The sequence below is a fragment of the Phascolarctos cinereus genome, unplaced genomic scaffold (genome assembly GCF_003287225.1).
Source record: "Phascolarctos cinereus isolate Bilbo 61053 unplaced genomic scaffold, phaCin_HiC Scaffold_4;HRSCAF=312, whole genome shotgun sequence".
Taxonomy (NCBI): Eukaryota; Metazoa; Chordata; class Mammalia; order Diprotodontia; family Phascolarctidae; genus Phascolarctos; species Phascolarctos cinereus.
This window is the reverse complement of record NW_027555847.1, coordinates 188,033,939-188,178,117: the sequence shown is the minus strand read 5'-3', so window position 1 is coordinate 188,178,117 and position 144,179 is coordinate 188,033,939. Positions and strand designations below refer to the sequence as shown.

General features: G+C 37.4%; 1 protein-coding gene and 2 pseudogenes across 1 annotated transcript; 1 reads left to right on the top strand and 2 right to left on the bottom strand.

The window, feature by feature from the left end:
• Nucleotides 1-31,300: 31,300 nt before the first annotated feature.
• LOC110201181 (small nuclear ribonucleoprotein E pseudogene) lies at nucleotides 31,301-32,713 on the bottom strand (annotated as a pseudogene).
• A 3,453-nt stretch (nucleotides 32,714-36,166) lies between these two features.
• Nucleotides 36,167-38,022, top strand: LOC110201182 (cytotoxic granule associated RNA binding protein TIA1 pseudogene; annotated as a pseudogene).
• Nucleotides 38,023-56,148: 18,126 nt separating this feature from the next.
• MTAP (methylthioadenosine phosphorylase) lies at nucleotides 56,149-114,021 on the bottom strand. Its single transcript, XM_020976699.2, has 8 exons — nucleotides 113,868-114,021; nucleotides 95,984-96,070; nucleotides 94,253-94,311; nucleotides 91,113-91,280; nucleotides 71,181-71,283; nucleotides 64,660-64,899; nucleotides 62,270-62,392; nucleotides 56,149-58,531 (listed from the first exon to the last, which is right to left on the bottom strand). Exons 1-8 carry the CDS (start codon nucleotides 113,898-113,900, stop codon nucleotides 58,493-58,495), a joined length of 852 nt encoding a protein of 283 aa, XP_020832358.1. The 5' UTR covers nucleotides 113,901-114,021; the 3' UTR covers nucleotides 56,149-58,492.
• Nucleotides 114,022-144,179: the final 30,158 nt, after the last annotated feature.

The following is a 144,179-nucleotide window of genomic DNA, read 5'->3' as shown; positions in this document are numbered from 1 at the left end:
CATCTCCAAATAAATCTCCCCTACCCTACTCAGCCAAGTAGGGTGGGGAATGAAGGGGGGAATTACAGAGACAAAGAGACAGAGATAAAGATGCAGACGGAAACAGAGACAGAGACATTGACAGACATTGATGTTGGGGAAGCAATACAGCGAAATTAACCCACACAACAGTCCTACAGTATATGCAAGTGTTCCACACCCATAAATACCCCACCTCAACAAAAAAAGGGGGAAAAGGGAAGTACATTTTTTTTCATTTATTCTATACTTGTTGCTGGGGATTGATGACCATGAAGCTTTAGATGACCTAGGAAAGCATTGAGACAATAATGATCAGGTCCATGAATGGTACCAGGGACCAGGCAAACTGATGTCTCCATGCAGATGAAGAGCAAGGGAACTGGTGGCAAAGGCAAGAGCAATTTGTGAGCAGCAATGAAAAAACTGTCTATACTAAAAAGCTTAATCCCCTGTTTATTGGAGCCATGAGTCCTGTAAATACTGAAACTTTCTCAAACCACCCTGGAGAGGAAGGAGAAGATGGGCTTTTATCTACTCTAGAATGTGAGTGGATTGATTCCCTGAGATCTTACTATTTGTTTCAGTTCTGATTAAATATCTTCTTAATTCAATGTTTACCTAGATCAGGTTGATTCCATAGGCAACTGAAAGTTTACATCTAAATGCCTTTCAAAGTACCCATTATCAATCTGGGTGAGGGCAAATGAACTCGAGAGGCCAAGTTATCATCCAAAATACCCCCCCAAGATTTAGACCCTAGTTCACATGAATTTAGCCATGGGTAGAATCGAGGTTGATACTATAATTCTTATGTTATGTGGCCCAAATAAATTTTGTCAATGTGGTCTTCCAGTCTTTGGCCTAAAAAGGTAGTTTAGCATGCTCCAAATCAAACAGGAACAGAATTCCTGCCCTAAGTATTAGAAGGCTACTTGTGGACCCCAAATTCTGTTAACCTAAAACAATATAATAATTTCAATGTTTTTCCTTAAAGGACCTTTGATGGCATTAGCTTTGTATTTCATACCTCCCTAGTGGCCTTGTTTACCCTCTGGCTTATTTGTTGGCACTTCCTTGTAAAATAACTAGAAATTGTGTTGCTTGAGGTTTGTTGAGATTGAATTTCTGAGGTTCCTTTCAGTTCTAAATTTGTGATTCTACGACAGTGCTTTGCATATAATAGGCATTCAAAAATATTTGTTGAATTGGATGGCAGCTGTAATACCTGGCATTTTAAAAGAAATTATAATTTTCACATACACAATCTCATTTATTAACCATTTGAGTATGAATAATGTATGTCTAAATCATTCAATATAACTCCTGAACTAAGGCCCTCACAATCACTATGCTGGGCTACTTAAAAAAAATGCCTTAAGAATAACCTAAGTTTACTTTTTCTACCATGTTATTTGTGAAGTCATACTCCCAGATACTCCCAGGTCACCTTCAGGGACTTCTTATTATAGATTCTATAGGATAGAATACAGAATACTTAACCTAACCCTTCACAGTCTGGCTCCAACCTATCTTTCAAGCTATATTCAGGCCCTCTATGTTACTGCCAAGCTGTTTCCCATCATAAGATGATCTGAGCCCTAGAGTTTAGAAATGACACACATGACAGAGTAAGCTCATGGTTAGAGACTTTACAAATGATTCAGAGAAGATAAATTATAATGTGATGTGACTGGAGAGTATGCAGTATGGGAATCAGGTTGGAGGGACTGGAGATGTTTAGCATGGATGAGAAACTCAGGAGCATATGGTATCTGGCACCATTCATGGACCTGATCACTGTATCAACATTGTTGAAGAATTATCATAGCGAAGATGCATTAGATTTTTTTATGTTTTTGTTCAAGAAAAAAATGGGAGCAATGATAAAAAGTTTCAGGAAAGAAAATTTTGAGTTGATAAAAATAAAATTTTCCCTAAAAATCAGATTTATCTAAAAGTGGAATGTACTGCTTCGAGAACCAATCAACTGATAATTATTTATTCAGTGTCTGCTATATATCAGACATTGTGCTAGGTGCTGGGAAAACAAAGACAAAAATGAAAGTCTCTGTCCTTAAGGAGCTTTCATTCTATCAGTAGAAATAATAAGGAACACTGTGTACATAAATAATCAAAAACAAAATAAATGCAAGGGAATTTTTGAGGGGGTAGGTAGGATTTGGAGTGATAAGGAAAAACTATGTATAATGTATAACACAGGATAGTTTTGAAGGAAATATGGGGTTCTAGAGGTGAAAATAAAGTGGAAATAAATTCCAGGCATGGGAAACAGCCAGTATGAAAGTGAGATGGGAGATAGAGCATCATATTTTGGAGCAGCAAAATGTCCAATTTGGTTGGATTTTAGAGTACAGAAAGGGGAATAATATGTAATAAAGTTGGAAAAGTAGATTGGAGACAGGTTGTGAAGGCCTATAAAGCTAAACAGAGGACCTTATATTGATCATAAAGGCAATAGGGAGCCGTTGCAGTTTACTGAGTAGGACACCGACATGGTCATACATAAGCTTTAGGAAAATAATTTTGTCAGCTATACGGAGGATAGGTAAGAGGGAAGAGATATGACTCAGGGAGATGAATTGGGAGGCCAGTATTTCAGTTGGGTAGTTATAAACAAGACTAGCAATTGATTGTATATATGAGATGAAAGTGAGGAATCAAGGATAATACCAAGCATAATGATTCTGGATAACTAGGAAAATGGTTGTGCTCTGGTCAGAAGTAGGAAAGTTTGGAAGGGGTGAGTTTGGGGGGGAAAACATGATGAGCTTAATTTTGTACATGTTGAGTAGTGAGTTTTCTATCACTGAAGAGATCCAAGCAGAGACAGGATGACCATTTGTTGGGCATGTAGTGAGTATGGTTAGTGTTCTGAGTTGGAATGCCTTTCAATTGCTTTCTGATTCTGAGATTCTGTGATATAATTTTTTATTGAGATTATGACTTAATCCCTTTTGATTTTAGAAAAGAAGTATAGTATGGAACATTAAAAAGAAGGCTGAATTAGAAGTCATTTCCCCTGAGTTAAATCCTGGCTCTGACCCTTGCAAACTGTGACAGACCATGAGCAAGACATTTAACGCTGTGAAATTCAGTTTCCTTATCCTTAAAATGGGGTTGTGGCTAACAATAACACTTGCACTTTCTACCTCCCAGGGTTGTTGGGAAGGTAAGTGCAATATGAATGTAATTTATTCTTAGCTAACACATATGAAAATCTAAGCAATTCAGAAAACAATGTTTATGTCATTGAAAAAGCTTTTTTGATAGACAATATAAATAGTTCATATGTTCCTCTAAGTTCGTGATTTTAAAGCTTGGTCCTGGTAAGTATGAATAACAAATCCCCTGGAGTGGTAACATGTATTCAAATTTGCATTATTTGAAATTTTAATTATGTATATATAATCACTGGCTCTAGCCCAACGGAAATATGAAATGTGAATTCAAACAATGCAACCGTACTCCTTGAGACCTATTGTTAGCATTTTAAAAAATTTTCCCATCACCATTTGGTGATAAATTTAGTTAAATATAAGATGACTTTACAGATTTTAGAGATGAGAAAATTAAGGCTCAGAGATATTAAATGACTTGTCCAGGGTCATACAGTGTGTGAAGTGGAATTTGAATCTGGGTATTCCAGACTCCAAATTCAGCATTCCAGTCACTATGCCACACTTCCTCTTTTATAGTGGACACTACCTATATTATAGTCTATTTTATTTCCCTCCTACCCCATTCCCCTAGGTACAATTCTTTCTCCCTAGCTATCTCTATTCTTCCATGCCTGGATGTCACTCTTCCTATTTCTGCCTGTTAGAAAGCCTAGTTTCCTTCATGTCTCAGATTAGGTACCACTTCCTTGAGCATGTCACTTAACCCCGATCTACCTCAGTTTCCTCAACTGCAAAATGGGGGTAATAATAGCACCTACCTTCCAAGGTTGTTGTGAGGATCAAATGAGGTATTTGTAGAGAGCTTAGCAGTGTTTGACACATAGTAAACACTTTATAAATACTAGTTATTGTTACTATTATTCTTACTATTCCCTCCTACCAGAAGCCTCTCTTTCTCCCTGAGCAATAAATGCTCCCTCTCTCCTCAGATTATTTTGTATTTATTTCTGTATATGTTCTATTCTTTGCCTCCCCTCAGGAAAGCGTAAGCTGTCCAAGCTTTCTATTATAACTCACTGCCTCTATTTATAAAAAAAGGGCATTTTAAAAATTGTAAATAAAATTTTTATAGTTCATATGTAGATGATGGTAGGATGATGGAAGATTTCAAGGGGGGGATGATATATGGGCTGGACCTAAAAGAATGACTAGGATTCTAATCCTAAAGAATGGAAGAGAAGACATTAGAAATATGGAAAAAATGTGGAAAAAGACATTGAGGCAGCAAAGTGTTGGATATTGTGGAAGCAATATCTTAATATTTCCCTCCCTCATGCAAGTTAGGCTAACTTTTTTTTTTCCTTAAAAGATATTAAAGCTATCTTTTAGTCTTGATTGGCTCTGGGGACAAAAAGTCAGACTACTAACATCACTTCTTGGATGTCTGAGGACAAAATAGCCACCAGGAGCTGATGCTTGTCTGGCAGATCATAACAGACCATTCAGGCTAGGAAGTTCCACCCAACTGAATCATTTCGGAGTGTCTTCAATGTATATCCTTGTTGAAAATCCTTCTTCTACTATGGCTAAATAAAATCTCCCTTTGTTAACTGTTGAGTGACCCACCAATATCTCATTTCATTCCAATATTAAACATAAAGCTCTCTCTTTAATTGTTTTATTTTTGTCTCTGTGTTGCCAGCATTTATGACAATGTTTAGAACAGGGTAGGTGCCCAATAAATGTTTGTTGAATGGAACTGATGTAATCTGGTTTCACTAAGACTTAAAAAAATGGTTTGAGATAAGTCTAAAAAGGCATATTGGAGCCCCCATTGGAACTGTTTTTGAATGTCAAAATAAGGAGTTTGGAAAGTGCAATATAAATGAATTATTTGTTAGATAGTGGGAAGCCACTGAAAGCTCTTGAGAAATGTGATGATGTGATCAGATCTGCCCATTAGTTAAATTATTCCGGAGTATATAGGATGACCTGAAGTTAGGGAGAGACTAAAACTGTGGGGAACATATTAGAAGGGTCTTTCTTTAGTCTAAGCAAGAGATAATGAGGACCTGAATCAATGAGACAGCCAGCAATAGGCACCAAAACAAAGTCTCTGTGTACTATGAACTGTTTGTTCCCTTACTTTCTCCATCCTCAATCTGCCATCCCAGAGTCTTCTATCACTCCTACCTGACTCACTGCATCAATGCTACATGTAGCCCTTCATTACCATCAAGCAAAGCCTCCATTATGGGGAATGGACCTAGCTCCCACACAGAGCCTCACATGTCACACCACCTCTCACTTCCAATAGGTACCTGTGTAAGATACATGGAGTAGATGGATAGTAACCTTGGAGGAGAAGGCATTAGTAGCCAAAGGAACCAGGAAAGGCCTCCTGAAGAAGTTGGGCCATGATCTAAGTCCTGAATGATTCTAAGAAGTAGAAGTGAGTCAGTACAGAGAAACACTGTGTATGTAGAACAACAAATAGGCTTAGTATGGCTTGATTGTAGTGTGTGCGTGGGAACTGTATGTAAGATTGGATAAGTAAGAAGGTAAAAAAGTGTTAGGGTAGCTAGTGGACCAGCATATAGAGTCTGGAATCAGAAAGACTTATCTTGTTGGGTTCAAATCTGATCTCAGACACTTACCAGCTGTGTGAACTTGGGGAAGTCACTTAACTTGCCTCAGTTCCTCATTTGTAAAATGAGCTGGAGAAGGAAATGGCAAGTGACTCCAATATCTTTGCCAAGAAAACCCCAAATGGGGTCACGAAGAAACAACTGAACACCAACAAAGAAAGGTACCAGGCTGTGGGGTTAGGGATAAAGACTGGGCCTGTGATTTCATCGGTATAAGAAACTCCCATGTGAGGAAGCTCCCACACTTAGGCATGCTGGTACCTTTTCATCAACTTATAGCCCCAAAGAGTTGCCTAGAACACTGAGACACTACATGAGTTACACATAGCCAGTTTCTACAGTGGGACTTTTACACAAGTGCTCATGGCTTTGAGACCAGCTCTCTATCCACTACACCAGATAGAACTACACTACACCAAATACAAACAGGGCTTCTAAGCCATTAATGAGGATCCTCAGACTACAAATTGACATAGAAAACCATATATTAACATTATCTATGTTCTATTGTATTTTATTTATTTATAAAATACCTGTCAATTATATTTTCATCTGGCTTAGCAGCACTCTGACCTATTGCTGGCATTCTAAGCACATATTTGACACCTCTGCACTATAGCACACTGCCTTGTTCAGAAAAGGTTTAAATTCCAAACAAGGGAGTTTTTATTTTAGCCTAGAGGTAATAAGGAGCCACTGGAGTTTATTGAGTTGGGAGTTGGCGTGGTCAGACTTGAGTTTTTAGGAAGGTCGCTTTGGATGGATTGCTATGAAGAAAGATAAAGTAAGGAGACTAATAAGAAAGCCATCAAAATAGTCTTAGGCAAGAGATGATGAGGGTCTGAACTAGAAGGTCTGTGTGAGTGGAGAGGAAGGGACATATGTGGAAGGTTGTTGTGGAGGGAGAAATGACAAGATTTGGCAATTGATTGGATTTATGGGATGAGAAAGAAAGAGTAAAAAGTCAAAGATGACACAAAGATTTTGAACCTGGGTGATTGGAAGGATGGTGGTGACCTCAACAGTAATAAGGAATGGGAAAAGGATGGATTTGGAGGGAAAGATAAGAAGCTAATAATCAAATACCATTGTGTTTGACTTTTACATTTGCTCCATTGTCATACAACTTTCCTCTACATTTTTCTCTAAAATAACTATTAGTAAGTTTAACAAAAGCTCTTCAGTAGTGTCCTTTATATTAATAGAGCAAAGAGATGTATTTGACAATATATATTTACTTTTCACAATCATGAATAATATTTTAATATTGATAAAACTTTTGGCATTAAATACACTTGGTATACAATTCATTTGTATTCTGTAGTTCTTACCGGTTTTAACTTTTTCAACAATTCATTTGTCATTTTGTTAAGAAAATCATTATGAATATCTTCTAGTTAGAAAGACAGTGTAGTATATTGGGAAGAGTAGTATGAATATGGAGTTCAGGAAGAACTGCATTCAGATCCCACCTCTGACACTTACTAGTTCTGTGACCATGGACAAGTCAACCTCTGTGAACTTCAGTTTCCTCATCTGTAAAATGAAGATAATACCTCTAGAATCTTCCCTCAGGGTTGCTATGATACTCTAATGAGATAATATATATAAACTGCTTTGCAAAACTGAAAGTTATTATTATTTGATAATAAATTATTCTTTGGGCAGAAAACTAATTGATATCTCATGAGGAGGGTAAGAGTAAAGATTGACTGATATTGGAGAGTAAAATTTCTGACTTCCTTTTAAGTTTGGGACTAAATCCTAATATCAGCTTTCCTTGGGGGAAAGGAAAATAGTAAAGACACAGAGCATTGCCATCACACTCCACCCATGTCACAAAGCTTCCAAAGAAGAGTCTAAATATTTGGATAGCTCTACTCATGACTTTGATGTCTCCCTAGCACAAGATTGGAATCCGGGAGTCTAAGCTTCTGATCCCCTCCACTTATACACTGAGCTGTTATGGGAGAGGAGATAAGGAGAGAAGAGCAAAGACTTCTTCATTGGCAGTTAGTAAGAAACTATCATTGCCCTTCCTTACACTGCAGGTGCAGAATGTTAAATATGATTTTCAATATAGTCTCTTTGATTTTGTTCAACTTTTTCCTTGTTATAAGAAAGGCCCTTTGGTGCAGGAGTTGGGGAGCATATCTGAAAATGACCATGATGTAAAAAACAAAAGTCATCACAGGCCTTATTTTTAAAAAGAAAAAGAAACAATGATGGGCATTTTTATTGGCCTGACCTTTTTGGACCATTTCTGGTCAGGGCTCCTCCTGTTTCTCCTGCTCTTCCCTTAGCAAGATATCAATCTCTCTTTCTGCTGAAACATTCCTCTAACTTCTGTCAACACTATGTGTAAGACCCTGTCTTAGGCCCTACAATGCAAATATAAAAATGGCATAAACTCTACTCTCAAGGAATTTACAATTTAATCGTAATTAATTGTGAGGACAAGTACACATATAATGAGTATATGAGGGGAAATGTGATTATCCAGTTGTTTCAGTCATATCCAATTCTTCATGACCCCATTTTGGGTTTTCTTAGCAAAGACTCCCCCCAAAAAAAGAGTAGTTTGCCATTTTCTTCTCCAACTCATTTTGAAGATGAGGAACTGAGGGAAACAGGGTTAAATGACTGGCCCAGGGTCACACAGCTTGCAAGTGTCTCAGACCACATTTGAACTCAGGAAGATGGGTCTTCTTGATTCAAAAAATGAGATAAGTACAAAAGAAAGGTCCAGGCAATGTGCTATGAGAAATTTATAGAGGGATATTTCATGATTGTGATAGCAGTAATACTTCACTTTGCCAGGGTATATCAACCTGTGATGTCATCAGTGTGGGAAACTCCTTCCACAAAATAAGATCTATATCTTTTCTGCAGCTTATAATCTTAGACAGTTGCTTGAGGGCACTAAGAGTTTAAGTGACTTGCTTATGGTCATAATAGCTAGCATATGTCAGTGACAGAATTCAAACTCAGATCTTCTTGACTGCAAGGACAACTCTCTATCTTCTATGACATATTGTCATAGCCAGAGACCACTTGTCTAGGATGTTAGAAAGGGGATTCCAGTGAGATTTCTTGGGCCAAATGTTCACTGTGGCCCTTTTAAATCCTGAGATTCAGTGATTTTGTGAAGTACATTCCTATCTTTTTTTTTCTCCAAGCTGGATTATTCAGGTCCTTTTTTCTACCTGTTCTCTCTTCTTCTGCCTAGATTCATGAATTCACAAAATGTTCATCTGGGAAGGCCTCTTAAACTTAATCTGTTCCAGTGTCTACATTTGACAGACAAGAAAACTAGTGGAATAAAACTTCAAGTGGAATGAACTCCCGAGTTCAATCTATGCTACTTTAACTTGTATTGCCTTCCTTAGAGATATATTGGGCAGCTAGGTGGTGCCAGTGATTTAGGAAGACTCATATTCCTGAATTCGAATCTGGCCTCAAACACTTAGCAACTGTGTGACCCTGGACAAGTCGCTTTACCCTGTTTGCCTCAGTTTCTTCATCTATAAAATGATCTGGAGAAGGAAATGGCAAACCACTCCATTATCTTTGCCAAGAAAATTCCAAATGGGGTCACAAAGATTTGGATGTGACTGAAAAACAATACAACACAGATATATATTGCTGCTAAAGCAAAATCTACACAAAAAAGTGAGTAGAAGAAGTAATATATATATATATATATAAGATTTAAAGCTGAAAGGGGCTTAAGAAATTGCCTCTGATACACTGCTCCCATTCCCAGAACACCAAGCTGCTTAGTTTACTGCTACTGTGAATAGGCACAGCCCCTCCAGGAGACAGGAGAGACAGGCAATAAGATCTTATATGTTGTAGTTATCTGCCTTCATCAGCAGAGCTCCTCCCATTCACTGATATTCTTCCTGGGCTCATTGCCATATGGTTAGCAAACTGCCATCCCCTTTCACCTCTTAACTCCTATATTATGAATCCATAACTGCCAAAGATCAAACTCTCCACCTCCAACTGTTGCTGCCCCATATCTCATCCCCCATCTCCCTAGATCCATAATGTCTCATTTTATTTCTTTCCATCCTTCCCACTAACTCCAGAATACTTACCCTATAATTAATTTATGAACATGTCTTCATTTTAGACCTTTTCCTTTTACACTCCTTTCACCTTTTTGCTCTCATTGAGACTTGGCAACCCCAGATAACAATGCATCTCTGCCCATCCTTTCCAGTACTGATTACATTTTCTCTTATAATCCCTAACTCACAGAGAGACAGAATCAGAATATTCCTTTGCTCCTTGAGGCGCCATCCAAACTCTCCCTCTGCTGACAGCATTCAGTAACTTTTGAGGTTTGCTCTATAAAAATTTATCAATTTAGATCTTTGTGGCTGTTATCCTTTTCCCTGAAGACATTCTCTGTACTTCTACTCCTGAGCCACTCTGCCCCCTTGACCCCAACTTCTGCCATCAAATTAGAAGACTTCAACATACATGTTGATGTTCCTTAAAATAACCTTGCTTTTGTGTTCCTCAATGTACTCAACTACCATGAACTACTCCACCTTAGTACACAGGATTGGCCACCCATCTTGCCTTTAGCCATGTGTCTTTATAATCCATTTTTTTCCATCATAACCTCTAATCCCTCTACCCTTCAATACTTTGCCAGTCCACCACCTCTGCTCTAGCTACAGTCTCCTACTTTCCTAATTTTAACCCTCAACTCTACAGTAGACTCTTCTTTTAAACTCTTTACTCCCATAAGTTACTGCTGCTCACATTTTGTAAAACCTAATTATGGATTTCTCCCGTTGTCTGCTTCCTTTGCTTCTATTCACATGCTACTGAACAAAATCTAGAGTCACTCAACTCTACTGAGTTGTTCCACTATTAATTTGTTTTCTAAACTCAATTGGGCCCTCACTAAAGAAAGACAATTCTTTTATTCTTCCTTAATTGACTCTTCACAACAACAATTTCAAGCCTCTATTCTCTTCTCAAACTGCCAGAGCATCACCTCTGCTTACCCTCTTAGTTTAGGTCCTCACTTCATGTTTTACTGAGAAAATACAATCCATTTGCCTAAAGCTTTTTCTTCTCTCCTCTTCCTCATTTTACAACACATCTCTTTATTTCACAACCCTTTCTTCTCATCTCAAAATCCCTTGACATCATCTTCCAATATTTCCTCCTTTCCTCCATTTTCTAGTTAAGAAGTGGTTCTTCTCATCACCAAGGCCAAATTCTCTACATGTATACATTATCCAACCCCTTCCCATTTTTCCCAGCAGACTGTCACCTCTATCATGCCCCCTTCTCTTTAATTTTCCATCTTTCCTTATCTATTGATTCTTTCTCTACTTTTACAAATACATCTAAGTCACTTCAGTCTCCAAGAAACCTCCACTACATCGCACCATCCACCTATCATTCTATTTCTATCCTTCCTTTTTCAGACAAAAAAACCTGAAAAAAAACTTTCTACACTTGGTGTTTCCACTTCCTCTCCTCCAACTCTCTTCTAAATCCATCACTGTCTGCCTTACTACCTCTTCACTCAGCTTCTAAAGTTATCAGTGATCTCTTAAGTCCTAAATCTAATGTCCTTTTCAAAATTCTCATCATTCTTGACCTCTCTTCAACATTTTTGACCCTGTTGACCATGGTACTCTTCCTGAATATTCTCTCCTTTCTGTGTTTTCCTGGTTTTCCTGACTTTTACTCCACTCCTAACTTTCTATTAATGAATCATCATCATGTATGTCATACTCACTAATTGAGTATGTGTCCCACAAGCCTCTCTCCTAGGCCTACTTCTGTTTTATCTTTATATTCTTTCAGTTGGTTATATCATCAGTTCCCGTAAGTTCAATTAACAGCTCTCTGCAGATGATTCCCATTGATATAGATCTATATTTAGATACATATAGATAAAGCTTCAGCATCTCTTATGAAGTTCAATCTCACATCACCAACTTTCTAGTGAACATTTTGAATTGGATATTCCCATTGGCAGTAAGTGGCACAATGGATAGAACATTGGACCTAGTGTCAGGACCTAAGTTCAAATCTGGCCTCAGATGCTTAATTAGCTTTTTGACCCTGGACAAAGCACTTAACTCTTTTCATCCTCATTTTCTTTTTTTTTTTTTCAGTCAGAGACAAGGTTTATCGTACTGCTAATAGAAGTGAGTGGGATTTTAAGAATCTGTGCTATTTGTGACACTAATACAAGTGGGCCAGATTTTAAGAATTTGAGCCCAGCCTAATCTTCTTAACTGTAAAATTGGGATACTAGGGGCAGCCAGGTGGCACAGTGACACTTAAGGATTGATTTGCCTATCCTAAACATTTATTAAGCGCCTACAATGAACCAGCTACTGTGCTAAACAGACTCTGTAAATATTATCTCATTCAATCCTCCCAACAATCCTAGGAGGTAGGCATTATAAGTATCCACATTTTATTTATTTTTTTCTTTTCATTTTTGGAGGCAATCAGGGTTAAGTGACTTGCTCAGGGCTACATAGCTAGTAAGTGTCTGAGGCTTGAGTTGAACTTAGGTCTTTCTGACCCCAGGCCTAAGTGCTCTATCCACTGTGCTGTTTAGCTGTGTATGTGTGCATGTACATGTATATGTATATACGTATGTATGTATGCATGTGTATATGTATATGTCTATACAGACACATACCTAAAAGAAAAACCTGGAGAAGAGAGAATATTCGGGAGGAGTCTCATGGTCAGCGGGGTCAAATGTTGAAGAGAAGTCAAGAATGATGAGAACTGTGAAAAGTATATTAGATTTAGGACTTCAGAGATCATTGCTTATTTTGGCATTTGAGTGAAGAGGTAGTAAGCTAGACAGTGATGGATTTAGAAGAGATTTGGAGGAGAAGAAGTGGAAATACCAAGTGTAGACAGCTTTTTTTCAAGTTGTTTGACTGAGAAAGGGAGAAGAATCTATATCTATAGATTTATCTGTGGATATAGATATGAATGCTCAATAAACTATAGCTCCCTATCATCTTCAGAAGCAAATATAAGCTCCTGTTTGACATTTAAAACTTTTCAGAGCCTGGATCCTTCCCATCTTCCTAGTCTTCTTACACATTACTCTCCTCCACTGACACTAGCCTACTTGCAGTTCCACACACATGATGCTCCATCTCCTGCCTTCGAATTAGCTCTCCCTCATGTTTCTTCCAAGATTCAGTTTAGGAGCCCCTTTCTACAGAAGATATTTTTACTAGTTTCCTCTACTCCTAGACTCTCCCCTCCCCACTTCCTAGGTCTGTTTTATATATGTGCATGTTGTCTTTCCTATTAGAACCCAAATTCCTTGAGGATAGAGTCTCTGACTTTTAGCTTTATATCCCTAAGACCTACCACCATATTTGCCATATGACAGAAACTCCATAAATGCTTGTGGATTGGTTGATCTAGTCATAGGATCATAGATTTAGAATTGGAAGAGCACGTTAGAGATTATCTTGTCCAAACTCTTTATTTTGTACATGAGGGATCTAGAAGTCCAAGGAAGAAAAGTCATTTCCCCCGTCACAAAGCTAATAAGCCAAATACAAAATTAAAAGAAAAAACTTAGAATAACACTGAGGGATGCCTAAATTCTACTAAAAAAATTGGGATTTGAAACTAGGTCTCCCATCTTCAAACTCACTGCTCTTTCCATTACACTCTACTATCTGGGAGTATGTGTGAGGGAGGCAAGGAGATGGAAATTAAGGTCTCAAATGAGAGTTTTAAATGGTCCACAGATTTCTAATATATATCCTGGCTGTATACCAATCTGATTGCTCAGTCATAAGTTACTTTATGTCATTAAGGGGGGAGGAGGGTCCTTATTAATGAGATTGTATGTGGTAGAGGTTTTTTTTAAACACAATTGGGGTTAAGTGACTTGCCCAAGGTCACATAGCTAGTGTAAGTTCAAGTGTTTGGTCTGAGGCTGGATTTGAACTCAGGCCCTCCTGACTTCAGGGCCGGTGCTCTATCCACTGCACCACCTACCTGCCCCAAGTTTTTTTTCATATGTACAAAAATTTGGGCTAACAATGGGTTGGTCAGATGAACTGGTTGGCAATTCAATTAAACAACAAAAAATGTTGTGTCTACTGTGTGCAAAGCACTGGAGAGAGAAAGGAAAAACAGTCCCTGCTGTCAGAAAACTTATATTATAGACATCGACACAGGTACACAAAGTAATACATAGCAATTTCAGGAGATTGAGAGAGATCTAACAACTGTGGAGACCTGGGAAATCCTTATGTAAGGAGGAAATGGCATGAAAGCCATGCTTTGATAGAAATGAGAGATTCTGTGAAACAAAGGACACTACAGAGGTGGGGGACCCCCAGTGCAAAGCTCCGCTTACCCTGTGCAGGCCTTCCTCTTCCACGAAGGGAGCACATTTCAACTTTCCTGTAGTGAGCAGCAGTGGTTTCTAGATCCTAAAGATGCTCTGTTCCTGTGGTGAGCAGGAAGCTGTGTTCATTATTTACGTCCTTGATGTGTCATCATGATTTTTATTTCTTTTGATCCTACTGCCACTACTAGATGCTTTCAACTATTTCTCAGTTCCTGGGTTTATTTTGGCAAAGAAAAAAATGATAAACATCCACTTGCCCAAGCCCAGTGCACCACCTCCTGCCTTTGGCATCAGACCTCGACTCATGACTAATTCCTATTTAGCTGTGCTGGGAGGAGCCCATTTTTACTGCTTGTGGAGTGATCATATTCCTAACTCTTCTCATTGGATAGCTTGTCATGCCATTTGACGTGGAAAAAAGGAACGAGTTCATACCAGTGGTGCAGATGATATCAATAGCCAGGCTGGGTTCTAATCCACACAACAGGTTACACCACGCATTGAAAAGAAACAAGACACAAATGCTAGCAGGTTTTGTGAAAAAGCACACTTGTTCAGATTCCTGGCTGTCCAAAACCAAACTAATACCATAAGTTATACAACACTAGCTACGGTGAATCACTTTGATCTGAGTGCATTGCTAGTTTTCCTTAATTTTCTTATATTCTATCTATCAGTGTTATTTGGGATTGTATCTGGCCTGCAACTATGGAATTCTTACTGAGGTTTGAGGTATCATTAAGGTTTGCTCTCATTTTTTTTCTTTTTCTTTGACGTTTGGCTTTTTAATATTGAGATCCAAGAGCATCCCATGGCCTGATTCTACTTATTGGTTTGATTTTGTATGATGAGAAAGTTTCAACAATTAAAAGATAGCATATATTCTAGAGAACCTATGGAAGAACATGAACAAAGAATTTTACAGAATGAGAAGGCATGAGTGGGGTTTCATCTGCACATATGGAAGGCATATACAGTTCAATTAGATCGGGGATCCACTGATGCAAATACTAAAATGAATGTCTGTTGGACATGCCTGCACTAACTATCCGACCTTCCTCAGTTCCTGTTAAGATTAACACTCTGCTTTAGAGAAAGAAACTGGCACAATACCATCACTGAAGTCAGGAAGATGTGGGTTTAAATCTTGCCTCTAATACGTATTAATTCTGTGACCTAATTCTGATATATATTAGTTACTGAGCAAGTCATTTAGCCATTATAATAGAACCAATATTTATCAGGGTCCCCAACTCCCCTGTTTCCAGCAGGGATTAGGAAATCAATCTGACCTTGAGAAATGATTAGCTCCTGTCTGGCTTCACACAGTTTCCTGGTCACCTGAGGGCATTAAAAAGCCCCACCAACATGGAGTCAGGGACCGTCTTCCAAAGACTCCTTGAGTCACCTTACTCTGATGCCTTGATGCCCAAACACATTTCTGTATGAAGACGGGATAGAAGCACACATTTAGAAGCTAAGAATTATTGTACCCTTTTTGTGCATTCTTACTATTTGGGCTAAGTAAATCTCATGCTAACTTTTCTTATGCTAACTTTATGCTAGACTTAAAAGGGTCTCCTTTTGTTTTAAAATCAAACTTGTACTATCATGATGCTTATGCGACGAAGGGGCTAAACACATTTTTCTTCCTCATTTTCCTTGTTGAATATCCTTGCTATGTTAAATAGGGCTTAATAAAACTCATTTTGTTAACTGTCCAATGACTTACATGTGTCTTATTTCATCACAAAATCAAACTTGAATTACTAGGGTATTGGCATTAGGCCTGTTCTTAACAACTCTGAGGACTCCAAGCAACTATCTATGACCATACATTATAGAAGAATTCTGCATTTGTGGAAGGAGTTACCACACCAAGATAATCATAAGTCCAGACCAAAACAAAAATAATTAGAAGAAACCAAGGTGTTGATATAATATGAATAGCATATTCTTATCTCCTTGTCTTCTATATCTCTTTCATAGATGGCTGATGAAAGTTTTTGGAAGTAATCCCAGGGAAAGTATTTTGGCACTGGGTTAGAAGAGGGTTGCTAGGTGTTCTGTGTACAGGGTGCAGTAATGCAGAATGAAGTAAACAGAGCCAAGAAAACGATATACAGTAAAACATAAGCCAGCTAGAGAGTAGGAATGGGTAGGCACTTCATTCTTAATGACAAGAAAGCCTTAGGGAGTGGGGATTTCAGGGACTGAACATCAGATGGGAGTGGGATCAGCTTCTTTCTTCATCAGCATTTCAAGAAACATTAACAATGTACCTAATTTATGAAGCAGGGAATTAATCCAAATCAATCCAATAAACATCTATTAAAGGTCTACTCTGTGTCAGGCACTGGGCTAAATCCTGGAGGTACAATTAATAAAAAGAAAGATAGTCCATTCCCTCAAGGAGCTTACAATGTAGTGAAGAGAGACAACACACAAAAGGAAGGAAGAAAGCAAGGAGAATTCCGAGAGGGAGGTATCCATGGGGCATTTTGTTCCATGGAGTTCAAACCAGGTAGAGCAACAAATTCAGGGTAGAGTGAGTTAATTAATCTAAAGTCATTCATGCATGCCCAAAAATTATATTTTCTTTAATCATTGCCCATGTTTCCCTCTGTAACACTCCTTTTCTTCCTCCCAGAGAGCTATCTCATATAACAAAACTAATTTTAAAGGAAGAAAAAAGATGAAGAAGAGGAAAAAAATCAGCAAAAATGACCAATACATTGACAAAAATCTGAAAATATATGAAACACTCTACATGCATGGACCTCTCACCTCTGCAAAGTTGTTGGGAGTAGCATCTTCTAATTTCTCTTTTTTGGAATTTTTTGTGTTTTGTAATTTTGCAACATTCATTTTTTATTGTTTTGTGGTAGTTGTTCTTTCCTTTTACATTGTTGTAATCATGTACATTGCCTTTTTGCCATGACTTATTTCACTTTGCATCAGTTCATAGTCTTTCGATATGACTCAGTTTTCATAGTATTCATTGTTTCTTACAGCACATACTATTCCTTTCCATTCATGATATTCATGTATTCATTTGTTTAGCCATCCCCTGATTGATAATTAATTTTATTTCCAATTCTTTATTACCATAAAGTCCTACTATGGCTATATTAGTGTATATGGGGACTTTTTTAAAAATCAAAAGTCATTTACACTTTAGTATGAAATAGTTTGTCTAATTTTTTTTCGTCAAGAGCAGGCCAGGGATAGAAGGAGAAATAAGACTTATCACTGCCCTTTAGCAGAAGTAAGTCACATAAAGAAGAAGATAATAATCTGATATACTTTATTTAAGTGGCATCAAACATGTCTTCAAAGAAGGTGAGTCATGGAGGGGATCTTAACTAAAATGCTGAACTTAGACAAAGAAAGGGGTATAGAATGTTACAGAGTGGGGCAACATGATATCCAAAGAAGCAAACATATTTAGTTTAGGCAGAGTTCAGGAAGAAGCATAATTGTGACTGGCTAGAATTTATACTCAAGATATTTGTCTAATTGGAATATTCACACTGAGGATTCTGAAAACGTTCAGTTCAATTCAATTAAAAAAACATTTATTAAGTGTGCTAGGGAATACAAAGACAAAAAAAAAGTCTCTGCCCTCAAGGAGCTTATGTTCTACATCCAACATGTAGACAAATAAAAGATAATTCGAAGAGGTAGATAATGCTAACAACTAGGGAAATGAGGAAAGGCTTCACAAAGGTAATGGTATCTGATTTGAAGAAAGATGAGGTTTTTGAGAAGAGGAGGTAAGATGGTAGTGCATGACAGGTTTAACCACCAGGAGATTTTGCTAGCCACCCACCTGAACGTGTTCAGCATAAAAGTATCTGGTCATAAAGAGTCCCATGTAATCTGTTTGATAGGATTTTGTTTTAAATTTTTGAGTCAATATTATTAGTGACATAGGTCTATGGTTTTAATTCCATGTTTTATCTTTCCCTGGCTTAGATATTAGGACTATATTTATCTCATTAAAGCATTCTAGTAGGGTTTTTTTCTCAGTTTTCGAGAATAATTTGTAAAGCATGGGTACTAGTCATTCTTTTAAAAAGATGAGAAAATAGGAATACAGATTAGTCTAATTCCTGATACCTTTACAGCCTAGATTACTTTTCTTCTCTAGTATCACACATCATATATCCTTACCTACATACTTAGATGTTGTACATACCCACACCCACACCCACACCCACATTGGTACATTCTGGGAAGTTTTTGCATATATACATATGTACACAAAGCAGACATCACATGTGCAGGTGCCTATGCACATTTATATGCAAATTTATATGAAAACATAATACACACACACAAACGCACCCTTTTGGTCACATCTATACTAAGCTTAGGCATTGTAAAACTTTAGTGTAGAATATATGTGTGTTTCTGTGTGTATGTTTCTGTAACATGCACATACACCTGTCTCTATGCCTCTAAGAGAGATGTCATTGTATCATTTTGTATAGAGGAGATGTCCTTGGGTTTAAGAACATTTGGGCTTTAATACTGATTCTGAGCAAGTCAGAATCTGTCAGTGACTCCTGGAAAGATCTTTATCAATATATCAGACTGGCAGGTGTGGGAGTAAGGATGATCCAGATCGGACCTATGATTTCAAGTGTGGGGAACTCCCAGTATGGAAACAGAATATCTAAATTTTATACACACATACATACATACATACATACATACATACATACATATATCACATGCACACATATGTGTTTTCTACTAAAATCCAGGAAGGTGGTGAAGTAGCAATCAGTTCCCTGGAGTCCCTATATAATAATTTTATATTCATTTTTCACCCAGCTGCTCTCCTGGACTTCATGATCTCCAGAAACTCATCATTCTGCAAGATGACATCAACTCTGAAATTAACATCTCCTCAGTACCCCCCTGCCCCTGGGGCCCCTTCCTCCTGATTGGAGAGAATGGAAGGTGGACATTGGAGAGTTCCTCCCAGGTCCTCCACCATTTAAGGATGGTCAATCACTTCATCATTTTCCACCTGGCTGATCTCCTGGACTTCATGATCTCCAGAAGCTCATCATTCTGCAAGATGAATTCAACTCTGTAACTCATATCTCCTCAGATGATTTCCTCTCCCAGCATGACTTCCTCATCACCTCATACTAACCCCCTTTTCAGTTTCTTTTTATGTATTGTCTTATGAGATTGTAGTCTCCTCAAGGGTAGAGATTGTCTTTTGGCTTTGTTTGTATCCCCAAAGCTTAGTACAGTGCCTAGCATATAGTAGGTACACAATAGATGTTTATGGATCTTAATTTTTTGATTGCTAGATAAGGAGGAGGAGGAGAAGAAAGAGAGGAAGAAGAGAGTAATAAGAAGAAAGAGAGGAAGAGGAAGAAGAAGAAGAAGAAGAAGAAGAAGAAGAAGAAGAAGGAGGAGGAGGAGGAGGAGGAGGAGAAGGAAGAGGAGGGGGGTGGGGAGTAGAAGAAGAAATTATGTAACTAAGAACTGTAGATGCAAAGTGGTTGCTAGCATCAGGGTTAGCAGTAAGGAGAAGAGTTGCTTTGTGGAGGGGACAGTTAGGGAGAAGGTATCTAAATGGGTCTGCTCTTGCTCTGATATACTTACCTCAGTAATGTAATCACTAAGATTGCTGTAGGAGGGGCAATAATATACACACAAAGTACAGGATCTGCCACAACTTCTGAAGCCAGTTGGTACTACCTAGAGAATTAAGATGAAAAGGGGATTTATCCACTGCTACCACAGTTTCTCCAAGGCCTGGGGTGGATAAAGAACTTGGGGCAGGTGAGACAGAGTCATTTCAGCTCTTCTAGACACCAATGGCATTGCCATCATCTGGTCTCTTCATTCTGTCCTCCCTCAACCTGCCTTTGAGGTGGGAAAAATCAGAGTTGGTCAGTCAATAGTCAGGCAATAAATGTTAATTAAGTACCTACAATGTGCCAGGAACTGTGCTAAACATTAAAGATACAAAAAAGAGGAAACAGATTTAGGAACTTCTTAGGCCAGGACAAGTTAAAGAGAGGGGTAGAGAGGCAAAAGGGAATGAAGGGTGTTTACCACAGTGGATAAAGCATTGGGTCTAGAGTGAAGAAGACCTGATTTCAAATTCTTACTAGTTATGTGACTCTGGACAAGTCCCTTAACCTCTCTGGGTCTTAGTTTTTTCATTTGTAAAATGGGGATAATAATAGCCAATACCTCACATTGTTTTCAAAGACCAACTGAGACAATATTTATAAAGCACAATTCCTGGCATATAATAGACAGTTATTAAATGGTTATTTCCTTCCTTCCTTCCTTCTTACAATACACTGACACAGCCTTCATTTATACAGTACTTCATGTTTTACAGAGATCTTTACATACTATAGAATGTAGTTTGGGATAGTGGAAAGAATGATGGGTTTAGGATCAAAAGGATGATAGATTTAGGGTCAGAGGAGTGCTGAGCTTGAGTCCTGACACTGCTTCTTACTAGATGTGGGGCCTTGGGCAAGTCACTTGACCATCGTCTGAGTCACATAGTAAAATGAGGGGTTGATCTAGATAACCTCTGAAGTCACTTCTCTTCTTATTATCTTCCACCAATGCTTAATCATGTTTTGTAGGTGACCTGGATTTTCTAAGGTTATGACATGAGAGTGAAATTTCTGGTAGGTTCCACCACATAAGAAATGTTTCGAGAACAAATCCAGTGATATATTTTTCTGAGGATTAATACAAGTTTAAAGAAGACTATTACCAAAGGATTAGTAACAAAGTGATGTATTAGAGGGGCATAGCAAAACCACCAAGCTAATGTATTAATATATGCAGCAGTTCTATTTATCGGTGGAAGGTATGCTCACAATGATGAAATCACAGGTCTTTTGTTACATTGAAGTAATCTATTGACATCTCCAATTGTGTGGCATAAGTGTACAAAAAAAGAGGAAAGAACAAAACTCAACTAGTGGGAATAGTTCATAATAAGTATACTTGGACAAGCAAAAGTCTTCAGTTCTATTCAGGCAGCATATTATAGTGGGATCAGTGTTTAATTTGGACTCAAAACTATTTACCACCCATGTGCCTTATTACCCATTTGGCCCTTGGATAAGTCATCCTTTATGAGCCTCAGTTTGATCAACTGTAAAATAAGGACACTAGACCAGATTATCTTTATTTAAAAAAAATTATTTTTTGATGGGGCTAGTTGATGGGGTTAAGCGACTTGGCCAGGGTCACACAGCCAGTAGGTGTTATGTGTCTGAGGCTGGATTTGAACTCAGGTCTTCCTGAATTCAGGGCCAGTGCTCTATCCACTGTGCCACCTAGCTACCCCCAGATTATCTTTAAAGATTCTTCTATTGGTAAATATGATTCTATAATTTATTCCCACCTGCCTGCCATGGGAATCTCATATTTTCTTCTTCTTCCTGAAGGTCTTTAGTTCCCATAGTTTTCCAATTAATTTTTAGTTGACTCTCAAGCGTTTCATAAATACTTAAATATAATCTGCAAAAAAGTGATGACAATTTATTTTTTTTCCTTGTCTTACTGATATAGGTGTTATTTAATATGTCAAATAGAAGTGGTGAAAATTAATGTCCTTGCTAAAATAAATAAAAAGTTCCCATAGTTTGTTACTAAACAATAAAGACACTGAAATAATTTCTGGAAAGGCCTGATTAAAATATCCTGCTTGTATGGATGACCTTGGGGTCTTCAATGTCTGACCAAGGTCTTGGTGCCTCATAGTGCCTGTTTTCACCCACCTCCATGGCCATTGGAACAAATTATTCTCCTCTGCCCATTGTCCTTGGGATATATATCTCCCTAATTCACTAACAGGTTGGAGACTCTTCAGTTATCCTCAGCCTTATTTAACCTGCCTGTAAAAACGAGTTACTGGGGTATGGCTACTGCACATGCTATAGCATCTTGGAGCCACAGGTAAAAGTTAGATAGATCAGGTGGACAGCAAAGGTGAAATGAAGCCCTGAAAAGGGTTCAGCAGCCCTTATACCAGAGAAACTAGTCTTCCCTGAATGCTCTTATATCCCATTTTAAATTGTATATATCTAATGTATATCTTTTTTTCCTTTAATGTCTAAACTTCTTAAGAAGGTTGTTTATAATAGATACCTCTCTAAAGTCAGATTTCCTATTCATTTTTCAATACGAACCCAGATCTTCTTGACTTCAGTTTCAGTGCATGTTCGCTCTGCCACCTGGTTGCCTCAAGATAACCCACTGACATCTTAAACTCAACATGTCCAAAACTGAACAAGAATAATTATCTTTTGCCCCAAACAGTCTTCTATTTTTCTGAACTTCCCTGCTACTTTCTTTTTCTTTCTTTCTTTCTTTCTTTCTTTCTTTCTTTCTTTCTTTCTTTCTTTCTTTCTTTCTTTCTTTCTTTCTTTCTTTCTTTCTTTTTGGTGAGGCTACTGGGGTTAAGTAGCTTAGGGTCACACAGCTAGTAAGTGTCAAGTGTCTGAGGTCAGATTTCAACTCAGGTCCTCCTGACTCGAAGGCCACAACTCTATCCACTGTGCCACCTAGCTGCCCCTTCTACTTCTTTCAAAGGTACCACTATGCCCACAGTCATTATGGCTTACAACACAGGTATTATCTTAGATTCCTCAATATCTCTCACCTTTCCATATCCAATCTGTTGCCAATGTCTGTCCTTTCTAACTTTGGAACAATCTTTATATAAATATCCCCATTTTTGCCTCTAATAATGCCACTACCTTGGAGCAAACCTTTACTATCTCATAACTGAACCATTGAAATAGTATTCTAGTTCGTTTCCTAGCTTCAATTCTTTCCCCCATTGCAATCCATCTTCCATTTAGCTGTCAAATTGATCAACCTAAACCATAAATCTTCTCAAAAAAACAACCATGGCTCCTTCTTCCCTTTAAGATCAAATGTAAAATCCTCTATTTCTTTTATGGTTATATTTACTCAGGTTTCAGTCATGCCTGACACTTTATGACTTCTTTGGGGGTTTTCTTGGCAAACATACTGGAGTGGTTTTCTATTTCTTTCTCCAGGTCATTTTGCAAATGAGGAAACCGAGGCAAGCAGGGTTAAGTGACTTGCCCAGGGTCATAAAGCTAGAAATTTCTGAGGCTAGAATTGAACTCAGAAAGGGAAGTCATCCTAATTCCAAACCTGATGTTGTAGCCACTGTGCCACCTAGTTGTCCAGGCCTGGTACATAGTGTTTAATAAATGTTTATTGATTAAAAAAATAAAATATCCTGCTTGCATGAGGAAATAGTTGTGCCTTTCTCAATAAATGCAAGAGCAAAGAAGTGTTCTTCTCCCCCAAGGTCATTTGTGATAATTCCAGAAATGCTAGTGAAAATAGTAAGACAAGAGAAAGGAATTAAAGTCATAAGCATAAGCAAAGAGGAAACAAAATTATCTCTGTTGGTAGCAGATGGCCTACTCAGAAAAGCCTGAACAATCAGCAAAGAAACTAATTGAAACAATAGGGTTTTTTCATTATATTATTTTATTTTATTTTTCCCCAGCTAAATATAAAACCAATTTTAACATTCATTTTTAAAACTTTGAGTTACAGTTCTCTCCCTTCCTACCAGCCCCCCTCATTGAGAAGGCAAGCAATTCGATATAGGTTATGCATGTGTAATCATGCAAAACATATCCATGATAATCATGTTGTGAAAGAAAACATGGATAAGAACAACAACAAAAAAAGAAAAAACTCAAGAAAAATTTAAAAAGTTTTTAAAAAGTATACTTCAATCTGCATTTCAGACACCATCAGTTTTTTTCTCTGGAGATGGATAACATTTTTCATCGTAAATCCTTCACAGTTGTCTTGGATTGCAGTATTGTTGAGAATAGCTGTCATTCACAATTGATGATGTTATAATGTTGCTGTTACTTTGTGTACAATACATTTCACTTTGCTTCAGCACACGTAAGTCTTTCCAGGTTTTTCTGTAAGCATCCTGCTCATCATTTCTTATAGCGCAAATAATATTCCTTCATAGTCACATACCACAACTTGTTCAGCCATTTCCCAATTGATGGACATCCCCTCAATTTCCAATTCTTTGTCCCCAGAAAAGAGCTGCTACCAGTATGTTTTTACATGTAGGTTCTTTTCCTTTTTGTTTTTTATCTCTTTTGGGATACAGACCTAGTAGTGGTATTGTTAGGTCAAAGGGCATGCATAGTTTTATAGCCCTTTGGGCATAGTTCCAAATTGCTCTACCGAATGTTTGAATCAGTTCACAACTTCACTAACAGTGCATTAACGTCTCATTTTTTCCACATTCCCTCAAACATTTGTCGTTTTCCTTTTCTGTCCTATTGGCCAATCTAATAGACATGAGGTAGTACCTCAGAAGTATTTTAATTTGCATTTCTCCAATCAATAGTGAATTAGAGCATTTTTTCATATGGCTACAGATAGCTTTGATTACTTCATCTGGCAACTGATCATATCTTTTGATGGTTTATCAACTAGGGAATGGCTCTTGATTTTATAAATTTGACTCAGTTCTCTATAGGTTTGAGAAATAAGGCCTTTATCAGAGAAACTTGCTTCAATTTTTTTTCATAATTACTATTGCTAGCTGTATTTCCCTTCGTTCTACCCCCTCCTTCGTTTATTCTATTCTCTCTCCTTTCACCCTGTCCCTTCTCAAGTGTTTTGCTTTTGACTACCTCTCCCTCAATCTGCCCTCCCTTTTCTCACCCCCACAAATAAATTTCTGTACCCAAATGTGTGTTATTCCCTCTTTGAGCCAAATCTGATGAGAGTAAAGTTCACTCACTTCCCCTCACTTTCCCCCCCTTCCCCTCCATTGTAAAAGCTTTTTCTTTCCTATTTTGTATGAGATAATTTGCTCCATTCTGCTTCTGCCTTTCTCTTTCTCCCAATACATTCCTCTATCACTCCTTAATTTACTTTTTAGATATCATTCTTTCATATTCAACTCACAATCTGTACCCTCTATCTATATATACTCCTTCTAACCACTCTAGTAAAGAGAAAGTGCTTATGAGTTACAAATATCGTCTTCCCATGTAGGAATGTAAACAGTTTAAACTTATTAAGTCTCTTATGATTTCCCTTTCCTGTTTACCTTTTTATGCTTCTCTTGAGTCTTGTATTTGAAAGTCAAATTTTCTACTCAGCTCTGGTGTTTTCATCAGAATGCTTGAAAATCCTCTGTTTCATTGAATATCCATTTTTCCCCTGAAGATTTATACTAAGTTTTGCTAGGATAGGTGATTCTTGATTGTAATTCTAGTTCCTTTGCCCTCCAGAATATCATATTCCAAGCCTCCCAATCCTTTAATGTAGAAGCTGATAATCTTGTGTTATCCTGACTGTGGCTCCACGACACTTGAATTATTTGCTTCTGGCTACTTGCAATATTTTCTCCTTGACTTGGGAACTCTGGAATTTGGCTATAATATTCTTGGCAGTTTTCATTTGGGAATCTCTTTCAGGAGGTGATTGGTGGATTCTTTCAATTTCTATTTTACTCTCTGGTTCTTGAATTTTAGGGCAATTTTCCTTGATAATTTCTTGAAAGATAATGTCTAGACTCTTTTTTTTGATCATGGCTTTCAGGTAGTCCAATAATTTTAAATTATCTCCTCTGGATCTATTTTCCAGGTCAGTTGTTTTTTCCAGTGAGACATTTCACATTGTCTTCTATTTTTTTTCATTCTTTTTTGATCTATTTTATTCTTTCTTGATTTCTCATAAAGTTGTTAGCTAAGCTTCCATTTGCTCCATTCTAATTTTTAAAGAATTATTTTCTTCAGTGAACTTTTGGACCTTCTTTTCCATTTGGCCAATTTTGCTTTTTAAGGTATTCTTCTCCTCAATGGCTTTTTGGACCTCTTTTACCATTTGGCCTAGTCTGGTTTTTTTTAAGGTGTTATTTTTTTCAGGTTTTTTTTTTAATATATCTCCTTTCCCAAGGTGTTGACTCATTTTTCATGATTTTGTTTCATCTCTCTCATTTCTCTTCCCAATTCTTCCTCTACCTCTCTTACTTGATTTTCAAAATCCATTTTGAGTACTTCCATGGCCTGAGACCAATTCTTGGAGGCTTTGGATATATTAGTTTGACTTTGTTGTCTTCTTCTAAGTGTACGTTTTGATCTTCCTTGTCACCACGATAACTTTCTATAGTCAGAGTTTTTTCCACTGTTTGTTCATTTCCCCAGCCTCTTACTTGACTTTTAACTCTTTGTTGAAATAGGGCTCTGCTTCCAGTGTGGAGGATGCAACGTTCCAAGCTTCAGGGGTTTTGTGCAGCTGTTGTCAGAGGTACTTATAAGTACTTCTGTAAGTTTCCAGTTCCTCCAAGGTGGTATAATCTAAGGAAAAGTGTGTTTGCTACTCTCCTGGCCTGTGTTCTGGTCTGTGAGTGACCGTACTCTTTTCTGCCGTGGAACTATGAAGAGGTTCCTCCCTCCACTGTGACCACAAAATCTCTGCTTTGCTAATGCTTCTCCTCACTCTGAGACTGTCACCCAAGACTGCAACCCAGATCAAAGTATAGGCAAAGCAATAGAGTCCTGCCTCAGTGCTAGCAAAAAGACCCCTGTAATCTCCTTTTGACCAGTTGTTCCACCCCCTTATTGTCTGTGGGTTGAGAATTCCAGAAGTAGTCACTGCTGCTGCCACTCCTGATTCAGTGGCTCCCAAGCACTGCTCCTGGTTTCCTGTGGCTGGAGCTGTGTTGGTGCAGCCTACACTGGACTACACTCCATTCTCACCCAGGTGAGACAGACCTTTCCTGCTGACCTTCTAGGCCTTTGGCATCTGTGGGCTGAGAGGTCTAGCAAATACCACTGCTGCCAGTGATTCAGTAACCCTAAGGCCTGCTCCAGGTTTGCTGGGGCCTGGTCTGTGTTAGCACGTCCTACACTGGACTGAGCTCCTATCTCACCCAGGTGCAACATATTTTTCCTGCCAACCTTCCATGTTGTCTTGGGCTGGAAATTTGTTCCACTCTGTTTATTTTGTTTAGAGACATTTTTAAAAAAAGTATTTGGAGGGTTTTGTGGGAGAGCTCAGGCAAGTCCCTGCCTTTACTCCACCATTTCGCTTCCACCTGAATAGCTTTTTTTAAAAAATAACAAGATAGAAAATAATTCCCAGAGATCAATAATATTTCTATACAGTAATAATAAATTCAAGGAATAAATAATATAATTTCAAGATACATAAAATATCTTAAAATCATGCTACCAATGCACACAAAAGATATGAAGATACAATTACATAAAGAATGACAAATAATTGAAGGGATATTCATTAGATGTGGTTAGAAGATAGTATACTTAGAATTTTGGCTACTGTAAATTAATTCATAGATTTAGGATTATAGCCACCAAACTTTCAAATAGATTTCTGATAGACTTAGATACAATAATAATAAGATTAATTTGGAGGAACAACAGTCTAGATATAAAAGGAAATAGTGGAAATGATAGGAATGAATTGAGAATAGGAATAGCACATTGCCTGAAGAATGGGCAAACCAATTGTGTTACATGAATGTAAGAGAATACTGCTACACTGTAAGAAATTATGAGCAGGAAGAATTCAGTAAAGCAAGCAGATCCAGGAAAACGTTTAAGTTGGGCACTTGTCCTTTGCCATCCCCAGATATGGATACTGTGAATATAATAACTAATACCATAGTGATAACAACAAAATGTGAAGAATTTGTATTCCCTTTAGAATTAATAGTAAAAAGATTTGATCTATAATGAAGTAAGATTACCATCATTTCTGAATATAAAGAATAACCTTCAAGTTTCTAAGGAAGTCAATAAATGGCTGTGCCAACAACACCTACAACATGTATGAAACAAGGCCATGGAACATGCTCAGAAAGTTTACTTCTTAATAGGTGGTATAGAATAAGTGCAGATATTCTCTGCCTGGTTCCATTAAACATTGTGGGAAATTTGAGGCTGCTTTCATTAATGTAGTGACCCACAAGCGAAAGTACTTGGCATTTTAATGTGATATGACAGAATGTGGGTTGTTACCTGGTCTTCCCTATTGCCCTGTGAAAGAAGCAAGGAGGCACAGTGCCACTTCTGATAAAAGAAGAAACAATTTCTCTCTGGACTATGACTGTTCTTTTGGCAAAGTGTGGTTTCTTTGAAGGATGAGAAGAATGATTCTTTTCTACTCTGATATAATGGTCACCTTGCCACTGCCCCCCACAAGAGATATAGATTCAACCAGGAAGTTTCAAGCTAACGCGGCTCCTCGTTGTGTTTCCTTTTTTATGTTTTTTTCTTCCAAGATCTTAGACAAATAAGAACCCCGAGAGCGTTCTTTTCTTTTTTTCAAACGATTGTTTCAACTAGTTTCTTTCCTAATTCTCTGGGATTTTCTAAGTTAACCATAATGTTTCAATGGCGTCCTGAGAGGGAAGTGTGCTGAGGACCTTGTGAATTCACAATGTCCACAGGTCCCATCAGTAGGAGCTAAGTGACAGCAGTGGTTGAAAGCAGGGGAAGTTTGTGCAGGGGAAGTTTGGAGAGGCTGACAGACAGAGAACTGAATTAGCTTGGCTGTTTCAACAGCAGGTAGAAAGCAAGAGTTGGTCAAACTGGGATGAAATGTAAAATGGCTTTGAAAGATTTCCTTAGCAGCATTTCAACTGGTTGTATGATCTGATAAGTCTTAACTTCCACCTGACTATAACTATAGTCATCTTATTACTTAATCCTGTTTAAATCATTCTGAGTGTACATTATGATTCTTAGGTTCAGAGTTTTTATTTGTGTTAGAATAAGTTACCTGCCCCATGCCCTATGTATATTTGTACATTGGGTACCTTTTTGCTTCTCCTCATTTGGTGAACATCTTCAACTTTCAAACTGTAATTACTAGTATAATATTATTTCCAGGATGCTAGGGTTGTGGTTTGTTAGTGAGTCAATGAGTGTGAGGACAGAGAGCCTAATCTGCCTATTTAGAGGAGCTCAGCATTAAACCCAGTCCATTAAAAACTATGGCTGAATACAGAACAGAAAGTGGAGCAGAGCAGTACTCCAGCTCTTATACTTCCAGCAATAGTTCCTCTGTTAGATTTCCTTTGTGTATTCAATTTTTTTTTTGTAGCAGCTTCAGGAAATTTATGTCATAAACTTTTCTTTTAAAAATAAAAGGCAGACATGTATAATTGATATCAAATTGCTCACCTTCTCAATAGGTGGCAGAGGAGATGAAGAAAGAATTTGGAACTCAAAAAATTTTTAATGTTAAAAATAAATAAATAAGTATTTTTTTAAAAGGGCAACTCCATTTTCCTCCTAATTGGACTGAACTGCAAACCACATTCACCCTTCAACAGGGAACTTGGCCACTCTCATTTTGAGTTAGTTTTCTCAAATGATTCATTACAGTGCCCTGAAGGTAGTAGTGGTTAGAAAAAAATGATATAGCTAGATTTTAGTGGTTTTTAATTATTTAAAATCTAAATTTCTCAGTAAATTTCTCTTGTATGTCATGTTATTCACGTGTTGATAAAGAGAGAAATCTGAATTCCTCCTGGCTGGAAAGTCATTGCTTACACTTAAATACATTTTGCCTTCCCTTCTACTTCATAGTCTCCATTTTCATTCTAGCTTCTGCTCATCAAGAAAGCAACCATTCCATAGCCTTTTCCAGAAGTGAAGCCCTCCTCAGATAATTATTAATATTATCAGCTTCCTCCTGTTGATTTTGACACAGTATGTAACATTAATCAGTTAAAGAGGCAGAGTCTTCTGTTATTACTATGCCACATCACAGGTGAAGGAACTAATAAGATGACTCCTTGCCAAGGATTCTGTAGAGCACATTCATGCTTTGGGTAAGTTTTGAACAAGAGGATCCTCAAGAAGCCTTCTTACTCAAAGACTGCAAGGTTTTATTTAAAATGTGTAGATATTTTCCAGGCAAAGCTCACTTCTGATCAAAGAACATCTTCTGCTTGGGTTATGAGATACTTCAATAAGTCCTTGATTTTATTACTGTGGGCATATTCTGCAAGGATGCAGATGATAATCCAGATGAACCTATCTATCCTAGTTTATTCTTGTTTATATTTTTCAGTAGAATTTTCTTTCTTCCTCATAAGAATTATCATTGAAAACTTCTACATACACCAAAACACTTATTGAAGCCCTTTTTGTAGCAGCAAAGAACTGGAAACCAAGGCTGGTGTCCAATGATGGGACAATGGCTAAACAAATTATGGTACCCGGAGTTTAACAGACAATTATATGTCTCATACTTATGTCTATACAGATAAATTCTGTAATTGATTCCTTTGGAACATTGGAGCAAGCATTTCATAAACATCTACTTTATATGCATTGATGTATTGGATGCTATTATGGGACTAAAGACATTGCCCGCCTTGAGGTGGTTTCAATTAAATTGAGGAAACAACACAAATATAGGGAGAACCAGTTAAAAAGGAAGGCCTGGCTTTAACTTGAGAACATTGGACTCCGGGTGAGAGCTGAGTAGGGAAGTTTAAAAAAAAGGAGAGGAGCGGGGTCAGACCTCCTACAATTCACTTCCCCATTTTTAACTCACTGCTGACTTGTTAAAGGTATGTTCCTTGGGATAAACTGGCTCTAGAGAAGCAGTTTCAAACCAGCATTTTAAGGACTAGGAGAGTAGTGTTTACAGTAATTTGAGGTAACTTCTCTATAGGCAAGGGCCAATATCGTTCTTTTTTTTTAGGTAACTGGGATTAGGTGACTTGCCCAGGGTCACACAGCTAGTAAGTGTCAAGTATTTGCTCTGAGGTCAGATTTGAACTCAGGTACTCCTGACTTCAGGGCTGGTGCGCTATGCACTGCGCCACCTAGCTGCCCCCCACCCCACAACATAGTTCTTGCTTAATGTAAGTGGACTGCTCTGTAGATCTCTCCCTCCCCTCATGGTTCTATGTGGCCCTGCCCCCTCCATGGTTCTGAGGCCTTTGAGCATCTTCAGTGCTTGGGCTCCCAAAGCCAAGGGCTTCAGTGCCTGGAGCAGAATACCCCTGGTTGGGGGTTTCACCGAAGCTGCCACCGCCTGGCAGGAGCTTGAATGGGAGCACAAGCCTGCTTGAGATTGTGTTCCACCTTCCCACCTTCCCTGGAGAATCAAATTTGTGGAAAGCAGATTTACATAAAGTGAGAACAATCTACACCTAATTTTTAGACTGAGTGAATGTTAGTCCCTTTGGAACTCATGGTAATATACTATGTTCTTTCAAGAACATAAACATTTTGCAGGAAGGGATCTGAGATTTTTAAAACTCCTTTTTTCTTTTTTTTTAAATAGAAACAAACCCCAGAGCAACCCATTTATTGTTATAATACCATGAAAGAAAGATCAAAATAACATGGAAAAATGTGTAGCTGGCTTTTGAAGCCCAGAGAATGTAACTAAAGAAAAAAGTATTGCTTGTGAGCGTCTTCTAACTTCACTGACCATATACTTCTAGTTAGATGCACTTTGTATGGGTTCAAATCCGGCCTCAGACACATAACACTAGCCGTGTGACCCTGGGCAAGTCACTTAACCCCATTGCCTAGCCAAAAAAAAAAAAAAGAAGAAGAAGAGGGAGACACTTTGTAGTAGAGTAATGCTGTCTCCTTTTAACATGATCCGACCAAGTTGTTTCCTTGACTTTGTTTTAGAGTGAATCTCCTCTGCATTACCCAATACAAGATTCATATACTCATCGAAATCAATTATGCAGCCCTCTATTCGCATATTTACTGCTCGTATAGCCACACCTAAATTCGGGACCGATTTTGGAGATACCTGAAGATGAGGTTGATGAGCTGCACCACCATCTTCTGCACCTTCTGGCCCTGGCCGCGGTACGCTATGGCGGGAGCGCACAATGAGAGCACTGGGCACGGCGAGCCTCAGGAAAACCACGAGCAGAACCGTAAAACTCCTTTTTCTAGTAGGGTTATTACTGAATCAAATCCCTACCTTCCCTTCTTCACTCAATGCATATGCTATTGAGGGGAGTTTTGTTTGCTATGGAGTACCATGACTACACTGTACATTTGAACATTTAAAAACAAATTTCCACTGAGTGAACTCTTTTCCTGGTCTATTCAGTAGTGCCTTTATTTAAAGATCTTTAGTGACTGGGAATTCACTACCTTCCAAGGCAGCTCATTCCACTGGACAATTGTTAGAATGTTTTTTTCTTATGTTGGGACAAAAATCTGGCTCCCTGCAACTCTTCACTATTGGCTTTGGTCCTGCTCTTGGGGCCAAGTAGAAACAATGTAAAACTTTTTCTTCCACATAGATGAAGATCTTGTTCTCCCTAACTATGTATGTATGTGTATGTGTGTGTGTATGTATGTATGTATATATGTATATATAGGAGTTTTACGGTTCTGCTCGTGGTTTTCCTGAGGCTCGCCGTGCCCAGTGCTCTCATTGTGCGCTCCCGCCATAGCGTATATATATGTATATATATACATATATATAAAATACATATATATGTGTGTGTGTGTATGTTTATTTGTTCATTTATTTTTATTTTGAATTTAAACACAAACACACAAAAAGCATTTATAAACACATAGCAAAACACAAAAAGAGGTTTTGTATGAAACATCAACCTTCATTTGAAACAACTTGCTTTTATAATATTATGTATACATATATACATGTATACATTTGATAAATTCTTCATGATATTTTCAAAACTGCCTGGCTTGTCTACGCCTCTTTGAATTGCTTTCTGTTCTCTTCTATGCATTTAAAAGAGATGTTTTAATGGCCTCTCTTTGGAAAGGTATCACTATTACTAACCCCTCTTTCCCCAAACCATTTCCCAATTAGCTGGAGAAAGAAGGGGGAGGGGAGAACCTATATAACAAACAGGTGTAGTCAAACAAAATGAAATCATAAAATGACCATGTCTAAAAATGTATGTCTTTGCAGTTTGTATCTATCAATCACCTTTCATCTGGAAGGGTGTAGAAGTCTTCTGAACATGTAGAGAGGTGAGAAAACTGGGGGACAGGGTGGGGGAGGGACTTTTGAAGAGGCATGTGAATTGAGATGGGGAAATGGGGACAGGGGGTGGGTGAAGTGGGGAGCTTGAGGGTGGGGGAGAAGATAAGGTAAAAGGGACAGGCTAAAAAGAGAGACTGAGAAAGAAAATAGTGAGTAAAAATAAGATGGAGGGATATTCACAAATAGTAATTACAACTTTGAATGTGAATGGAATGTTTACAGCAGCTCTCTTTGTGGTGGCAAAGAATTGGAAATTGGAAGGATTGCCATCAACTGGGCAATGGTTGAACAAGTTGTGGTGTATGATTGCGATGGAATACTGCTGTGCTATAAGAAATGGTGAGCTCAATGATCTTAGAAAAACATAGAAAGACTGGCACAAAATGATGAAGAGCAAAATGAGCAGAACCAAGAGAATGATGTATATAGTAACAGCAATATTATTTTAAGAAAGATTTCAAGCAACTAAGAAATTTTGACTATTATAAATACACAAATTAAAAATTAAGGACACATGAAGAAAGATGCTATCTGCATCCAGAGAGATCTGATAAATAGAAGTATGTATAGAATAATTTTACATATATATACCTATTTGTGTCTAGTGGTAGCCATCTCCTGGGGTGGGGACAAGGAAGGTTAAAAAAAGAAATTTACATGATAACTTTGTTGTATATTTGGAGGTAATAACAAATCGTACATGGTAGGTTTGCAGTTTCATGTGCAATCATCCTGCTTATTTTACTGTGTTATGGAAATGCTTGTTTTTGTTCTGTTAATTGAAAATAAAATAATTTTTTTAAAAAGTTGAGTAATATGTTTCAGCATAGATCCTTTGGAGACATAGTTGGTCATTGCTTTGAGTTGTTTTTGTTTACTATGTTGTTGCTTTTATCAATATTATTCTCCTGGTTGCGGTCACTTCATTCTTCATCAGTTCATACTACCTAGAATTTTCTGAGATCACCTCTTTTGTCATTTCTTATAACATTACATTGCACTCATACACCACAACTTGTTCCGCTATTTCCCCAGTTGTCTAAAGAGTAATCTATAACCTCTTTTTAGAATCCCTCTCCAGTATTATCCTAGCTTATAACTCTCTAGTTCCATTTACACTTATTTCTCTATTGAGTTCGAAGTATTTCTTCACCAATCTATTTGCATATGTGTATTTTCAGCCTTCTTTTGTTCATTTTGGATAAGAGTGAGGAGGTTCATCTGATGCCCACTACCCCACTCCTTCCTTCATGTTTGCATAATCTTCTTCTCATGCATCCTAATTATGAGAAATAGCAATGTCTGCCTCCTCCTGTTTAAGCTAGTGTATTCCTCCTTTAACCCTACTCAAATTATGAGAATTGAGCCATCTAACCCCTAGGAACTTGTTTTTCTTGTTTTCTTTGGTATTTTCTTATTTAACTTCCTCAATACTCTTTTAAGACATTAACGTTCTGAAGGGACATTTGTTTCCCATCCTGATCACCTTCTTAGTACATTCCAGCCTGGCAGTGTCTCTCCTAAAATGTTCCAAACTGGACCCAATATTCTACATAGTTCTGATGAGGGTAGAGGACAGAAAGATTCTTGCTTCTTATGCTCTGTACACTAGGATTCAGGAATAATGCCTTGTTGCATCTCTCTATGCTCTGTTTCTTGTATACAGTAGACATTTCATAAGTGTTGAATTGGGGAAAAACTGAATTGAATACTAAGCAAACATTAAGAGGCAGGAGAGAGTTTAACTGAAGTGGATCCTATCTCTGTTTATGAGGACATATAAAAAAATCAGAACAGAACATCAGAAAATTATCTGCGCAATACTTGAGTGCCCAGTTAAAAGGATTGAGCTTCTTATGATTGTACCCATTTTAAATATGAAAGGGGGCTATGGTAAACAAGAAACAAAGTCACATATAGACCTGCATTTTTTTAAATGATGATCCAACTGGAAAAACAGCTAAAATCAGTTTCCTTGTTAGACTATTAAGATCATTTAACTTAACAAAGTGACTCATACATGATAAATATTTAGTAAATATTTATTGAATGAATTAATGAATGTCATAAACCTAATGGGTCAAGTTAGACTAGGGGTCAGTAATCCTCGAAAAGTGGTGTGCCAAGAATCACACTCCATTCTTTTGGTTGGGGCAGAGTTAGGGAAAAGAAAAATGAGGAAGTCACTGTTGAGTATTATGAGCTGGTGTAAGTTGTGTGTGGGCAAAGCTGGTCTTCCTGCCAGCAGAATAGCAATTCACCTGTATGGTGATTTTATTTTATCATGGAGAATGCTCTTCCTCAAACTGCCATAAGTCCTTAATTTTTCTTTGTCACATTGTGTACATTCCACTAATTAGAGAATCATTTCCATTAATAAGGGACTTCTTTAATATGTAAGTATATCTGGGAAAGCTATCACAGTGACTTTACTTTTTCAGCTAGATATTAGAATAAAGCAAACTAATGTATGTAGTTTACACAGAAGGATTGAGAGTTTTGATGGAGCAGAGGGATAAGCAATTTTGGAGATGCTTCAAAGCATTAGATGTGTTTTAATTATCATTGTTACCATGATCATTATCTTCATCTTCATTATCATAAAGTGACTGGAAGGATGGTGGTGTCCTTGACAAATACTAAAAAGTTCAAAAGATGAAGGAGTTTGGGAAGAAAAATAACGAGCTCACTTTGAGACTTGTTGAGTTAGAGATGCCTGCAGACAATCCAAGTTGAAATAGGCGATTATAGAGATTGAACCGAAATAGAATGTGTAGATTTGTGAATCATAAGTATAGAAATAATAAATTAAACTTATGATGAAGTCATTGAGAAGTAAAGAAAGCCCAGGACAGAGCTTTGGAAAATATCCACACTTAGGGGGCATGACATGGATGATGATTGATCTAGTGAAGGAGCAGTCAGTGTACCTTCTCACAGCTTCAACAACACTATTTATTAGTGTGCCTATCCTTCCATAACCCTTCCAACATTGACCATTGCCATTTTTTGTCATTTTTGCCAATTTTCAGGGTATGAGGTTGAAACTCCAGGGCTGATTTGATTTGTATTTCTCTTAGTACTGGTGAAATGGAATATTCTTTCATATGATTGTGAATTCCCAACAGTTCTTTTGACCTTTTATCTATTAGGGAATGGATATTAGCCTTAAATATTTTCATTAATTGTTTATATATCTTAGATACTAAGTTCTTATCAGGGAAATTTGATACAAAGATTTTTTCCCCCTATTCAATCTCCTCCCTTCTTATCCTACATGCATTAATGTTATCTGCATAGAAACCTTTCAGTTTCAATTAATCAAAGTATCTATTTTTTCTCTGTAATTGCCTTCTTTTTTTGTTTTGGGTAAAAATACATCTTCTACCCTTAGCTGTGAAAGGTACATGATTTGTTTTTCTTCTAATTATTTATAATATGATCTTTAATATTAAGGTCATGTATCCATTTAAAATGTATTGTGGAATGTGGTATAAGGTAATGATTTGTCCTATGTCATCGTCTATCCTCTCTACATTATTTCACTTGGTGACCTCATCAAATCCTATGAGTTTAATTTCCATTCTCTATGAAGACTCCTTAAATCTATATGCTTCATTCACACATCTCTATTTTATATTTCATACTAGATGTCCTGTAGGCTTCTCAAACTCAATAACTTCAAAACTGAACTTTCTCTTTCTTCCCAAATCCACTCCTCTTCCAAATTACCCCATTTCTGGTAAGGGCACTGACGTTCTTTCAGTTATCCAGGTTCACAATCTCAGTGTCATTCTAAATTCTTCACCCCACCCTACCCCATATAACCTGTCAGTTGCCAGATCTTGTTTCTACCTCTCTATTCTGTCACATCTGTTTCTCTTTTCACATGGCCACCATTTAATTCATCATTCCCTCAGCACCTTCATCCTAGATTGTTGCAATGACCTACTAAGAAAATGCCATATAGCAGATGGACAGTGGCTTAGAGGAAGACAAATAAGAACTAACTGGGCAACATGAAAACTCTAGTTCTGAGTCACATATGAGTCATTTGACCAAACAACTGTCTTATGATGCTGCAGTAAATCAGTCCAGTTCAAGTGACTGCAATGTGTACTATGGGGACTTCAGGACTAATAGAGCAACTAAAATGCCAGTCACTATTTGGACAGATAATGGAAATTTGAGTCTTCCCAAAGGATATTCATTTGTATGGTTCCATTCCCATGAGAGTGGTGCATGTGCAATTGTTTCAGTTAATGGAACAACAACTGAAGGACATATAGTGAAATGCTATTGGGGCAAAGAAACTCTTGATATGCTAACTCCAGTTCCACACTTTCAGAGTGGGTTAATGGATTGCAGTGGTGACATGGTGAATGTGACCTTTTCAACTGACTCATGCTCACACAGTAGATTTTAAAACATTCTGACAAACATAGCAGGCAGATACAAATTGGATCTCCACAGGCTTGTGGTCGGTGGGGCCAGAGGCATGGAAATGCCCAACAAACTAGCTAGTACATGCCTAAAGGTTTGGCAAGTACCTGCATGTAAAATGTATGGATGGGCATGGAATCAATAGGATTTAATCAGACACCACCTTGTCCACCACCACCACTAGGTATAGGTACCAGGGATGGGTGCAAATTATGGAGTCTATGAAGGCCAGAATGGAAGTCCATTGCCCAATCAAAATGGATTCCAGTTGTGATATCCAGGTTATAAGACTCCGTAAGAATAGACTATGGAATCTGACCCCTGTGCTTGATGCTTAACGGTGAGTATAGTAAAGCCTTTGTTTATTTAAAGATTTATCAAATCAGTCAGTGCAAATGTCAGATAAAAGGTATTTAAAAGAAATTCCTTTTTTAATCATGAAATTACTTGTCACCCACATTGTTTTAATAAGAAACAAGATGCTGAATGTTTGCCAAATTTTACCTTCATTACTGTTTTTGACAATGTTTCTCAGATCTTTAAAATATAATATATGCTAACACGATTGAAAATGTGTAATAGGAAAAAAAGTACAAAAAGCCAAAAACTGCAGTCTGAAAGTTCTTTGAAATCTTCAATTTGTACACAATTCTGTGTTTTAGAAGAAAAGGCATTTTATCAGCTGACTATCTCCTCTTTTGTCCTGTCAATAAAATAATAATATAAATTATTAGTTTACATCATTTTATTTCAACATTTTTTCACAAAAAGTTTGTCTTGCCTTATTGAAGTTCTGTAAATTACAGTTAAAAGGGGGAAAGGATGTTCAACCTTTTAAAAATTGTAAAACTTTTTTAGATAGATCTATAACTGTATTCATTTTGTGTTTTTTATGAGAAAGTACTTAGAAAATTCCCTGTTAGATTTGTTTTAAAGGATTTTTGTCTTCTGTGATAAACTTTGCTGTGTACCAGGAAACTTGTATGCATGTATGTGTATATGTACATACATATATATGTATATATATATATACATATATATATGTATGTATACACACTAAAGACAGAAAAAAAGAAAGGATATTCAGCAAGTAGTACACCTTATGGGTTTAGAGAAACCTCTCAGTTTAGAAGAGTGTGTTGGGCTATGGTGACCTCAATGGAAGTGCACCATATCTGAAAGGCACAGACTTCATGGGCTGGTCCTTTTTGTGTCCTGACTGTCTACAAAGCCATGTCAATATCTTGAAACTTCTGGGCCTGCCAGTTGTTTTGGGATAACTTTTCTGCCTTTTGGAAGGGACGTGAAAGGAAGGAACAACTAGCCCAACCTATGTACCAAGGCATTAGGAGAAACTATCTCAGTATATAATGCAGAGTTTTAACAAGCATTGCTCCTACCTTATCTTCTCAATCCATCCTTCACAAAGTTGCCAGAGATTTTCCTAAAGTATTAGTTGTACCATATCATTCTGCTATCCAACAAACTCCAATGACTCCCTTTCCTTCAAAACTCTGCTCAAGTGATATCTTCTTTATTAAGTCTTTTCTGATCTCCCTCCACATACCAAAAAAAAAATCATCTTGTATTTATTTTATATGTATTTATTTATAAATATGTTGTCTACTGATAGAATGTGAGCTCCTTGAGGGTAGGGTCTGTTTTACTTTTGTCTTTTATTCCTAGTATCTAGCACTGCCAACTATTTAGCAGGTATTTATAAATGCCAACCTAATGTTGTCAACCACTAATATCAACCACTGCTAGAAAGATAGGCTGAAGGCAGCCTAGAGAAGGCCTGAAATGCCAGGCTTGACAGTTTGCATTCAGAGGCAAAAGTAAGTGACTGAAGTTTTCAGGAAAGCCTGTGGCAGCTAGAAGAACACCTATACTAGCTAAAGGAACAGCTGTGCCAACTAGAGGCAGCTAAGTGGTACAGTGGATAGAGCACTGTAGTGATAGAGTACTAGACCTGGAATCAAGAAGGCCTGAGCTCAAATCCAACTGTAGACACTTAACCAATTCTGGGCAAGTCACTTAACTTCTATCTGTCTCTGTTTCCTCAATGATAAAATGCTTGTTTCCTTCCTTTCTGCAACATGGCCTGACCCATTAGGGTTAGAGAGGTCTAGACTAAAAGCAAGGAGAACAACCAGAAAGCTACAACAATTCATCCTAGTGGGAAAATATTAGTGAAAATGAGAAGAGAGCTGAAGGAAGCAACATAGAGAAAAATAAATACGGGCTTTGAGGAGTAAAAAAAGAAAGTTGGAAAAATATATCTGGAGGGTATGATGTGCTTGGAGGCCTGTGTGAATAATTAGAAGCTTGGTTGTTAACCTATAAAAAAGGAGGCTGGCAGTATAAGATAATACTGTCAGGTCAAGAAATAATTTTTAGATAAGTAAAATTTAATGTACTAGTGATATAGCTTCAGTTATTTTTTAAATAATTTTTTCAATTAACAAATTGTCTCTCCTACCCCACTCTCACCAATAACTAAAAAAACCCTTGTAAAAATGTAACTTTTCAATTATTATATATATTTTCTTTTTTAAAATTATTTTTATTTTTTTGTTGCATTTTAAGTTCTAAACTGTCTCTCTCTCCCTCCCTCCCCACCCCATACTACAGAAGGCCACCATTTGTAAATATATGTAATTTATATATATATATATATATATATATGTATAAATATAAAACCATAAATATATGTAAATTTATAAATATGTGTAAAACCATATTATGTGTACTTCTTTTATTGATTCTTTTTCTGGAGGTGGATAGCATCTTCTTTCATAGGTCCTTTATAGTTGATTTGAGTATTTATAGTACTCAGAATAGCTTGGTTGTTCACAATTATTCCTTGAACAATATTGCTGTTACTGTTACAGTATTCTCTTGGTTCTGCTCACTTCACTTTTCATTATTTCATGCAAGTCCTTCCATGTTTTTCTAAAAATCAACCAGCTCATCATTTCTTATAGCACAGTAGTATTCCATCATAATCACATACCACAACTTTTTTATCCATTCCCCAATTAATGGGCATTCCTGCAATTTCTAGGTCTTTGCCACCGCAAAGAGATCTGCTATAAATATTTTAAATCATAAGTTCTTTTCCTTTTTCCCTGATCACTTTGGGAAACAGACCTAATAGTGGTATTGCTGGGTCAAAGGGCATAGGCAATTTGATAGCTCTTTGGGCATAATTCTAGCTTGCTCTCCAAATCGTTGGATCAGTTCACAGTTCCACCAACAGTGTATCAATGTTCCAATTTTTCCACATCCCTCCAATATTTGTCATTTTTCCCTTTATCATTTTAGCCAATCTAATAGGTGTGAGATCTCAAGTTATTTTAATTTGCATTTCTCTAATCAATAATAATTTAGAGCATTTTATATGACTATATATATGACCATATTTATAATATTTATATGACTATATATATATATATATATATATACATGCAGTTTTGATTTTACTAAAAAACTGCCTGTTCATATCCTTTAACCTTTTATCAATTGGGGAATGGGTCATATTCTTGTAAATTTGACAAAGTTTTCTACATATTTATATATTTGAGATACGAGACCTTTATCCAAGAAACTGTCTATAAATTTTTCACCAGTTTTTTGCTTTTCTTCTAATCTTGGCTACATTGGTTTTATTCGTACAAAGCCTTTTAAACCTAATGTAATAAAAATTATTTTACATCTGACAATGCTCTCTATCACTTGTTTATTCAAAAATTCTTCTTCTATCTGTAAGTCGGATAGGTAATGTGCTCCATGTTCTTCTAGCTTTCTTATATCTCCCTTTATAAATAGGTAATGTATCCATTTTGACCTTATCTTGGTAAATGGCATAAAATATTAATCTTTACCTTTAGTAAAGCCAGACTGATTTCCAGTTTTCCCAATAATTTTTAGCAAATAGTGTATTCTTATTCCCAAAGCTTAGATCTTTATATTTATCAAACACAAGATTACTATAATCATTTACTACTGCATGTTGTACATCTACTTTGTTCCAGTGACTCACCTTTCTATTTCTTAGCCAGTGCCAAATAGTTTAGTACTGCCTTATAATATAGTTTAAGATCTAGTACTGCTAAACCTCTCTCCTTTACATTTTTCATTAGTCCCTTTGATGTTCTTGACTTTTTGTTCTTCCAAATAAATTTGGTTATTATTTTTTTCTAATTCAGTAAAATAATTTTTGGTAATTTAATTGGGATGGCATTGAATAAGTAACTAGGCAGAATTGTCATTTTTATCATATTGACCTTGCCCCCACCCATGAACAAGTAATACTTCTCCAATTATTTAAATTTTACTTTATTTGTATAAAAGGTATTTTATAAGTATGTTCATGTAGTTCCTAAGTTTGTCTTAGCAGGTATTCTCCCAGATATTTTACTCAGCCAACAGTTATTTTAAATGGGATATCTCTTACTATCTGTTCTGACAGGGTGTTGTTGGTGATATATAGAAATGCTGATGATTTATGCAGGTTTATTTTATATCCTTCTACTTTGCTAAAATTACTGTCTTAACTAACTTTTTAACTGATTCACTAGAATTTTCCAAGTATGTCATCATGCTGTCTGCTAAGAGAGATCATTTTATTTCCTCAGTGCCCATTCTGATTCCTTCAATTTTTTTCTCTTATTGCTATTGTTAGGATTTCTAACAAAATATTGAATAATATTAGTGATAATGGGCATCCTTGTTTCACTTCTGATCTTATTGTAAAGCTTTTAGCTTATCTCCATTACATATCATGCTTGCTGATGGTTTTAGGTAGATGCTTCTTATCATTTTAAGATAAAATCCATTGGTAGCTATGCTTTTGAGTATTTTTTATTTGGAATGAGTATTGTATGTCATCAAAAACGTTTTCTACATCTGTTGATATAATCATAGGGCTTTTAACTTTTATTATTGATACAATCAATATGTTAATAGTTATTCTTCTGTTAAACCATCACTTCATTCTTGATGTAAATCCTACTTGGTCACAATGTATAATCTTTGTGCTATATTGTTATAGTCTCCTGGCTGGTATTTTATTTAGAATTTTTGCATCCACATCCATTAGTGAAATTGCTACATAATTTTCTTTGACTGTTTTTGCTCTTCCTGGTTTAGGTATCGGTACCATATCTATTTCATAAAAAGAGTTTGGTAGGATTACTTTTTTGTTTATTATTCCAAATGATTTATTTAATATTTAATTAGTTGATCTTTAAATGTTTGGTAGAACTCATTTATAAATCCATCTGGCCTTGATGCTTTTTTTCTTAGGAAGCTCATTTATGGCTTGTTCAGTGCATTGGTCTGCTCTCTATTTTACTGATGTATGTAAACATTTAGAGATATAAAATTTCCTCAGATTACTGTTTTTGCTTCATCCTCTAGGTTTTGACATATTATTTCGTTATTATCATTCTCTTTAATAAAATTATTTATTGTTTCTATGTCTTGTTCTTTAACCCACTCATTCTTTAAGTTATTTAGTCTTCTATTAATTTTTAATTTGTGTTTCCAAGGTCCCTTATTAAGTATAATTTTTATTACATTATGATCTAAAAAGGATGCATTTAATACTTCTGCTTTTTGCACTTCGATATAATTTTTATGCCCTAATATGTGGGCAATGTTTTGTAAAGGTATAATAAGCCACTGAGAAAAAGGTATATTCCTTTCCATTCCAATTTCAATCCTCTCCAGATATTTATTATATCTACTAGCTTATCTAAGATTCTATTTCTAAAGATTCTAAAGAGGAAGATTGAAGTCCCCTACCATTATAGTTTTGCTATCTATTCCCATCTGTAATTCATTTAGCTTTTCCTTTAAATATTTGGGTGCTATAGCATTTGGTGCATATAGGTCTAGTATTGATATCACTTCATTTCCTATGTTACCTTTTATCATCATGTAGTTTCCTTGTTTATTTCTTTCAACTAAATCTATTTTAACTTTAACTTTGCCTGAGATCATGATTGCTAACCCTGCTTTTTTTTTTTGCATCAGCTGAAGCAAAATAAATTCTACTCTAACTCTTTATTTATTTATTTATTTATTTTAGGCAATTGGGGTTAAGTGACTTGCCCCAGGTCACACAGCTAATAAGTGTCCAGTGTTTGGTCTGAGGCCAGATTTGAACTCAGGTCCTCCTGACTTCAGGGCCCGTGCTCTATCCACAGCACCTCCTAACTGCCCCTCTAACTTTTTATTTTTACTCTATTTGTATGTCTCATTTTAAAATGTGTTTCTTGTTAGCAACATATTGTCAGACTCTGGTTTTTAATATTACATATATTTTCAAAAGGCAGACTAACTTGGTGTGAGACTGTGAGAATTTTATGGTAACATAATCACTGATACTTGGAGTTGAAGGGACATTAGGAGTCGTCTAGTCCAATCAGTATCTGATCAGGAATCCTTTCTAGGTTTCCAGGCTAGTGCACAAAAAGCCTTTTCTGAACCCATAATTTAGTTTTGTCCCTCATTTCCTTTTAGTTTCCTTGTTTCCTTAAAGACTCAGATTAAATTCCACCTTCTGCAGGTGGCCTTTTTTACTTAGATGCTAATGCCTTCGCCTTCAAATAACTTTTCATTTATTGGATAGATATCTATATCTATATCTATATCTATATCTATATCTATATCTATATCTATATCTATATCTATATCTATATCTATATCTATATCTATATCTATATCTATATCTATATCTGTATCTGTATCTGTATCTATATCTATATCTATATCTATATCTATATCTATATCTATATCTATATCTATATCTATATCTATATCTATACCTCTATCTTGTGTTTATCTTGTTATTTACATATTGACACCCTCATTAAAATATAAGCTTTCTTGAAGGCAGGGACTGTTTTCACCTTTCTTTGTTTCCTCAGTGTTTAGTACAGTATATGGCACATGACAAATGCTTAATAGATACTTGTTTACTGCCTGACTAAACTGGATACTGATACTGATAGAGAACTTAACCATTAAAAAAACCTTTTTAATGGTGTTACATGTTTTTCCACCAGTCATTTCTGTATATATAATCACACCCTTTCCACACTGACACTGAGGTTTCCCTTATCACAAAGAGAAACGACTAAGCAAAATTAACCAACAGAGTAACTACTTCTGATAGCAAATGAAACATTTGGAAACCAGACTTCTAATTCTCTAATGTAAGACAAGTGATTTTCCTCATCCCTTATGATAAGTCATTATAATTGCCAACATTTAGTTTCTTTTAGTTTTTCTTTTATTTACATTATTTGGTCATTGTATATATTTCTAATTATCATTTTTAAAATTGCTTTTCTGAGGAACTTCTATTAACAAATACTATGGATAAAGCTTGAGTTGCATTAGGAGAAATCAAGAATATATCTTTTCTTGATTCCTTGACATCCCGAAGGTATTAGCTTTTTGCCAAGGATGGACCTTGGTAGGGAAGGGTACCAGGGGTCTTTCACATGCATAGGTCAAGTCTTCATAAGTAGGAGAAGGTATTTGAGAATAGAAGGCACATGCAATAAAAACATATGGCTATCCGTAAAATACATCACAGTATAATAGACACATACATAAGTTTATTTTTAGAAAAAGCTGTTAATGGAAGGAAGCACTTCAAATTTTTGACAACTGTTCTTTAATCTTAATCTATCCCCACCCCCCATTGCTACCCACTTTCATCTTGAAATAAATTAGGCAAGATCTTAGGATTCTTTCTTGGTAACTTGTTAAATGAATTCACACATTCTTTGGCAAATGATATTCACAAAACCTACCAATGCATTGGGATTGCACCTTTACTCAAATGTTTTTAGGGCCCAAAATAGTATTTTTTCACCAGCAACTTAGAATATAAAATAAAGTACCTTTAGAAAGATACATATTTAGGTTTAAGAGAAACTTGTTGATTGCTAGAGTTAAATTTTCAAAAAGTCCATGATTTGTAGCTCCCAATTTTCAAAAAAGGGAAGAGAATACAGTCTTAAAACTACAACCTCAGTCCTGGCCAGTCATTGCACTTCCTGCCATGGAATCCAGAAGCTTTAAAGGATTTGTGATTTTTAGAAGCAGAAAAAGGACCAGGAACATTAGAAGAGCTGATTCAGGGGCAGACACAGAAGAACTGGTTTACTTAACTCAACCCTTTCACCCCAAAATAATTTCCCTTAATCTTATAAGGAAATTTTTTATCCCATTTTTACACTGCCTGAAATGCCAGAAATTAGAGATTCATTTGGGTTAGCAAGTATTGTTGTTGTTGTTGTTGTTGTTTTAAATCTACCTCTGGGAGGATTAAGAGGCTATTAAGCATTCACATATTCATCAGATAATTTTCCTTCTGTCATTGAGCTGAGACTGACAGTGGGAATGGGAATTTTTATTGAAAGGATGAGAAAAGAGATAGGTAATTAGGGAACACAGAGCATTTTAGATGATAAATCAGCCTGTTTCCACTAACTAGTTGTGGGACTTGGGTAATTTGTTTCAGGGGAGGTAAGATGAACTAGAGTTCCTAACACAAGTAGACAAATTTGATCTCACAGGTATTACAGAAACCTGGTGGGATGAAACCATAATTGGAATATGACTCTGGTTAACCCTGGTTCAAAATAACTAAAAAGTAGGATATACTCATGGGAGGAAATACAGGAACCATAAGGAAGACTAGACAGAATTTGTGGAAGAACAATGGTGGAGAGTAATATGGTGGACATAATTTGGATGAAGGGCAATGGAAAGAGTGACAAAATTGATTTAACATCAGATTAAGCTTCAAATCACCCCAAGAGGAGGACAAAGAGTCTGGAAAATAAATAATAACCCTCACACACCTCATCTAGATATTTGCTGTTAAAAGAGCAACTAATAATTTCTCTAGAGGATAAGTTCATTTTTCTTAGGTGGTGGGTTTTTAAAATTAAATTTATTTATTTTTAGTTTTCAACATTCATGTCCATAAGATTTTGAGTTTTAAATTTTCTCCCCATCTCTCCACCTCCCCACACCCAACACAATGTGCAATCTGATATAGGCTTTACATATACATTCATATTGAATGTATTTTAACATTAGTCATATTGTAAAGAAGAATTAGAACCAATGGGAAAAACCACTAGAAAGAAGAAACAAACAAGAAAAAAAAGAGAGATCAAATAATGTACTTTGATTTGCATTCAGATTCCATAGTTATTTTTCTGGATGTAGACAGCATTTTCCATCATGAGTCCTTTGGAGTCATCTTGGATCCTTGCATTGCTGAGAGGAGATGAGTTTGTCAAAGTTAGTCTTCGTACATTGTGGCTATTACTATGTACAATGTTCTCCTGGTTCTGCTCACTTCACTCAGCATTAGTTCATTTTAGTCTTTCCTGGTTTTTCTGAAGTCTGCCTACTCATCATTTCTTATAGCACAATAGTATTCCATTACATTCACATACCACAACTTGTTCAGCCATTCCCCAACTGATGGGCATCCTCTCAATTTCCAATTCTTTGCCACCACAGAAAGAGCTGCTATAAATATTTTTGTACATGTGGGTCCTTTTCCCATTTGTATGATCTTTTTTGGATACAGACCTATGAGTGGTATTGCTAAGTCAAAGGGTATGCACATTTTTATAGCCCTTTGGGCTTTGTTCCAAATTGCTCTCTAGAATGGTTGGATCAGTTCACAACTCCACCAACAATGCATTAGTGTTCCAATTTTCCCACATCTTCTCCAGCATTTATAATTTTCCTGTTTTGTCATGTTAGCCAATCTGATATGTGTGATGTGGTACCTCAGAATTGTTTTGATTTGCATTTCTCTAATCAATAGTGATTTAGAGCATTTTTTTTCATATGACTATAGATGACTTTAATTTCTTTATCTGAAAACTGCCTGTTCATATCCTTTGATCATTTACCAATTGGGGAGATAATTCCATTTTTAAAAATTTCTTTAGAAGAAAATGTCATTTTTTAAGAAGATAACTTCAACCTCTAAAAGATGGAGGAACCAATAAATAGGAATTCTAGACTGGATCTGATTCTCACTAGCAGAGAAAAATGGGTTGCTAGGCTGGAAGTGACGGAAACATTGCAGGAAAGCATCCATTTCCTCCTAAGAGTTTGTGATTAAAAAGAGAGGAAAGCTGGGTGTAGTCTGACTTGCACCCTAGATTTTAGGAAAGATTTCAAAGGATTCTAAAGACGGAGAGCTTGGACAGATCCCAGACCAGAGGTATCAGACTCAATGCTTACAGGAAGCATGCTGCAGTCAAAACTCCTGAAGGAGCACTTCCTAAACTAGATTAAAATGTAATTGGGAAATGTTTAAGAAAATAAATAAAAATACAATACAACATACATAATGCTAATTTGTGTTTTACTAAGTCAACATGTACCCAGGATCTATTTCTAATTTGAGTTTGACACCACTACCCTGGACTAAAAGCCTTTGTGCCCAGTTAGCCCAAGAAGTGTAGAAAACTTTGAGAATGAAATTTTGAAGACACAAAGGAAAACAATTCCCATGAAGTGGAGAAATGGGAGTTATCTGGAGAGATCTATGTGGATGCAGAGTTAATTCATCAGTATATGGAGGGGTGGGTGAAGGAGCGCAGAAATGGGGGTCTATAGCTATGATTACATTGATAAATGAAAAGTAGGGAACTCCTGGTGAGAAGACTTCTACCAACAAACAAGTGCAACTGTTCTGCAACTCTAGAGTCTTACAGTGTGCCTGAGGCACTGAGTAAAGTGACTGATTCAGTATCACAGTCAATATGACCTGCTGGTTAGAAGTAGGACGTGACCCCTAGGTCTTCTAGTCTGGTTCTCTCTATCCACCATGCCAATCTCCTTCCCAGTAGTTGGAGTTTAGATTAGGTCCTTGGCTATTGCAGCTATTGTGATTACAAACTTAGGGCTTAGCCCCCTCACGATTCTTGGCAGGGCTGGTGGTTTTTACTGATAAAAGGGTTGGTCTAGGGGGCAGATTCTATATGGCCTACACCATGGTTTCCACTAGATCCTGAATTTTGAAAGGGAGTTGTGTTTTATATCCTTTTAATCTAGCATTGTGGGTTTTTAAACTGTAAACATTAAAGCAATTTAAATTAGACAGTCTTCTGTATGTAAAGTTTCTTTTTTTTTTTTAAGTGAGGTAATTGGGGTTAAGTGACTTGCCCAGAGTCACACAGCTAGGGAGTATTATGTGTCTGAGGCTGGATTTGAACCCAGGTCCTCCTGCCTCCAGGGCCGGAGCTCTATCCACTGAGCCACCTAACTGCCCCTTAGACAGTCTTCTGGAGGACAGATGTTTCCTTTTTGACGCTTGCTTTCTAGGACTGGGCTCACAGAACCTAAGCCTTCCCAGAGGTGCCACTGTCAAAAGGGAAAGTCTCTGTCCGGGGACCCAATTTATATCCCAGGAAAGACCCATGGGCTAGCCAGAAATGTTGGGGTGGGGGAAGCCCACTATCTTATAACAATCTACTCTTGGTTTTGGAGACTTCCCATGCATGACCTACGTATTGACAAAATGCATAGGGAGTAGTCTTTTTCAACAAGCAGACCTTACGAGACAACCAAGCAGAGGGCACCCACTGCTGCTGCTGCTCCTGCTGAAGATGGTGGGGCTATTGGGGAAGGTCCTGTTCTTGTGGCTGCTGCTGCCTCAGCTCCTGTCTCCCTCTGGGCTATCCAATACCTCTGCCTCCTCTGCTAAAGCCTACTAGTGAAAGAAATCATAACAAAATCTAATCAGATCAGCATTCCAGCAATTAGTTCATATGGCAAAAACCAGTTCAGATCTTATGGAACCAACCTTATAAACAACAGACCCATAGGAAGAACATCAAAGTAGCCTACCCACAGTTCATCTGAAAGTTTATAGAATTTGCCTCATATAACAACATATTCTTTCTATTTATCCCTAATCATCACAACATTTAGAAAAGATGTGGCATCATATACACCTAATGGTGCACATGAACACATAACTATTAGCAGTGGGATGGTAAGCCTAAGAACTCATTTGCTTAGATGCTTAGGATGATAGGAAGTTGAGTACACATTCAGGTTAAAAACAATAAGATGTTTCATTCTTATATCCCATTAATAGTAACTCAGAGATGTCTGAATATTGCAACAAGAAGATTTAGTATTCATACATAGATATAGATAGGTATAGCTATATCTTATATTTCACTTACCCTGGTTATGGAAATTTGCTATGAAAGGAAAAAAAAGGACATGATTATAATAATATCAAGACTATCCCTTCTAGGGCACAGATCGACCTGACATCAATATAACAGAGGAAAACTCCCTTAGCTCTGTCTGATTCCAGGTAGGAGTCAAAGTTAACCTTTATTTTGGAACAGCCAATTATGCAGCAAGGTTCCACATTATTCACAGTGCATCATGGCCGGGCTCAGAACTAACCAGGTGGGAAATTTTCCTTTTAAAAAGGGAATAGCACAAAGGGGAAATTAAGTCAAGAGGATCCTACTCTAACTTCACAAGGTTGTCCCCTCAACTTTCTCTAGCACAGACATCTACCTATAGCAGTTCTCAAATCTCATTCCCTTTGGGCAGCACACAACATTTCTCTTGAATGGTAGATTATTGGATTAATGATAATTCAATCATATCCCATATCAAAACCCAGATCAATATCAAATTATAGTCTCAAGAAATTTTACCACATATAGCAAATCTCTGTGTCTCTCTGTCTGTCTCTCTGTCTCTGTCTCTCTTTCTGTATATGTGTGTGTGTGTGTGTACACACATCAAGTCACAGCTTAGGGTTAAATACAATTATTTTTTCTCATGCTGTAATAACAATTGGTTACCAAAATATTTACCAGGACTTTTGAAAAACATTCCTTCAACATCCTCTTTCTTTTTATACTTTTCCCACACAATAAGCATTATTCTTCCTTTTCAACCAAAATATACCTAATTAAAAGCTTGATAGGTTGCAACATTGACAACAGCCTCTAATGACTTAATAATTTCACAGCATCCAGATCAAAAGAGGAGTTCATTTTTTAATGATGAAATTGCATTATCCTTCTAATCTCATTTCTTATACTGTTTCCCAAAATTCACAATATAAGATTTAGAAAAATAATAATAATATGAACAATAGTATAGATTTAAAACAAAGAACAAAACATATTGCTAGTATATGCAATATTCAATGACAGCAATACAATTAAATGCATCTCCAAGTTATCTCATATAGAAAATCACTTCATCTTATGAGTTTTGGCTTTTTATACTGACTGCATTCAAGATGAGTATAAAGTGATTTTGATCCAATTATACTTTCAGCAAACCTTTTTTTTTTAAAACTTTTGGCCTTCATTGTTGCTTCAAACTAACTTAGTTTTTCTTCTTTCCTTCCTTCCTTTTTTTAATTTAGTATTTTGTTTTTTTCCCAATTACCTGTATAAACATTTTTAACATTCTTTTTTCAAATTTTGAGCACCAAATTCTCTCCTTCTCTCCCCTCCTTCCTCCCCCCATTGAGAAAGCAAGCAATTTGTCATAGATTATACATGTGTAGTCACGCAAAACACATTTCCATGTAAGTCATGCTGAAAGAAAATACAGACAAAAAAACCCCAAGAGAAATAAAGAAAGTAAAGAAAAAAGTATCTTTGATATGCATTCAAGCTCCACCAATTCTTTCTCTAGAAATTGCCAGCACTTTTAATCATAAGTCCTTCAGAATTGTCTTGGATAATTGTATTGCTGAGAATAGCTAAGCTATTCAAAGCAGATCATCATACAGTATTGCTATTACTGTGTACAATGTTCTCCTGGTTCTGCTCATTTTACTTTACATCAGTTCATATAAGTTTTTCCACGTTTTTATGGGATCATTCTGCTAATCAATTTTTTTTTCTTTAGGCAATTTCAGTTAAGTTACTTGCCCAGGGTCACACAGCTAGTAAGTGTCAAGTGTTTGGTCTGAGGCCAGATTTGAACTAAGGTCCTCCTGACTTCAGCGCCAGTGCTCTATCTACTGCGCCACTAGCTGCCCCACTCCCACCCCTGCCACCCCACCCTGGCTCATCATTTCTTAAAACACAATAGTATTCCATTACAACCATGTACAACTTATTCAGCCATTCCCAAACTGATGGAAATAGCCTCAATTTCCAATTCTTTGCTGCCACTAAAAGAGCTGCTATAAATATTTTTGTACACATTTTTCCTTTTCCTTTTTGTTTTTTATCTCTTTAGGATACAGACCTAGTATGCAAATTGTGTCTTGCATACCTAACCTATTTCACTTATTCACCACTCTTGTTTCTTAGCCAGTACCAAGTAGTTTTGATGATTCCTGCTTTATAATATAATTTAAAATCTAGCACCACTAGGCCACCCTCCCTTGCATTTCTTTTCATTAGTTCCCTTGATATTCTGGACTTTTTGTTCTTCCAGATGAATTTTGTTATTGTTTTTCCTAGCTCTGTAAAATAATTTTTTGGTAGTTTGATTGGTGTGATGCTGAATAAGTAAATTAATTTAGGTAGAATTGTCATTTTGATTATATTAGCTTGGCCTACCCACGAGCAACTGATATTTTCCCAATTATTTAGATCTGACTTTATTCGTGTGAAAAGTGTTCTGTAATTGTGTTCATAAAGTTCCTGGTTTTGTTTTGGCAAGTAGACTCCCAAATATCTTATATCTACTGTTATTTTAAATGGAATTTCTCTATCTCTTGCTGCTGGGCTTTGCTAGTAATATATAGAAATGCTAATTTGCATGGGTTTATTTTATATCCTGCAACTTTGCTAAATTTGCTTATTATTTCAAGTAATTTTTTTACTTGATTTTCTAGATTCTCTAAATATACCATCATATCATTTGCAAAGAGTGATAACTTCGTTTCCTCTTTGCCTATTCTAACTCCTTCAATTTCTTTTTCTTCTTAATTGCTACAGCTAACATTTCTAGCACAATATTGAATAACAGTGGTGATAACGGACATCACTGTTTGACCTCCAATCTTATTGGAAATGCTTCTAGCTTATCCCCATTACATATAATCCCTCCTTGAGCTAATTCTCGTAAGGTTCATGTGCCCCTCCTCCCTCTTTTCCCATCTTACCCTCCACTGTAAAATCTCTTTCATGTCTCTTTTATGTCAGATAACTTACCCCTATTCTACTTCTCCCTTTCCCCTTCTCCCAGTGCATTCTTCTTTCTCACCCTTTAATTTTATTTTTTTAGATAATCATCCCAACATACTCCACTCACACCTGTGCTTTCTGTCTATGAATACTCCTTCTAATTGCCCTAATGATGAGAAAGCTTTTAGGAGTTACAAGTATCATTTTCCCATGTAGGAATATATAGTTTAACCTTATTGAATCTCTTGATTTCTCCTTCCTGTTTACCTTTTTATGCTTCTTTTGAGTCTTGTATTTGAAAGCCAAATTTTCTATTGAGCTCTAGTGTTTTCATTAGAAATGCTTGAAAGTCCTCTATTTCACTGAATGTCCATTTTCTCCCTGAAGATTATGCACAAGATTTGCTGGGTAGGATTTTCTTGGTCGTAATCCTGGCTCTTTTGCCCTCCAGAATATTATATTCCAAGCCTTCTGGTGCTTTAATGTAAAAACTGCTAAATCTTGTGTTGTCCTCAATATTTGAATGGTTTCTTTTTGGCTGCTTGCAGTATTTTCTCCTTAACCTGGGAGCTCTGAAATTTGGCTACAATATTCCTGTGAGTTTTCATTTTGGGATCTCTTTTAGGAGGTGATCAGTGGATTCTTTGAATTTCCATTTTACCTTACGGTTCTAAAATTTCAGGGCAGTTTTCCTTGATAATTTCTTGAAAGATGATGTCTAGGCTCTTTTTTTGATCATGGCTTTCAGGTAGTCCAATACTTTTTAAATTATCTCTCTAGATCTATTTTCGAGGTCAGTTTTTCCATTTGGCCTATTCTGTTTTTTAAGGTGTTGTTTCCTTATTTATTTTTTTGTGCCTCCTTTACCAAACTGATATTCTTGCATTACTCTCATTTCTCTTTCAAGTTTTTCCTCTATCTCTCTTACTTGATTTTTGAAATCTTTTTTGAGCTCTTCCACAGTCTGGGACCAATTCATATTTTTCTTAGATGCTTGGATATAAGATTTTTTACTTTATTATCTTCTTCTGAATGCGAGTTTTGATCTTCCCTGTCACCACAGAAACTTTCTATTGTCAGGATCTTTTGCTGCTGTTTGCTCATTTTCCAGCCTATTTTTCGACTTCTAGTTCTATGCTAAAGGCGGATTCTGCTTCCAGAGTGAAGGGGGCACCATCTCAAACTTCAAGTTTTTTGGGCAGCTGTTTTCAGAGGTAATTCTGGGGAGCTGTAAGTTTTCAATTCTTCCTAGGTGGTATGATTTAGGGAGAGGTTGTGTTTACTACTCTCCTGGCTTGTACTCTGGTCTGTGAGTGACCACAAACACTCTTTTCCACCCTGGAACTGTGACCAGGGTCTCTGTTCTAAAGCTTTGCTGTGCTAGTGCTCATCCTTGCCCTGACATTGAGAGCTAGGACTATGACCTAGATCCAAATACGGGCAATGCAACAGAGTCCTGCCCCTGGTGACAGCAAAGGGACCCCTGTGATCTCAAAATAAATTCTGACCAATTGTCCAACCACCTTACCATTGGTGGGCTGAGAGGCCTGGAAACCACCAGTGCTACTATTGATTTCAGTCACCCCAAGGCCTGCTCCTGGTTTGCTGGGGCCTGGTCTATGCTGGTGAGTCCTGTGCCTAGCATAGTACCTTGGTGCAACAGACCTCACCTGCTGACCTTCTAAGTTGTCTTCAGCTAGAAAATTGTTTCACTGTCCTTTTGTGGGTGCTACCTTCCTTCCTCCCTCTTTTTTTCTTCCCCTCCCCTAGAGATAGTTACCATTAAACACAAATAGGCATGTATGTATGTAAAATCATTCTACATATACTTCTATTTATCAGTTCTTTCTCTGGATACTGATAGTTTCTTCATATGTCTTTTATAATTAATTTGGATATTTATAAATCAAAATGATTTATTTGCTCAAAGTTGTTCTTAAAACGATATTGCTGTCGCTGTATACAATGTTCTCTCGATTCTGCTTACTTTATGTCATGCAATTCTTTCCATTTTTTTTCTAAAATCACTGAACTTATCATTTCTTATAGCAGAGTAGTATTCCATCACAATCATGTCACAATTTATTCAGCCACACCTCAATTTCTTTCTTTTTCTTTCTCGAAATCACCTTTCTCCCTTGTAATAATACAAAAAACCTATCACTCTCCAGAGAAAAAAAGACGTTAAGTGCTATTTTCATGTACCTTTCAAAAAGCTTTTTTTCTTATTTTTTTCCCTACAATAGTGGTACTGTTATATATGGGTTTTGTTGCTGAAGTCACTCTGGAAAGAAATCGGTGTCCCTATTCCTTGGCGTCTTAGTTATCGGATCTTTTTTTCCTGAAACAGATGGGGAAACCATTGTCTTGAGATCCATGGGACTCCTCCAGAACTTGGCTCTCAGAGGCGACTTATTCTTGACCTTATGTTATTGCTAGGCCCTAGAAGCCCTGAGACACACAGGACTTAAGAGTTTCCTTGGAGTAAATTTTACTTATCAAATTAAGACTCATGTGTACTCCTCTCCAAATTTCTCTAGTGGAGGTGTAACTAACTTGTCACTAAAGACTTTAATCTAATGAAAATTGTTTGAACTGACTGCATTACCCATGTTGTTTGTGTCCTGCCTATTCTGACAGTTGTTTTGTGACAGTCCTCTGGCATAAGGTAGTCCTTCCTAGGATGATAGAGGTTCACCTTTTGTACCTTGATAGTTTCTAGGACTGGGCTCACAGTGCCCAAGCCCCAGCAGAGGTGGGACTGTCAAAAGGGAAGTCCCTGTCTCAGGACCCAATTTTAATAAGAAAGGTTCCTGAGCCAGCCAGAGATGTCAAGGAAAATAATGCCATGAACAATGTCATGACAATCAGGGCCAGTTTTATTAACAAATAATAGGAAGGATTGGGGCCGGGTGGGGGAAAGAAAGGGAGTCATATACAAAGGGGACAAGTAAGACATATACATATTAATATAGACTAAAACTCACTTAAGGGTGGGGTGCTTAATTGGAAAGCACAGGAGCACAGGTCCACTCAGGGGGAAGGCTTGGTCCTGTGTAGCTGGGGAAAGTACCTTTCTGAGCATGGGATACTTGGTGGGTGCCTGGAGCTGCCTGATTTGCATCTCCCCATGTTCTCCCTCTGCCTCACTCCTGTGTTATTTTTAATGTTTTTATTTTCCATCCATGTACCCTCTGCCACGGGAATACATAATAAAAGGTAACTTATGCTGCTGAAAAATTACTTTATTATGAGGTACACAGGTGGGGGGGAGGAAAGAGGAGATAAACGTTAGCTAGATATTATTTTTGGACACATGGCTGTATTAACCTTAAAATACTGTCAGTGTGTTTCTATGGCTGAATTTTATAGCAATGGGTTCCATGCAGATTCTGAGTTACAGCTTCCCTTAAGCGGAGACTGTCATGGTGGGCTCAAGACCCCCAAGCCTTTATCTTACAAGCGCCTATTATATTTCAACAGGAAAAACTTGAATCTGACTGACTTGGCCAAATTGCTTAGCCTACAACACTCTTTAAACTTAAAAAAAAAGTTCCTACAGAATACAGAAATAAGGGTCAAATAATGGAGGACCAAGAAGGGTCTGTCAAAATGTCGTGGTGTATATGCTGGAGAAGGAAGCCAAGGACTACAAAAAAATGTTCTATTGCCTTCCCTCTGTTACTTCCTATTTGTCCTGTATGTAGCCTGCTTTGTATGCATTTGTTTGCATGTTGTCTCCCTATCAGACTGTAAACTCCTTGAGGCCAAGGACTGCCTTTCACCTCCTTTCCTATATTCAGTGCCTACAACAGTGGCTGGTATTGTTGTTCAGTCATGTCTGACTCTATGTGACCCTATGAACCTTAATATACAGGGTTTTCTTGACAAAGATACTGTAGTGGTAAACCATTTCCTTCTCTAGTGTGTCCTCATGTTACAGATGATGAGCTGAGGCAAGTAGGGGTTAAGTGACTTGCCAGGGTCACACAGCTAGTAAGTGTCTGAGGTCACATTTGAAGTCAGATCTTCCTGACTCTAGATCTGGTGCTCTATCCTCTATGCTACCTAGCTGCCCACCTGGCACAGAGTAGGTGCTTAATAAATGTTTATTGATTAATTGGAAAAAAAATATTTAAGAAAGCCCCAAATTAGAGGCAAACTTTCTGGGTATGGATTGGAGTAGATCACTGCAGAGGTTCCTTTAAACTCTAGAATTCAGAATTTCTCCAGTTCTTTCAATATCTGCATTGATACTTTATATGAGCTTGGGGTTACTGCTGTTTAGGAATGGGTGGGCTGTAATATTTTTGCCTCCTTTCTCAATCAATGCTACAGCATTCTTACTTTTAAGAAAAATGCATAGTTTAACCATCTCATCAGGGCTTCTAGATCTTTTAAAGGCCTGCTCCTTCTCCATATTTTCAGCAGGGTGCTTATCAAATTCACCATTAGTTTTCTTTTTGGGGAAGATTTCTATTGACTGCTCAGTCTCCATTTTCTTTCTTTTTTTTTTTTGGCTAGGCAATGGGGTTAAGTGACTTGCCTAGGGTCACACAGCCAGTCTCCATTTTCTCAGATTAAATAGGTAGACACTCTCTTGAAGCCACGTTCTCTTCTACCCACCAGTGAACCACAACTTTTGTTTTGTTTTTTTTTCCTAACAATGTTAACAATTTGATTGCAGGAGTATATATGATTTATTTTTAGAGAAATAGATTATCTCAAAAGCAAGCCTGTATATATTCTACAAACAATATAACACAGAACTGAACCACTATCACAAACATTAGAAACAAAAGAAAAAGGCTTACAATACTTTAAAGAACGTTTTGTTGTAGATCACAGAGAAGCAAAGGCAAACATACTATCTCAAGGTAAAGCTTTCCTGGAACACTTTTTGTATCTTGATACACATCAAACATCAAGTCCAAATGGTCTTTCTCAGAAATTCTATTCAATATCCATCACAAATTTTAAAAAAAATCTTATGGTAGGCAAGAAAATGATTTTATTAAAAAAATTGAAAAGCTCAAATTAATAAACCATGTATAAAGGAATTCACAGGTCCACAAAAGCAGCAACAATTTTTTAAAAATAGATAAAATATCAACAATAAAATGCCTACATATTTCCTTGAATTATGTCTTCATTTCTAGACAAATATTAATTTATTTTGGAAAGACAGGCAATGAAAATGAATGCCAAGTACTTTTCTAACAGAAAAGACTCAACAAACTAACTCCATTTCAGAGCACAAATATACTGTCAGCATTTAATGTTGGGAGAAATGAACCACTTTAGTATGGTATTTTCTTTCTTTAAACTTGTAAACATCAGGGATACTGGGATGACAGCCTTCTTCCAAGTACTGCTAGAAATCTTTAGGTTGACTTACTTCTTAAGCTACCAAGACCTAGCAGAAGTAAACTCTTGAGTAAATACAGTCTTTTATCACGCAACTATTTCACAAGTGGTATAGAGCATGTGATTTTCTATTATTTGTGGTGATTATACATCCTGGAAATTACTGGAGAGGGGACTTCTTCTGCTCCTCTGAGTATCCACACCATTTCAATGTCTTGGTAACATAACTGAAAACTGGACTGTGTGCTGAAAAAAAAAAGATGTCAAATTAATGAATTTGAATAGGTTATTATAAACAAGTAATAAGAACTGAAGGTATTTATTGGGCTTTCTTTACTAGAAAACAGTACATGGCATTATTTCTGAGGGGAAGAGGAAAGCCATGGTATGACCTTCAGGCAAACTGCTTTATCTCTGGGGCCTCAGTTTCCTCATCTCTAGAACAAAGGGGAGGACCCACATCAACAAAATTATAAATCCACTGACAGAAAATTTAATGCTGAAGCACTCGAAACACACGATCTCATTTGTTCCTCACAATAACCCTCTTGGGTAGGTACTACAGTTTATTATCAATATCATTATTTTACAGATGAGGAAAGGATCAGAGAGATTAAGTGATATTCCCCAAGGGCACACTACTATTAACAAGTAGCAATAGGACTTAAACCCAGGACTATCTTAGATCCAACTCTAGTATTCCTCCCACTACACATGCCATGATGCCTAGATCAGCCATGTGTATAAAGGAGCCAGGTCTTTTGACCCTAAATCCAGCAGTCTTTACATTTATTATACCTTGATACCTCCCTGATGATTCTTAGGAAGAGTGTTACAAATTCCATTCAGTTGTGCTCTTATGATTTTGAAGCCCCTAACAGTTCATGTATAAAAGATTTAAACTTTTACATGGAAATTCTACTTAATTTAAAAAGCCTAGCAACCAAAACAAAGCTTTCATTTCCACTCTTGGTTTGCATTCCCCATTCTTCCCACTTATTTTCCTATTGTTAATAAAATAATTCCTCTGTTTAATATTTATTACGACTCATTTCATTTGGGGATAAGAGGCTACAGAAATCTGGTTATATTGGAAAACGGCCCTCGTTCCTGAGGGTGCTTCCCACCTTCAAACTGACAGTGTAGCCTCTATTCACTACTTATCTAGTTTCCAAGATCAGGAATACAACCAAAAGTCTAGTAGGAAGGTAGTGTGGTACAATAGGAATAGCACTGGATTTAGGGTCAGGATATGGTTTAAATCATTCTGTTACTTACGAGCTGTTTGATCATAGACAATTCAAATAACTTCCCCGGGCCTCAGTTTCCTCATCTATGAAATGAGAAGCTTGGGCTAAGTGATTGCTAAGATCCCTCCCAGTACTAAATTCCATGCACTTAGCCTTTTCCCCTCTCCAATCCTTTCTCTATATCAAGTGTCAAACAAAGTTAGGGCCAAATGCCCCAGCAACACTCCCTAATGTCCCCCAAACAAGATTAAAATGTAATTGGGAACTATTCAACAAAATTAAAAAAAAATACAATCAAACATAAGTAAGGTCCACAGGGAGACTTAACTATGGATTTAGTGGTCCATTGTCTCCCTTAGAGTTAGACAACAATGTTCTATATAATTTTTGTTATTGTTTGGTCACGACCAACTCTTCATGACCCCATCTGGGATTTTCTTGGCAAAGACTCTGGAGTGGTTTGTCATTTCCATCTCTAGTTCATTTTACAGATGAGGAAACCAGGCAAACAAGTGACCTGACAGAGCTGAACTCAAAAAGTATGTCTTCCTGGCTTTAGGCCCAGAACTCTACTGCACCACCTAGCTGCCCCCCTTCTACACAACTATTAAAACAATATTCCTAAAGCAGAGATCACTCTCTTGTTTGCTCCCCCTAGCCTTTAAGATCAAATGCAAACTGCACTATTTAGCATTTAAAACTCTTGATAATCTGGCTCTAGCCTATCTTTCCAAGCTGATTAAATAGTATTCTCCCTTTTACACTCTAGATACAAACAAACTGGACTAATTGTTCTTCTTGTATCTGTGACAATCTGCCTCCTACTTCTGACTTTACATGAGCTGCCTATAGCACTGAGAGGGTTAACTGCTTTGCCCAAGGTTACATAGTCTGTACATATTCTAGGCAGACTGGAACCCAGGTCTTCTGCTCTCTGTTCACCATACCTATAAAGCCTGTCAAGTGCATGCGGTAGGCACTTAATAAAGACAGAGTTTGGGGCAGCTAGGTGGCGCAATGATAGAGCACCGACCCTGAATTCAGGAGGATCCGAGTTCAAATCCAGCCTCAGATACAGAACACTTACTAGCTGTGTGACTCTGGGCAAGTCACTTAACCTCTAAGCAAAAAAAAAGAAAAGGAAAAGGAAAAAGAAAAAAAGGCAAAGTTTATTGCCATAAAATAATTTCAATACAAAGCAGAATTTGAAAGAGCAGAAATAGAGGAATAAAAGACTGTTAATTAAGAGAAGAGAGAGCTAGTTAAGGAGAGAAGAAAAAGCTTCATGGGGGAGGGGTGGATTGGCAGAAATGTTGGAGCTAGGGGGTAGGGAGAAGAGTGTTACCTCAATGCCTCATTAGTGGAATAAAAGTGCATAGGGCATGTTAAAAAAAATACAGCTCTATTGTACCATAAATCTGACCTAAACTAACATGCGGCTATAGTAAAAGTTTATTAAGCACTCAATTAGCAATTTTGCTTGTAAACTTTGCATTTAGAAGGGATTTTTGGAGAGATATGATCTGGCCTTTAAATAGATATAACCTAGGCCTTTAAAAAAACATTCCTCACAGCTATACTCTACTATAAGAGGTATTCACAAAACACTTTCGGTTGATGATGATGAAAATCTCTCCATTGAAAAGCATTTTTCTAAGTAAAACCTTAAAAAAAATTGTTCCTTATCACACCTTTTCAGGTTATTCAAAGCCATAAACTCAGCTTCTCAGAATGAATCACATCACAATTTCTGATCTTTCACGGAGTCTACTTCACTTTTTATACAGGTACTATTTGAACATGTTTTCCCTTTGTTACAATGCCAGGTTATTATTCTAGATTGCTTCTCAGAACTGCAAGTTTCCTATAAATTTGCTGCTACCGTGTCACAGAAGAGACCCTGTTTGGCAGAATCTTAGGTTGCCTCCTTGACCAAAACAAATAAAGATATATAACCAGCCTATGAGAGTATTGGATGCCTCCTGTGGATGATGTCTGCAAAGAGAGCATGCTAACACTATGTGATATCCAACTTTGATAGACTTAGCTCTTCTCAGCAACAGAATGATCTACAACAATTCCAAAAGACTCATGATGGAAAATACTGTCCATATCTAGAGAAAGAACTATATGGAGTCTGAACATGCAGATCAAAGCATACTATTTTCTTTTTTTCCCCTTTATTGTGGTTTTCCCCTTCTTTTCTGATTCTCCTTTTACAATATAACTAATGTGGAAATGTAAAATAAAAAGAAGAGAGCATACTCTGGGTTCTGCAGTATTTGAAAAGAACCATTCTAGCACAGTAACTCGTGTGTGTGTGTGTTGTGTGTGTGTGTGTGTGTGTGTGTGTATGAAGAATAGTATGCTCTCTTCTAACTGGTGAGGGAGACAAAAAACCAAGGAAATTTCACATAATCTTTCTCTCATAACAGTTATTATAAATGGAGATTTTTGATCAGGGTCATTTTGAGTTAAGTGGCCTCTAATATTTCCCTAACCCCAGATCTGTAAATTATATGAGGCAATACAACAGAACAATCTAGGCAAGAAAATACATATGAAGTGAAAAATGTGGGGAAAACAAAAAGGAGGGAATAGGAGTCTGAAGGGTGAAGACAAAAGTGGGGAAAGGAAGACCAAAGCTGAGGGAGAGGAAAAGGTTGACTGTAGTCAAGTAGCTGATCAGTCTATTATTTGTCTTCTGCTGCAAGTTCATTTTTAAGAGGCTTACTTTCATACTGCGAAGGGTTTCTGTCCATTCCATAGATCCAATCTGTGGTATTACAGTGAGAAGTAAACTGGTGGCCTTATTTGAATTTTCTTTTAGAGTCTTCATGACGTTATCAACTGAAACCTAGATAAAATGGAAGTAACATTAAAAGCCCTTATGTTTTTCAATTCACACTTTTACACCAACATGTTTCATGAAGAGACATCTTGGGTTATGTAAAACGACTTAAAAATATCACTGCATATACTAAGCATCTAATTTTCTAAAAGAGATAGGGGGCAATGGAAAAGAATGCTGGATTTGGAATCAGGGAACCCTCCATATTTAAATGTGGGATGGTCTATTTACTTCCTCTGTGACCCTGGATAAGTGACTTCTCTGGACCTCAGTTTCCCAAGGAGCTGGATGAGATAACCACTAAAGTTCCTTCCATGATTTAGGGTTATGGTCAGAATTAGAGTTAGGAACTTTTCATTTATCAAAAGAAAGCCCACTTTAGTTTTTAAATAGCTTTCAATTTCAAAGAAAAATGCAGTATCATAAGAACAAAAATTAGAAACTCTGAGAAAAGACACTCTTTTTACTCTGGGCAGAAGGAAATAAAAAAGGGAGTGAAGAGTCCCTGTTTTCCAATTCCTCTTCAACATGGCCAAAGAAACCATGTTTTAAACTATAGATAATAAAATTAAAAACAAAATAAAACAAATTATCACTGGGGCATGTGTGATTGTGGTTGACCTAACATAGGGATTCCTAAGTGGTCAGTTGGGGGTTGGGACCTCTGAATTGTGAAACTCTTGCTCTGCTTGTACCCTTGGGGCGAGTTATAGCCACAAAACAAATTCTGGAGGGATCTGACAGATCTATGTGTTTTCAACACAAAGAAATTCGCTCTCAGCACTTCCCCACATCTTATAAATTGTAAGGCTTCAGTTAAGGAACAAAAGGCAGGAGAAAGGCTAGCACCTGCAGTTTTTAAAATTAAATTTAGGCTTATTCATGGCTAAATCCAATTGCAATTTAAGTTACCACATGTCACTTTCTGAATTTCTACAAGTTCCACAGCCAACTTTTCTGACAAGCTATAAAAGCATTTTGGCAATGGAGTCCCTTCGATGCGTGTTTTCCAGGCCTTTTTTTCTTAGACATATCTATGAGAGTGCTTGGACATACAGGCATCATACAGGGGTGGTATGAATATCTTTTTATTGCACCCTCCCCTGAGTCCAAGCATCTCTCCTCATTTATATATTACGTGCCTGTACTCAAGCATACCGTCCATTCATGCTCTCTACCCTAGCATTATTTTCACCTTTCAGAAGTGATTTATCTTAGGAACCTGCATTCTCCCCGAGTCTTCCTGATGCCAGGCCCAGCGCTCTTGTCCACTGTGATACCTACTTACTAGCTATGTGATCATGAGCAAGTTACTTCACCTCTCTAAATTTCCTCATCTGAAAAATGAGAACAACAATACTAACTACCCCATAGGGCTGTTGTGAGGAAAGCGGTTTGTAAACTGTAAAGTACTTTGGGTCTGGTTATTTCTCCAGAGCAATCTGCAAGTATCACAGCCAGCAAAGAATAGAGATTGGTTGCCCTATTCTACCATCACATGGCTTTAGAAACAGAAGGGACTTTAGAGATCTCATCCAACCTCGACATTTTATAGATAAGGAAACTGAGCCCCAGACAGGTGAAGGCAAATCAGCCCAGGGTCACAGAGTTAATGACAGAGCTAGTTCTAAAGACTTTATTTTCTGATTTCTAGACCAGTGTTCTTTCCATTTCACCTGAATACTTTCCTACTTCTGAAAATGGCTTCCCAGTGAAGAACATTCAGATTTGAAATTTCCCATTAAGGGGCCAGTGACAGCTTGGGGTTAAACTGACCACTGTGAATTGTCCAGACCATGAATTATCTTCTTAAAAAGCAAAAATTATTAAGCCCCGCTCTTGGGGGGGGGGGGCGAGGTGGATGGGCAGAAGGAAAATAAACAAAAAGTTAATCGAAGGAAATTTCACACCAAACCTGAATTGTTGCCAAAAACTGTTTTGAGATTCTGAAAATGTAGACAGCTTTGCAATATAACTGATCATTTAGAAATGTTTGTCTTTTACTCCCCGCCAAAAACAAATCTCAAGATAAAAGTTTCCCCTAAAAACTGAAAAAGGGAAATTTTTCTACCATGTGGTGTTTCTGTAAACACCAAAAGCTAGTCTCATTTCCACTTTTCAAAAGCATATTTCGAAACATTGTGAAATCTAAGTTATTGTTTAAACACAAAACCAGTTCTAAGGAGCATAGAAAACTTTCTCTGAATGGACTTAGCTCTATTAAAATTTTTCACCAAAGAAGGGACTACTGTAAGCAGAGAGTTTCCACCCACCGCCTCCTCATGCTCTTTCCAGCAGTCATAATCTGTCGCCATAGCAATGGTTGCATAGCAAATTCCAGCTTCTCTGGCAAGCACCACCTCCGGAACTGTGGTCATGTTGATCAGATCTCCTCCCCAAACACGGAACATCAGGCTTTCTGCCCGAGAACTAAAACGAGGTCCCTCCACAGTCACCATTGTTCCCTTCGAGTGGCACCTGAGTCCAAGTTTCTTAGCAGTCTCTATAAGAACCTAAAAAGAACCAACAAACAAAAAACCCCAGAGCAATTTTATACATAACAAAAACACCTCTAGGTTTCTTAAAGGTACATCTAAAAGACAATGTGTCAATAATCTAGGGCAGTGGCTCTCAATCTTGCATGCTTTTGGCCTGTATGGGATGGAGTTGTCGGCCATGAGACCTTTCAAATCCCTATGTGCACCATGTATTTATCTTTGTTATTCTGTAACTTCTAATGTTAGAGAATTTCATGTGTGGGACTGTGAAATCTGACCTTAAAAAAAGATCCTTATATTTAAAAAATGGTTAGGAACTACTGACCTAGAAGTAAAAAATGAGTAGGGGAGGGAGAGTAGGATAGGAGAGGGGAGGAGGGGTGAAATCCAGCTTCACAACAGCATACTGAGTTCTAGTATGATGCATATGTAATTAAAGCATCATGTTGTAACAGGAGATGCTGTGATTTGGAATCGAAAACAAATTCAGGTTCTGTCATTGAGCAATTTATCATGTTGGGCAATTTGCTTAACCTATGGCCCTGACTTTCTCTCTCTTTAAAATGAAGAACTAGACGACTTCTAAAGTCCCAGTCCTTTCTAGTTCAAAATCTATGATCCTAAATTGTCAGTGGATACATGATTGAATTGTCCTAGTATATAATATCTGGATTAAATAGCCAAGCTCTGAATCTGAAACTACAAAAAAGTATCTGAATATTAGGTGATCTCTGTTATGATAGTTACTTCACAAAAGGGCTTGGAAGAAAGGAAACAAACATTTATCAAGTGCCTACTATGTGCCAGGCACTGCGCTAAGCAATTTACAGATATCTCATTTGGTCCTTCCAATAACTTTGGAAGGTAGGTGCTATTAGTTATCATCCCTATCATAGGGATGATATAATTTACAAACCACTTTCCTCACAACAGCCCTATGGGGTAGTTAGTATATATTTATATTTATATAGCTGAGGAAACAGAGAGAGACAGAGGTCAAATGACTTGCCCAGGGTCATGCAGCTAGCTAGTATCCTCTAGGACAAAGATGTCAAACTCAAATACAAACAGATCCCTATGGGTTACATACTGACTTAGAAAACCACAAAGGTTAACATTATCTACATTGAATTACATGTTTATTTTGTTAAACATTTCCTAATTACATTTTAATTTGGTTCCAGCCCTACTGAGATGCCACCTACGGCCAGGAATTTGACATCTGCTCTTGGAAATGAATGAGTAGAAAAGGAGGAGGTATCCTCTTGATCATGTAACAAGCAAGAGGGTTAAAAAATGGAAAGAAAGCCTGAATGGCACACTCATTGGTACACTTGAAACAATGCATCAAGACCTAGGGGTACATTCCCAACTCTTCAAAGTATTCATGAGAGGACATAGGCCTGTACAGGACACAAAGATATGGATGGGTTGCAATATGCACTCCTAAGCGGAATATCCAGACAGGGGAGACTATGGACCCAGTGAAGTATCTTTATGTCACATAAAGGGTACCTCTACATCCCTACCCTTTCCCCCTTTCAGAGGGCGAGGGGGTAGGAGAGCAAAAAGAAAGCAGGGTGAAAATTATTATAGCAGGTAGGGAGAATTCATGCAAGAACCTTATCAAGATGAGATCTTGAACAGCTCCTACCAAAATTCAAATGGAAAATGCAGTTGTGAAGCACAGAACTGGCCCCAGTTCAAGAAAATTTGGGTCTGTGACAGCCATAAATTCTAATATATTTTCAATTCTGCTGTTTTGAAAATCTAAAATAAAAACCAATTATCATTGGTTCAAAAATTAAAGCTCTGCCTGAATCTCATACCTGCTGGCATAAAACCTAAAAGTGGAAAGGAAAAACACACTCCAAGTTGCAGAAACTTTGAGAGAAAGCAAGTTAAAAAGCAAAATATTTTTTAAATTACTGATGACTGAGGGAAAAGGTTCAATGATCCAAACCAAAATCTAACCAGTTAACCAGCATCTTGAATCTCAACAGCTGTATGACATTTGTGGGACTAAGGTTTTCTTTTGGTCACCTTAATAAAGAAAAGAAAGGAAGTGTGTTCCTACTGTGTGCCAGGCACTGATTTAAGTGCTTTACAAGCATTATCTCATTTGATCTTCACAACAATCATAAGAGTTGGTGTTATTATCCTCATTTTACAGATGAGGAATCTAAGGCAGATAGTGGTGACATGACTTTCCCAGGGTCACACAATAACTGTCTGAGACTTGAACCCAGGCAGGTCCCTCTTGACTCCAGGTCCAGCACTCCAACACCTAGCTGTCTGAGTGTCCTAACAGCAGTCCTGATATCCAAATTTCTATGAACTATGGAAGCAACATTGGATCATTATACTAAATGTGTCACAGCTCAGAATAATTTTGCCCAGATAATATTTAAAATGTCTACAGGGAAAGATAACTTAAGGGCATGGGTTTTCCAAGCTGAAGTTGGAGAAGAAGTGATGCGTATTTAAAAAATTTCGAGTTCATGCTTCTAAATTCTTCATCATCATCATCTGGGATTTATATACTGCTTTAAAGTTTGAAAAGCATTTTATATATATTACCTTATCCGATTTTCACAATTCTGTTAGGTAGATGCCATTATTTTTCTCATTTTATAGATGAAATTGAGGTTCGAAGAGAGGTTAAATCACTTGCCCAGGGTCACACAGTTAGTAAGTATCTTGAGGAAGGATACGAATTCAGATTTTCCTGACACCGAGTCTCTAATAGTCCACTCCCTGTGACATCTGGTTGCCGCAATCATTTTGAGGTTATTATTAAAGCTCTATTACACTTAGCCTTGTCCTCAAGGAGCTTTACAATATAATGGGGGAGAGAGAATGTTCAAATATATACAAAGCAAGAGAAGTAGGAAATAAGTAACAGAAGGAAGGCACAAAAATTAAGAGGGGTGGGGAAAGGCTTCCAGGAAAAGATGAGCTTTTAGTTGGGATTTAAAGGAAGGCAGGAAAATCAATAGGTGGTGTTGAGGACAGAGGTCATTTCAGGCATGGGGGACAGCCAGAAAGAAGGATTGTCTTGTTTGTGGAATAGCCAGGAGGCCAATGTCATTGGACTGAAGACAACATGTCAGGAAATAAGGGGTAAATACTGGAAAAGTAAGAGGAAGTCAGATTACAAAAGGCTTTGAATGCCAAGCAGAACATTCTGTATTTGATCCTGAAGGCAATAGGAGTAGAGTTTATTGAGTGGGGGAGTGATATGGCTAGACCTGCACTTCAGGAAAATCATTTTATAGTGGCTGATATAGAAGATGAATTGGAATGAGGAGAGACTTGAGGCAGGCAGATCCTCCTCCAGCAGGCTACTGCAGTAATCAAAGGGTCAGGTGATAAGGGCCTGCACTAGAATGGTGGCAGTGTCAGAGAAGAGGGCATATAGGAAAGATGTTACAGAAGTGAAATCAAAAGGCCACGGCAACAGCTTGGATACAGGTAGTAAGAGATAGTGAGGAGTCGAGGTCTAGAGGTTGTAAATTTGAGGGATTAGGAAGATAGAATTGACCTCTACAGTAATTGGAAAGGTGAAGGAGAGCTATCAAGTTTAAGATGTCTACTGGACATCAGTTAGAGATGCAAGATCAGGGATCAGTAGAGAGATTGGGACAGAATAGGTAGATCTGAGAATCATCAGCATAGAGATTGTAATTAAATCCACAAGAATTGATGAGATTACAAAGTGAAAAAGCATAGAGGGAGAAGAAAGAGGGTCCAGGACAGAACCCATGAGGGACACCTATGATTAGAGAGTATGACCTGGAAAAAGAATAGTTGGCCTACAAAAAAACTAAACCAAAGACTAGATAGTTGCCATTTTCATTTCATAGTGCAATATAACTGACTCAGCCTACTGAATTTCAAGCTTCCTGCCCAGTCCTTTGTGTGGTCTCATGAGGATCAATCTATAGATAAATGATCAAATTTTCACTCACACATAAGTTTGCACTTAACTATATCTTTCTATGTGTATGTATGAATATGTATATTTACATTATATATGTAATATACAATGTATAGACATGTGAATAAATAAAACATTTATTAAGTGCTATGTGCAAGGAACTAGAAATACAAATAGAAAAGTCAGATAGTCCCTGCTCTCAAGAAGCTCACATTCTAATGGAGAAAACAACATACAAACACAGAAGGTTCTAGCTGCAAGTCAGAAGGAAAGGTCTGTCCTTCTTAGGGCGAAGCACCAAAGGAGATGGCAATGCCTCTTTTAAAATGTCATTTCCACTGAAAACTTTATATCAGTTTGCAGTAAGTTGGGTTTGGTGATCTTGCTGATTATGCCTTCTTGGAGTCACTCTGGCTCTTTAAAAGCTAATATTAAGGGACACTGTGGATGCTCAGAACTATACCGCACACCCAGACTCTGTACCCCCAGCACAGGCCAAATCTCTTTTGGTCCCCGTTCTATCCTCACTTAGTAACTAAGGTAAGAGCCGTGCCTGTGTCTCTATCTGGTTCATGACAAGCTGGCACCCAGCCAAGAAAACCCTCTAACTCAATCCCCTGGAAACCCAGCATTTGAGCATTCCTCCAAATCCAGTGTCCAATGCTGCTGGACTGCTCCCTACTCCCTGCTCACCTCACTCCTCCCTGCAATAAAAACACGCTGCTGTGTCAAGCCTCTGCCTGATATATCCCTTAGCATCAACAAATGAAGCTGTTGCCATGGCCTTTTTATTTCACTTCTGTAACATCTTTCCTATATGCCCTCTTCTCTGACACTGCCACCATTCTAGTGCGGGCCCTTATCACCTGACCCTTTGATTACTACAGTAGCCTGCTGGAGGAGGATCTGGCTGCCTCAAGTCTCAACTGTTTCCTTTCTGTGGTGAGCACCAGTAATCAGGCTAGGGCCACCTCAGGCATGAGTTGGAACCAGGTCTGTGACCAAGTTCCCTCAGCAGCCACCTATCCAATCAACTGGTTTGAGCTGTAGTAGAAAACTGAACAACATGATCCCCAGACAAGGCTTCCTTGGGGAACAGAACACGTTCTTCATGTTGAACTACTGACAGTGCCAAGGCCTTTGGTGGCAAAAACTTTATATGCACATATGTATATATACACTAGTCCCCACCATGTTCCCTAAAGTGATTTAGAGGCTTAGCTCCTTGCCTGTATCAGCTACACTAATTCAGTAATGCCTTGTATGTTTTGAACTCCCACACGCCCTTCTCCTAATTCCACTCTTTATATTCCAATTCTGAAAAGGAAACTCAATATGTTCAATATTTCCTTGACGGAGTACTGCTAGGTAAACAAGGCAGGCAGACACGAATTCCTGAATGTATGGACAGAACTGTGGATGCAAGATCTTGCAATGCATATACATATTTTTATATAATTTAAACAGTGGTCTCAAAACCAGAACTTTTAGGATGATCTCTTGGACTGCAGGGAAAAAAATGTTAGAACTCCTATTTATATATGAATCAATAATAATAATGATGATGTTACTGATGTTGAAATCAACAACAAAAATAATGAGAACTAGCATTTATATAGTGCCTGCTAAGTGCTTTACAGTATTATTCCACTTAATACTTGCAACATCTGGAGGTAGATGCTATTATTACCCCCATTTTATAGTAGAGGAAACTGAAGTAAACAGAGGTGAAATGACTTGCCCACGGTTACATAAGCTAGAAAGTGGCTGAAGCTGGATTTGAACTCAGGTTTTCCTTTTATCTGCTACTCCACCAAGACGCCAATTGATACTGACACCCTCATTAATGTTATGTACAATACAATAAGTATCATGAGGGAAGAAGAGTGCCAGAATGTGGAGGGGTTAAGAGTAACACCTTCATGTGCACATTTGCTTTCAACATATTGCAAGGTATTATAGTTTATAAGGTGTCCAGGAAAATGGATTCACAGATCACAATATTATCTAGTTTTAATGAAACTAACCCTCGCAAAATGGACAGGAGGCTTAGAGAGATTACTGTAAAGAAGCAATTTTGGATACATTCTGAGGTGTTTGCCAATCAGGGATCTGAAACCTTCAAGGGAAATAGAGCTACTTTTATGTCTACGAACAAAAGATGTACTTCTTTTGATGTACGTTTGGGAAGATGCATGTGGAACAGTGAAGGTGAAAAGGGAACAAAAGCCTAATCAACAGGAGTCACCAAATCAACTTCGAAAATCAGTGAGGTGACAAATGTCTTTTCCCCCTACCACATGACTGAAGTCTGTACATCACAAACTTGGATTGGGTTTTCAGGTACTCTACTAACCTCTCTGGTTTTAGAGCAAAATGGCTCAGCCATTGGAATGTGACACACTCCTCCAGAGCAGGCATGGCTTCCATCATAGAAGGTTTGAGGTCTTTTGGTTGTCCTATAGAAATAAAATGAAAAGGAAACCACAATCAAATTGCAATTATTCAGCTACCGAGGTGTCAAAGTATGGATTACACAGACCCTCAGTTTCTTCACTTCCTCTTATGGTTTGCCTCCCTGTTAGCCTTCTCATTAGCAATTCATAAGTTAGAATTGATTTTTTTTAAAAGCATAGTTTCTGGCCTAATGGAAGAGAGAAGTTTGATGCCAGCAGCTGTAAGATGAGTCTCATAATATTTATGTGGATTTCAGTTTGTTATTCCCAAGTCCCAATGCCGCAGCTAATAAAGAGGAAGTTAAAAACCATATCCTTAGCTGGATCTAGAAAGCTTGTTTAAAGAAACATCTCTGATGCTCCTTGAAATAACTGACTTCTTGAATCACAAAATATCATATGTCTCTTAGTCCCTTCCCCCCAGTGATAATCAAAAGCAAGTCCACTCATATTCATGTTTTGGAGATCTACTAATGCTTGAATTCATAAGTGAGTCAGGAAACAGGACTATCTGATCTTTCCTTTGGGTTATGGAGAAACTGAAATCAGCATTTAAAATAGCTGCTGCAAAGTAAAACATCATTTAATTTCCTGTTCCCAAGGTGTGGGACACTAAAAGAATGGTTTTTCCTGATCCAAAGCTCAAAAGGAAGATTTGCCTACCAGAAATAATGCATTATTGCCATTTAATCACATACCAAAACAGTGACTTAAGCTTAAACCAAGAGTGCAATTGAAGTTAAAAGAATAGAGATTTTCTTCTGGCCAGCAAATCTCCCAGCCCCCATGCTGTCTTGGGGCACTTTAAAGGGAAAGTTGTAACAATCTCAAAACAATCCCAGAAGCAGCTGAAAAAATGAGGTACAAAAATACCTAATTTTAAGATACATACCAATAATTCTTCCACTTATAGGTCACTAATCTATGGCACTGCTTCACAATCCCACAAAACAAGGGTCCAAGGTTATATTCCTAGGTATGCCTATAGTTGTAAAAATATTACTTTAAAAATCCTTGGTAGTGAGGCAACGGTGGCACAGTGGATAGAGCACTGGCCCCGGATTTAGGAGGGCCTGAGTTCAAATCCGGCCTCAGATACATAACACTTGCTAGCTGTGTGGCCCTGGGCAAGTGACTTAACCCCATTGCCTAACAGCACCCCTCCCAAACAAAAAATCTGTAAAAGTCAAATCTGGAAGACAGTCATTAAAATACTGTCTGATATATAGGAATTTTATGGTAAAGTAAGCACAGACAGATACAAGAAATTCAGAGGAAACGAGAGAAAATTTGCACCAGAAGATGCAGAATAAAATAAGTAGAAGCAAGAGAAGAGTTGTCTCCAATTACTACTAATTAAATGAAAAGACTATCTAACGGCAGTCAAACTCTGAGCACTGAAAAACTACTCAAGGTTCCAGAGATAATGAACCACACCAAGGAAAAGTGGAAGACAACCAGGATGGCACATAATTGGTACATATGGTTGCTCCATTAGAAGCTTCTTACTTAATTGCCTTTCTTTTTAACAAAGGAGAGTTAACTCTGGGAATGGGGGTTAAAATGTCTCTAATGTAAAGACAAAAGCTGCCAATTGAATTTAATTTTTTAAAATAAACAGCATCAGACATCAATATAGACTACAACTTACATTAATTTCTATACATAATATATAACACTTCAGTTTCTCCCTCTAATGTGCCCATTGGGATTCTCCGTCCATTCATTCTCATTCACTTTCCCTCATATGATCACATTCAGCAATGTACACCAACCATTCTTCTGGTTCTGGCTTTCCTTCCATTTTTATATTTCATAAAGGTCTTTCCAACTTTTCTATGAAAAGTTGTGTTCTGAGTCCCAAATGACTGAATTAAAAAGAAACCTTCAAAATACAACTTGTAAGTCAAGAGCTTAGAATGTGGCAAAACCATAAAGAACACAAAAAAAGCCCACGATCGAATAATATGCTTCAAAACAATAGACATGTCCCAAACAAGACATACAAGGAATATAACTCAAGCTCACTGGCAAAATAGAACAATTGTCTATGTTAAAAAGACTTGTACAAAATAATTCTCTACCATATTTTTTCCCTTATAACACACATAAATTTAGCAAATGTAAGTTCAGTTTTGTTTTGTTTTTTTTCTGGTGAGGAATTGGGGTTAAGTAACTTGCCCAGAGTCACACAACTAGTTAAGTATTATTTGTCTGAGGCCAGATTTGAACTCAGGTCCTCCTGACTCCAGGGCCACTGCTCTAAACACTGTACCACCTAGCTGCCCCATGCTCAGTTTTACAAAACAACAATTTCTTCTAACAAACATTATTTACTAGAGATAAAGAAAACAGCAACATAAATAGAAAGAGCAGCAACAGCTAAATAACCAAAACTAAGTGTTGTGAAATTATAAATACCACCTACGCCTGGCCCCACAAGATAAATATGAAGTGAACAGACACTATGGGTGTGGACACTGCATATAATATCAAACATCAGATAAAGCGGTTAGTTTTGCTTATCTGTCTTACCGGTTTTTTTCCTCTATGGGATGGAGAAGAATATGTTATGAAATGTAGTAATATAAAAGCAAATGATATAAATAAAAATAATTTTAAAAAAACTTTAGAGATACTTCTTTACTGAAGAGAAAGGAAGAAATATTACTTCAAAAATGTCTGTTGCTCACAAATCCTTAAGATTATATATACTATATATATGGCTTCTAAACAAACTAAGAAATTTTACAAATATTTTTAAATGTGGAAATTTATTTTGAGTATACTTTATGACAATACACAAGCCAAACAAATTCAGGTCTCAATCCTAATAAAAAGTGAATTATTAGTCAACTGGAAGAAAGATATTTTCTAAAATTTCTTGAGGGCCTATCCACTAAATTTGAGTCAAATGGATGGGCAGGTTCTAGCCAACACCACTTTGGCCTTTTTATACGCCCCCTATTGTTTCCTCCTCTGCTCTGGTTTTATGTCTTTCTTTTCCCATTTCCTGAGGGTACTTTCTCAGTGAAGGAGCAGCAAAGCTAGGAAAAAACCTCTAATTTGGGATAAAGATGGAAGAAAGGTTGAAGAAAAGAAAAGCAGAGTTGAGCTAGGTGCCATTAAGGAATTTTCAGCAGAAAAAGATGAAGTACATTTCAGAAAGGTCTTTCCACTCATTCTCATACTCTACTGTGTTTCCACTAACCTTGATACTATACATGTTTCTTTTCTAATCTTTAGCTAGAAAAACTGCTAAAGGCACTTATGATTCAGCTCCATTTGGAGGGTGGGGGAAGGAGGAGAGAAGGCAAGTCACTCAGAATCGAGGTGCAGCTCTGAGAAGGTAAGAATTAAGTTGCCAGAGGGAGAAATAATTGGAGGGCAGGCTGGGCCAGAGGAACCGAAGGAAAGTTAAAGAGATAATTCTTCTCCTTCACAGTATTTCCCAGAAGAGGAGGGAACTCTCCTCTTCTGCAGCTATCCCAATAATGAAGCTTGAAAAAACTACCCTATAGATATAGTACTGACTGAATACTAATATGGAAAGGTATTGCTCCAAACAGGATCTTGGACAAGCAATAACTGCAGAATGCGAAATAAGAAAATCAGTCACATGGCTTAGGGATGTCTAAATGAAGAAGAGAAGACTTAGGAAGTGGTCTTCAAATGACTGTTCTGCTGGCGCCAAAGGAATGGAAAATACAGAGTGGTAAATACAGGATTAATATAAGGAAAACCTTGCTAAGTAATAGTTACCCTTTGAAAATACTTCCAATTTACCCTGTATAGAGCTTATATGTTGTTTGTGTGTTGTTTAGACTGTGAGCTCTCTGATGGCGGGAACTGCTTCAGCCTTTCTTCATATCCCCAGAGCTTAGCACACTGCCTGGCATAGAATAACAGCTTAATATATGCTTACTGACTGCTGCCTGACAAAAATAGAATAGGCTGCCACAGGATGTAGCAGCTTTCCTTCATTCTGGAAAAAGACAAATTCGATTTGTTATTTTATTAAATGCCAACCTAAGGCATACTGCAACATCTGGAAGATGCTGAAGTGCTCTGGTGGGGAGTCTGAAAGCAGGAAAAATTTAAGGCAATGTTGAATATTGTAGAAGGGATGACTGGTCAGGTATAGGTTAGACTAAATGGCCTTTGAGTCTATGTGTTGGAATAGATTTCAGGGGTCATTCGGTTCACCTGCTGCTTAACTCCCCATATAGCCAAAAGCATGTCAAATTAATAAGACTGCAGATTCAGATCCACTTCCATGGGAAACCAAACAAAAAGGAAAAACAAGAAGCACAGCTTCATGCAAGGGAAGAAAAAAAAATGCCACATGAAAATAAGGAATGCAGTTCTGGAACCACAGAAGTAATTTACAACATGCAAACAACTTGACAGTAACGCACCCATGGATTCCAACCACAACTAGTCCTCCAAACAATTGTACTGGGTGTTGTTTCTGACCAACATTAGGTAATCCCCAACTGACAATTAGCTTAGCTGTTGTTTAAAAAAAGAAAAAGACTATTTCAGAATTCTAAAAGCAGAATTTCAGTTTTAAAATGACCTATCATTAATTAGATCAGAAAAAAAAGGCCAACAAAATGTTCAACATCCACAACAATAAAAATAAAAATAATAAGGTTAAACTAAATACTAAATAACTATAATGCCCAACTTCGGAAAATGTGGAAATGATTAATTCCTGTTAGTAGCTCATTAATATATAGTTGTTTCCATGCATGCTGTCTTCCCCAATTAGACTATGAGCTCTTTGAAAGCAGGCTGTCTTTTGCCTTTCTTTGTATTCCCAGTGCTTAGAACAGTGCCCGGCATATAGTAAGTGCTTAATAAGTGTTTGATGACTGACTGACTGAGGTTCCCATTTCCTCATCAGTAAGGATATCTGCTGAGAAGGAGCTGGATGGTGAGGTAAGATTGGGGCAATTAAGGTGAGATTGAAATATCTCCCCCTCTGTTATTTTGTTGAGATGGGGGTAGGTATGAGTGTGGTCTACTGCATATACTGCTAGATATAGAAAAAATGGGCTGACTGATTCTTCTTTTACAGCCACTATGTAAGATTTTTCTTGAACTGCTCTTTTTAAAAATTCTTTGTTACAGCCACATTGTACAATGACTAACGTTGTAGACATAGCCTTTTCAGCAATGCAAAGATCTAAGACATCTCCAAAGATCTCATAATGGAAAATGCTATCCACATCCAAAGAAAGAACTATGGAGTTTGAATACAGATAGAAGCATACTATTTGCTATTTTTTCCTTCTGTTTTGTTTTGCTTTCTCTTTCTTATGGTTCCTCCTACTGACTCTAATTCTTCCTTACAACATCAGTAATGTGAAAATATATTTAATAGGAATGTATATGTATAGCCTGTATCAGAGTGTGCAATCTTGGGGAGGGAGAGGGAGAAAAATGTAAAACTCAAAAGCTTATGGAAGTGATTGTTGATAAATTAAAATAAATCAATAAAAAAAATTCTTTGTTACAAGGGATGGCTCTCTGGGTAGGAAAAGGAGAGAAATAAGGACAAGACCTGTGATTTCACGGGTATAGGAAAGTGCCAAGTGAGAAAATTCCCTCTACCAGCACAGGTTGGCCACTTTTCTGCAACTTACAGTCTTATAAAACTGCAGAGACCACTGAGAATTAGTGACTTGCAAAGCATCACACGGCCAAAATCTGTCTGACACGAAACTTGAACCTATGTCTTTCTTTCCAGGAAAATGAAGGTAATGGTAAAAACAGACGATACAGATAAAAATTACACATATTATAATTATTCCCAAGTGAAAAAAATAAATGAACTTAAGTTATTTTGCTCTCCTTGCTCCCCACACATATATTTTGCTAGAGGAAAAAAACACTCCAGATGCCAATAATCATGTAATTTTCTGTAAATTAACTGGGATTATGCACACATACAGAGAGTCATAATCAAGCCAGTATTTGGATTGGACAAGAAGCTTTCTTATAACTCTTTTCAGACTACAAAGGTTAAGGTTAGGTCACCTACTACACCCTCTCCTTAAAAAATTTTAGTGACAAGGCATGCTTACATTTACTTAACAGAGCAGGCAAAGATTTTAAAATGTGAGCATATCCCCCTCTAGTGGTTGCAACTAAAACTTGGAAACACAAAAGGAAAAAAATTAAGCTGAACCTCTACATCTTCAGGATTACTTTGCGAGAATTTATTTGTAGATTTGCAAAGAAGTCCAGAAGTACCCTACTTTCCTTTGTCCATATTCCCCACTGTCACTAAGATTGGATTATGATAATCTGGTCCAATGCAATTTTCATTAATAGCATATAACCTCTCCATTGCAATGTGTAGCAAACAACACGGTTAGCCCAAGACCACATAAGCAAATAGCAGAGTCAAGACCCAGGTCTCTTGCTTCAAATCAAATGTCCTCTCCACAATTTCCCCTTTGTACCTTCTCCTGATTTTCCAATGAGCTTTACTTTCTCAGCACCTTCAGTCTCACTCTTTCCACTGCTCCACTGGCCCTTCCTCTTTGTCCTTTCTGCCAGTAGACTGAGTTGCTTGAGAGCAGGGGATTTCTCCCCCAACCCCTGAAAAACTTTCACTGGACCTTGGTACCTTTCTTTAGATACTTCCCTATACCTCACCTTCCTTTTTCCCCTAAACCTAAAAACAAGGAATTCCAGAGATACTAACAGGGGGAGCCTAATTTGCCTTCACAGGAATCTCTGAGATCCAGTAGACAGAACCTGTAACTGAATATGGAACTGTATACTTTATTATACAGGATAGATAAAAGTGGAGGGGATGGAGACAGGTTGGTGGACTAGCATTATATAATGGGGAAAAAAGTGCAGAAGGAAATCCAGGCCAGAAAGGGAGAAACAAAGTGGTCTAAGGTCAAAGGAAGGAGAAAAACCCGTCATAATGTGGGATTATATCATCAATGGTAGGCTGACAATAATGAAGAAACAGATGAGTCTGGAAAATCTGTAATAAACTTAGGACCATGACATGATCCAAGAGTATAGTAACATCTGCTGGAGCTTCCTTAAACCAAAAACCAGAATAGCTAATAGATTCTTGGATTACCATAAACATCATTTCAACCTTCAAAAACATGGAAGAAAATGTTAGGGGGAACTACTCTTATGGATCAGATTCTTACCAACAAGGAGGAAAGAAGGATGAAACAAGCATTTGCTAAGTGCCTACTATGTGCCAGCACTTTGTAAATATTATCTCATTTAATCCTCATAATCCTAGGAGGCAAGTGCTTTTATTATTCCCACTTTACAGCTGAGGAAACTGAGGCTGTCAGAAGTTCAGTGACTTGCTCAGGGTTGAAAAGGTAGTAAGAATCTGAACTCATATTCTTGATTCAAGACCCAGAGCTCTATCCACTATGCCACCTAGCTGAGTGTAAGAGGAACTGCATGGTGAAGAAAATTGGGTGAGAGGCAGCTGGATGATGCAGTGGATATAGCACTGGCCCTGGATTCAGGAAGACCTAAGTTCAAATCCGTCCTCAGACACTTGACACTCACTAGCTGTGTGACCCTGGGCAGGTCACTTAACCCCACTGCCTAGCCAATAAATAAATAAAAATAATAAAAAAAGAAAATTGGGTGAAAAGACTATTCTATTTTAGAATTTACAAACTAAAGCAAAACTAGGCAGAGGCGTAGAGGCAACTGGGTAGTGCAGTGGATAGAAAACTGGACCCACAGTCAGACACCTGGGTTCAAATCTAGCGTAAGACACTTATTAGCTGTATGTCCCTGGAGAAGTTACTTACTCTCTGTTTTCCTCAGTTTCTTCATCTGCAAAAGGGGGTACTAATAGTATCTACTTCCCAGGGCTCTTGAGAGGGTAAAATGAAATATCTGTTCAGTGCATTGCAAACTGTAAAGCTGTTATGATGATGATGATGCACGAGAAGAGGCATCAGGGGCTTCAGAGAGAGGAAGTAGGATTCTTATGACTAAAATTCTCAAGGGGAAGTAAGCCCAAAGGGATGGGAAGCTCTCAAGAACAAAATTCTAGACGAAGCAAAAAATAATGAAGAGAGGAGGCACAAAAGGGGAAGTTGTCTAAAGGGCCTAAGTTAGATGCAAAGCGTTGGGAATAACTCAAAAGTGAAGAGAAGAAAAGCTAACTACCTGATGGGAGAGCTGGGATCTAAAAAGATCGGATTGGCTGGCAATGAGTGTTGGATGGAAAAAGATGAAATTCAGTGAGGATAACTGTAAAGTCTTACACTTGATACTCAAAAAAAAAAACAATTTTACCACTATAAGATGGGAAAGGTGTGACAGACAGCAGTTCTTTAAAAAAAGAGGGACTGAGTGGACTGGAAGGTCAATGAGTCATCAGGCAATATGGCAACCACAAAAGCTAATGTGATCTTAGCTCTCTCCATTAAGAGGGACAACAGCTTACTCCACCTTGGCTAGAACACATCCGAAGTACCGTGATCAGTTTTGGCTACCACATCTTAAGAAACATGTTGATAAACTGGAGATAGACCAGGATAGTGAAGTTTCTTGAGATTATGTCATATAAGAAACTAGGAATGCTTAGCCTGGATAAGACTTAAAAGGGTGAGGGGTGGAAGAGCATTCATACTTGTCTTGAAGTGCTTTAAAGACTTAGGGATCAGACTTCTCTTGCTTGGTCTCAGAAGAAGAACTAAGACTAGAGATCTAGAGCTGGAAGGGTACTTAGAAGTCATCTAGTCCAACCCTCTCTTTTTACATCTGAGGAAACTGACTCAGAAAAGTTAAAATGACTAGCCCAAGGTCATACCAATAGTGCATGGCCAGGCTAGGATCTGAACTCAGGTACTGTGACTCCAAGTTCAGCATAATTTTCACTGTATGTGTTTTTTTTTGTTTGAAGAAAATATGAAAGTTATAGAAAAAAAGCTCTATGAAAGAAAATATAGGTAAAATAGGCTGCCTTAAGAGGCAGTGGGTTTTTCCTCCCTACAGCCCTTAAAGTAAAGATTGGATGGTCAAGGTATGTAGTACAGCCTTTATCAGGAATAGTATGACCTAAATTTAGGCTTCTGGGATCCTTTCTGAGACTAAGATTCTGTGACTCTCTGAGTCTTAATTTTTTAATCTGTAAAATGAGGTTAATAATATCCATTCTGTTTATAGGGTTGCTCATGTGAATCAGGCAAAACTAATATGAAAGGATTTGATAAATTGTAAAAAAAAAAATTATCTATGTAACTATATGGAAGATAAGATGCCTTCTTTCTAAGAGCTACCCATTCTAAAAATAGATTTTATTCTTCATTCCCTGTCTCATCTAAGGAATAAAAGCACTAAAAGGGGAAAAAATTAAAATTTTCTTAAGTCTAAGAGACATTAAAAAAGAGCCAGCATGAAATGTTCTTAATTGAAAACAGTATTATTCAAGATACAAGTTTTATCCAAAAGCACTACATGTGCTTTTGTGGAATTATTCTAAGGGAAACATCTCCAACCCTTACTGCCTTCTTGTCCAAGTTTATAAAATCAAACCACTAGCCTTCTTCTGTAGGACTTACTTTAAATGGCCAAACCTTTAGGCATCTACAATCTCCAGAACAGACAAGAGTGCAACAAATATTTTCAAAATGCCAGGCACTGTGAATACAAGTAAGTATGAAACAATTGCTACTCATAGAGAAAGAAAGGAATAGAAATAAAAAAAAAAATAGAAATATGGGTAGGGAGATGACAGAGCTAGGTAGAGGATAACTCTTTGCCCCTAGTTGTGTTCATTTATTAAAAAAATATCAAGAACCATATCAGACTGCATGCCGTCTTGGGGAAGGAGGTGTGGAGGGAGGAGGAGAAAATTTAAAACTCAAAAGCTTATGGAAGTGATTGCTGAAAACTAAAAACAAATAAATAGGAAAAAGAGAAGAAAAAAAGAAAAAATATTAAGAACTTGCATTAAGGGCTGTTTTTTTTTTTTAGGCACTTGGGGTTAGGTGACTTACCCAGGGTCACACAGCTAGTAAGTGTCAAGTGTTTGGTCTGAGCACAAATTTGAACTCAGGTCCTCCTGACTCCAGGGCTGGCGCTCTATCCACTGCGTCACCTAGCTGCCCCTAAGTGCTGGTTTTAAAAGACGATGCTTATTACCATTAAAAAAAACTCCGTGTCCTTAGTACCTAACACAGTGCCTCACTCTTAGCACGGTAGTCTAAAATGCACAAGGGCAAGACTTAATGCTAGTTTCCTACTCAAAAACTTTCAGTTACTCTCAATTTCCTCCATGATAACATACAAATTTCTCAGCTCAGCATTTAAAGTCTAATCTAATCTACATTTCTAGACTCATTTCCTTATTAGCCTTCAAAGACTCAGCTGGACTATTAGCCATTTGCCATCTTTATATTTACCCAAGATGTCCACCATACCTAGTCTTACAACCTAAATGTGGGATACTGGTAATATAGCAGGTAGAGAAGCAGCTTTTGGTGTTATGGGAAAGGTAGAGTACACATCTAGATGGAAATATTCTGCAAGCATTTGGAAATGTGGAACTAGAAGTCTGGAGAATGCCTCCTTTTAGTGGGTGGGAGGAAGAGTCCCAAAAGAGATAGAGAAACAGAAGAACTTGGAATTAGACATACCAAAATAGTAAGGGAAGAGTAGCAAAGATGGAACAGCTGACATGTTAATGCTACAGAGATCAAGAAGAACAAGATCTGAAGAAGGCTACTAGATTTAATGAGTGTTAAGAGAGACCTCAATAAAGAGTGCTATTTCAGCAGAATGAATGAAACAGAACCTGAAAACAGCAGGGGTAGAAACTACTACTAACCATGTTGTCTATCATACTTTGTTCTATCTGTATATAGACACCTGAGGTCATTATTTTGGTGGGACCTTTTCTGGGTTTTGACAAACAAGATATCTATTGATATTCTTCCTCCAGTATACCTAGTCTCTATAGGGTCTACATTGGAAGACAAGACGAAGGAAAGGGAGAGGTGTTGATGACAGTACCTGACATGTATATAATGCTTTAAAATTCACATAACATTTTATACATATCATCTTATTGAACCTCACAACTCTGAGGCAGGTATTACAGTATTATTGTCAAGACTTTACAGATGGGGAAACTGAGGCTGGAAGACACAAGATGTTAAGTTACTTGCCAATAGTCAATCAGCTACTAAATACTGAAGGTTACCCAAACCCAGGTATTCCTGATTCTAAGTTCAGTATATTACAGTTAGTTGAGATGGTACTAGTTAGTGCATAGGTCTAAGACTAGCACTTAGTCTAACACTCTTTTAACTAACTGAGAACATCTGAATTTTAACCAAAGCTGGCCTTTTTGGCCTAGCAATTACCTCTTATTTGTCCTTTCTCTAAACCACATCTGACTGTAGGACAGTCAACTCTGGATTAACATTAACCTCACTGATCAATGATATGGGACTTTACCCATTTGTATTCCCTACACTAATGAAATTTTAAAAATCTAATATGACATTCTCTAAAAATTCCCAATTGCAAGGTCAACACAAAAGGTTTGCTCTTCAATTAACTAGAAAACTCATATAACCAGAAATCTCACATGCACACCCCTCCCCCCATCCCAAGAAACATTTTTTAAATCAAGAAAACTTAAGTACAAATTAATGAAATAATTGTGTGAGGTAGGAGAAGGGGAACCTAGGGGAGGAGAGGAAGAAAACAATGAAAAAAATGATCTGGGTTTTGATTCCCTCCTCCTGCCCCCAATTAAGGTCCGGATTATTAATAGTATTGTTTTAATGTGTTGTTTGTGGTGCTATTCATAGGGTGTTAGTGGGAAGTGTTTTCAAAAGCTTATGACACAGTTGGGAAAAGAGAAGAGAATGAAATAATCCTCCAGTATTAAACATTCACAAAGAGGGACTTTTTGTTAAGTATGCTAAAAACAAATTTTTAAACAAAAATAGATCACCCAAACCATTCCTTTAATAATTAATACTTCTAAGAAGTCACACTCTCTGAAGAGGAGATAAATTCAAAACAGACAAATCTGTATGTGTGAGTAATCTTGCCCAAACCTTTTGTTTCAAAGCCAAGGACTATTGTAGATTAGGTGAACTGCCCAAGGTCACGGGGCCAATTAGTGGAAGACTGGGTTTAAAAACACCCGGTCCTTCTGAATGCTTTTTCCACTATCCCACCTCACCTCTTTCAACATTTGTCCCAAATTCTGTGGGAAAAATGGGCACATTAGTACACAGTGGGTGGAGCTATGAGCTGGTCTAGACATTCTGAAAAGCAATTTGGAACTATGCCTCAAAAATTAATAAACTACATGCCCCAAAGAGAACAAAAGAAGAGGGAAAGTACTCATACGCACAAAAATATTTATAACAGTTCTTTTTCAGTGGCCATGAACTAGAAACTGAGGCAGTTTCTATCAACTGGGGAATAGCTGAACAAGTAACAGTATATAAAAGTGATGCAATGTTATTATGCCCTAAGAAATGACGGTAATGATGGTTTTAAAGAAACTTAAGAAGAATTGTATCAGGAAGTAAGCTAGTTTATGTTTAACAACTGGCTCTTCTAGGGAAAAAAATGTATGTATGACACACTTAATGTTAATCTACATTTTAAATATTTCCTCCATCGCTTTCTTAAGTTTAGACAATCGACAAAATAATCAATCAGGCCTTGATTTGTATCACTGGCTGATTTTCCAAAGTGTAAATGTTCAAAATGAAAATTTTACAATCAGCAAATCTGAACTGGTTCCAACACGTCTGTCATGTGTGTGAACTGATGCAGAGAGAACTGATCAGAACCAGGAAAACAATTTATACAATAACAACAATATTGTGAAGACAAACAACTATGAAAGACTTATGCACTGTGGTCAATGAAATGAGTAACCACATTCCCAGAGGACTCATGAAAACTTGCTACCCACTTCCTATAGGAGACACACACACACTCACTCACTCACTCTGACTTGGACAAGTTTCTTTGGAGGCTTGTTAAGAGGGGAAAGTATGAGTGAGAGAAAGAAAATTTTCATTAATTGAAAAAAATTTTTAAAATCCATGCCCAATTCTAAACAGGCTATTTTCTGAGTCTCAGTTTATTCATTTGTAAAACTGAACATGTGAATAAGATGGTCTCTAATGCACTGTCCAATTCCAAATCTACTATTTTATGTCTTTTAAGTATTAGATGGTATTCTACCAACCTGTGGAAATAATCAATAAATTATAACCTATCAACTCTGATAATGCAAATTAAAAAGCTTTTCTTTCCTTTAAATAAAAAAGTTCCCTTACTTCTGAAGGGATGCAGTATTAAAAGTACGATGTAAAAAGGAATTCTTACTCCTCATACTCCTAAGCAAGCAAGCAGCATGCTAGTCTCATCTTCAAATAAAATCTAAGTCAGAAAACACCTCAGAGATGGTCACCTAACCTAAATCACAGCTGGACAAGAATCTCCTATGCAAAATCCCCAACAAGTGAACATTCAGACTGTATTTGACTATCTGCATCAACTCATGAAGCTGGTTTATTCCACTGCTGAACAGCTCTAATTATGATTAGAAAGTGAGACATGAATGACCCAGCAAAGGAGACAGAAAAACAGTCAGACAAGTAGGGGCATGTTATGAAAGCCAATGGAGGAGAGAGTATCTAGGAGGAAGGAGAGGGTTCACAGTGTCAAAGGCTTCAGAGAAGTAAATGAAGGTGAGGACTGAGAAAAGGACAATTTTAACAATTAAGAAATCCTTGGACCGAAAAGTTTCATAGGATCATGGGATAAGAGAACCAAAGTCAGTCAGAGGAATTCTGGTTCAATCCCTTCATTTTTACAGATAAGGAAACTGAGCCCCATGATGGTTAAATGACTTGCTCAAAGTAATACAGGTAAGTAAGTGTAAGAGACAGGATTTCAGCTGAGGAGATGATGGTAGTGGTGAAGTAATGGCCAGAATTATTAGATATTTTTGAGTAAAGCTCCCAAATTTACATCCACTCCAATCCCCCCCTACACACAACGAAAAGAACATCGACAAAAGAAATTTAAATTAATTCAAAGAACCCTCATCAAGCGTCCACTCACTACATACAAGGCACAGTGTTGAGCGCTGAGGAAAAGCAGAGGCCACAAACCAACTGTAAAAGGTCAGATGTAGTAGTATATGTCATAGAGTTAATACTAAAATCTTTCCTATTATGAAGCACCTTGTTATTTATTTATTTATTTGTTCATTCATTCATTCATTCATTCATTCATTTATTTATTTATTTTTGCTTTTAGGCAATTGGGTTAAGTGACTTGCCCAGAGTCACACAGCTAGTAAGTGTTAAGTGTTTGTTCTGAGGCCACATTTGAACTCAGGTCCTCCTGACTTCAGGGCCGGGGCTCTATCCACTGCGCCACCTAGCTGCCCCCTTGATTTATTTCTTTAAGAGAAAAATCAAGGCAGTATGGTGAGAAGGGGAGACACTCATCACAAGGGGTAGAAACTGGGATCCATGACCACTGCCCAGAGCTATTATCCAGGTTTAATTCATGATTTCAGATCATTTCATCCCCAAATCAGGGACTGCCTTGTGTGGCACAGAGAGTCAGAGAACGTTGGGGAAGTGCTTTAAATTTACAAAATATTGCCTTCACAGCTTAAGTGAGGTAAAATTTTCTTCATTTAACAGGTGAGGAAACTAAGGATTAGGGATATTAACTATGTTCAGTTTGGGGTGTTATATTTTATGAAGGATTTTTGGGGGTGGGAGACTGGATCTGTGATTTCTTCTATATAGTGAGCTTCTGATGAGGAACTTCCTTTGCCAATAAAGATCAGTACTTTCATTGCAACTTATAATCTTCAGATAGTTTAGGGCACTGACACGTTAATGGTTTTCCCAGGGTCATAAAGCCAGTAAATGTCAGAGGTGGTGGGACTTTTGTAGCTAGTAGTAGCTGGTGATAACCTAAATTTTCAAACTATGCTATATTAAGGTGAGTCAAAGGAACTGGGCAAATAATACAGAAGAGGAGACAGGAGAGACATGAACTTTAAGGTTATCTTACATGACAGAGTAGACTTATTTGGCTCAGGTCTAGAGGACAATGGTATGAAGACTGACATGAGAAAGCTATCATGGTGAATTTTTTTTGGCATGTTGTGAAGCTATTATGAGAAACCCAAGAAACTCCTCAGTTGGCAAAAACAAATCATTCACATAGCTTCTCCTCAACCGATAATAAATGTCAAGGAAATTTCAGAAGCATTGACAAACATAAGACACACAGCCATAATGTAATGAAGAAAGAAGTGAATTACAGAAGGATAAATCTTTGCTTAGAACATGGGTTCAGCAACACAATCTTAGTATCGGTGAGCTTTCTAAGGGCAGGGACTGCACTACCACTGAGCTTTTAGGACATAACAGTCACTTAATAAATGCTGGTAATCACCCTGGAGAAGTAATTCTTTCAAAGTTGAGTCAAATTTTTGGAAATAAAACAAGCATGTACATACCCATCTTCACTTCAAGTCCAATAGGTAAGTAAAAGAAATACCAGTCTCCTAAATACTCTGTACTTAGGGAAATCCATAATAGTGACTGAACTTGTACACACAAATACTCTGGCAATTTTGTTAGCAAAGGCATGAAGGTGGTAGGGAAAACCCTTGTAAAACACTAACTCCACTGGGCTTATAAACCTTATTTAGAAAAGGAAAATAATCTTGGAAACAACCTTTCTCTCTCTCTCTCTACCCCAAGAATAGAAGTAAAGAGCTACGGCAAAGTACCACTAAAGCCATCTCTACCAAAAAATGAGAAAGAAATGATATAACAATAAAGGAATATGCTACAAGGGGCAAATCTGGCCCAGTAAACTGTGAGAAAGGAGAACAAGATTCCTAGGGCCTCAAGAGCTCCTTGTAGAAGACATTAATTACTAGTTCTTCAAACCCTTCAGGACTGTAGTGGGGTGGGAGGTGGGGGCCCAGACACTTGCCTCACAAGAGCATCATATTCTGGCCAACCCATCTAGACCTGAAGGAGAGAAAACACTTTAGCCTTGCCTTGGGATACCAGTGCATGGCTGCTAAGATGGGTATCCTCCACATAGTTGCCAAATTGATATTCCCAAGGTACAGTTCCAACCATGTCACTGCCCTGCTTAAGAAGTTCTATGTCCCTCCTACTACCACCAGGATAAAATAAAAACTCCTCTGTGTCTTTTAAAATGCTTTATATTCTGGCTTCACATTCTTCTTCCAACTGATTTCACACTACTTCCCTGCATGATCTTTGTATTCTACTCAGACTGACTTGCCTTGTTAGCCCCTTTACACAAGTTCTAGCTCTCATATTCTGTTGCCTGTGCCTAGAATAAACTCCTTACTTACATCTGCCTGTTAGAATTGCTAGCTTCCTTAAAAGTTCAGCTAAAATGTCACCTACTACTCACAGGCCTGTCCTTATTCAAACCAGCTGTTACTGTTCCTGGAACCTTTCAAAAAATTACCTTTTATTGATATGTATTATCTCCCCCCCCCCTTATACATACACTCTGAAAAGCAAACTTCTTGAGTGCAGAGAATATTTTGTGCTGTGTAGAAGTAGCCCTTAATAAATGCTTGTTAAATGAGTGAATTATTACCCTCCATGACCAAGCAGTCTTAATATGTAGCTCTGGCTAGAGGAAAAAAATCACCATCATTTAAATGGAATACGTTGGCTTATAGTGACTCCACAAAGCTAGGAACTGGAGCAAAGGACAATTCAACAGGTTTGTTATTGTGAAATAGCAACTTTATGAAGGTTTTTTTTCCCCTTTTTGGGGCGGGGTAGTACAGAGATGAAAAAGATAACATAGTCCTGTTATCTAAGCTTCTGACAAGTATTTTTACTCAATCCTATTTCATCAATCATAATTAGAAATGAGAAATGGCTAATCTCATTTTAAAATGCCAGTTGAGAAACTTTCCTGTAAATTCAAATTTATGACAGCCACACCCTCACCCAACTAGCTCCATTTTACACACACATAGGGGTTTTCAGCATTTTACAGTTTGGAATGTTGAATAAAATGGAGGACTGATGTTCAGAATATAAAAAATCTCAACATGGGCTGTGAGACTTCATCAATGTTTTTGAGATCATACAAATCTGATGTGGCCACTCTCATTTGGAAAGCTTATATGTGGAAGGGCATGCACAATGCTGATCTCTGTGAAATATCTTGAGAATACAGATCTGTTTTCATGCTTCTCTGCAGGACCAAAACAAAACTGCTTCATCTTTACATGCTTTATATATCACAGTACTCTGGGGATAAAATCCTAAAATGTATATCAATATTGCAAGTACCTTGATTTTTGTCACTGTGGGAATTCTTTAAGATAGAAAAATCTTGCCTAGAGTCTCAAAAAATGTAAGTACCAGTCTTCCATAACTGTAATTCTGGCACACATACCGCACCCCCCTCCCCGCCCAATTCCTCTACCAAATTGAAGGCTACATAATTACAATGATCTTAGAAGGGCATAGAAAGACTTGTACGAAATAATAAAGAGTGAAATGAGCAGAACCAAGAGAACATTGTATATAGCAACAGCAATGTTGCTTTGCATAACTAAGTCATTTTGACTTTTATAAACACCCAAATTAACTACTACAAAGGACCTATAAAGGAAAATGCTATCTACATCCAGAAAAAAGAACTGATAAATTGAAGTATGTATATAGAGCTTTTACTTACACACACACACACGTCTAATGGTAGCCTCTTTGGGGGAGGGAAGAAAAAAATTTACATGATAACTTTATTATGTATTTCAAAGGAATAGCAAGTTGTACATAAATAGATTTGCAGCTTCATCTGCAATTATCTTTTTTAAAAATTCTGCTGTTACAGGGGGCAGCAAGGTGGCACAGTGGGTGGAGCTTCAGCCTTGGAGTCAGGAGGACCTGAGTTCAGATCTGGCCTCAGACACATAATACTCACTAGCTGTGTGACTCTGGGCAAGTCACTTAATCCCAACTGCCTCAAAATTAAAAAAAAAAATTTTAATCCTGCTATTAAGGAAATGCTTTTATTTCATAAATTTTTAAAAAATTAAATTTTTAAAAAGATGAAAGTGAAGTTCAGAGAGTTAAGTGTTTTGCCCAGTCACAAAGCTAGTCTTCTGAGGCAGAATTTGAACCCAAATCTTTCTGACTCCTGTTTTATCACTCTGTCTATTATACCATGCTGATCATATGCTGTGCTATCTCCTTTCTTACCTATCTTTCCTGAGATCCCGGCTCCTCCTTGGACTCTGAGGTAGCAGAGTTTCTATATTCTTAAAGGGATTCATTCATGAATAACTATCCTTTTCAAAGAGATGGAATGTCCTGATCCAATCTTCCTTGGGATATTGTCAAACAGAGCATTTTATTTTTTATCTTGGAAGTAACAGAGTTTATTGAATAGAAGACAGAAGTGGTACGATCAAGTTGAATCTGGAAGATTTTTCAAAAATGAGGTAATGAGATAGATTAAAAAAAATCTTCCAGCAGCAACATAAAGAACAGACTGAAGGGGAGAAGGAATACTTCTAAGAAAGCTATTGAATTGCAAAAATTGAGGAAGATGATAATAAGGACTGATACTAAAATAGTAGTATTGGGAAAACTTCCAAATATGGGAATATAACTTGTTCCAAATTATATAGTATGTTGTTGTCACACTCAGGACTTGAATCTAGGTCTTCCAGCTCAAGAAAGATGAAATCAAGGAGTAGTAGGCAGGAAGTGGATCCTTGAAGGACCCTTTTTATCTCCCCATTTCAAATTTGATGACAGCATGGATTACAAGAAGGTTGGGCTAAGACAGGGGTAGGGAACTTGCGGCCTAGAGGCCACATGTGGCTACACTGTAGAAATAAATATATAACAGATGGTTTTGAGAAGCTACAGACTCACACAGAAAACTTTCTACACTTTAGGTCTGACAAGATCAATGAAAAAGGAACCAGTCAGCTGGTTAGGCAACTAGGTTTTTAAATAACAATGAAAATTGTCATTTTGGAATTGTGATTTTTTTTCAAAGAGAAAGAATAAAAAGGTAGGAAAGAAAGTAAATATGGAGGGAAGAGAAGAAAGGAAGGAAGGAAAGGAGTCAGGGCCATTGCTTTTTGTGCTCTGGAATCTCAGAAACTTGTCCAGCTTCCTGTTCTTTTCTTCCCAGGTACCTCAAGCCACTCTAACATATTCTGATTTCTCTGCACCACCCCTTAAAAAGTTATTTAATAGAGTCCAGCAAAAGTCCTGCCAAACCTTCTCTTACTACAGAAGACAAAAGGGTTTAGGACATAGATCGGTAATTACTTATAGCTAAAAAGTTAATATCTATCTCACTTCTAGAATTGAGCTTAATCAAGATTCATTCCTTATCTAATTTACCTAATACACAATTCCCCAACAACTTTTAGGTCCTGAAATCACCATTATTGTCAACATTTTGTAATTCCTCCCCATCCTTTTTGGGAATTCAGTACAGATTCAGAACTCTGCCTACTGCCAAGGCTTGAGATAGTAACTGATCTTTACAGAAACAATAACATCTGAATTCTTGACACTAATTTTTTTTAACACCCTAAAATGTTCCTTGCCCCATACCTGCATTTTAAACTTGACTACTCAAGCCTGATTACACTCATCCAGGAGAGGAAAAGCATTTTCTCACACACTACCTAATGACTCATGATCTTACGGGTGTTTGAAACTTCTTAAAAACAATAACAACAACAAAAAATAACTCCTTACCTGTCAATAAACTGGTCAATTATGACAATGTCTCCTGGTTGAATTTCTTCCCTTAAAGAGCCACAAGCAGTAGTCACTATAACATGAGTGCAGCCCTCTTCCTTTAAGGCCCAGATGTTTGCTTGGAAGTTGATATTTGAAGGCATGATGGTATGCTGCCTTCCATGTCTACAGGAAAGAAACAAAAGAGAAGAAAGCACAAGCCCTTTTTTTTTTTGGGTGGGGGATCAAATGGGGTTAAATGACTTGCCCAGGGTCCCACAGCTCAGGTCACATCTGAATTCAGGTGCTCCTGACACACCAGGGCCAGTGCTCTACCCACTGTGCCATCCAACTGCTCTTAGGATCTTTTAAAAAATTATACAAGTAAAATGCCCATTACTATGCATTATTGTCATTATCATATTCTTATGAAGACTTTATTAACTTTTAAATAAAGTTGATTTTCCCATAAAGATAATACTAGACAGAAATAGTATATCTGACATTTATATGGCACTTTTAAGGTTTGTGAAGCACACAGATTATTTAATATTTCTGCTTTCTTAAAAGCAGACATGCTCAAGGTACCAACTAGGACCATTCACTCCTTTCTTTATGACAGTGGCATGGTATTATAGGGTTCCTTAACCTTTAAATGTCAGCACTCTATTTAGCTTATGATAGAAGAGTAATTGTCAAAAGTATTATTATGAATACTCCAAACCTCAAATACTGGGGGGTGAGGTGGTTATGACCAGAAAACAAAAAGGCCTCTGAGGTGAAATTTTTTGTTTTGTTTTTGGAGGCAATTGGGGATAAGTGACCTCCCAGTGTCACATAGCTAGCTAAGTCTTGAAGCTTGATTTGAACTCAGGTCCTCGAGTTCAGGGCCAGTACTGTATCCACTGCACCACCTTACTGCTCCCAGAGGTAAAATTTTTAAAAGCATCCAGATATCCCAGGCAAATTTTATCAGTACAGTTATCCCTTCCATACATATCTTGGGTGTTAGGGGCATGGCACCCCTGTGATCTGGAAAATCCATGTAAAATTTTTTGGCCCTCTTTTAGTACCACAGAAGTCTGATTTTTTTTTTTTCTTTCATGGGGTGTTTACAGTACCTTACTGTAAAATTTGGGTGAAGCATTTGGTCATAGGATCTGTGCTGATTGCTGGCCTTCATGTGTCACCTGCAGCTTCTGCAAAACTCCCTTCAAATTCCCATTTAATTTCTTATGCTGACCCTAAATATATTGAAACCAGGATGGTTTTGTTTGGTTGGTGTTTACTAAAGAAAATACATTCACCCCTTGCACATAATATGCATTAACATCCTGCCCTTGATACTGTGCCAGGCTGTCAGAAGAATCACAAAGAGCCTTAAGTGCTCACCATTAGAAAAAACACAAGTCAAATCTTTTAGGATTCTCTTTTGAATGCCACTGTAACAAACCTACATTAATTTTTTATGTGCCAAATTTGTTTTTGAAAGCACCATGAATGATTTATTATAATTAGCTAATGACAGCACCTATGAAATTTAGGATTTAGTTTTTTAAAAATTTTCTGCTATGAACTTTTCGACTACCAACAACCACAAGTATTTCAAAATACAAAGAACAAAAAAAGCTTGTATATTTTAAAAGTATATCATACATTTAGTGATGTAGTAACAAAACTGCCTTGTTTGTACCACTTTAACTTCTTTTTATTCTATTTTTAAATGCTTTATTGATGTATGTGCTTTTCTTTCTAGCATTCATTTTGAATAGTATTCAAAAAAGTGAAAGAATCTGCATATAACCAGAGACACACTTGTTTAGGACGATGATAAATCCAAGCCCACTTTATATTCATCCTGATTTACTAACACTCCAAGAGAGAAAAACTACATCATGTGATTTATCACGGTATAAAAATGCAAAACTCAACTTGGTGGTAAAAGGAACCTAGGTTCACTTAGATAAAACCACAGGCCCACTGATAATTTTAAAATAGGTTTATTCCACTAAGGGAAGTGGTTCCTTTACAGAAATGCAGTTTGACTCAGTTTTTGGCCATGTGATATAACTTTTTTTTTCTTTTGAGGAGACAGAAATTTTATACCCATTACGTAATTTAGGCACATTTGAAATTGAAGGGAAAAAAATTTCTAATGAGAGGAAGTCAGCCTAATGAAAACATATACCAGATAGGTGATAATAAAGGACTTAGATAAAAGACAAATGAGCCTAAAGCTGACTAAATCCCACAGCTGTGACATTCATACTTACAAGGACAGCTCTGGTCTAGTTTTGGAGACAAAATACTAAGAAGGCTTCAGGGGAACCAATAACCTACTCAACCCAAATTAAGTATACCATCATAAAATGGGAGAAATAAAACCCTCATCAATTCATGAGTTTAAGCTTTAACAACTACCAACAGAATATATCAACACCACAAAAGAGAGCACAGATTAAAAAATCAAAAAATGCTTTCTTTCAAAACTGACCATTCTGTGGCAGAAAACTCAAAAAGAACAAGTCTACAAGTAATCAGCTCTTTTAACTGAAATCTGAGGAGCCATCCAATTCTGACTCCATTCAGTGGTCTTTTCATTCAAAGAAACCACTTTTTCAACCTAAACAAACAAACAAGGCTTATTGTATCATCCCAGAAGTAAATGCCTTCATTTTGAAAATCTTTAATTTTAAGGAGATAACTCAACAGGACTGTGGCTTCACTAGATTTACCAAATTCTAACTTTTGCCATTTTGCAAGGTTGTGGGTAACATCGAGAGATTAACCAACAGGCAATTTTTATTTGAAATTTAGCTGGAGTTCAAAAGAAAACACTGATAATACTTTAAAGGGCAAGATCCTTATTTCCTTCCTTGCCAAAAGATTTTTTAAAATGTCAAATCCTACTTAAACTAAAATAAACCTTAAAGTTATCACTGGAGGCAGTGTGGCACAATGAAAAGTATCTGACCAGATTTGGAGTCATAGAACCTGGGTTCAAATCCCATCTCTGCAGACCATTGTTGCTGCTACTTTATTAACTGTTGCCTTGGACAAATCACTTAACCTTTCTGGGTCTCAGTTTCATCACCTGTAAAAGGTTGGATTCCATGGCCTCTAAGGTCCTTTCTAGCTCTAAATCTGTGATTTCTTACCTTGCAAGCAGGACACAGTCAACATTTTTTATCTTCCCCAAAATCAAGGCATCTGATGGCTGCACATGATATAGAAAGAAAAGGACATGTGACATTGGTGCAAAATTTTAAAAAATTACCCTTTTTAAGAAAATAATTTATTCTAAGAAGACACAGCCCATGACAAAAAAAATTCTTTCCCTCATACATGAAAACACTATCTAGTCAGAAAAGGTGATTTGAGTTTTCTAGGAGTTTTAATGGGACTATTCATGCTCTCTTCATTGATCTCTTTGTGGTCAATGGTTTAAATTCTCTTGCCTACTGGCTAGAGCTGGAAGTACATTCAGCCTTGTAAGATATATACATGTACTTCTGTACCAAGTGAGACAGCCTCTGTGGAGATAAATCTAGTACTCTCAGCTCCTTCTAATCTCATGTTCTTATTAAGCCACCCAACCCAGACACTGAATAATACCCCCAAGTAAGAACTATTAGGTTTTGGTAGGGTAGGGGGAAAAAATAATCCTTCAAACCTACTAGAGGTATGATTTTTAAAAGCTATGAAAACATGCTCAGAGAACCCACAAGGGTTTGCCCTTATGTCTAATATGTGAAATAAGAAAAAAAAAAGGCAGAGAGTAATGACAACAAATCTAGAAAAATGAAAGTTGTGACTTTCTGCTAATGGCCTAAAAAAACAATATGAAAGGCAGGACTAGATGGCTCCTATGAGTCCTTTTCGGCCCTAGATCTTATGCTACGATCATGCCATTATTTTAATCACACAAAATGAGTCAACACAATTAAGTTCAGTTTTATCTTCACTGAAGTGAGATGGGTCTTTTAAGAATTATTTACCATTTCCTATCTTCTCTCTCTGTATATTCCGGCAAAACCCCCCAAAACTATGCATTCTTATGATGCCAACATGTAAGCCCTTAACTTACTTTGCCAATAATAACATTTGAACTTCCTTATTTAAAATAATGATTTTTTTCAATTATTATTGAAACCCAGTCAGAAATTATACCTAAACATATAAAAATAAAAGATTTTTATCTAAGGTCTAATGCCTAAAATATTATATAGGTTAAAGAAATTTGAGAAGTTACTAATAATGAGGGTTAGTGTGTTTTACAGAACTAGTTCAAAGGATATGATATAACAGTTGCTCTGTTAACCAAAGAAGTGGGAAGTTTTGAGTCTCAACTCATCTATCTTCCTACTTCTGGAATATTTCATCAGAATGGATAAACTTTTGTTTTGTTTAGGTTTTAGTTGAGTCATACATGCTATTATGAGTTCCTTTCCTTTTCACTCAATGATAATTCTAACTTTTTATCTCTGGAAATGTATTAGTTTCTTTCACATTTCTGTTAAGGATTTTGTTTGTTTTTTATCTCATTACTTGCTGTCAGCACAGATGGTTAAGGTACCCAGAATCTAATGATATTGCTACACTGGTATATAAAATTTGGCATATCGACATTCAGTTTGGAATACAAGCCATATATTCTCCTCAAATCTAGCTTTTGTAAAATCTGAATATGGCCTATAGTTGTAATTTTTTAGTAGGTATATACATTTTTTCCGCTTTCAAAAATATCTCAATTTAGTGGCATGGTCTATATTTGGGTAAATAAATACGGAAAATAATTATGGAAGTTCTGTAAGGAAATGTAATCATCACTTTAAAAAATCAAAACATCCAAGAGAAAAAATAAGCAACATTTGATTTAAGGTATCAACCTTGCCATATGGTGTGTCAACATATTTTTCAGTTCTTCCTTCTAAAATTTCAGGATCATCCAGACCAGTTCCACCAATAATCCCAATCTAAGAAAAAAAGAAAAAAGATCACGTGGTTTGTCATAATACGATCTTAAAAAATAATTATTCAGTAATTCCTTTATCCCTCTTCAAGACCTGTCCTCTTCTTCCATTGTTGAGCTCCTACCAGGCCCCTATTTTGAGGAAGTGCTTATATCAGCCTTGCTTCCCTTCTGAACCCTTTAATTGACTTCCAGACTTCAAAACCATGCCTCTATTGCTACCTTATCCTAGGACTTCCAGTGGTTGGGGCCTCTTCATTCAGGAACATGCAGCTACACACGAGGTCTTCTCAAGGCCCACTCCCCTTCTCTTCTTGCTGAGTTCATCCTGGGGCCTCCATTTTGTGGAGAAGCCCAAGCCAGCCTTCATTCCCTTCCCAGCCTGTTCCTATTATTGATTTCAAAACTATGCCCTCTTCCATCATCTCTCCTTTCACCCCTCTCACTCCTGGTTTTCAGTTCCCTTTTTCTGTGATTGTCTCTTGTTAGAATATAAGAACCTTGAGGGCAGAAGCTATCTTTCTCTTTGCTCCTATGTGTATCCTCAGTACTTAGCACACAGTCATTATTTAATAAATACTTATTTCCTTCCTGCCTTTAAACTTGTGAGTATGCTGCCATCTTCTCTCTATAACCACTGCTAAAGTTCAAATGGATTGGAAAGACTGAAACTTTTAGGAAGACATTAGCCCCAGGTACCCTTTGGCACCTGCTTTTTTTTTTTAATGTAACTATTGGGGTAAAAAAAATGCCCCAACCCTATATACAGAATAAAGCAGATAACTCAGAATTTGTTGCTAATGGTTTAATGAAATGAAATCGGGAAATTTAAATTACTAGGATAAAGATACTTTTTATTCCCTTAAAAAAGTAAACCTTCTTAGGATAGGTCTGTTCTCTTCTTTCTCCACCTACTTAAGAGCTCAATATTCCTTATACTTCAAGAATCAGTGACTCCTTTAGTGTCAATTCAGCATATCTCCCTCTGATGTCTTACAGCATAACCTGTCTTAGCTGACTGTCTTCTAGAGTTGCTATGTCTTGCCTCCCCACACCTCCAAAAACCAATCAAACAAAAAACCCACTTCATGGTAAAATCTGCTGATGAGCCTCTTCAAATTTTGCTATGTTGTTCCTAGCTGAGCCTATGCTCAAACCTTTCAGCTTTGTAGACCCTGGCAGAGCTTCTATTCAACTGAGTTCAAGAACCCAAGGCCATCTCCATGGCATTAAATAAGGTATGCATGGTATCCATGAAGTATTAAAGTAGTCCTTTTTAAAAGATTTTTCTTTCTTATTAGGAACTTTGTAAAAACTAATTAACATGAATGTCTCAATACACAAAGAAATCACAAAAAAAGGATTGTCTACAACAAAGTAAATGTCTGCTATGTATGGCTTAGCTCCCCACTCCTAACTACCTACAATGTGTTTCTTTTTTTTCCCCCCCAAATACTGCAATTATAAGATGGTAGTGCCAGCATTACCCAGATTGCCTGTGTCCTCTTCAGAACTTCCTTCAACTCCAAAACTCAAATTTAAGTTTTACTGACATTCTTTTCTTCCCTTTTTAAGTTTCACTGTTCATCCTCAACACTCACCCCCTTTAAACTGCTCTCTCTCCCCTGTAAAAAATAAGTCAGTGAAGCAAAGCAAACCCAGGTATTGGATGGGTTTGAAAATATGTCTCTACATCTCTAGTCTACTGTAGTCATTTCAACTGTGCCTGACTCTTCATGACCCCATTTGGGCAAAGATACAGAAGTGGTTTGCCATTTCCTCCTCCAGCTCATTTTACAGATGACGAAACTGAGGCAAACAGGATTAAATGACTTACTCAGGGTCACACATCTAGTAAGTGTCTGAGGCTGGATCTGAATTCAGATCTTCCTGACTCCAGGCCTGGTGCTCTATTCAGTGTGCCATCTAGTTGCCCTAGTCTACTACCCTTATGCAAAAAAAGATGGAAAGCATGACCCAACAGTCTCCTGGAGTTGCAACTTGCCATGGCATTGATCATAGTGCTTAAGTCTTTCACTATTGTTTTTCTTTATGATGTAGTAGTAATATGAACTGTTTTCCTGGTTCTGCTCACTTCACTGCATCAGCTCATAAAAATCCTCCCAGGTTTCTCTGAAACCATTCCTTTTCATCATTTGTTATGGCAGAATAATATTCTATTCCACTGCGGTCCCACACAAGACTTTATAATTTTCCTTTTCTGTTGCCTAAGTTATCTTTAATGCTTGGAATACTGTCTTCTTATCTCTGCCTCTGCTAGACTCCCTACCTTTCTTCAAAGCTCGCCTCAAATATCTCCTACATGAGAGCTTTACTGTTGATTCCCCAACCTACTACAACTGCTAATAACTCTTATCTCTGAAATTACCTTGTATATACTTACATGTACATGTATACACTTACAGGTATGCATGTTGCTTTCCTCAGCAGAACAGAAACTCCTGAAAAGACTGCTTTGTTTGAATTTTGTATTCTCCAGTGCCTAAAATAGCACTCAGCATACATTAGGTACTTAATAAATCCTAACTGATTGATTTCTCATCCTGAATGATTCTTTTCCTTATTTTCTTACACATCTTCTATAAAGAGCCACACAAAGTATAGGAGGCTATCACTGTATTATCCTGGAATGATGATGATACCACTCCAAGTGTTATGAGAGTATTACTCATACATCTTCAGTTTGTGGTATAAGAATACCACATACATTTTCTTCCATTGTTACATGACTGGACCACTTCCTTTTCTGATCACATAAACCCTTGGTATCTTATCCCTTCCTGAACATAGGAAGCAGTCACAGGCAAAATGCTATAACCTATTCATGGTTCCATCCACCTTACCACTTTTCCTTGCATGTCTTTGGGTTATTTGAAGTTTTAATTCTTTTGGAGCCATGGAGCTCAATGATTCACAGCCATTAAACACTGTCAGAAGAATATTGGTGTTTGAGGTAGGTTTTTGCAGCAGGCAGCAATTTGAAAACACTGCATGATTTCCCAAATGCAATCAGCCTGATTGCCTCCTGCAGCTCTAGTACTGGACTAGTTCATTATTCTAATTGCAAGCTTTTGTCCCAAATACACACTGCTCATCCAGCTACATGCCATAGCTTGGCCAATGTGTATTTTCCATGCTTGATTTTTTCTCAAGAACATTTTCTAGTGTTCTACGACTCAATGAAATCAGCATCATATCATCTGTGAATAGGAGACCTTGGGCCTCACCATCAATGGTAGGCCTTGCTTCTTTTGGCCCTTAACCGGGAAACACTTTGGATGAACATGTAGGCCCTACTTCTGTTTAGCCCTTAACTGGTGAACACTTTGGGTGAACGTGTATTAAGACCTCACTTAATGCCACTTTAACTTTTTTTCTTTTTATTATGAGATTACTGAGGAATAAAAACATCAACATTTCAACAAACAAAAAAGCATTGAATGTGAGACTGTGTCTCTAACAGTTTATTTAAATGTATATAAAACTGCCCTGTTTGTGTCCCCTTCTGAACTCCACTGACTTCTTCTGTGCATTTTATATTTTATTAATGTGTATCTATTGCTACCCGCCAAACTTCTACCCTCCAAATAAGCTCCCCAACCCTACAACAAATAAGTACAGAATAGTAAGGCAACTCAACACATGACCATGTCTGAACATCATATTCTGCATCTCTATCTACATCAAATACTTGCCAAGAGACAGGAGGCATGCTTCACCACCAGTCTCCTAAAGTCATCGTCTTAATGTTAATATTAATCAAACCATTGAATAACAAAGATCTGCACAGAAACATGTCATAGAATTGTGAATGATTCTGATGTCTGTATGAGACACCCTGATTACTCAGTCAGATGCTTTCTTGAAATTAAAAAACAAAACAAAACAGTATTGTCTTATTTTCTCTACTCAGCTCAGTTACCTCTGTGGACATAAGAGTGTTAATATGTTTCAGAAAAAATTACCTCTAAAAACCCTTTTTGTTCCTTTCTCAGATTTTTTTTATCAAGGATAACCTCGATATATGCATAGATAATAGCCCTTTCAAGTTTTGAAAGCACAGTTTTCCTTACAATAGTAGGAGGTAATACTGATGCTATTATCCTCCTTTTACAAAAGAGAAAACTGAAGCTCTATCAGTTCACTAATCATATGGCCAGAGAGTGTTACAGGTAGCATCAGGTCTTCCCAATTCAAGTCTAGGCCTCTTTCTACTGTGTCCCATCTTTTTTTTTTAATAAGAATAAGAAAGCAGACATACAGACCAACAGTTACTGGTGTCTACTAAGTTTTTTTCTCCATATTCATAATCCAAGTTAAATGGACAGAATTCAATTCCTTCATTTTTCAAATGAGAAAACTTCTATCCAGAGGGGTCAGGTGACTTGCCCAAAGTCATATAGCTAATAGCAAGGTCAGAATTACAGACTAGGTCTCAAGGACCCCAGTACAATCCTCTTCCCAAGTTTTCCCCTAAATTTTTCCTAAAATTTTTTTGATAACTTCACTTTTAAAATTCATTAAATCTATCTTTACATTCAAATTTCCTCAAAGCATTTTATAATCTTCCAGAGCTTTACACAGTGCCTGGCCCATAAGTAGGCACTCAATAAAAACTGACGGATTGATTGATACAATATATATTGATCATTAACTATATATGACCAACACTGTCATACACATAGGATGTCAAAGAAAATGGTCCTCATGGAGAGGGATTAATACAGGGGCACAATTAAACATCATCCTCAAGATAACTATAGCACCAAGCACTGCTACAATGTACAAGGACTAAATGCAATCCACAATTCAAGAAAATGAGATCCCAGCAGAAATAGACTGAGGAAAGCTTGTCATGATGGGATTTGAGAAGAGCATTAAAAGGCAAATGAAATTGGGATAAGGATAAAAGAAAAGAGAGAACAAAAAAGGAACCATCAAATGTGCCCTTTAAGACATCCTGGGAGGCAGGTAGGTGTTGCACACACAGAGCACTGGCCCTGGAGTCAGGAGGACCTGAGTTCAAATCTGGCCTCAGACACATAACACTCACTGGCTGTTTGACTCTGGGCAAGTCACTTAACCCCAATTGCCTCACAAAAAAAAAAAAGACATCCTAGATATGAGGACTGTCTCTAAAAGTCTTTTTAATTTCATTTTTAGCACCTATAACCTGATTTGGAAGAGTTCTGGAATCTTTCCATTGTTAAAAACATTTTAAAAGCAGATACAGGGTAGGGGGAGGGTCATTAGAATTTTGTGAAATTACTTTTTGACTTCAAAAGTGAATATTTATCAGGGAGAACAGAACTCTCAGTACCAATCTTGCACAACAAAAATAATGATGGTAGAAATAAAGAATGTCTAAAGTGAACCAACTAAAGTCTTTTCAGAAGGACAAATTATAGAGGCTTGGCCTTTTCACTAAGGAACTATGTGAATACAGGCAGCTACCTTAACCTCATTAGTAAAATGATGAGGTTAGACTAGATCTGAGGTTTCAAACTTTTTGTTGTCAAGGTCCCCTCTGGCAGCCTGGTGAAGCTTATGGATTTCTCAGAATATTGTTTTTAAATGTATAAAATAAAATATGTATGATTACAAAGGAAACCAATTTGGTGAAATACAGTTATCTCTCTCATGTATATCTGTGTCTGTGCCTCTCCTCATTTTCCAGACCCCAGGTTAAGAACTTCTGAACTAGATCATTTTTCAAGATTCCTTTCCACATCTGAAATTCTACTATCTGTGACTGAAATCATAAATTCTACCAATTCTAATTGAACTAAATGGCTACTACATTATAGAAAATTAAACTTAATCAGACTCATCTCTTAAAAACAGACCAAATCTCTGTGTGGCTTTGCTAGATGATCAGACTCCTAGTGCCCTTCAGGGCTGACACAGATATTTCTTGCACATTGGTGCCACCTTGTGGTACAGCCTTGGAAGTGTAAATAAAATGTACAGTTTAAAACCATGTAAAGTTCAAGTTATCAAAACATTTTTCAAAAGCCATAGAAATATTAACTAAGTAGAAAATGGCAGGGGCAGCTAGGTGGTGCAGTGGATAGAGCCCACTGGCCCTGGATTCAGGAGGACCTGAGTTCAAATCCAGCCTCAGACACATAACACTTACTAGCTGTGTGACCCTGGCAAGTCATTTAACCCCATTGCCTAGCTAAAAGAAAAAAAAAGCCAAAAAAACCCACCAAACCCCAAACCCCCAAAATGCTTCCTTTGGGGCAGCTAGGTGGCGCAATGGATAGAGCACCGGCCCTGAAGTCAGGGGGACCTGAGTTCAAATCCAGCCTCAGACACATAACGCTCACTAGCTGTGTGACCTTGGGCAAGTCACTTAACCCCAACTGCCTCACTAAAAAAAAAGAAAGGAAAAAAAAGAAAATGGAAGCCAAATCCATTACATAATAGAGATATATATTGCTCCCTTCACCTGTGCTGCTTATTGTTTTGCTCAGCCTTTAACTTGCTAAAGTCATTCATTTAATTGCTTAACAAGCCAAGTACTATCCTAGGTGCTGGGGACACACAACTAACAAAAACCCAGTTCCTGCCCTTAAGGAGCTTACTTTCTAGTAGAACAGAGTTAGCACTTTGTAACCCTCATATCTCGACTATATTTTACCACACAGAATGGTTATTTTGAGTTCATGTCATATTTGCCTCAGTAAGACATAAGCTCTGGTAGGGGCTATGCCTTCCTTGTAGAATTACAGGCTGTTAGAGCTAGAAGGGACCTTAGAAACCATGCAGCCCAACACCCTCATTTTATTTTATTTTTGGCTAGGCAATGGGGTTAAGTGACTTGCCCAAGGTCACACAGCTGGTGAGTGTTATGTGTCTGAGGCCAGATTTGAACTGAGGTCCTCCTGAATCCAGGGCTGGCGCTCTATCCACTACGCCACCTAGCTGCCCCTCAACACCCTAATTTTAGAAATGAAATGAAGGAAGATAAAGTGACTTTCAAAGTCAAATTAGAGGTAGAGCTGGGATTACAATGAGTCACTTATCTCCAAATCTAATTATAATAAATGACATTTCTATAACATTTTTATGCTTGCCAAACAATTTATGTACATTCCCAATTGAGCCTTACAATACTACTGTTAGGGTAACAGATAACATAGGTACTATTACCTCCATTATGCAGAAACCTGAAGCTCTGAAAGCCTAATATGCCAATAATCACACTGAGGTTTGATGTGAGGATGCAGTGGAAAAGATTAGTTCCTACTCAGATCTTCATGACTCAAAACTCTCATTCTACCCCACTATACTATACTGTCTCCCTGTGCCTGGTGCCCACTCCAAAATTTCTGCACACAGAATGTACTTAACTAATATTTGCTGACTGAAATGTTATTTTATTTAGCTAATCATTTCCCATGAAAAGGTACATCTTTTTTTAAAAAAAGTTTTATTAGAAGCTTAATATTAACACAACCAAGAAAATTTCCCAAGTAACTTACACTTAAATGAGTTTCAATGTCTAAGGTTCTCTGATCTGCTTATCCAGCCCTAACCTCTCCATAATTTCTAGACTCACATCTATAGCTCATCTCAACTGAAACATCTCAAACTGAATTCCCTGTACATCTTAAATTCAACACGTCTGGAATTCATTATCTTCCCCACAAAAAAAAAAATCTCCCCCTTTCTAAACCTCTCCCCTACTGTCAAGAGCACCATGATCTTCCCAGTCACCCAGGCTCTAAATTTAAGTGTCATCCAGGTCTCCTCACAGTCTGTTGCTAAGTCAGCCAGTTAATAAACATTTATTACTATGTGCCAGGCACTATGCTAAGCACTGGGGATACAGAAAGTGGCAAAAGACACTACTTGTTCTCAAGAAGCTCATAATCTAATGACCAGGCAGAGAAAATAAGCAAGTAAATAATGTACAAATAAGCTATATACAGGATAAATAGTCCTGTCAATTTTACCTTCATAAAATCTCTTGAATATGCCCTCTTATCTCCTCTGACACTGCCACCATCTTGGTGCAGGCTTTAACCCCTCATACCTAGACTATAACAGTAGTTGGCTGTTTTGTCTCTGTTTCAAGTGTCTCCATACTCCAGTTCATCTTCCAGTCAGAAGCTAATAAACATTTATTGTTTATACCATATTCCTGGCACTGTGCTAAGTATTATGGAAACAAAAATTGGCAAAAGATAGACCTTACCCTCAGGGAACATATAGACTAATCGGGGAGACAATATATAAACAATCATGTTCATCTGAGCTATACACAAGATAAATAGGAAAAAATCTAAAAGAAAGAAGGCACTACAATTAAGAAGGTGTTAGGAATTAAAAGTGAGTCTTCCTGAAGAAGATGGGATTTTAGTTGAGACTTAAAGGAAACCACATAAGCCAACAGGCAGAGATGAAGAGAGAGAGCATTCCCGGCATGGGGGACAGCCAGAAAAAATGCTCAGTGTCTTGTTCAAGGAACAGTGAAGAGGCCAGTGTCATTGAATCAAAGTGAAAGGCTAGGTTATGAAGGGTGTTGAATACCAAACAGAGGATTTTATATTTGATGCTGAAGGTGACAGGGAACCATTGGAATTTATTAAGTAGGGAGGTGGACCTGCACTTTAGGAAGATGACTTTGGTGGCTGAATAAAGGATGAATCAGAGGGAAAAGAGACTTGAAGCAGGCAGACCCACCAGTAGGCTACTGAAATAGTCCATGTGTGAGGTGATGAGGGTCTGTACTACAGTAATATCAGCATCAGATAAGAGAAGAGAGGCTGTTTGAGATATTGTGAAATTCATAGGCCTTGGCAATAAATTGGTTGGGGAGGGTAGTGAAAGTGAGTAGTTGAGCATGACACCTAGGGTTGTGAGCCCAAGAGATTGGGAGGATAGTATTTCCTTCTTTGATAAAGGGAAGTCAGAAGGGGGTAGAATTTAGGGGAAAAGATAATGAGTTCAGTTTTGGACATGTTGGACATGTTAAAATGTCTACTGTACATTCAGTTGGAGATGCAAGATTTGAAGTTAGCAGAGAGGCTGGGGAAGAATAGGATGATTTGAGTATCATCAGTATAGAGATGGTAATGAAATCCATTGGAGCTGATGAGATCAAGTGAAGTTCTATATCAGGAAGTGAGAGGAGTGCCCAGATCAGAACCCTATAGGACACCTATGGGTACAAAACTTGAACTGCACGAGGATTCAGTAAAGGGACTGAGGTCTGGTAGACAGGAGAACCAGGAAAGAAAACTGAGACGATCGTATTGGGAAGACAATTATTAGCAGTGTCAAAGGTTACAGAGAGGTCAAGGAGAATGAGGATTGAGAAGAGTCATTGGATTTGGTAACTAGACATCACCGGCAATTTTGGAAAGAGCACTTTTACTGGAATAAGGTTGGAAGCTGGTACGGAAGAAAAGAATGAGAAGAGAGAAAATGGAGTCATCTCTATCATAGATGGTCTTTTGGGAGAATTTAGCTACAGAGGGCAGAAGAGCTTCAGGATCAGAGTTCTCCAGCTATCAAATTAATCATCCTATAAACCCAGATCTGGCTATGTCACCCTTCTCTCTCCACTCCTCCACCTCTATTTGATAAACTCCAATAGTTCTCAGATCACCATTATGATCAAATACAAAACTCTCAGTTGGCATCCAAAGCCCTTTATAACCTGCCCCTCACCTCTTTCTGGTCTTCTTACATCTTATATCCCTTGACATACTCTTCATTGCCACTGTCCTCCTAAATGATCCTCATACAAAATACTTCCATCCCCAGGCTCCAAACGTTTTTACTGATTCCTTTATGCCTAAAATACTCTCCTTTCTCATCTCTACCTCCTGATTTCCTTCAAGTCCCAATTAAAATCCCATCTTTGGTGAGAATCCATTTCTGCTTCCCCTTAATGCTACTGTATTCCTTCTACTGATCATCTCAGAATTGTCTTGTATATATTGTTTGTGCCTAGCTGTTTGTGTATCTCCCCAGTAAGATTGTGAGCTCCTGGACTAAGGACTGACTAACTTTTGCCTCTCTTTGTACCCCCAATGCCTGGCACACAGTAATTAATAAATGCTTTATCTACTACTAGTGAGGTTGAGCATTCTTTCAAATAATCACCAATAATGTGTTTCTTCCAAAAGCAATACTGTTATACAGCGACCATGTTCATCTTCTTAGCTGTGATTTGTACTTCTTCCTAGCATGAAGTGCTTTAGATCTCCAAACGGGTGGTAACTGATCACCACAGGCCTAAGTAATCAGGGCCCTCAACTAATCAAAAGGTTTTGTCTACACTTGACTTTTGACAGAGGAAATGACAAGCAAATAAGCAAAACTAAGCAACTACCAGGCTTTAATAATATCAAGGGGCCAATCTATCTCTAATCAACCTCCTACAGTTACAGAATACCGAATAAGTAACCAGCAGTCCAAATGATCAACCTATGAAAATATACAAAAACATTTAAGAAAGATTTTCATCAACAAAGTCAAAAGAAGAAAGGGCTTGTGGTTAACTTAAGAGTTAACCAGAAAATTCACTAGTGGAACTAATTCAGGTTAATAGGTTTCCTACACTTGCAAAGCTAGGAACATAGTCAATGATTATATGACAATGAATCTAACTAATGAAAATTTCAAAGGGTGGTAATAACCACTGAAATGGAATGTTATAGTAAATGAAATTGCTTTTGTATACAATATATAAGCTAGTGGCCCCTCTTTGTACCTATAGCAGCCTCCAATCAGAGGCAGTTACAATTTTTACTTAGATGTTTTCTCTTTTTTATAGGAATAAAAATAAAATTCCTCCCAGAAATATGAGCACAAAGGAATAAAACTGCATGCGCCTTGTCTCAATGATTTCAAAAGAGAGAATGTAACATGGTATACAAATAATAATATATGGTACATTTATTAATCCTCATTAAAAATAACTGAAGAATTAAATTGAAGTACTACAGATACTGTCAGAGAAGATGCAAGACACTGAAGTGACTCTTTTGAGACTGCAAGACAGCTGATATGAAAAGATTTATGCTAACTTCTTTCATTTTCATTGACCCTTAATACCCAAAGAGCAGGATGGGGATGGAGCAAAAATCTGGCTCATTTAGGAATCTGATGAGGTGAAGTTTTATTGCATCAGCAAATAAATTCCCATTCTTCTAGGGGAAGAGGAAAATTAATAGGCAAATGTAAGATATTTACTCATATGTTATAGAACTGTGCCTTATCTCTTCCCAATTAAATTGTAAACACTTTAACAAGGGCTGAAGACTTGACTTCTAGGTTTTTTCTAAGCCTCAACATAACCAGCAAAGTGCTGATCCAGGGGGCAGCTAAGTGGCGCAGTGGACAGAGCACCGGCCCTGAATTCAGGAGCACCTGAGTTCAAATCCAGCCTCAGACCAAGCACTTGACACTTACTAGCTGTGTGACCCTGAGCAAGTCACTTAACCCCAACTGCCTTAAAAAAATAATAATAATAATAAAAAGTGCTGATCCATGGAATTTGTACAGACCAAGGCAAAGTGCAAGTCACAAAGATATACTTAGTAAATACTTGTTAACTGAAAAACTTAAAAATCATGTCAAATTTATACAACAATAACAAAAACCAATCTAAGAAATGTCTTCTGGGGCAGCTAGGTGGCGCAGTGGATAGAGCATTGGCCCTGAAGTCAGGAGGACATGAGTTAAAATCCGGCCTCAAACCAAACACTTGACACTCACTGCCAAAAAAAAAAAAAGTCTTCCCCAGATAAGATTCATTTTAATTATGGCACAACAGGTTATTCAAATGAAATTATGTTAAACCCAATTCAATCCTTTCAATGTCAGTATTATCTTAGTACCACTATAAAGAAGGCCCATTTTCTTATTTGCCCATCAAAAGCTGTAGACAAATGAGGATACAGATAGAGGCTAGACCTACAATCATTGACATAGGGAATATTCCAACAAGTAAACTTTCTTAATATAGGTTGGCACCTTCTCTGAAACTTCATTTTAGAAAGATCCCTAGAGGACTGAGAGGTTAAGTGACTTGCTTGGGGTCACAAAGTTAGTATGTATCAGAGGAGGGACTTTCAGCTGGTCTCTATCCACTATGGCAGACTGCCTCTCAGTCATATGAGACCTATGAAAATTATTCCTTTTCGAAGTTGCTACAATGTCATATTAAAAAGTGTTCTAAAATTTCTAAATGGAAGAGTCACAGTAGAAGCCAAATAGGTTTGATCCTCCTGATGGCAACGATTATTAATAAAGCTAAAAGTTTGTGGTGGCACAGAACTGGAAACTGAAGAGATGCCCATCAATTGCGTAATAGCTCAACATGTTGGGGTATACGAATGTAATGGAATACTACAATGCTATAAGAAATGATGAGTGGGCAAATTTCAGAAAAACCCGGAAAGGCCTAGATGAACTGATACAAAGTGAAGTGAGCAGAACCACAAGGAAACTGAACACAGTATCAGCAACACTGTGTGATGATCAACTATGAATAACTTAGCTCTTCTCAGCAATACAATGATCCCAGGCAATTCCAAAGGACTCAAGGTGGAAAATGCTATCCACATCCAAAGAAAGAATTGATAAAGTCTGGATGGAGATCGAAGCACACTATTTTCACTTTCTTAATTTTTTCATGATTCTTCTCTTTTGAGTTGTTTTTTCTTTCACAACATGACTAATAAGGAAATATGTTTTCCTTGATTACACATAAATAACCTATATCAAGTTGTTTGCCATCTTAGGAACCGGGTGGTGACAGTGAGGAAAAAAATTTGGAAGTCAAAATTTAAAAAACAAAATTGTATGTTAAAAATTGTCTTTACATGTAATTGGAGGAAAAAATGAAATAGAATTAACCTTAATGTGCTCAAGAATCTGGCCAGTGTAAATTATGAGACTGAAAAAAACTGTAATTAACTATTCATGGTTAACTTCACACTAGAGCTGCATGGCTCATCCTGGGAACTAGTATAACTGACTAGCCTAGATGGAAAGGTAGCTTCCAGTTTCCATAACGTAGACAAAGAGTTTCCAATACAATTTATTTTGCATTTCAACTCTATTTGGCTGTAGGAAGGAAGAAAATAAGCATTTATTAAATATCAACTATGCGCCAGGCATTGTGCTAAACACTTTAGAAATATGTCATTTGACACTCATGACAACCTTGGGAGGTAGGTACTATTATCCCTTATTTTTCAGTTGCGGAAATTGAGGCAGACAAAGGTTAAGTGACTTGTCTAGGGATCAGAGTATTTTAGCAGGGAACTGAACAGGGTCTTCCTGACGTCAAGCCCTGTGCTATATCCATTCTACCACCTAGCTGCCCAGCTGCAGCAAAGCAAGGAAGAGAAATTATCAGTAAGCAGAGTGGTTAGTTAGTCAGTGGTACTCACAAAGTTTACTAACTAGTTGTGTAACCCTGAGCAAGTCACTTCACCCTGTTTGCCTGAGTTTCCTCATCTATAAAATGAACTAGAGAAAGAAATGGCAAATCACTCCAGTATCTTTACAAGAAAACCTCAAATGGTTAAAAAAAAAAGTCAGACACAACTGAAATGACTTAATAACAACTTACAAAGTCATTGCCTAGGATTCAGTTAGTAAAGTATGAGGGACTGTACCAGACTCTGGCTATACTAAGGCAAATTTCCTGCCCTCAAGTAGCTTACAGTCTATTGGGGTGCTTGTAAACAAGATAATCTAAGGAGAAAGAGAATGCGTGTTTTAAGTAAGGGAATCAGGAAAGGTTTCCCAAAGGAGGAGGTCCTTGAGCTGAGTTTTGAGAAGACAAAGGATCCAACAGATGGGGGTGAAAATGTAGTGGAATCCAGGTATGGTGGGAGGAGGGGAACAGTCTAGGCAAAGATCAAAGGCAGGAGATTGAATCCCAAATTTAGAAAACAGATGTTAGGCAATTTGGCTGTAACATGAAATACATGAATGGGAGTTAAATATGTATGGCAAAGTATTTGGGGAGCCAGACAGTGAGTTTGTATTTCATCCTAGTGACAAGAGGGAGCCACTGTGGTTTCTTAAGCAGGGAAACACATAGTCAGACCTGTAGTTTATGACAATTATTTTGGCAGCTATAAGGAAGATGGATTAGACAGAGTGACTAGAAAGATGACAGTGTCCTCAAGAGAAATAAGTTTTGAAGAATAATAGGTTCATGGAATGGGAGGAAACTTAAGGCAGGCAGACCCACCAGCAAACTATTATAATTGTCCAGGTATTAGGAGACAGAGGGTCCACACTACGGTGGTGGTAGTGGCAGAGGAAAGAATGGGGTGTATTTGAGATTTTGCAAATGGAAAATCAACAGGCCTTGGCAACAGATTAAATATATAAGGTAAGAAATATGAGGAGTCAAGCATGGCATGTAGGTTTTGAGCCTAGGAGACTGGGAGTAGTGTCATATGGTGGAAGAGGAGTGGGTGTAGGAGGAAAGAAAATGAGTCTAGTTTTGGCCATGTTGAGTTTAAGATTATCTATTGGACATCCAGTGTCGAATATGTAGTTGGAGATACTAGCCAGGATGTCAGCAGAGAGATTTGAGTTAGATAAGAAGATTTGAAAATTATCAGCACACTGAGGAAGCTAGGTGGCACAGTGGATATAGCACCAGCCCTGGAGTCAGGAGGACCTTAGTTCAAATCCATCCTCAGACCAGAGGCTTAACACTTACTAGCTGTGTGACCTTGGCCAAGTCACAACCTCAACTGCCTAAAAAAAAAAATTATCAGCACAGAAATGATAACTGAATCCATGAGAGCTGATGAGATAACTAGGTCGATAGTAAATAAATTCATGAAAAGTGATGAGAAAACTATAAGAGAAAGAAAAGAGAGCCTAGGATACAGTCTTTAGGTTCACCTGTGGTTAGGGTGTGGGACACAGACAGTGGGACAAGGACAGATCCAGCAAAGAAAACTGAGAAGGAAGAGTCTGATAGGTAGGAAAAATAGAAAAAATGCATTGCTGTAAAACAAAGGAGAAAAGTAGCCAGGAGGAGGAAGGTGGTTAAAAGCATCAAAAGTTTTCAGAGAAGTCAATGAGGATGAGAACTGGAAAAGGTCATCAGACCGAGCTATTAAGAGATCCTTGGTATCCTTGGAGAGAACATTAGTTAAGTGTGGAGGTCAGATGCCAGGTTTTAAGTGGTTGAGAAATGAACAGCTGGTGATGAAGTGCAGGCAGATGGCTTCTAGGGGAAGTCTGGCAGTGAAAGGCAAAGCTATACAGGATACAGGATAGCTTCAGAGGTTAAGGAAGAAGGAGAACTGAGTATGTTTGCATATAGCAGGGAAGGATCCAGTAGAGAGGAGAGAATGAAGACTGATCATTTACAAGCATCTGTTATGGACTAAACACTGCTTAGGTGCTGAGAATATAAAGACAAAAAAATGAAGCAAAGCTTGCTTACTAGATGATCAAAGAGGTAAACTGTGTGTACATGTGTGGGAATTAAGAGGGCTATCTCTTCATTAATAACTGAAGCAAAGGAATAGAGAATAAGATCACAGTTTCTTTTTTTAAGTTTTAAATAAGGATCCTCTGACCAATGACCTTAATTTTTTCAATAAAGTAGGAGAGGAGGTACTCTGCTGAAAGGGGCATCGACATAGCGCATTCAAAGGAGCATAGTTGATTTACACATATTCTCTCATTTGTGAGATCAGGTACTGTAACCTCTACTCTCTCAATTTAAATATAAGGACACTGAGGCTCAGAAAGATAAAACTACTTGCTCATTGTTACACAGCCAGTAAGAGACTTGAATCCAGGTCTTCCTGCCTTTAAGTCTAGCACTATATATTATATACTTCAAGCTGAGTAAATAAGGGTTGGAATGGCTATGGGAAAAATAATAAAGGAATAAAAGTATTACAATAGTGAAGGCCTAGTTGAAATCAGATAACATTAATTAGTAGTATACCCAGTGTTGTGCATCTTTCTCCAGTGTGAATTCTGCAGTACTCAAGTGAGAATGGAGATAGTAAGTAGGTGGTTGGGGTAACAGCCCTTAAAACTTAAAAGCTTTAAGCTTCAAAAACGATTAAACCTGCACTGAGACTTTTGGGGCTATCTGAATATAGCTGAATTAGTTAACTATATGGTCAAGATTGAGAAGGGAGATTAAGAGTGGTCAGAGGAGTGTCCGACAGACTAGAAAAATAGGTTTAGTAATTTAGACAGTGGGAGAAATGGAAGGCTATGAAGGCTGTAAACAGAGAAAGGAATTTCAAAATTCTCGATCATGGAAGTAGAACAGTTATTGGAGATGGTAAAATGAAGAATATATGTGACAATTCCTGAGTGTGTCTGAGGTAGAATGAAGTACAGGGCATAAGAGCTGAGGGAAACAGTGGGTTCCTAGTTTTTCAAAGGGGAAATTAATGTGTTCATTGGGCCCCCTAAGCATGAGGACACAGGTTTCGGTAAGAGGAAGACTGCTGGGCAAGGTCCTGAATTCCTAGGGAAATACTGTTGAATACCTGGGAGCCAGTATATGACTGCAACAAAAATGTGGACATAGTGGGAGGGAGTAAAATGGAAGGGAAGGAATACCAATGTGGATTGGCTGTAGTGAATAGGAATTTAAAAAAATTTTTTTAAAAATTAAATTTTCCAGAATAAAGTGTTGCCAAGTCATTTTCAGTTGGACATTTAACTATGCTCTTAGTTAATAATAAACAGAATACCACATGACTTTTTTTAAACTTAAAAATATGCAGTGTAATTCTCCATTCTGTAATGATACCATCAGAGGAATAAATGTCTAAAAGCCCTAGGGAAGAGATTTGCACTCTGGCCAAAGATCGTTTACCCTCTCGGTTGCCAAAACTTCCCACTACACAATAACACAGTTTGCAAGTGATTGAAGTGCAAGGCCAAAAAAAGAATCTCTATCTTTCAGGGTTGCCAAACAAACCCTCTTCTAAGCCAGACTATCTCACGGCAGTAACGGCCTAGAGGAAGAGACTTTAATGCAAAAAGCCTCTTTATTGAGAGAATTAAAAAAAAAAAAAGGGAATTGTAACTTCAGCCACATTTCACAGATTTCACGTAGCTGCAGGCACTGGGCTCCCCAAATCTCAAAGTTTGGGTGGGATGTTACAGGACTGGGAGTCCCCCTTACTTTCAGCCAACTGCAAAGTACATCTGAACAGACTACCCACGTGTGCACACGTGGGGCGGAAAAGAGTAGCTGAGAAAAGGAGGAAGGAAGCAACAGTAACTTATCCAGCAGGGCAAAAGCTGTGTGTCAGATATTACAGGATCCTCTCCAGATATGCGTTTTTTGATAATGTGGAATGGGAGCGTTGCTGTAGAACAGATTACCTCTAAGACCCCTTGGTGCTCTAGATCTTGGAAACTACAAATCCCTCCCCCACCTCCAACCCATGCCCACACCACAAACCCCAGGCCACACTCACTGCAATCCATAACAAAAGGGTGGACAGGAAGGGCCCATTCCTGACCCCGGCTCGTGGCCAGGAGTCCAGGCCCGGGTGTGGACTGCTGCAGAGGTGCCCCCGAAGCAGGGCGGCTTCTTCGGCAAGCGTGGTCCACTAGTGCAGAAGGGGAGATAGAGGATCTAGTTTCCTCTCTCCCCAGGATAGTTTACGTCGGTCTTCCGGGGGTGCATGGAGAGGTAGTCCAGGGGTCCCCCAATCCCAGCTCCTCTGCTGGGCTTCTCCCTCTCTCTGGGAGTTTAGGCTAACTCCCCCCCCCCCCAGCTTGTTACTTACCTTCACAGGCAGGGCGGCGGCTGCAGAGGCCATGTTTGTAGAAGAGCTGGGCGGGAGACAGCAGGGTAGGCACGAAACATGCAGACAGATTGCAGACTACAGGCCAGGTTCCGACGCCGCCAGCGGCTAAGGGAGGAGCAGAGCAGAGACCGCGGGAGAGGGTTCTGGCCCCTCCTCTTTCTTGCCCGGAGTTGAATTGGTTGGTTGAGTGGGATCCCACCCTCTCCAGCCATTGTCCCCACCCTTCCTCGGAGCTATTGTTCACGGTCCCCATCCCCCCCCCAGCCCCAGATTTTTGCATTTAAATTTAAATTTTTTAACAGACCCTACCCCTGGTGCTCTTCCACTGTATTTCTGCGGTCTCAAATCATTAAAGCAAAAATTTGTCCCAGGAAGAGTTTTCCTAGTTAAGACCTAGTGAGTCTTGAAATCAAGCCTCTCTTTACTTCCTCCCTTCCATCCTGTGCAAGAGAAGCAGCCATTCAGTTAATCAATCATTGAACATTTTTTACCAAAACACTTACTGGGATACAAAAAGAGGCTAAATTCAATTCAAATAAATAAACATTATTCCTACTGTGTGCTAGGTACGGTGCTAATCGCTTGAGATAACAAAAAGAGAGGCAAAAGATAGTCCCTGCCTTCAAGAAACTTATAGTCACATAGAAACAAATACATACAAAGACTGCTCCATGCTATGGGTTGTGTGTCTCTTCCAGACTGAGGTTGTTATTGCTGTGTTTTGCCCATAAGAGGACCATGATCAAGAAGATAATGACAAGATTTGCTATTGACTCAATTTGAGTGAGTGAGGAATGTGCAAGGTGACCAGCCTCACTTTCTCTTCCAAAGTCTTCTGGGTCCATTGACCAGATATTCATTAGGATGAGGAGAGATGGCCCAGGCAACGGGAGATCCTGACTCTTTTAAGCTAAGGTCTTTTCAGGGTCTCACTTTGAGTTAGGTAGTGAATAGGCCTCTTTAAGAAGTGAGTCAAGGGATGGCTCCTTTAACACACACACACACACACACACACACAAATCAAACTAGTTGGGAAAGACCCTCTCCCCTTGCTGACCGAAAGAGAAATAGTTACTATTTATTCACTCTGAGCCTGGAGAGTCCAAAAAATAACCATTAAATGGTGCTTGGGCAGGGACCTATTGTTGTCCAATCTATGAGCTCCAGAGTGAAATCTAGCCAATCTTTCTCAAAGACAAAGTCAGGACTGAGGACTTGTTACTCAACAGTTGGGCTTTGGGGAAAAAAATTTGGACATGAGAATTTGATTGGAAATATTAAGATTAGCCATAGACTGACTGTATAAATGGAAGTCCTTAGGTACTACAAACAATCCAGCTTTCAACTTGCTAAAATTACTTTTTTATTACTTCTAGAAGCCTGAACAATTGACTCTTCTTACCTCCTGTTAATTTTTATTTCCTGTTTTGCTGAGTTAGCCCACTCTGTACAACAAGACGTTTTCAATTTCCAAAATCCTTTCTGTAGTATTCTCTTTCTCTTACAAGGGGCCATTTTACCCATCAAAAAGAGGTAAAATTCTTCTTTGTAGTCTTGTTCTGAAGACACCATAAATTCAAGTGGTTGGTTTTGTTGTCTATAAAGAAAGTTTGACCTTTGTTCAGGAACAAAGAAAAAAGTAAAGTTTGAGTTTCATTTCATATTTCTAAGCTGTACAATTTTATTTTATTAATTTTTTTTATTTTTTCCATATGCTTTTGAGTTGAAAATTTTTCTCCCTTTTCCTCCCCCCCACCCTCCCCAAGATGGCACACAATCTGAAATAGGCTTTACATTTACATACCCACTAAACATATTTTCACATTAGTGAAGTTGCAAGTAAAAATTAAAACCAATATGAGGAACCATCAGAAAGATGAAACGAAACTCAACAGAAGGTAAAAATAAGTGATAGCAATTCGACTTCCATAGTTCTTTCTTTGAATGTGAACAGCATTATCCATCCTGAGGCCTCTGGAAATGTCTTAGATCCTCATAATGCTGAGAAGGGTTCAGTTTAACATTCTTAGTCATTGCATAACGTGGCTGCTATTGTATACAAAGTTCTCTTGGTTCTGCTCACTTCACTCAGCATCAGACCATGTAAGCCTTTCCAGGTTTTTCTGAAGTCAGCCTGTTCATCATTTCTTACAGCAAAATAGTATATCATTACATTCATATATCACAACTTGCTCAGCCATTCCCCAATTGATGGGCATCCTCTCAATTTCCAATTCTTTGCCACCACAAAAAGAGCTGCTATGTATATTTTTGTACATATGGGTCGTTTTCCCATTTGTTTGATCTCTTTGGGATATAGCCCTAGAAGCGTTATTGCTGGATCAAAGGGTATGCACATTTTTGTAGCCCTTTGGGCATAGTTCCAAATTGTTCTCCAAAATGGTTGGATCATTTCACAACTCCACCAACAATGTATTAGTGTTCCAATTTTCCCACATCCTCTCCAACATTGATCATTTTCCTGTTTTGTCATGTTGGCTAATCTGATAGGTGTAATGTGGTACCTCAGAGTTGTTTTGATTTGCATTTCTCTAATCAATAATGATTTAGAGCATTTTTTCATATGACTATAGATGGCTTTAATTTCTTCATCTGAGAACTGTCTGTTCATATCCTTTGACCATTTATCAATTGGGGAATGGCTTGTGTTCTTATAAATTTGTCTTAATTCTCTATATATTTTAGAAATGAGGCCTTTATCAGAGAGACTGGTTGTAAAAATTCTTTCCCAATTTTCTACCTTCCTTCTAATCTTAGTTGCATTGGCTTTGTTTGTGCAAAAACTTTTCAATTTAATGTAATCAAAATTATCCATTTTGCTTTTCATAATGTTCTCTATCTCCTGTTTGGTCATGAATTCTTCTGTTCTCCATAGATCTGATAGGTAAACTATTCCTTGTTCTCCCAGTTTACTTATGGTATCAGCCTTTATATCTAAGTCCTGAACCCATTTTGACTTTATTTTGGTATATGTGTGAGATTTGGTCTATGCCTAGTTTCTGCCATACTCTTTTCCAGTTTTCCCAGCAGTTTTTTTCAAAGAGTGGGTTCTTATCAGAAGCTGGGGCTTTGGGTTTATCAAATAATAGATTACTATAGTCATTGACTACTGTGTCTTGCATATTTAACCTATTCCACTGATCCACCTCCCTATTTCTTAGCCAGTACCAAGCAGTTTTGATGATTGCTGCTTTATAATACAATTTAAGATCTGGAATTGCTAGGCCACCTTCCCCTGCATTTCTTTTCATTAGTTCCTTTGATATTCTGGACCTTTTGTTTTTCCAAATGAATCTTGTTATTATTTTTTCTAACTCTATAAAATATTTTTTGGTAGTTTGATTGGTATGGCACTGAATAAGTAAATTAGCTTAGGTAGGATTGTCATTTTTATTATATTAGCTCGGCCTACCCATGAGCAACTGATGTTTTTCCAATTATTTAGATCTGATTTTATTTGTGTGAAAAGTGTTTTGTAATTGTGTTCATGAGTTCCTGGGTTTGTTTCGGGAGGTAGACTCCTAAATATTTTATAATGTCTACAGTAAGTTTAAATGGGATTTCTCTTTCTATCTCTTGCTGTTGGGCTTTGTTGGTAATATACAGAAATGCTGATGATTTATGTGGGTTTATTTTATAGCCTGCAACTTTGCTAAAGTTGTTTATTATTTCAAGTAGTTTTTACTTGATTCTCTAGGATTCTCTAAGTATATCATCATGTCATCTGCAAAGAGTGATAGCTTTGTTTCTTCTTTGCCTATTCTAATGCCTTCAATTTCTTTTTCTTCTCTTATTGCTAAAGCTAAGGTTTCCAGTACAATATTGAATAACAGTGGTGATAATGGACATCCTTGTTTCACCCCCGATCTTATTGGAAATGCTTCTAGCCTGTCCCCATTACATATAATGCTTGCTGAAGTTTTAGATATATGCTATTTATTATTTTAAGGAAGACTCCATTAATACCTATGCTTTCTAGTGTTTTTAATAGGAATGGGTGTTGTATTTTATCAAAAGCTTTCTCTGCATCTATTGAGATGATCATGTGGTTTCTGTTGGTTTTGTTGTTGATATGCTCAATGATGCTGATATAAACTGTATAATTTTAGACAAACTTGTTAATTTCTGTGGCCTGGATGTGCTTCTGTAAAATGAGAGGGTTTGAGTTGATTTCCCTAAAGTTCCTTCTAGTCCAACATTCTCTACTGTCATATTGCTCTACAGAGGAGGTTATTTCACTAGGATGAATTTGTGGGGATAATATGTTGATAACTGCATTTCAAAATAACCAGTTTTCTTTGTAATCTTCTATTTTGTTAAATGCGTGTGACAACATTATGTTGAGGAGTCCATAGGCTTCACCACACTGCCAAAGGGATCCATGATACAAAAAAGTTAAGAATGTCTGTGAAAAGGTAAGGGCCCAAGCAGAGACCTTTGCCCCTTACCCCAAAAGAATTTGGGTTCCATTTGTTTGAGGGGGGAATGATGGGGTATAGGCCCAAGGTGAGACCTTTGCCCCTTACCCTAAAAAGAATTTGGGTCCCATTTGTATACAGGCCCAAGAAAACCCTTGAACTTTCCTTGAACTCACTTACTTGGCCAAGAAAGTCTCTAGCTGTTGCCTGACGCTATCATCCACTCAACTGGCCTTTCCTTTCAGCCTACACCTAATCTCCCAATTCTTTCTTACCCTAAGTGAGCCTACCCCTCCATTGTTTATTAATGCTTCCCATTCTTGATTCTATCTAGATCTCATTCAACCTCCCAGCCAGCCACTGTCATCCAAGATTCTCCCAGGAACCTCCCCCATTCATTCTAGTTTACTGGCCACTCCCATCAAAATAACCCTTCTCCCTGACTCCTCCTCCAGTCTTCCCAAACTACTTGGCCACTCCTAGATCCTTCCCACAGTCATTCTGTATATAAGATCATCCTGGCTGTCGTGTAGGGGCTGAGACTTCCTCATTCTCATTTGTCTTTAGCAGTGTCATAAATGCCCAGATTCTTTAAGAGTCTAGCCAAGGGCTCAGCTATTTAAGATCTGGCCTGCTTGTATTAGTGATACAAATGGTTAGATTCCTTAAGAGTCTGGCCAATATGGCAGATTCTTTAAATCTCACCCACCCCCAATCTAATAAACCCTGTCTTTGGCTGAAAGAAGGCTTGGGTGAAATTCATTCAGGCAGGACCCTCGTGCCATGATTTTGGGGTCCCAGCACCCCTAAACCTCTAACTCTCAACACCTGCTCTAAGAATTCACTACAGGGATCTCTCAAACCCAGAACCAGTTTATAGTTGTTACATTACCTGAAAGTAAAGTGTTTTTGCTTAGGTTCATGTGAGATTCATGTTGTGGTAGGTTCCTTGAAATAATAACAATAAAAAAATAGCTAAACTTTGCATAGCACTTTAAGGTTTACAAATATTATTTCATTTGATCCTCTCAACAACCCTGGGGGATTGGTACTATTATAATACCCATAATACAGATAAGAAAACTAAGGCAGACAGGTTAAATGACTTGCCAGGCTTAATTTAAGTGCCTAAGGCAGGATTATTAATGGAACACTATTATACACTAAGTCACCTAGCTGCTTCATTACTAGCTTCTTCCAATGCTTCTTAAACTACTCACTTCTGGCTTTAGGAGGGAATGGGATGTCCCAGTGAAGACTCCTCAGTGTAATTAAGGTTTGGGATAAGGCTGAGTGGGATGAGGGGTCCCATGAAAACTTTAGAAGAATAAATGGAAATTGTATTGTGACTCAAGGCAGACATAGCAGCCTGACAGGCCTAAGTTTTGGTTTACTAGAAATCACCTGAGTTACGGGAGTCCAGTCCCAAGTACCCCCTCTTTTAGGCCATTGTTATATCAGTAGTTAAAGTTTGCCAAGCCTGAAAGTCCTAAAGAAACCCACCCCCACCCCTGCCCCATATCTTGTTGTACCTGTTGCTATATTCTGGTTATAGTGGTAACCTTGCCACAACCGAACAGCGTCTAGCTTGATTGCACATTTTTAACTGCTTCTTTGGTATTACTTCAGCAAACTAAGGGGCTAAATATGGATATGTGTATTGTTTCTGTTATTTGTAACTAAGATATGCATGTTGTTTGTTTGTTATTTGTTTCTATGGTAGAGTTTCAGGTTGAGATTGTGAGCCAAATAGTGGACAGTCGGTGGGAGGGGGCTTTTCCCATTAGGGCTATTTAATCTGGTTCTTCTGCTTCTGTAATCTGTCTCCCCTCATCAGAGCATACTGGTGGAGGGACACCCTATTCTCAAGAATAGTAAATAAATTAACTTTCTGTTTCTCCTTGAAAAACCTCTAAGTGTGTTTTTTTAAATTTGAGTGACATCCCACACAGGAGTTTTGGTAGTATCTGTTCTAAGTCTTTTAACTTATTCCAAATCAGAGCCTGTAGGTCCACTACAAACTCATGCTGGCTAATTCAGGTTGGCCCTCTTGTGGCATAGCAATTCTTTTATTCACCTTTGATTATCACTCTTTCACATTCCCCACAGAAGCCATACTGACTCTTATTTCTTCAAGTTCCCAATTCTACCCTCAGTCCAAGTCTCTCTCAGGAAAGAGACCTTTTATCTTACTCTACTGAGAAGATTCACGCTTTTAATCTAACTTGAGCAATCTCCATCTTCCTGTATGACTCTCCAGACTTCAAAATCTATGTCTTTTCCCCTCTTCCTTTGTTTCAGTTTCAGGATGAAGTGGGCCTTCTCTTTGCTGAAGCTAACTTTTGCCCTTGAACCTCAAGCTTCCCCTTTGAGCTTGCTTCATTGATCATTCTGTCTCTGTCTGTCTCTGTCTGTCTCTGTCTCTCTGTCTCTGTCTCTCTCTCCCCTCCTCTTTTCCCCAATTCTTTCCTTGCTGCCTATAAATGTGCTCAGTTCTATATTCTTTTTAAAAAAATTCTTCCATCCTCTCAATTTATTTTCCTATATCTCTCTCCAATCATTATTCAGCTTCTAGAAAGAATGTGTTAGGCCTTTTCTAGCCCTAAGCAATCACCTACTGGCTCATCTTAGAGCTGCAAGATATACTAATATATGAAGTACAAAAAAAAAAAAGGTCCTGTATGTGTTACCTTGCTTACTGTAACTACATGGAGGTGCATTAGAATTAAGGATTAAATCAGAAATTTAGTCCAAGAAAAGCTTTGACTTTTTTTATATAAGCTCACAAATCTGTAGAAGAAAGTGTTTCTCAGAAATCCAACCCAAAGGCAGGCCATTGGCAATCAATCAATCAATCATTCAACAAGCACTTATTAAGTACCTACTATGTGCCAGTCACTCTAGGGTGGGGATATAAGTATGAAAAATGAGACAGTACCTACACTTAAAGAGTTACATTCTATCAGGGAGAAAAACATATGTTTATATAAGCATATACTGAATAAACAGAATAAATACAAGGTAATTAAGTTAGTTATATGAGGGCACTTGCTATGGGGGGAAATGGAGAGAGAGATCAAAAAAGCCTTTGTATAGAAGGGGGTGCTTGTGTGTTTTAAAAGAAGAGAGAGGTTCTGTGAGGTAGAGATGAGGATCCAATGTGTTCCAGACATTGAGAACAGCCAGTAGAGAGGCCCTCAGACAGAAGATGTGGTACTGTGTATGAAGAACACAGAGACAGCCAGCGTGGCTGGATTGTAAAGTGCAGAAACAGCAGAATCTGTAATGAGGTTGGAAAGATAAAGGCCAAGTTATTGTTTTAACTTCTAGGCAACAGGAAGTCACTGGAACTGATTGAGTCTAGGACAGTGGAAGAATGGTGATGCCTTTGACAGAAATAGGTACATTTTAGAAAGTGGTACATTTTGATGAAAAGATGATTTCTGCTTTGGACATGTTGTGCGTGAGATGTCTTCTGGAAACATCCAGTCAGAAACATCTAACAGGCAGTAGTTGATGCAGGCCTGAAGTTCAGGAGTGAGAAAGGCTTGATATATGCCTGGGAGTCATCTTCATAGAAATGACAATTAAATCCATGAGAGCTGAAGAACTCACAAAAAACAAGAGTATAGAGAGAGAAGAAAAGAGTCCCAAAGATGGAGCCTTGAGGAACATCTATAATTTGGGAGTGTGAGACAGCAAAGCAGACTGAGAAGGAATAGTCAGAAAAGTAGAAGAAACCTAGGAGAGAAAATAGTGTCCCAGAAACCCAGAGAGGAAAGAGTATAATTAATAATAAGTACTAATGTTTATATAGTGCTTTAAGGTCTGCAAAATACTTTGCAAGTATCATATCATTTTATTCTCACAACAACTGTGGAAGGTAGGTACTATTATTATGCCCCTTTAACAGACAAGGAAACTGAGGAAAACAAATTAATTGACTCATGAAGGGTTATACAGCTGCTAAGTCTCTAAGCAGAATTTCAACTCAGGTCTTTCTGACTCTGAACTAGCACTATATTCACTCTGATCCATCTAGCTTCGAAGAAGAAAGAGTTCTCAATGGTGTCAAATGCAAGAAACAGGTCAAAAGGGATGAGTACTGAAAAAAGACTATCAGATTTAACTGTTACTAGATTATTGGTAGCTAGGTGGAGTATTGGATAGAATGCAGGGCCTGGAATCAGGAAGACATCTTTCCAAGTTCAAATCTAGCCTCAGACACTTACTAGCTATGTGACTCTGGGCAAGTCACTTAACCCTGTTTACCTCAGTTTCCTCATCTATCAAATGAGCTAGAGAAGAAAATGACAGAACCACTCCAGGATCTTTGCCAAGAAAACCCCAAATGGGGTCACAAAGGGTCAGATGTAAGTAAAAAACAATTCAACAACGAAAGATTGTTTATAATTCTGGAGAGAGTAGTTTCAGTTTGAGTAATGAGGTTGAAAACCAAACTGCAAAAGATTGAGGAGTGAGTGACAGCAGGAGAACTGGAAGCAAGGAATATAAATACCTTTTAACTCCATAAACATTACAACCACTCTAGCTTGGGCCCTAATAACATTTCAGTCGCCTGTCTTCTTCCCACTCCTGTCTATATTTCACATCACTGTCAAAATAATATCCCTAAAGCAGAGTTCTGACCATATTATTCCCCTGTTGTTTTTATAGGAGAAAATACAAGGTCCTCAGTCTACTAACTTGTATTGTATTTACTTACGTATATCTTATCTTCCTCAGTACATTCTAAATTTTTTAAAGGCAGACACTTTTTTTTTCTATCTTTAAATCCCCAGTGCCTAGCACAATGCCTTTCATACTTATGAAGTGGTTAATAATTTTTAAAAATTTAATTGAATTGTGTGATGGAATGATGGTACCAAGAACAGAAACAGAGAAGCCAGGGGGAGCAACATATTTTTAGAAACAGAGGATCACACTACAGTGGAAAAATGGCTGTATTTAAAGGCTTAGGACATGACTCTATTACTTAATTACCTGTGTTCTCTTAGACAAGTCACTTATCCTCTCGGGGCTTCAGTTAACTCCTCTGCATAATAAGGGATTGGGACCAGATGACCCCTAGATTCGCTTCCCCTACAATCTTAGGGTAATTAGTATCTTTTGAGACATGATGAGTTTGAATTTCTGGCAGATTATCCTGAGGATAGCCTTCTGTATAAGAAAGGTTAAAAACTAAATACAGTGAGGAGTCATCTATAACAAATGGTTGGTGAAGCCATGGGGAAAATAAGACATTGATAAAGAAAAGAGTGTAAATAATCATAACATTTCCTCTGGAATATTTTCCCAATTCATACCCAGAATTGGGTTCCTACAGGGGGTGGGTGGGGAGAGGACAACCCATAGGTTATCCCTTATGCGTGGTTACTTCTAAGACTATGTTTCACAAAACGCCACTGGTGTGGTTCCCATTAATGGTCAGCTAGTAGATTAGCTCAAAGCAAAGGCATTTGCTTAAATAGCATAGTGAGAGCAATAACTACAAAACATTTACTCCTGGGGAACGCTATTCTAGAGATTTACAAAGTATCCATAGAAAGAGTGAAGCCAAACTTAGAATACAATGATAGTAAGGCACAGGGAACAGGAGCACATGTGGCCAAGGCAATTCAAAATGATGGTACAGCAGAAGACCCTGACGTCCTTTTTCCCCTCCTGGAACTCTGATCAAACCCACTTGGGAGCAGCATTTCTGCTGCATGGGTCACTCAACTGTGTTCCCAGGGTCTGTTCCTCTCTGAAATAAAGAAAGCTTGACTTTTTATTATCAAGGCCAGTGTCTATTTTCTGCTGCTAGAGGTCTCATTTCTGGTATTTTCTTCCTTTTTCATCTGGGGATTGAGTTTCTCTGCTTCCTCAATTTCAGCTGGAACACTTTCCAAATGCTAGAATGGGTGGCTCCTAATGACCGAATAGATCCCCTGTTCTATCACATGATCTTTGGTGGGGCTGAGGGGTGAGAAAGACAAATCTCCTCCTCCTCTAAGAGCCTTTCCAGGACTGGCTTGTGCCTTACTGTCCCCTCCTATTAGAAATATCCTACTTTCTGGAAGTGTTGACCATGAACACAACTAGTATTATTTGGCCAATTACATTACCTCCTCTGCCTCAGTCAGAAGGGGAGAATCAAATGCAAAGTCTTAGGGGGAGACCCACATTTAGGGCTCAGGAGGAAGAGGAGCAAGGAAAAGAGACAGATAAGAAGCAGTTAGAGAAATGAGAGGAAAACTTGATGGGTGAAGTTTCATAGAAGAAGGAAGGAATGTTAAGAAGAAGATAACAGTCAGTTGTGTTAAATTCTTAAGGATGGTCAAATTGAAATTTAATTTTAAAAAAGATACAACAGATAATTAGGACATCTTTGGTTACTTTTGAGAGAGAAGTTTCAATAGAGCCAGTTTTCAGTGTGCAGGAATAAACAAATGGTAAACCCTACCATGAGTGTTACATGGAAAATGTTTCTTGAAAACACTGTAACATATAACATGGCAATAATCAACCCAGTTGAAATTAATATAGGATGAATTTCACAAGATGTTGGAGCTGGAAGGGACCTCAGTGATCATTTAGTACAACCAGCCTAGGTAAAGGAACTGAGACTGAAAGTTTATGTGGCTTGTCTATGGTAGTAAGAAGCAAAACCAAGATTCAAACCTGTAATCCCAAGCTTTGAGTTAGCCTTAATCACTGAAGGGGTATAGTGTAGCCTCAGACAAACTAAGACCTGGGAAAGACCTTAGCTTAAAAAGGCCAATGTCTCCCATTTCATTGGGGGCCATCTCCAGTCATCCTAAACTATGTCTTGCCACTGGACCCAGATGGCTCTGGAGGAGAAAGTGAGGCTGGTGACTTTGCACAGCCCTTCCTCATTTAAATCCAATTCACTAACAAGTCAAGATATCACCTTTGAGAACAAAGAACTAACAACAACAACAACAACAGAACATCTGTTTTCTGAGGATGAGAGTGCAGTGGCAAGGTTGACTTGTAGTTGATTAATTCTTTGGCCATTATGAATCATAAAACAGATAAAACATTGATCCAAATGCCACTGCAAAAATCATTTTTCTTACCTTCTGATACTACTTGCCTCCTTAAAGACTTCTACTAATTTTAAATCACCTCTGTATAAAATGTTCACTTAAATCAAGGTCTTCTACTCTTCTATTCCTTTCTATTTCATCTCCAGGGGCCATCTTTAGTTGTCCTGACCTATGTCTTGCCACTGGGCTCTGAAGACTCTGGAGGACAGAGTGAGACCAATGACTTTGCACAGCCCTGCCTCACTTAAATCCAATTCACTTGCAAGTCAAGACATCACCCTCCTGATGTCATTGGTCCTCTTCTAGAATGAAGGACAAAAAACAATTTCACCTCCAGAGATTTAACTAGTGTGAGATAACAGGGGCTTTGCTCTAGTTTACCAACATTTAGAAAGTGCTGACAACATTTGTACTCCTTAATAAGTATAATTGATGGGTCAAATAGGTATCTAATATCCAAGGAACTATGCATCTTCCCCTAGTGCTTCTCTGACCCACTGTTCCTATACTCCAGCCCCCAACATCTGAAATGTCCCCCTTCCACTACCTCACATGAATCCCAGAACATCAGCCCTGATTATTCCCTCTCTATACCTATTGCCTAGGATTCCATGGTCAGTCCACCATCAAGCACCTTCTAGGTAAATCAACCACCAAGCTCTTATTAAGTTCCTCCTTTGTTCCAGATTTTCTGCTGGGCTCTGGGGAGAAAAAGATAAAAATAAATGCAATCCCTACTTGCATTACATTTTTGGGGAGGAGGATGCACAGTACTAAGTAGATTACAAAATATATACAAAGTTAATATAAGGTAGTATTATATTCAGTAAGTACAATGTAGCAAATACAAGATAATTATGGGGGAAATAATAACACTGGGGGAGATCAATAAAGGCTTCAAATAGGAAGTTACTCAAGATGAGCTTTGAATTATGCTAGAGTTTCTAAAAGGCAGAAGTATGTGCCAGGCATGACGTCAGTCTGTGCAAAGGCAGACAGACAGGTGATGAAATGTCATATGTGAGGGACATTATTTAGGATCAATTTGCATGACCAGGAATAATATGTTTTGAGTTTGGAAAATCAGACTGAACTCATATACTAGTATGTGAAGGTCTTTAAATGCCAAACAGAGGAATTGTATTTGACTTTAGAGAACACTAGAGCTTGTCAGATGGAGGAGATGACTTGTGTTTTAGGAATATCACTTTGGCACCTGTGGTAGAGAATGCATAGGAGAGGGAGAAATTTGAAATAGGGAGACTAATTTGTAGCCTCTTGCAATAATCCAGATAAGGGACTGAACTAGGGTGATGAGTGGTGAGAAGGGGAAGAAGAGATGCAAAAGATGTTGTGGAGGCAGAATTAACAATAGAGTAAAGAATTAAGAATAGCATTAATGTTGTGAACCTGGAATGAGAGAGAAATAGGGAATGTAGTAACAAGAATATTACATTCCTGGATCCATCTGGGAATCAATCTAGCTAACTAAGTTCACTAAAGCTCATCACTAGAAAATTGGCAAGTGTTTTTTTTTCTGACTTTTTAAAAAAAATTGTACATAGAAACTCATGATGACTCTTTACCCACTTGTAGAGGACTAGGACCTATGTCAGTAAGCATTAAAATTACAGACCTTTTCAAGTGTTATTATTAGTCCATTTTAGCACAGGAAAAAAAAAATTCCAAAGTGTTAAATACTTGACCACGTGGGGGCAGCAAATAGTGGTAGAATTTGAATTATTTAAACTCTAATTATTCAAAAGTCTAGACAATTACAGAATGTCCTGAGTTATATTGTCCCCCTAGAAGAAGCAAAGAAATCAGAGTAGAAAAGAAAACCCCCATGTGACAAAACTATTGCATGTTATTTCTAGAATATTGGGGAACTGGGTTGCATATGGTAAAGCCCTACAGACCTGCAATCTTATGCTAGATCTAACATCAACTCACTATGTAACACTGGACAAATCACTTCATCTTTTCATGCCCCCATTTTTATAAAATGTGAATTCAGATTAGATGATCTCTGAGAGTCTTTTTCTGTTGTAAAATCCCATGATTCAAATGAACCAAATCTTAAATTGGTTACATGCACCAATGTATCCTGCAGGTGGCAGCATGTCTGCATGCTACTATGTAATGGTTACCCGACTCATTCGTGACTTGAGAAAAATAAAATCATATTAGGTATAATGAGTAAAATGTTAGAAGGGTCTATAGCTATAATTACATTAGTCAAATCAGGTAGAAAAACAATCACAAGATTGTAGTCATAGATTTAGAACTGGAAGGGATCTTAGAGGTCAATGAGGCAGCTACGTATCTCAGTGGCTAGAGGGCTGGACCTGGAATCAGGAAGACTTGAATTCAAGTCCTTCCTCAGGTGCTTACTAGCTGTGTGACTCTGGGCAAATCACTTAACTTCTATCTGCCTCAGTTTCCCCATCTGTAAAATAGGGATAATGATAGCATCTACCTCCTAGCATTGTTGAGAATATAAAACGAGATAATATCTGTAAAGGGCTTTACAAACCTTTAATCAATGTATAAGTGTTAGCTATTAGCTATTATTACTGAGACTAACTCATGTTACAGAGAGATAACTCGACTTGACTTAGCAGAGTGTCTGCCATATAGTAAGTACTTAAATGCTCATTGATTGATTGACTCAGGTCTCTTAGTAAAGAAGGACATCAGAGAGAGAGAGAAAATGCGATATAGTGGAAAAAACATTGAGTTTTATAACCTAGAGTCCAGGGTTTGAGACTGGGTCTGTTACTTTTTACCCATACTGCCTTGTACAGGTTACTTTAGCTGAGTGTCCTCATCTATAAAATGAAGAGGTTGGACTACTAGATGACTTCCAAGGTCCCTTCTTATTCTAAAAGTCCTGTGAACTCCAAGTGCATTGATCCATTTAGGCAAAAGGCTATAAAAACATTGCCTCATTTCCCATAAGTGGTCATTATTTACTGGACATTGTTCAAGTCTCACTTGTTTTGGTTATTCCTTTATCATGTTCTTTTTTCTGGCTTTCCAATAATTGATTGCATAACCAAGAGAAATGAAACTATATATATAGAAATTCTTACTCTTTTTTTTTATCATGGAGCCTTTGGCAATTTGGTGAAGATTATAGAAACCTCAGAATAATGTTTTTTGTTCTTTTTATTGTTGCTGTTTTTTGCTTTTTGGTGAGGCAATCGGGGTTAAGTGACCTACCCAGGGTCACACAGTTAGTAAGGGTCAAGTGTTTGAGGCCAGATTTGAACTCAGGTCCTCCTGATTCCAAGGCCACAGCTCTATCCACTGAGCCACCTAGCTGCCCCAGAACAATGTTTTTAGATCATAAAATATATAGGATTACAAAAGAAACCATTTTTACTGAAATAGTGATATATATCAATCCCTGGTTAAGAGCCTCTGGTATAGAGGCAATGTTTTTAGGTTATTAATTAATAATCTTTGATCACACTATTTAAATGCCAACAGAGGACACTCTTCCACCCCAATTTCTGTTCTACACCTGATACAAATATTTAACTACTTTAACTAGATATTTTTATGGCAGATTTTTTTAAAAATGTAAGACAACATTCAGAGTTACAATACTTGTTCAGAAAAGTATGCTGATTCACTGGTTTTGGAGCAGGATGTCACTTGACCCGAAACTTCAAACATTCCTGGCAAAGTGCCTATCTAGCTAAAAAGGAACAGAGGCCAGCCAGGTATTAAGTTTCAATTTTAGCTTTTTATTTCTAAATCCTTCAGCTAAATAATAAATGTCTGAATGTAAATAAAAAAGAATTCTAACCCATTTTAACATGTATTGAAAGTTTCTTTTGTCTCTTCAATTTATCTTTAAACTTCATTTTAAATTTTGGTATGATAACAATTACAAACAGAAGAAGAAAAAAAAATAGATTTACTTGCTTACATTCCTGATAGCAAGAAAGAGAAACCACTAATGGGGTTATTATTGGGTCAGACTGCCTCTAAAATCTTGAATTCTTTGGTGTAGATCCTTCCATTTTCAATTTCAATGCCCAAATGCAGAAACTTGGATTAAGGGTCTTATAAAACACATAATTTGGAAACCCCCATTTTACCAGGGGAACTCAATAAAGGAAAAATTTTCATTTCCCATAATAATGATTTACCAGATGGTGTGTACAAATGTGAGCTGTTATCATTAATATTATATATACATTACCACATACTTTCATTACAAGGCTTGAACTAGCAATACACGTAGGTGAGCAACATGTTTGCTCATGTTTTTTAAATGAAATATTGTGAACTCATACTTAAATTTACCTTAGTTATTAAGTCCTTCTCAGAGAAAAGTATTTGGTTGATAGCCAATATATTCATCACTACATAATGAAACTACAGAATCATAAGATCTAGATGTGGAAATGACCTCAGAGGTCATCTGGTCCAATTCTCTCATTTTGCAGATTATCCTAAGGACTCCCCTACTTCATATAGAAACACACACACACACACACACACACACACACACACACACACACACAAAGGGAATTGTAGACCACTCAAATAATCATCCAGTGTGAGATGACTATAATGTTTATTTCTTTTCCAATTAAAAAAAAACCCAAAAAACAAAGCAATTCCTATTCCTGCTATTTCATAATCAGGAGACAGACCCTACACATAGAGCAGCATGGTATAGTATATTTGGAATGAATTAGATATCATCCAGTTTTTTTCTTTAAACATTTTTTTCTGCATTTTAAAAGTGAGAGACAAGTGAGCATACAAGTGTAAATAAATTCCATGGTTTGTTACATTCTTTGAATTTAATCAGAAAAATAAAATCTACCTTTGAAAATGATGTGCCATTTGGAACAGGCAGTTTTCAGATGAAGAAATTACAGCCATCTATAACCATATGAAAAAATACTCTAAATCACTATTGATTAGAGAAATGCAAATCAAAACAACTCTGAGGTACCACATCACACCAATCAGATTGGCCAACGTGACAAAACAGGAAAATGATAAATATTGGAGAAGATGTGGGAAAATTGGAACACTAATGCATTGTTGGTAGAGTTGTGAACGGATCCAACCATTTTGGAGAGCAATTTAGAACTATGCCCAAAGGGCTATAAAAATGTGCATACCCTTTGACCTAGCAATAGCACCTTTAGAGCTGTATCCCAAAGAGATCATAAAAAGGGAAAAGGACCCATATGTACAAAAATATTTATAGCAGCTCCTTCTGTGGAGGCAAAGAATTGGAAACTGAGGGAATGCTCATCAATTGGGGAATAGCTGAACAAGTTGTGGTATATGAATGTAATGGAATACTATTGTGCTATAAGAGTGGTGAGCAAGTAGACTTCAGAAAAACCTGGAAAGACTTTTATGGACTGATGCTGAGTGAAGTGCGCAGAACCAGGAGAATGTTGTACATAGTAACAGCCACAATGTGCAACGACTAACTTTGACAGATTTGGCTCTTCTTAGCAATGCAAGGATCTCCAGAAGTCTCATGATGGAAAACGCTATCCACATCCAGGGAAAGAACTATGGAGTTTGAATGCAGATTGAAGCATACTATTTGCTCTTTTTTTTTCTCTTCTGTTTTGTTTTGTTTCCTCTTTCTTGAGGTTCCTCCTATAGGTTTAATTCTTCCTTAAAATATGACTAATGTGAAAATATGTTTAATAGGAATGTATGTGTAGAGCCTATATCAGATTGCACACTGTCTTGGGGAAGAAGGTAGGGAGGAAGGAAGAGAAAAATGTAAAACTCAAAAGCATATGGAAGTGATTGTTGAAAACTAAAAATAAATTAATAAAAAAAAGAGAAAAAGAGAAAATGTGGCATTTGCATTGCTGAGTGAAAGCTAACTTGTCACATCTGGTGAAGGGCTAAGAAAAACACCTTTTGACAGGATGACATGATAAACACACATAATAATATATGATTAATAAGTGAAATCAGCAACCATTTATTAAGCACCTACTATGTGCCAGGCACCAAGTTAAGTGCTGGTGATACAAACAAAGGTCAAAACAATCCCTACTCTCAAGAAGCTCTATAACAGGGGGAAAACGCAAACAATTACATACAAATAATATGCATACACACACACACACATATATAAACACATACACACATGCATAAGCTAGGTGATGTAGTAGATGAAATGCCAAGGCCTGGAGTCAGGAAGATGAGTCTCCCTGAGTTCAAATCTGGCCTCAGACACTTATTAGTTGTATGACCCTGGTCAAGTCGTTTAATCCTCTTTCCTTCAGTTTCCTCACCTTTGAAATGGGTTGTAGAGGGAAATGGCAAACCACTCCAGTAGTTTTTCCAAGAAAACCCCAAATGGGATCACAAAGATCAGACATGATTGAAAAATATACGTATGTGTGTGTGTGTATGTATGTGTGTGTGTGTATATATACATACACACACATATATATTTATTTATGCACACATTTTGTATATATATTTGTATTTATGTTGAGAGAGAGAGAAAAGAGGAGAGAGAGAGAGAGAGAGAGAGAGAGAGAGAGAAGAGAGAGAGAGAGAGAGAGAGAGAGAGAATGCATTTCAAACTCAGAGAGAAGGCACAAGCATTTAGGGGATCAGCAAAGATATTTTACAACGAAAAGGATATATATGGCCAAGGCAACTCACCTCTCTGGTATCTTAGAGAAAACACCTTTTCTCTTTTTATAATGTCCTCATGGTGCTCCCCCTTGTGCAATACTCTTCTGAGGTTGCTTATCTGGTTTCCATGTTCCTGCTCCTCTCTGTAGTTCCCCTTGACTCTGCAACTTGACTCTCAGAGGCTTGCTCTCTGATGAATGCAGCAAATCTTATTGAGCAAGTGGCTCTGGTGCAAGATCCCATTGAGGGAGGAGGATATGTGGCTCTCCCCTTCTCTGGAAAAGATACAGAAGGTTGAAAGTAAGTGTGATTCTCTCAAAAAAAAAAGTCATTCCATTGCTCACCAACCTCTAAACTGCTGGGAATGAAGCCTTTAGGGAAACTATATACAGTCTATACAGCTGGCTGGCTAGCTGGGATGTAACTGATCCTTCCACCATCCAGTGCCCAGCCCCTTAAAATTCCATCAAATGGATGAAGGAGCATCTTTATACCTCCTAAAGCAACAGCAAAGTATAAAAACTTCTTTACACTGTCTTGAAGTCTTTAAAAACTTTGTTGTTTCCAATGACTTACATCTTGTAATTGCACCAAGTGAGCTGGAGGGTACTCAGTTGATGAGGCGTGTGCCCTGATCAACCTCTGTTTATATATAATCAGTAAGAAGGCTAGGCCAGTCAAAAGGGTAGGAACTTGTAGATCCTTTCTGGTCATCAGTAATGGCATAGCTATGTGGATATTAGTAGTATAGCTTTATGACATAAGCCATTTTAGCATGACTGGGGAAGAAGGGGAAAGTGTTGCAGAGAACAAATCCTCACTTTTGGAACTCTTTCCTCATGGTTTCTCACCCTCCGTAAAAATAGAAGTAGCAGATCTCCATTTTTAACACCAGTCTAGAGTATACTTTTTCTTGACAAAGAGTGCTAGACCTAGAATCAGAAGAGATCTGTGTTCAAGTCCTTGCTTTGACACTAGTTGTGTGACTCTGGACAAGTTATTTAACTTCTCTGAGCCTGTTTCCTTATCTGTAAAATAGGAATAATAACACTTATATCATTTAACTCATTGTGTCACTTTGAGAATTGAATGAAATAATGTATGTATAACAGTTTAGGAAGGACAATCTCCCAAATATAACACGGTCATATCAGTAACAAAATATTAATAGTATTTTAGCTGTGAGAAAGATTACGGCCAAAGTCATAACAAGTCCTCACTGTAATGGCATATAATTTCTCATTATTTATGAGAACACAGTCCCACACAATTTGGTTCGCTCAGGATAACAAATAAAATCTCTTCAAAAGACAGATATTGCAAAGTTTCCTAATGAATGAAGGTACTTCAGTCTCCTTTTTCTCTCTTTTCCTGTTTATCTCCTTGCACTGGCAGGGAAACAATCTCTTTAGTTTTCTGTTAAGCCCTATCTTCTAACAGATGAGAAAGCTCAAATATGAATATATTTCTTTTCACCTTCTTTCTCTCTGTCTCCTCCATAATTTCTATGATAAATCAAAGTTAAACACACAGATTCTCTTCTTAACTCCACAGAGAAAAGCCTCATAGAATGACAGTTACAGCTATAACTCAGCATCTCTCCTTGAAAAGACCATAATAGTATGTTAAAGGGTGTTAAGCTGGTACTGTGAACTTGTTTTGTTGTAAAATTTTGATAATTTATTTCACTATACTTGGTTTCCTTTGTAATCCTTTGCATTCTAATTTATGTATTTAAAAACATGATTCTGAAGACAGTTCCATAGGGTTTTACCACACTGCCAAAGGGGTCCATGATGTAGAAGGATTGAGAACTCCTGTTCTATATCCTTTTTTGGAAAGGTCTTCTGTTGAAATGGTGAACTGGGGAAATTCTTCTAGTTTTTTAAAACTCGGAGAGTCACAATTGACTTGTTTGCCAGCTAATTATAACGATCCTTTCTTGACCAAAAGAGGTTCACTTCACAGTTCATAAAAGGATTATAAGGGTGTAATTGACATCTTGTTTACACATTAAGTCTAAATTCATCAAGTGTGACTACGTTGTCATGGGGTTGTAGGGAAATTTCTTTTGTGGTTATAATCTATGATGTCTGGGATTACATTAATTTGAATGGGGTCGGGGTGGGGGACATGCAGGAAGCTGGATGCTAGTAGTGCACGAGGGTGAACTCCTTTTATACTTACATGTAAGCATAAAACAGGTATTATTATCACACCAATAGTCTGAAATAGGAACAGCTCATGGATTTCCCCCTCCCCCACCCCAGACTACCACCTAAGGCAGGAGTGGGGAACCTGTATCCTCGAGGACCCTGTAGGTCCTCATGTGCTGCCCCCTGACCTAAGGGAACCTATCCCTCTCACTCTATACAAACTACTACCTGAATGTGGAGTCTGCAGCAGAGAACACCAATTTAAGGAAGGCTCAAATGCTCTCTTCTTGGACTCAATTCCTGTTACTAACAAATAAACCCTACCTATTCTTCCTTTTCCAATCCTTTGAATCTGCCTGATTTAAATTCACCTCAACCCTACCACTGCCGTGTCCTACTCTTACCCTGCTCTCCTCTTTCACTGTACCTTCTGGAAGAGGTTTTTGTTTTTTTGTTTTTTTTTTTTTTTTTGTAGTTAACATACTTTCTTTCATTTTAGAATTTTTCTTCTTGGGCTCTTTCCACATATTCATGTTCATAGAGATCTCCCTGAAGAATTGACACTGTTTCTCTGGTCAATCTCTAGAGAACTAACTTCACTTTTTATTTTATGCCCTTAACATACCAGTTCTAGAAATGGAGTTGGCATTATCTGTGTTTCCCACTGTTTCTTTCAATTTTTCTACATTCTCCTTTTGCTTTTACTGCTTAGCAACCTTTCCTTCTCTAAGATTCACTTCATTCAAATTTATTACCCAATCAGAATTTCTGTAGCAATTATGTATGACTCCCAAGTAATTCTCACTTCTTTCTCTCTACCTCAATTTCTAAGCCTTTTAACCAGGGGACATCAACATATGATGTTGATTAAACACTTTGTCTTAACTTTCTCAGCCTTCTCAACTCCCCTGACCTACTCATCCACATCACTTCAGCTACACTCAGGAATGGCCACACCCTGTATCACAACTTTATTCACAAATATTCCACTTCAATGATCACAACTCCAAATTCACTTTCTCATATCTCAACCTCCTATCATTCTCTCCCTCTTTATGCCCTACCCTTCTAAATCCATTCTATGTCCTGACCAGGACCACTTCTGGTCCCTGTGTCCTTCCATACTTTTCCAAACCTTTGCTCCTGCTCCACACTCTCTTTTCTTCTCAATCTTGATCAATTCTAATTCATACCATCTTCTACTCTGGAATTCTTTATTGCTTCGTCCTATAGCTGTTCACAATTTACCAAACTAGAATTCTAGTTTGCTCCTATTAAATCTCCTCTGCTTCTACTCAAATTCTGCTGAATAGAGATGAAGGAAATTGTGTAGTTTATCAAATCGGTTCCACTACAAATTTAGGTTATCTAATCCCAACTGAGCATATAAAACAGTTCTTTTACTCCTCCATAATTAATTTTCTATCTCTAATTATGTTTAGGACAAAACCTATTTCAAACCTTCTCTTTTTTCCCTCATATACTATCCCCTCCCCATTCCTTGTGACAGATGGATACCAAAGGTGGATGAGCTACACTCATCTCTGTCTCTCACCTGTGACTCCAAGAAGCTGTAGCATTTGGGCTAAAATAGGTTGAGAGTAACCAATTGGCCTCAGATCCATCAATCAGTCAGTGGGATATCTACTCCACGAATGTAAAGACTTCCCCTAGCAGAGGCAGAAGAGAATAATTTGTTCCACTGGCCATGAAGGTGGCTGAAGCAGATACCATGGAAAGCTTAGAGCTTAGTCAGACACTGAAGACACAAAGGTCATCCATTGCATCCCAGGCCATCGATAGTCATCCCTTGACTTTTGTCTTGCCACTGGACTTCAATGACTCTGGAAGAGAGAGAGAGGCTGATAACTTTGTGCAACTCTGCCTCACTTAAATCCAATTCATGTGTAAGTCAAGACATCCCTTCATGATGTCATTGGTCCTCTTCAAAAATGAAGGATGAACAACAACTGAGAAAATACATATCATTCACTGGGACTCATCCTCCTTTGCTGAATCACAAAACCACCTTATTCTTTCCTCATTCTCTCTACCTTTACTATAGTCCCTGATAAAATACCTTTCTTTTCACCAAAATCAACTCTTCCACATGTACCCTTGATCTTATCCCCTTCCATCCTCTCCATCAGACTGTTCCCATTATCACTGCCCCCCTACTTCTCTCTAATATTTGTTCTTAACCTGTTTATTAGTTTCTTCCCCATTGCCTACAAAGATGCCCAAGTCTCTCCTAACCTGAAAAAACTTCTCATTAGAATCTACTATCTTCTCAAGCTATAGGTTTATAGCTCTCTTTCCCTTTATCACCAAACTTCTAGAAAAATTGATCTACTTTTATTACCCTCACTTTTTCTCCTTTCACTCTCTTTTGAATGGCTCTTTGCAATCTGACTTCTAACCTCATCACTCAATGGAATACCAAATCTGATAGCCTTTTCTCAATCCTCATTCTTTTTGACCTCTCTGCAGCATTTGGCACTACTGACCACCTTCTCTGATATTCTTTCTTTTCTCTCTTTTTTAACCAAAAAAGGATACTCTTCTGTTTATGTGATACTGTTCTTTCTTGGTTCTCTTTGTTTAACCACTCCTTCCCATCATTTTTTGCTTTTCCATTATTCATGTAATGCCCTTATCCCCCTCATCCCTTAACTGTGGATCTATTTGCGAGGTTATGTCTTGGGCCCTTCCTCTTTTTATACTTTCTCATCTTGTACCCAGATTAACCTATATGGGTTTAATTATTATCACTATGCAAATTAATCTCAAATCTATATATCCATCCTAGTTTCTTTCCTGATCTGTAGTCACATACCTTCAAGTGCTTATCAGATATTTCAGACTGGATGTCCTGTAGGTATCTCAACTCAACACATTCAAAGCTGAATTCATTATCTTTCCTTCAAAATCTACATCCCTTTTGTTCAGGATAGAACCTAGTCGCCTAGGTTCACAACACTGGCATGATGCTAGACTCCTTACTCTCCCTCACATATCAAATCAGTTGCCAAATATTGTAAACTTTACCTTGGCAAATAGTCTTCATTTACTCCCTTATCTCTTGTCATATGTCCATCATACCAGTTTAGGCTATCATTACCTCTTTTCTGTACTATCACAATATTCTACTAATTGGTCTTCCTGACTCTAAGTCTGTCCCTTCTGTAGTCTATTTTCAATAAATCTACCAAAGAGATTTTTCTAACTTGCATGTGATCTAATGTTGTCACTTGCCTACTCAGTTAGCTTCAATGGCTTCCTTTAGGATCAAATTGTCTCCCTTAGGATCAAATATAGGCTATTCTGTTTAACTTTCACAGCTTTTTAAAACCTTGCTCCAACTACCTTTCCAACTTTATTATACATCGCTATACATACTCTTTGGTCTAGTCCAGTGCTCCTTAAACTGTGAATCATGACTCCATATGGGGTCCAGTTTAAGAAGTGCTGAAGGGGTTGTGAGTGGACAAAGTTTAAGAAGTCCTAGTCTAGTCTAAAAGGTATTCTTGCTGTTCCTCATAATGACACTCCATCTCCCATTGGTATGCCTTTCTAATGACTAGCCCTCATTTCTGGAATGCATTCCTTTTGTCTCTTAGAATCCTTTATTCCCTTCAATATCTTTTAAATAAAGCTTTACTGATCTCCCCCAACAGCTGGTGACCTTCCTCCCCAAATTAATTCTGAATTTATTTTTTATGTATTTATAGACATATTATTTTCCCCAAACCATGTAAACATCTTGAGTGCAAGAATTATGTTATTTTAAGGATTTGTATCCCTAGTATCTAGCATATGGCCAGTCACATAGAAGATCCTTAATAAATGATTTCTGATTGATTTTCTAGATGTCATTGTAGATGCAGTGGATATTCTATTATTCAAAAATTAAAATTGAGGTCTCCTGACACTTTATGCAGTACTCTCTCCACCAATACCATATGATCATAGGATTTAGAGTTGAAAGAGATTCTGAAAATCAACTCACTTATTGAAAAAAGAAGAAACTGAGTCTCAGAGAGGTTAAGTGACTTCCAATGTTATTAAGGTAGTTAATGGCATAGTCAGGATTAGAACCCAGGTCATAGGATCTTAGAACTGAGACCTCAGAAGTGATATAGTACAATTTCCTTATTTTATAGATAAGGAAATTGAGACCTTGAGAGGTTGGGTTAAATAATTTGCCCAAGGTCACATAGGTAATAATTAGCAAAACCAGAAATTCAAACCCAGATCCTCCAGGAGTCAGTTCTTTTTACACTGAACCATATATCTTATGATTCCAAATCCAGAGTGTTACTATTTTTGACCAAGAGTGGGACATGCCAGACTAACCTAATTTTCTTTTTTGTTGGGTATTAGATAAATTGAGGAAATAGTGTTGATATAATAAACTTTACTAGAAGCAAAATATTTGACCAAGTCTCTCATGCTATGCTTATGGATAAGTTGAAGACATATAAATTAGGTAAAAATAAAGTTAGGTTGATTTGGAACCAATTTAATAATTGGATCCAAAAGCAGTCATTATTGAAATGATGATAACTTGGAGATATCTGTAGGGCAGTACTCTAGAGATCTGTCCTTGGCTTTCTGCTTCCTAATATTTTCTACCAATATTAACTACCAAATGTCACTTGAAGGACAAAGTTGTAACTGGCATGCTTGTCACATTTTCAGATGATAAGAGATATGCAGTGATGGCTAACAAATTGGATGACAGAGTCTGGATCCAAACAAACACACAAACAAACAACTAGGACAACAGGTAAAAACTTAGACTTAAAAAGGAAGTTTAGAGTTTGAATATGATGAAATTTAGTAGGAATAAATATAAAGTTCTGTGTTTGGATTTTTGAATATCAACTTCACAAATACAGAATGACAAGAGTGTGTGTGAAAAAGATCTAGGGGTTTTAGTGAACTACAACTTTAGTATGGATATGACTCTACATGTAATAATAATAAAAAAAGCTTATGCTACCCTAGGAGGCTATATTAAGAGAGACATAATGTTCAGAATAAGGCAGGTAATAATTCTATTACACTAAGTCTGCCAGGGTCAGGCAATATGGAGTACTGTTTTCTCTTCTGGGTGCTTAGATTTTAGGAAAGACATAGAGAAGCTGAAGAACATCCAGAAGAGAGTAACCAACATGAAGAGAGGATTAGAGAACATATCATACAAGAATCAGTTGAATGGAATGGGGATGTTTGGCCAGGAGAACTTAAAGGGATCATGATACTTTTCTTCTAAGTAATTTTAAGTATTATAAATACCCACATTAAGGAAGGTTCTATCTGCCTTCAGAGAAAGAACTTATAAATAGAAGTTTTATGGTATTTTACATCTCTCTCTCTCTCTCTCTCTCTCTCTCTCTCTCTCTCTCTCTCTCCATATATATCTACATACACATACACACACACACACACACACATATATATATATATATATATATATATGCAAATACATATATATGTGTGTGTATAATGGTAGCCATCTCTAGGGCAGGGGTGGGGGAAAAGTGAGGGAAAAATATAAAAAGTGCAAAGCAGAGAATAAAAGAAAATGTAGAAGGAAGCACAGAAAGTATAAAATAATGGGTAGTGCTTATATATTTTTTTCAAAAGAAGTAAAGAGTGTGAAATGTAAACTCATGGTTTTATAGTTAATCCTTTTAGTTTGTATTGTGTACATGGACATAATCTTTTTTCTTTTTATGTATTTAAATTCAAAATGAATAAAATAATAATTTCAGGGCCTCAGCTTTCAAACAAAAATCAAAGCTATCTATAGTTATATGAAAAAATGCTCTAAATCATTATTGCTTAGAGAAATGCAAATTAAGACAACTCTAAGGTACCACCTCCCACCTATGAGATTGGCTAATTATGATAGAAAAGGAAAATAACAAATGTTGGAGGGGATATAGGAAAATTGGGACATTAATGCGCTGTTGGTGGAATTGTGAACTGATCTAACCATTTTGGAGAGCAGTTTGGAACAATGCCCAGAGGGTACTAAACTATGCATACCCTCTGATGCAGCAATGACACTACTAGGTTTGTATATCAAAGAGATTTTTTTAAAAAGGCAAAAGGACCTATTTGAACAAAAATATTTACAGCAGATTTTTTTTTTGTGGTGGCAAAGAATTGGAAAATGTGGGGATGCCCATAAATTGGGGAATGGCTGAACAAGTTGTGGTGTATGATTGCAATGGAATAATATTATGCTATAAGAAATGACAAACAGGATGCTTTCAGAAAAACCTGGAAAGACTTAAATGAACTGATGCAGAATGAATTGAGCAGAACCAGAACATAGTATGCAGTAACAACAATATTGCACAATGATCAACCATGAATGACTTAGCTGTTTTCAGCAGTACAATCCAAGACACTTCCAAAAGACTCATGATTAAAAAAAAAATACTATCCACCTCAAGAGAAAGAACTAAAGGAGACTGAATGCAGATTGAAATTCATTATTTTCACTTTTTAATTGTTTATTTATTTTTATCTGTATTTTCTTTTATAACATGATTACTATGGAAATATGTTCTGCATGATTGCACACATATAACCTACATCAAATTACTTGCTGCCTCAGAGGATGGGATGGGAGGAGGGGAATTTGGGACTCAAAATTTTTTTAAAAAAAGGAATGTTAAAAATTGTTTTTACATATAATTGGAAAAAATAAAATATCATTAAAAAAAAAGAATTTCAAAGCCTTGTCTTATGGAGGAAGTATTTGATTTGTTTTGTGAGGCTCCAGAAGATAAAGGTAGGAGCAGTGGATGAAAGTCAGAGAGAGCCAAAAAAAGGTTTGTGCAAGGAATGAGTGTCCTAACAATTACAGCTATCTGAAAGTGGAATAGGGTGCTTTAGGAAACAATATGAGAGAGCCCAGTGGATAGAGTCCTGGGTCTGGAGTCAGGGAGATCTGAGTTCACATTTGTCCTCAGATGATTACTATCCTTGTGACCGTGGGCAAGTCACTTAGGCTCAGTTTCCTCAACTGTAAAATGGGGATAATAATAGCACCTACCTCAGAGGGTTATTGTGAGGATCAAGAGAGATAATATTTGTATAAAAAGTACTTAGAACATTAGGTGCCACATAAATGCTTATTTCCTTCCCAACATATTGTCCCTCATTGGAAGTTTTTAAGCAGAGACTGAGCAATTGTTAAGGATTTATCATTGAATGGATTCTTGTATTGGTGATGGGTTTGACTGTAATTCTTATAAAGAAAAGGGACATAGAAATTAACTCAGTAGGAAGAAATATACTTAAGACTGAGATCTAACATCTGAGCTTCATCTTAAATTCTGCTTTAGTTAAAGACAAACCCAACAAATTAAGGTTTTTTTTTAAGTTTCTGAGTTATATACTACCTACAAAGCATTATTTATCTCATTGAAATATTTTTCTTTCCATACAACTTCTTTATTGAAAGTTAAGTTTTGGCTATCTAAAAAAATTGAAAAGACATACCTCCTAAAGAATAATGTCTCTAAAGACAGCATTAAACAAAGTTTGCATGCCAGTATTTTACACTTTGTATGATGTTTTCCCACCAAGGGACCTCAATTAATTTAACAAGTACAAGCATCCTTGAAACAAGCTCCATAGAGTACGTTGGAAGCATTGCAATCCTCATTTGGCAAATGAGAGAAATACAAAAACAAAAACACAAATAAAAACTGAAATGACTTACATAAGGTTAAAAAATAAACAATATAGTAACAGTGTTTGGTCCTGAATTCAGGTTGCTGACTCCTTTACTTTCTCCCTGAAACCACGTGGTCCAACGAATGATTTCACATTCATGTCTTCTATTGAGCATGTGTTTAAAGCCACATCTCACAACAAATTTGCAACCTAAAGCAAATGGAGTGAATTAGTAACATTCTCCTACCTGTTTACAGCACTTTCTTAGTGGGCATCCTGTACTGGTGAATGAGTCCATAATATAAAAAAAAAAATTCAGCATAATTTGGAAGCAGTAGGTATCCCAAGTGAACTGAAGTGGAGTCTCTGCCTCTGTCTGTGTCTGTTCATCTCTCTCCTTGAATCTATTTAGGGGTTCAACCGAGCTTATCTTAACTGAAAACCAGTCATTTTACATATTTGTGGGATTTTTTTCTGTCTATCACCTGCAGAAAGACTCTCTTAGTCTTATTGTGTATAGAAAGGTTTCCAACATAAGTTATATAAGGAGTTCAGATCATTTGAAATGAACTAAAGAGGGAAAAACTAGTTTGGCATGCTGAATTAGTGTTATGGTCCTCCTTTAAATGTCATCATACACCTACTGCTACCAAGCTTACCAGATGAAACCAATGGATTATTTCTATTGCCAAAAAAAAAAAAAATCAGAACTGAGTATTCATGTAGGATGATACTCAGGTTCTCCTTTGTTTATGAATGAGAAGAGGATGAATTGCTATGTCATCTGGCAAAGATTCTTGAGCTAGAATTTCCTTCAGGCTTTTATTTTTTTTAAAAGAGGGGAAAAAAGACACCCAATTTTATTAACACATTTTTTTCAGGTTGTGCAGGTACTGCATTTATCTGCAGTAGAAACATGATTTTCTATGATTTAATTGTAGTTCTTTCTCTGGTGTGGGAGTGATCACCTGCAGGATAGGACAAGGTATTCACTATGTATACTTGATCATAATCTTCTATCCAGAATATACTATAATAGATTATTATTTCTGATTAAGTCATATTAACCCTTTCTTCACCTATTTGGAATGAAGGAAATAGTAGAAATGACATTAAAAGCTCAATTTCTAGTATATATAGATATACATATATATTTAATAGTTCTAAAGGAATTGAACACATTTTCAAATGTGTGCAAAACATCATGAAAATGTTCCTCATATTTTGTCTTTTGTTCCTGCGTAAAGAAAAGCTACATTTTTGTTTTGTCATTGAAGCTTATTGGTTTTTATATATCACCATCACTTCTCTCTAGTACTACCCTCTCCTTGTTATAAAATCTTCCTTTATAACAAAGAAAGTAGTTAAGAGAAACAAACCAACATACTGAGCATGTTGACATGGTTAGTTGCCATCATTCTACCAAGAAGAAGGAAGTGGGGTTTTTTAGTTGTTTGTTTGTTTTAAAAAAATTTTCCCTCCTCTGGTATCTATTAGTCATTACTTTAAGTTCAGATATATTTTATTGTTCTTTCTATTAACATATTCCATAAATATATGCTTTTGCTCCATATCTGTTTATGCAAGTCTTCCCAAGTTTCCCTGACTTTCTCACATCAGAGCATTTCTTCAGAATAATATGTTTACCTTTAACATGGGATGGGTTTTTGTTTGTTTTGTTTTATTTTTCCATACAGATTTGTGATCTGATTGCTCTGAGGAATTCCTGGAATGGAAATTCCCTCCATTGGTGCAGATTGGCAATCTTATCTTCAATTTATAATCATAGAGGATAGCTTGGGACTCTGAAAGTTAGAACGAGTTGTTCACGGTAATGTAGCTAATATATTTCAGAGGCAGAATATGAACTCAGCTCTTCCTGACTCCAAAGTCAACCCTCCACCTATTATAACATGTTGAGTGTGAAATAATCTTAACTCATGTAAATGGATTATGATTATGATTAAGTACAATTTTGGTAAATAAATTTATATGTCATATATAGAAGAATTCTGAAAAGATTACAGTAAACGTATGATTTTCTCATAAACATCTATGGTATGTTATAAAAATAGACATGAATTTAAAAAACTTATCAAATGCTCTTTATTTTCCATATACAACTGTATCTTGCTCATTTAAGAGTTGGAGCAGTATGAAGTACATGGAAAGATCTCCATTCTAATGGACACCAAAGTTCAGAGCTGGAAACAGAGCTGAAAACCTTGCTGGTTTAGTGACTTGAGTGCTCTAATGAATCCTTGCTTT

Coding starts and splice junctions, on each gene's coding strand:
- MTAP (XM_020976699.2), bottom strand. CDS start 113,900: ATGGCCTCTGCAGCCGCCGCCCTGCCTGTGAAG. Junction 71,284..91,112: donor ATTGACCAGTTTATTGACAG/GTAAGGAGTTAT, acceptor TTATTTCTATAG/GACAACCAAAAGACCTCAAA. Junction 62,393..64,659: donor GGAAAGAGCATGAGGAGGCG/GTGGGTGGAAAC, acceptor CATTTTATCTAG/GTTTCAGTTGATAACGTCAT.